At 40.3% G+C, this 144,179-nt stretch overlaps 2 protein-coding genes across 2 annotated transcripts in view; both read left to right on the top strand.

The window, feature by feature from the left end:
- LOC143123131 (transmembrane channel-like protein 2-A) overlaps nt 1-13,880 on the top strand; it is a 14,894-nt gene extending 1,014 nt beyond the window's left edge. The window contains exons 3-14 of the mRNA XM_076284301.1: nt 1-44; nt 427-533; nt 624-722; nt 946-1,088; nt 1,211-1,355; nt 6,290-6,478; nt 6,719-6,898; nt 7,298-7,456; nt 12,338-12,466; nt 12,834-12,901; nt 13,033-13,272; nt 13,751-13,880. The exon at nt 1-44 is cut by the window's left edge and continues 38 nt beyond it. Of these exons, the coding sequence (XP_076140416.1) occupies nt 1-44; nt 427-533; nt 624-722; nt 946-1,088; nt 1,211-1,355; nt 6,290-6,478; nt 6,719-6,898; nt 7,298-7,456; nt 12,338-12,466; nt 12,834-12,901; nt 13,033-13,272; nt 13,751-13,880 (1,633 nt within the window). The remainder of the gene's footprint in view (nt 45-426; nt 534-623; nt 723-945; nt 1,089-1,210; nt 1,356-6,289; nt 6,479-6,718; nt 6,899-7,297; nt 7,457-12,337; nt 12,467-12,833; nt 12,902-13,032; nt 13,273-13,750) is intronic.
- Nucleotides 13,881-68,482: 54,602 nt separating this feature from the next.
- Nucleotides 68,483-131,146, top strand: LOC143122615 (transmembrane channel-like protein 2-A). The gene is made up of 21 exons (XM_076283398.1): nt 68,483-68,519; nt 68,885-68,926; nt 69,325-69,628; nt 69,738-69,884; nt 70,604-70,697; nt 70,790-70,871; nt 71,255-71,361; nt 71,452-71,550; nt 72,226-72,368; nt 72,491-72,638; nt 73,120-73,308; nt 73,551-73,730; nt 74,874-75,032; nt 79,321-79,449; nt 82,131-82,198; nt 82,330-82,569; nt 83,607-83,732; nt 127,618-127,696; nt 127,945-128,068; nt 129,996-130,160; nt 131,004-131,146. The coding sequence occupies exons 1-21, from the start codon at nt 68,483-68,485 to the stop codon at nt 131,144-131,146; spliced, it is 2,805 nt and encodes a 934-aa protein (XP_076139513.1).
- Nucleotides 131,147-144,179: the final 13,033 nt, after the last annotated feature.

Below are 144,179 nucleotides of genomic sequence, written 5' to 3'. Positions count from 1 at the left end.
GACATCCCTCATACCATGGGATAAGAAGATCAAAGACGTGGAAAGTAATTGTTTCCTTAAACTTATTGTGCACTATTTGTCATGTTATTGTGACTAAAATGGCACAGAGAGTGTGTCATGGAATTAGACTCAGTCAATATCCCTCTCATGTAAAAGAACTGATTCACTTATTTGAAAAGAAGAAGATAATTGATGGAACTTATTTGAGGGAGAAAATATGACGGAAAGTACAGTCACAAAAGATACTGCCATCATGTGGAGAACTGTGGTACATCAACAATGTTAGCGCCCTTGTACATCTTTGTTCAATGCGTCTACATAAAATATTTACCTCTGCATAAAACATCTAGCTAATTTACTGAGGTAAATTTGTTGAAACTGGTTTGGATGCACTTTAATTCTATGTATTTGTGACTGGGTCTCCAGGTCACTTTGGGTCATCGGTGGCCTCCTACTTCATATTCTTGCGGTGGATGTTCAGTCTGAACCTGGTGCTCTTCAGCTTAACATTTGGGCTTGTGGTCATCCCTGAGGTCAGAGGTCACTCAGAGGTCACATTGTTGCTGTGTGTAGTGTAGTTTGAATGCATACATTAACATTTCTAATAGGTAATGTGATGACAGGTTCTAATGGGGCTACCATATGGATCCATACCTCGGAAAACAGTACCTAGAGCTGAACAGCCTACGGCTATGGATTACTCTGTTCTTATGAACTTCAATGTGAGTTAGCTAATACAGAATACTCCATCTAACCATTCTTGTATATTCAATAAATGCAATTTATATGTATTAGTAACTTCACTAATCTATCATAAAGCCCAGACAAATGTCAACATTCCCCTGTATATTTTTGTGATATATCTGTTCTATATATTATTCAAAAAGTCAAAGTGTTGGTTAAACTACACATCATTTTACATCTCTATATATAAATGTATTGCAGGGTTACTGCAAATACTCAGTGCTTTTCTATGGGTACTACAATGACCAGAGGAACGTTGGGCCTCTGAAATTCCCACTGCCACTCTCTTATCTATTGGTAGGGATTGGGAACTTTGGCTACAGCCTCGTGGTTATCATTACAACGTAAGTCCACCTATAGCACCAGTACAGACTGTTGAAGATATCGCATTTTCCTGTAATGTACAGTTAAAGTGGATATGAATTGAAAAGAAAAACATGTATGTTGTCCTGTTGTTCCATGTCAGAATGGCTAATGATCAGGATATCAACGAGGGTGAAGCGGATGATGAGTTCACTTTCTCCTGGAAGTTGTTCACCAGCTGGGACTTCCTTGTCTGCAATCCTGAGTCAGCGGATAACAAATACGCCTCCATCACCACAAGCTTCAAGGCAACAACACACACACTCACACTCTGTATTAATAGGGACAGTGGTAGTGTAGTGGCTAAGGAGCTGGGCTAGGATACAGTAGCAGTGTTTCTCATTGTGCGGCTCGTCAAGCTATAATTGGTGGCTTGCATCGTAGCTTTGGCGAGATTTCGCCAAATTTGATTTTGCTCATTTTGAGTAGGCCTAAACTGTTCGCCAAAGGCCATCATCTCTGGCCCCAGCTTGATAAAAACAAAAGTAGGCTCTGATTTAGCCTATAGTCTACTGTATGACTTCAACGAGGTGATCTTTAGTTTCGTTCTGCTTACATCTCACTGCTACTTGCAACGCCTTTGAATGCAATCCGCTGCCCTGTTTACCGGCAATGCTACAGCGGACTTAAACTGCCACCTCGTGGCGATAAGTTATAATACATTTCACGCAGCTGCGTGAATCACGGAAAGGGCGAATGAAGTGGCCAGTGGGACCCACTGTAGGCTATATGGTAACACAGCCAATAAATTTTTTCAAATGTGCTTCATAAACATACGATACTGCACTACAAAAAAACGCAAACATCTGAATTATACTTCTCCCTTCACCCAAATAATGAAGGTGAAAGGAAGTTATTAAAAGGAACACGCCTCCCAAAATCAGTAGTAATATATGTTCTTACCTTAACTTTCACGAGTTGAGTCATACCTCTCCCGCGCCGGTAGGTGCACTCAAACACTCTGTCGTGCGGCGCGAATGTGTTAGCATGTTGCTATGCTAGCGGGCTCTGCCGTGGCCGTAGAGGGAGGAACATAGCAGTAATCAAACACCTCCACGTTTTCCCTACTTAAATACAGTTGCACGAGTAGTTGATAAAAATGTGTACGTCACACAACATGAAACGTGGCGATTTTCCAAGCGAATAAACAGGAGAACTACAATGTGTGGCGCAATAGCACTTGGGAGTAGGCTACTTCGACCTAGCGTGATAATATTATTAACACCTAATTGTAGATCCTATCCACCACAGAGTTTAGAATCCATGCTGGATCGACCCTCAGCCTCTCCCTCCCCTCTGAGCGAGAGAGAGAGGCACACACACTAGATGTGAATGGGAGTCTTCAGAACAGGCTTGTCAGTCAACCTGACATAACAGTGTGTAAAGTAGCCTATAATGTGAATGACTGTTATTTTATCAAGGATTTCTTTCTTTTTGCAAAGAAAGTACAATAGGCATTAATTAGTAGGCCAGGAGCATGCTGAAATTATGTGGCAAATTGCGTTTTTTATTACAATGATAAAATTGTAAAAGGACGTGACCGAAGCTGAGGCAAGCCAGGCAATAGGCCTATAGGCCCGACGGTAATTGTAAAGCAATTTACAAAAGATTCACTGAACAAAAATGCTGATGTGGTACATGAAAATGTAGCTAAAAATGTGGAGAATGCAATGCAATCAAGCATTTTGGACGATATATTGTCACAAGCTGGCAGAATAGGCAACAGGCCGATGTACGTTTTATTTGGAGACTGTTTTGCGCGACAGAGACTGAGTTTGCTGCTGATATTCTGGGGATAGGCTACAACATAGCCAATGTACGACTTTAGCCTTTTAATATATTTGCTGCATTAGATCAGACTTTCTAGAACAGGCAAGGGCTTTCTAGCCTCACGTCAGCAGCGCTGCATCACCCATATAGCCTACATTAAAACAACCAGTGGATGGTGGGCGGGTGCGGTTTTGAAAATTGGTCAAAAAACTTTGGTGCTGATGGATGATAAGTTTTGCTATGCAGTTATGGTTGAAATAATAGCCCATCAGCCCATCTCTAGTGTGTGTGCCTCTCTCTCGCTCAGAGGGGAGGGAGAGGCTGAGGGTCGATCCAGCATGGATTCTAAACTCTGTGGTGGATAGGATCTACAATTAGGTGTTAATAATATTACCACGCTAGGTCGAAGTACTCCCAAGTGCTATTGCGCCACACATTGTAGTTCTCCTGTTTATTCGCTTGGAAAATCACCACGTTTTATGTTGTGTGACGTACACATTTTTATCAACTACTCGTGTAACTGTATTTAAGTAGGGAAAACGTGGAGGTGTTTGATTACTGCTATGTTCCTCCCTCTACGGCCACGGCAGAGCCCGCTAGCATAGCAACATGCTAACACATTCGCGCCGCGCGACAGTGTGTTTGAGTGCACCTACCCACGCGGGAGAGGTATGACTCAACTCGTGAAAGTTAAGGTAAGAACATATATTACTACTGATTTTGGGTGGCGTGTTCCTTTAAGCCTTAATAGTGCTTCCTAAAGGGGGTATTGTCACTGGAATTTGGTTTCTGAAGCAAACTTTCCCACTTTGAAACCACTTGCACAGAAAATGATGTCTTTCTTAATGAGCACATACACCTGTAAGTCAACATTTTCGACCATGAACACTATCAAGAGGAAACAGAGAAACGACTGACCCATACTCATCTTGAATGCCTCACTGTGATTGCAACAACAAACAAATATAACATAAGTCAAGGACATGCATGCCAGCTTCCGCTCATCCCAGTATTAAAGTAAATCTGGTCTTAAATGAAAATGTATTGGCTGTGTTATTTCTTTTTTTGTGGAATGTCCAATTCATATGTAGAAATGCACATTTGCAAAGGCGACTTAGTATATTGTCGTAAAAGTGGCTCTCCTTTTGATTTTGCACTGCCAATGTGGGTCTTGTGAAAAAAATAGTGAGGATCACTGCAGTAGCCTGAAAAGATGTGGGTTCAATTCCCGGCTTCCACTGTTGTGTCCTTGAGCAGGGCACTTAACCCTGAGTTGCTTTGGGGACAATGGCCCTTGTAATATAATTGACATATGTAAGTCACGTTGAATAAATTAATAAAAGTTCATTATTATTCAGACACATATACTAAAGACATCTGTCAATATCAGTGATGATGGATAAAACGACATAGCTGAATTGGCAAATGACCTTGTTTACTTCATCAATTTATTCACAACATGTAATATTTTGTTATAATCCTTCCTTTTACAAAGTATCACACAGGAATAGGGTTGGGTATCGTTTGAATTTGAACGATTCCGATTCCAATTCCGATTTCTTATTTCGATTCCGGTTCCTAACGATTCTCGATTCCGATTTTTTTAAGAGGCAGGGTCAAAAAAAGTTTAGGATATTTTAAATGAGCAAGCTAACCAACGGTCTTTCTCAGGGTATCTGCACATTTTCCAAGTGCAAATTTAAAGACTTTTAAGACCTTTTCAAGACATCTAAATGAAACTTAAGACTATACCACAGCAAAAAGATATATATGACTTTATGCAATAGTTTTTTTCCCCTACTAATTTTAACCCCCACTCCATTTTGGATGTCTACAGAAGTTACCAAATATATTTTGGCGAAAGAAAAATAATTGTGTGTGAATTACCTTCAAAGCTATAAATGCCCAATTTTAGGGTCTGGGCTGCTTGCTTTTGAAGCTGGCTGTGGTTTTGCTTACTGCTGAGGCTGACTGTTCTTCACCTGTGTCTGTAGTAGCCTAGGCTACTTGCCAAAGACATGTGCACTGGACTGGATTCCCTTCAATATTTTTTCAAAGTTAGACTAAGCTATTTACATATTTTAATAAGCCTACTTTATATAATGTACTATGTGCATCTATTGTCCAATATGCATCACAGCAAATTAAAGTTAATCCACTACTTTACTTTTTGCATACCAGTTGTATCTAAACCAACCAAAGCTTGACTGAATCGTAAACCATTGACTTGTTTTAAATTAATTAAGAGACAGGTCCTCCTCGCGTGATCCTGCTGAAAACTGCTGGTTTCATCTTAAGCACGCACGTATTATGAACGCACGTTTTTTTTTTTATGTAGCCAGTCGCCGACATTCAAAAAATATGCGGTTATAGTTCACAACTTTTGCTAAGTAGGCCTAGCCTACTGGGAAACGCTGGCAAGCAAGCTGCTGGCAGATATTACAGGTAGGCTATAACATTTTCTTCCAGGCTAGGCCAGCAACACACGCTGGAAAGATGCAAACATAATCAACTTAACATACAGTATTTCCTCCTGATTGCGACGCACTGCACATAATTTGAGCAGCAGTCTTCGCGTCCATAGTTTGTGAAACGATGCTGCATCCGAGCAACGATTTTAGATGCCAAGCGCAACTCCAAAAAGGAGAACAAATGAGCGTCCGGCTTGAGGCTGCGCCGGACGCCGGACAGGGCTTTTAAAATCAATATGTCCGGCCTAAATCCGAACGTATGGCCAACCTATCGCTCTTTCTCCCGCTCATTCTACCGTAGGCTTCCTCATTCCACGTAGGCTACCTGTATATCTCTCTGGCCTCAGCTACGGCATATTATTTTGTACATAGGCCTACTGTATTATTACCGTTTTCACACCTTTAACCACACCCGTGAAAAACATCTTCACTCTGCAACCACTACACTTCCTCCCGTAGCCTAATAGCCTAGTCACTTATACAATTGCGTTTTAAATACACGAAACTGGATTGAGACATCACTCGCTCTCTTGCACTCGCTGGCGGTCCCATACGCACATTTAATACCTCTCTTTTGAAAATTCAGTTGTATTTAAGACTATTTAAGGATTCGCGGGAACCCTGCTTTTGAATGAAATAGTCTGACCTTCTCCATGAATTTTAATTCTATGAACTATGCGCTTGGTGTGGTGTTCAGCCGTTTCTTCTTCCGGTCGGCGGACTGGGAATCGAAACTAGGAATCGAAATTTAAACTTTTGAACGATTCCGGGAAAATCGCAAAGATAGTCCCGGTTCCAACCAATACTCGATATTCGATACCCAAGCCTACACAGGAACAACCTCATGTGACGCTATTTTAAAATTGCAGGACTATGATTTTTGTTCTGGTTTTCATATGAGGATAGGCTATGATGTCGCTGTCATTTGTAAACTCTTGCAGGAGTCCATCGTGGACTTGCAAATGAGCCAGAAAGAAGAGAACATCCACCTGCGGAGGTTCCTGCGGGTGCTGGCGAACTTCATGATCACCTGCATCCTGGGAGGCAGCGGCTACCTCATCTTCTTTGCGGTCTCGCGGTCACAGGAGTTTGCCAACAGGGATGACCTTAGTTGGTACGAGAAAAATGAGGTACTGTGGATAAAACAATTATGATCTAAACATAAGAACATGTGATCTAAAATAAGCAAGGATTCTCCTTTATTTGGACCACTACATTGACCACTGCAACAGCTACCTAAATATATATAAAAATAGGTTTACTGGTGGCACTCTTAAAGTACAGAATATGAAATTGGTCAAATGATGTTGAATGAATGTGAATAGAATAGCTCATCCTTATGACTCTCCTCTGTTCTCCTGTCGTAACAGCTTGAGATCGTCATGTCTTTACTGGGCCTGGTGTGCCCTCCATTGTTTGAAACCATTGGTGAACTAGAGGATAACCATCCCCGTATTGCCCTCAAATATCAACTCAGTCGCGTATTTGCCCTCTTCCTAGGCAACCTCTACACCTTCCTCTTTGCTCTGTTTAACGATGTCAACAACAAGGTAAGCCACGGTCACGTGCATGTGTGTATGTGTACATCCATGTTTGTCTGTGAAACAGAAGTGCTGAATGTGTCCCTTGGTCACGTGCATTTCTAAAAACAAGAGCACAGAGAATGCCCCATTACCATGAGTGATGGGGCAGCCATGATAGTTTAGCCTGATATTGAGACTCATTCATTTTTAATGAGCAAGAATATTGACAAGACTGGTCTTGCTGTATTGTAGTTGACACCATGCTATGATGTTGCATAATGTTATACAGTTATTTTTTTCCCCATTATATATTCATTGTGTATGCTGTCTCACTACAACAATTCCCAGTGACTTTAGTAGATGTGGTAATGAAGACTATTCTTGTCTATTCTATTCTATTCTATTTAAATGTCTTTTGTGTTGCAGATTGAGGAGGAAGTAAACATTAAGAATAACTCAGTTTGGTTCCTGAAGGAGTACCTAGCCAACTTCTCCATGTACAACAACGACTCTGAGGCCACCGCTCCGCCCATCAACCCTGCTGATGCCATCCGCGGACCGTGTTGGGAGACTGGTGTTGGAGTTGTAATTCTAACCATTTAGTTGGCCTCTGACATGCTATCTATTATGTTACTGTTTCTGTCCATTAGAATAACATCAGTTATATTCTCATACCACACCAAGTCCATTACCTTGAAAGCACTGAAAGGTGATATGGTTTAAAAATGGGCTTACATTTCCACTTAACAGTAAAGACAAAAGAAAGGTTCCATCTTGTTTGTCTGCAACAGTGTCACACACTGGATGTGCACTTGCACAGTCCCAATGAGAATAAAAAAGGCAAATACAACACAGAGAAGAATATGGTTACAATTAGCAGTGAATGGTTTAAAAGGTTCACCTCACTGCCACTAGGAAACTTTAACAATCAGTTAAAGGCACACCCTTACCCTTATATTTGGTTAAGATCCAATTCAGCCGAGGTTCCCAAACTTAAGACTACTTATCTGACTATAAGATTTAATTTCTAAAAATCTTCAGCGACCCACCCAAACATTTATTCACAACTCTGAGACGAGACTAATATAAAGTATTTCCTTATCATTTATTTAATGGAATTTGAATAATTACGCATGCATCGTGATGCAATAAACTAAGCCTATTACAACTACCACTCCATTATACTGTAAGACACTTCAGTGTAGCGTTACCCATAATCCGACAACCCCATCAAATATGTTTCAGATCAACATCAAATGAACGTCAGTTTGAAGAATATATTTAATTTGCTTTTATTACTGCTTTTATTACTAGGTACTTTTGAATTGAAGCCATTTAAAGGTGCTCTAAGCGATGCCACGCGTTTTTTAGGCTAAAACATTTTATGTCACTTACGGCAAACATCACCTAACCAACCACTAGCTGTCTGTGTCCTGAATACACTGTAAAAAACGTGATCTCTGGACACCCCAGGCTCCAAAAACGGCAACAAAAACAACCTGGGCAAACCTAGCCCATAAAAACATAACAAACTGTTCCAGCAAATCACAGACGAGATGCACGTTTAGGAGAGTTTCAATTGCACAGGAGCAGCACGGGAGGGAAGGGGAGGAAGTAGCGAGCTATCTCTCTGTTTTGTTTGAAAGTCAACAGAAGTGACGTTACTCAGCATCGCTTAGAGCACCTTTAAAGGGACACCAGGCAACGTTTTAGTCTTAATTAATCATCTTCGTAAGTCGGTATATGGTTAAATGACTCATTACGGGGCGAATGAAGGCTCTCTCGCCCGCCCCTACTGCCTGTAGGAAGAATATCACACTTGCAAGTTCGGTGTATCCGACCCGCTGAGCTTTAGTCTCACAAAGTCTCAGACATCGCGAGAAGCAGGATCAGTTTACATCCTGCATCCCCAGCACAGAGGCAGGCTAATGAAACACTAGCGATTGTTGCAAACGTGTGTATAATGGCAGAGCCGGCGAATAAGCAGCGAAAACCCTTGACGGAAGATGCGAAGAAAAGGAAAGGAGCTTCAGACCGAACAAGGGCTTGTACACGTATCGACACGTACAGACGGTAGGGGGAGCTTCATAGAGAAAAAGCATTAGGCTTGCCTGATATCCCTTTAATCATTAACTTTTTCAACATTTCAAGCTTAATTACAAAATGTTAAATAAAATATAGCTGCAAGTAGCAATGAGGGGTCCAAGCAGTCAGTTCAGCAGTCCAAATTTGCCATGTAACTCAATGCGGTTGCATCAGGTATATAGCATTAAGCAGTCACAGCAAGTTCCATGCCAAACAACCCAAGATTGGCTGAGTTACAAGGTAATTTCCTGTTTGGCAGCTTCGCCACCAATTTCGATTGGCTGTTACAGGCATATGCTTTTGTCAATTGTTCCAGAAAATTAAACACTGATAAGGCATGGTCTGAAGATGGTCTGTGCCAATTTTGGTGAAAATCAGATGACATTGTGACCTGTGAAAACTTTTTAGTGTTTTTGATTAAATCCAATATGGCGGCCGAATCAATTATGTTGACACAAGTTGGCCTGGGTCAGCCTAAGGACATCCAAAAGTACTACCAGACACCACTAGTATGTTTTAATTCCAAACACATCAACAGCTACAGGCCAAAATGCATTTTTGCTAATTACAGCGCCCCCTAGAGGTCAAAGGTCAACAGATTTTTTGAGTGCCCTACTGATGGGGTTATAAGTCCATGTACTAAATTTGGTTATGACAGATGAAAGGGTTGCTGAAATATGAGCTCACTTCCTGTTTGGCGGCTTCGCCGCATATTTTGATTGGCTGTTATGGGCAAACGGTTTTAGTTCCGAAGATGAAAATCGATAACTTTCGTCCGGCTTGGTCTGAAGATGTTATGTGCTAAGTTTCGTGAAAATCGGACAAACTATGTGAGGCGTGAAACTTTTTAAAGGTTTTTGAAAAAATCCAAAATGGCGGAAAATCCATCATGGCGGAAATTGACGTCATAGGGTGCGTTGAACTCGGCTTGATCCAAGGATTCCAACGATACCTCATCTTTGGCAATTGGGCATACGAGTCAAAAGTTACGTGCGTGAACGCACGTCCAACTTTTGCCTGTTGGTGGCGCTAGAGCGCTGGAGGTGCCGGCATGAAACTTGGTGAAATTAATTATTGGACTATCCCCAATCAGTGTGCCAAATTTCACAACTTTTGACCAGTCGGTTCTATGGGCTGCCATAGACTTCAATGGTGGAAGCGTAATAATAGGGAAGAAAACATAGAATCACTATGGGTTGCCTCGCAGCTTCGCTGCTTGGCCCCCAATAAAATAAATAATGTAGGCTACCTCTCACAGCCCATCTGCAACACCTTGACTGTCTACCATTGGGCCACGACTAGGGTTGGGTATCGTTTGAATTTGAACGATTCCGATTCCAATTCCGATTTCTTATTTCGATTCCGGTTCCTAACGATTCTCGATTCCGATTTTTTTAAGAGGCAGGGTCAAAAAAAGTTTAGGATATTTTAAATGAGCAAGCTAACCAACGGTCTTTCTCAGGGTATCTGCACATTTTCCAAGTGCAAATTTAAAGACTTTTAAGACCTTTTCAAGACATCTAAATGAAACTTAAGACTATACCACAGCAAAAAGATATATATGACTTTATGCAATAGTTTTTTTCCCCTACTAATTTTAACCCCCACTCCATTTTGGATGTCTACAGAAGTTACCAAATATATTTTGGCGAAAGAAAAATAATTGTGTGTGAATTACCTTCAAAGCTATAAATGCCCAATTTTAGGGTCTGGGCTGCTTGCTTTTGAAGCTGGCTGTGGTTTTGCTTACTGCTGAGGCTGACTGTTCTTCACCTGTGTCTGTAGTAGCCTAGGCTACTTGCCAAAGACATGTGCACTGGACTGGATTCCCTTCAATATTTTTTCAAAGTTAGACTAAGCTATTTACATATTTTAATAAGCCTACTTTATATAATGTACTATGTGCATCTATTGTCCAATATGCATCACAGCAAATTAAAGTTAATCCACTACTTTACTTTTTGCATACCAGTTGTATCTAAACCAACCAAAGCTTGACTGAATCGTAAACCATTGACTTGTTTTAAATTAATTAAGAGACAGGTCCTCCTCGCGTGATCCTGCTGAAAACTGCTGGTTTCATCTTAAGCACGCACGTATTATGAACGCACGTTTTTTTTTTTTATGTAGCCAGTCGCCGACATTCAAAAAATATGCGGTTATAGTTCACAACTTTTGCTAAGTAGGCCTAGCCTACTGGGAAACGCTGGCAAGCAAGCTGCTGGCAGATATTACAGGTAGGCTATAACATTTTCTTCCAGGCTAGGCCAGCAACACACGCTGGAAAGATGCAAACATAATCAACTTAACATACAGTATTTCCTCCTGATTGCGACGCACTGCACATAATTTGAGCAGCAGTCTTCGCGTCCATAGTTTGTGAAACGATGCTGCATCCGAGCAACGATTTTAGATGCCAAGCGCAACTCCAAAAAGGAGAACAAATGAGCGTCCGGCTTGAGGCTGCGCCGGACGCCGGACAGGGCTTTTAAAATCAATATGTCCGGCCTAAATCCGAACGTATGGCCAACCTATCGCTCTTTCTCCCGCTCATTCTACCGTAGGCTTCCTCATTCCACGTAGGCTACCTGTATATCTCTCTGGCCTCAGCTACGGCATATTATTTTGTACATAGGCCTACTGTATTATTACCGTTTTCACACCTTTAACCACACCCGTGAAAAACATCTTCACTCTGCAACCACTACACTTCCTCCCGTAGCCTAATAGCCTAGTCACTTATACAATTGCGTTTTAAATACACGAAACTGGATTGAGACATCACTCGCTCTCTTGCACTCGCTGGCGGTCCCATACGCACATTTAATACCTCTCTTTTGAAAATTCAGTTGTATTTAAGACTATTTAAGGATTCGCGGGAACCCTGCTTTTGAATGAAATAGTCTGACCTTCTCCATGAATTTTAATTCTATGAACTATGCGCTTGGTGTGGTGTTCAGCCGTTTCTTCTTCCGGTCGGCGGACTGGGAATCGAAACTAGGAATCGAAATTTAAACTTTTGAACGATTCCGGGAAAATCGCAAAGATAGTCCCGGTTCCAACCAATACTCGATATTCGATACCCAAGCCTAGCCACGACCCACACTTTGGGAAACACTGTGTTAGAGGATACACTGTGTTAGAGGATCGAGATATAGTGACCCTCTACCTGGTATGAAAATGTAATCAGTACTTAGGTATTCTGTGTGAGTGGACACAAACACACACACAGAAGGACTGAGTTACAATACTCTCTGCCCCCACAAGGATAATAAAAATGATTATTTTGATGTTTTATAATTAAAGGCTAATAATATGAAGCCTATTTCAGTCTAAAGTACCTCTTTACCTGTTAATCTAAAGTACTTCTGTCATTCACAGGAGTTTATGAAGCTGACTGTTTCAGACATCCAGGTGACCTACATGACTATTTTCATAGGTGACTTCCTACGGGCCTTCATTGTGAGGTTTCTCAACTACTGCTGGTGCTGGGACCTGGAGGCAGGATTTGTGAGTCTTAATTTCTTAGCAGATTCTGTGAAGAGTTATTATTTTCCTTGGTCATGGAGGAGCACAGTTAAAATCTCTCAAGTACTCTGCATGTTTCTATTTTCAAGGGTTATAGATAACACATGCTTTGTCATGTCAACCAGAAGAATCTTTAAGGGAATAATACATTAGTTTTGTCAATGACATTCTTTGTTTGGTTGGGAGCAAGCCTAAATCAAATCTAACACCCATCATCAATCCTTTTACTGTTTTAATGAGCAAATACATTTTTATGTAAAGTACTTCTTTGGAAACTTTGGAACACATTTCAAAATCATGAGTGACATGGGTGCACTTAACTTAACTACTGTACCTTCATACTGTCTAGCCATCATATGGAGAGTTTGATACCAGTGGCAATGTCCTGGGGCTGATCATCAATCAAGGAATGATCTGGTAAGTTTTAAAACCCTAAAGCTGAACTTGCTGAACACTTATCCCTAGCTATCTGCATAAGTCTCCCTACAAATGAGTTTTCCATACCCTTGTTTTTTTATGATCAATAATCTCCCCTTCAATTCTGTCAGGATGGGTGCATTTTATGCCCCTGGTTTGGTGGGACTCAACGTCTTACGTCTGCTGAGCTCCTTGTACTACCAGTGCTGGGCTTTAAAGTGCTGTAACGCGCCCCACGCGAAAGTCTTCAAGGCCTCCAAGTCCAACAACTTCTACATGGGCCTCCTCCTCCTCATTCTCTTCCTCAGCCTGCTGCCTGTAGTCTTCAGCATGATGTCTCTGCTGCCCTCCTTTGATTGTGGTCCTTTCAGGTACAGGATAATGTGTTGGAGTATGGAGGGAGGAGGGACGTGGTAGCGTAGTGGCTGAGGAACTGAGCTAGCATACAGTAGCCAGACAGGTTGTGGGTTCAAGTTCCTACTGCCACCATTGTGCCCTGAAGCAAGGCACTTAACCCCAAGTTGCTCTGACTAGGCTGGCCCTTGTAATAATTGACATAAGTCGCTTTGGATTAAGCATCAGTCAAATGAATAAGTTATAGTTACCCTCTCGTACTAACACACGTGTGCACATATATATGCCAACCATGAATTCTTTGCGCTGACGTAGTCATGTTTTTAGTATTCTTCAGTAATCTTTCACTATTCCATCTGAGAGTCACTAATACAGCTCATAGTTCAGCACATAGACAGAAAAAAGATGATCAATCAAAAACCAAAACAATGGTGTGGTATGAACCAAAGCTCATTAACACTTCACTTTTGCTGTTCCCCTCCATTCCTCCTATAGTGGTAAAGCAAAGATGATGGATGTTCTCATGGAAACAATTGCCCTGGACCTGCCGGCCTTCGTAGGGACGCTGGTTGGTGTGGCGTCAGACCCAGGGCTCATCATACCAGCTGTTCTGCTCATGGTGTAAGTGAATAGACAGTAATGTCTATGAGATGTCAAAAACTGTCTCATGCATCGACACGATCCTACTGCAATAACCAAGTGATTCAACCTGACATAATCCTTTTTCAGAAGTGTTTACAGTACAATGTGATGAAAGTAGATGCAAAAACTTTTCGTATTACATTTATAAAGTGGACACTTTGCAGTCAAATTGCATGTACTATGTGACACAGACGTGAGAGGAGATATATAACTCCTCGGTGATGATCTTTTATGGTAATGTAGCGGGAGCGAGGAGTTACTACGCTACTAAAGTGTGTGTGATGTGTGTGTGTATGTGTGTGTGTGTAGGTGTGTATTATAATGTTCAGTCTACTGCCCAGGAGAGGCACTTACCTTAACAAATAAACAGCGCTATAAACTAGGTGTGTATTTATTATAATATAACAATAGACTATAACTAGACTGCATTTCCGACGGAAACTGCGAAAGTGTGCTTGCCCTGGTCCGGTCACCAACGTGAGCAGACAGTGGCACACGCTATACTGAACCTGGCTTGATCCAAGCATTCTAACAGTGCCTTTCAGTGTTGAAGCAGTGGCAATACCTCAAAAGCTCTAGTGGAGGGCTATTCAACTATTGGCTTGCGGGGTGAATGTGGTTTGTTGGATTTTACCTCTGGCCTGCCTTCGAATTTAGCTTCTATGACTAACAGTGTTGCGCGGGTTTGGTCGCAAGCGGCCCGCGGTCGCCCGATATTTTAATCAACCCGACCGCAACTCGGACCGCGAATATTAATTAGGACAAAATTATACCCGACCCGCGATCCGACCCACTTATTTACAAAAGGTGTGCTTTTGGAATATCACATGCAGTGTGACAGTATAGGCCATTTCTGTAAATCAAACTAATTTATTTGCGAAACTTTATGTAGTAGAACTACACGCAGTAGGCATGCAGGACATTTGCGCAGGAGAGCTAATGAGAATAAGAGCACAAGCACGCACGCAACCACCAAGGATTAGAACACTAGGATAAGATTTGAAGGCCATGTACATCTTACATACATCTTTCTTTCGAAAACAGAAATGGTGAGGCAAGGTAGGCAAAAGAGATACATTGCTGGTCAAAACGTTAGCGTAATGCTGAATGAAGCACAAAGCTTTACTAAAGCACATCCACTGTTTAAAGTCACAAACACAACGAACTAAGGTAACTTTTATGCATGCGCGAACCTATACATACCGGTAGATATGGCTGTGTAGTCTGTGCCATAACATTTATTCCTGCAGGCTGCCCGTTTTGGCTGTCATACTTTTAAATGGCTTCGCAAGAAGTAGGCCTATAGACCATAACTTGTACTACTGTCATCTTCTTTAAGAACTTTTCCCAATATTTCCCATAGCCTATATTGCTTTCCCTGAAGGGGTGTCTTTATTATTTTAACTCGCGTCTTCAGCTTCTTTACTGTTGACTTTACTGTATTGATGCTTTACTGTATTGATGCTAGCCTTCTCGTGATTTTCTAAGTAGGCCTATTTGTAGAAAATATATATTTCATTAATTTTAACTGACCCGTCCGCAAATGACCCGAATATCATTAAAATATTTTGTTTATGACTTATAACCGCTTAATTTCGGGCAGACCGCGCAACACTGATGACTAAGATCAAATCAATAAAATAAAACGACAGCAGTGATTGGCTGCAAAAATAAACTAGACTGCATTTCCGAGGAACTGCGAAAGTGTGCTTGCGCTGGTGCGGTCACTAACCTGGCATAATCAAAGAATTCTAACAGTGGTTAATTTTCAAAATCGGGCGTACAGGTCAAAGGTTACATGCATTAACATACCCGAAATGCCAAAACACATTTTTGCTAGTTGCAGCGACCCCTAGGTCAAAAGGCACCAAATTAGACGTGTCCTCACAATGGAGTCCCGAGTCCCTGTACCAAGTTTTGTTTTGAGAAATGAAAGTGTCGCTTAGATATGAGCTAAGTTCCTGTAACTCTAGCGCCCCCCTAGTGGTTGAATGTCACCAAATTTACTGTGTGTTCTCAGGATGGGGTCCCGAGTCTATCAGGCTTGTGCAAAATTCCGAATTTTAGAATGGATCTCCATTCAATTCACGAATTGGAATTTGAATTGAATTAGCTCCGCCCCACAGGAAGTTGAATTTGAATTGGAATTGGAATGACAGGAAGTGGAATTAAATTCATGGCAATTCAATGCAATTCCACAGTCAAACAACAGGAAGAATGTTTTGAATATCACATGCATTCAGTTTTGGGAAAGTTACTTTGGATTGTAAAATTGAATAGCTATTCTTACTTAAAATGTTTAGTTAGTATAACTCAGTTTTTGTCTTTTGTTGATTATGTTGATTTTGCTTTTTGAGATAACTTGGCTAAAAGGAGTAATTTAAGGGAACATGATCATTTAAATTGAGTAAACTATACTTGAATTGCTTAAGTTTTGCTACACTGTGAAGTTAGTTAGTTAGTTAACCTTACTTAACATGTTAGTTAACTGTAGTTTAAAAAAAAAAAAAACATGCAAACCGATTGCCTTGAAATTACAGACTAATCTGGGATAGGAATTCGAAGTTGTGCAAACAAATGCTTACTTTGTGTAGTACACTTACACTAAGGAGAATTCCTATTAAACCTAACTTGGTCATTACAAGTAAAGTATATTGTGTAAACACAAGGTGTGCTAACTGATGTTACATTCTGCACTTCCAGAATGCCACTGCCCTGGCCCACATATTTGTAAAGATATCACATATTAATCCTTACTGAAATTCAATCTTAAATTATAAGTGACAGTAACAAATATACAAATATATACTGTTGGTGTGTATTTATGTGGATGACTATCCAAAACACTCTAATGCTGTGGGTAGAACTTCAGCAACATGTTACATTGGTATTTTGTTTTACTACACTCTGAAAGTACTGCACAATGAAGGGGAGACCTCACTATGTACCACCAATATGTGGGACACACCTGGGTTTGTCCAGCGGTTCAGGGAACCCCCTAATCTTTGATGTCCACAGTGAGTCAGGACTTTGTTTTACCACTTCATTCAAAGGCCTGATTTTGGCATTTCAGTGTATCCATGATGTTGTGAAGGCATTGGGTTTGATATTAATATCCTGACCAGAGAGGAGAGTGCATGTAATGGACAGCCACTAACACCACCATGTCAAATAGCAACATAAGTTTGCAAGGAGAGCACCCATAAAAATCCTAATCAAGCTCACATTTAGCCTCAGTAACTTAGCAGAGACAGGGTACCTGTATGTATGGTTTCCAGCTACAGATCTGTGTCTGTCTATAACTGTCAGCACTAGTTCTACTCACAGGTTTGGTCTGTTTTGGATAGTCATTGATGGGGTGATGTATCAATATAAATCACATATCAATTACACAACACTATATATAGCCTTTAGTGTCACTGTCACTTTGTTATTGTAACTTAAGATTGAATTTCAGGAAAGATTAATATGTGATCCCTTAAACAATATGTAGGCATTCTGGTATTCTGGAAATGCATTTTTGTCATATCAGTTAGCTGAACTGTGACATTAGTTTAGCACAACTTCATTAGCACAACTTCAATACACCTTTTGTGTTAAAGGACAATTCCGGCGCAAAATGAACCTGGGGGTTAATAACACATTTTTACGAGTTCGACCGTTCGCTGGGATTTATTTTCATGCTAGTCGAATGTGACCAGTTTTATTGCAAACCGCTAATTAGTGTTTAACGCTAGCCTTCGGGGCACACGTACAGTAGAAAGAAATCGCTATTTCTATACCACTAACAAGGCTCAAAATAGCACCACACTTACACAATAGCATAATGAGGGTCTCTACATGTAAACCGAAGCATTGAGAACTTTGTAAGTGTACAGGCAGTTTATTAAAAAGAAACACATTACCGTTCACGTCTGGTTCACATACAGGCAGGCGCCTTGGGAAAACGAAACTCTGGGATGTGAAGTGAATCTCATGTGAAACGTTGTTGCTGAAAGAAAGGACTGTGCAAAAGAGAAGCACTGAACGCAACAGGAGACATAAGAGATGGCAGCTATTTGAACGAATTTGAAGACATCGAGGATGAACCCTTATTGGACGTCGGAATATAGCCTACCAACGAAGAGCTGCGGAGCTCCGTGAAAGGGCTATGAGAGAGAGAGAGAGCTACCTGTAGTCAATGCTGCACACAGCCTCGCACTTCTAGAAACTGTAGGCTACCTGCGGACATTGTGAAGCTATAGCCACCGAAGAGGAGTGCCTGTGTTGCATGGAGTGGGACCTGTTGCGTCTTGACCCCCAAGAGACGCAGTGTTTTGTAGAGTCTGAAGATTCCCCCTCATTGATAAACAGGGCTGTAGTTGAAACTTTTTTCCATGTCCCGAAAAGAAATTGGAGGCGGCGATCCATACCAGAGAGACCAGATGGACATCCACTAAGTAAGTACACTATACAAGTTATGTTACATCGGAGCTTATTTCTGATAGGCCTATATTGAGCAAATTACATGATTTTAGTTCACATCGCCTGCCTGTATATGTGAACAACCAGACGTGAACGGTAATGTGTTTCTTTTTAATAAACTGCCTGTACACTTACAAAGTTCTCAATGCTTCGGTTTACATGTAGAGACCCTCATTATGCTACTGTTTAAGTGTGGTGCTATTTTGAGCCTTTTTAGTGGTATAGAAATAGCGATTTCTTTCTACTGTACGTGTGCCCCGAAGGCTAGCGTTAAAAGCTAATTAGCGGTTTGCAATAAAACTGGTCACATTCGACTAGCATGAAAATAAATCCCAGCGAACGGTCGAACTCGTACAAATGTGTTATTAACCCCCAGGTTCATTTTGCGCCGGAATTGTCCTTTAAATAAACATACAGTATACTTTACTTGTAATTGTAATGACCAAGTTAGTTGAAATAGCAATTCTGTGTACTGTACTGTAAGTGCACTACACTAAGTGAGCATTTGTTTGCACAACTTGACATTACAGACAAATCTGGAATGGGAATTGCATAGACAATCAGTTTGCATGCTTTTGTTAACAGGTTAACTAAGATTATAAACTAATTTTACAGTGTAGCACAAACTTCAGCAATTCAAGTATAGTTTACTTTATTGTTCACTTTTCTACCTCAAAATGAAGTAACACTCATTTTACGCAAGTAATCTCAACAAAAGACAAAACCTGAATTCTACTTACTATAACATTTTAAGTAAGTAAAACTATTATGTTTTACAGTGTGGAAATATAATTTGTTACTGTTTTAAGTTACAAGTTGTGTGTTTAATGCTATCATATCTGACATATACTGTGAGGGTTCATTGTAAAACACTACCCTTAAATTATATGAATTTCTTCGAATTTCATTGAATTTCAATTCTACTTCCTTTAATTCAAATTCGAATTGTAATTCTACATCCTGTTTTTGACCTTAATGCAAATTCAATTCAAATTCAAGAATTGAATTGGAATTTAGGAGTCATTCTCAATTCAATTCTGAATTGTGCACAAGCCTGGAGTCTATGCACCAAGTTTGGTATCGATACGTGAAAGCGTTCCTGAGATATGACCAACTTCCTGTTTTGAGGCTACGGATTTTGTTTGGCTGTAACGGCTGAGACTGGTAAACGCTTTTGAAAATCAAAAATCCTTCTGATAAGATTTGTCAGGCTACAGAGGAATTGACCAATGGCAGCAGTTAGCTGGTGTGCAAAACACACCAAACCAACAAACAAAGACCTTAACTTTACACATGATGGCAGAGCTACTCTACAAACTGATAAACATCACAAGAGTCATAGTGAGGGTCATTAAAGTGATGACTTACGTTAACTCAAAGACGCAAACAAAGCAGGACACACTGGAGTGCTGGGTTGAGATGAACAAAAGAGTCAACTTGGGGCGAGCAAACAATTTATCCTGGTCTGAGCCCCTTCTCCGGAGCTACAGGGTTTCCCAGCAGGTAAACTGGGCGTGGTTAGGTGGCAGAGCACAAACAATCCTGCAATTTCTCCACAGCACTTTCACCTCAAGGACTTTGTGCAGATTTAAATGTACATTCGAAAATGAGAAACTATATAATAATAATAAAATATATATATATATAAACTTAGGGAGTCTTTCACCAACAGTATTCTAACAATACTCTATTGTAGTTTGCTAACCACCACAACCCAACAGTATTCTAACAGTACTCTATTCTAGTGTTCTAATCTCCACAACCCAATAGTATTCAAACAATACTCTATTCTAGTGTGCTAACCTCCACAACCCAACAGTATTCTATTCTAGTGTGCTAATCTCCACAACCCAATAGTATTCTAACAATACTCTATTCTAGTGTGCTAATCTCTACAACCCAATAGTATTCTAACAATACTTTATTCTACAGGACTATTTATTTGTCGTGAATAAGATGAATGGTCTGATAATGGAAGCCAGTGTTTCCCACAGAATTTAATTATGACCGCCGCGCAGCGAAGCAGATTTTTTTTTTCTTTCTAACCACACATGGATAGCATGGAACCATCGTTTTTCGTTTTGATCTGTAGCCCCCCCGCTGGACTGGACCCCCCGAAAGGAGGGTAGGGCAGACACAGTTTTCTGTGAATATCTCAAGAACCGTAGGGTTTAGGAGGACCATTGTTTTTTTGTATGTTGATCTCAAGGGGCCATGTCAACCCATTCCATAACCACTAATTTCATGTATAGCGCCACCTAGTTAAACAGAAAAAAGGAAAAATGAGGTGTTGTAATCGCAGGTATCTGTGACCTAACATAGTCAAAACTGCACGAAATTGGAAGTGTAGGATCATTATGACACCCTCTGTATGCACGCCAAGTTTTGTGGAATTCCGTTCATGGGGGGGCCACACAATAAATTAATTTATGTTACTATACACCAACTGGCCTGTAGGTGGCCGGAGACAGTTTTCTGTGAATATCTCGAGAACCGTAGGGCCTAGGAGGTCCACCTTTTTTATGTATGTTGGTCTTAAGGGGGCATGTCAACCCATCCCATTACCACTTCTTTCATGTATAGCGCCACCTAGTTAAAAATTAAAAAGCAAAAAATTAGGTGTTTTCATCACAATATCTCTGGCTGACAAGGTCTGCACAACTGCACAAAATTAAAAGTGTAGGATCATTATGACACCCTACGAATGCATGCCAAGTTTTGTGTACTTTCGTTCATGGGGGGCCTTACAATAAAATAATGTATGTGTACATTTAGTGACGTACACCAACAAGGGTTCCCGGGACACTGAAAGACCGGGGTACACAAAACTTGGTGGGCATGTAACCCCACATGGATAGCATGGAACCGTCGTTTTTCGTTTTGATCTGTAGCCCCCCCGCTGGACTGGACCCCCCGAAAGGAGGGTAGGGCAGACACAGTTCTCTGTGAATATCATGAGAACTGTAGGGACTACAGTGACAATTTTTTTCCGTATGTTTGCCTCCAGGGGTCATGTTAACCCATTTCATGTGCACACATGTGCACAGATACACACACACACACATACATTCACAGTAATCATACGTATGACACATACTCACACAGTAGACATATGTACGCTTGCATGCACAGGCACATACGCAGGCACACACACAAGCACGCACAAACACACACACCCACACACATAACATAACATGAACTAATCATGTTTTGGTACTTGTTGTCTAGCAGATATGAGTGAGAATTGAGTGTGGATAATGCAATTTAGTGAGACAGTTAGAATCATATAGGCCTTTCAGCGTGATTTATTTTTGTGGAAAAAATGTGCTGGACTGGGCGGCGGTCATATTTTGTACTGCTCTGCGGTACATCTAGTTGTATTTGTGGTGGTAGGTGGGGGGGGGGGAACGTAATGTTATAGTGTGCTAACCTCCACAACCCAACAGCATTCTATTCTAGTATGCTAACCTCCACAACCCAATAGTATTCTAACAATAATGCTTCAAGTGGGACTTGAACTCTCAACCTAAGGATCACCAGTACAAGGCATTATCCCACTGAGCCACTGTCAATCCTACATGTTGGTCAGTCACATTCACATGGTGAAAATGTGTATTGGTAAACACACAACATGAAAAACTCCAAGCATACATTTGACAATAAAATGAAGGGCTTTCCTAAAAGAGTACACCTGAAAACTTTTTGAAATTCTAGGGCAATTAGACATTTGTAGAGATGAACACTAATGGATGAAATATAAATATGATAGACTTGATGATGAAGGAAAAAAAGTAAACAATGAAGTTCCCCTAAATGTGTGCCTTGGCATTCTGATTCTTGGCAACTGATGAGTGTGAATGTTGATTGCCTGATGTCATTCAGGTGCTGTTCAATGGTGTGAATCTTAAATGACCAATAGCATGTTCAGCTTGATCCTAAAGCGTTCTACATACTCGACGCACCCGACCGGTAGCACGACAACATGACGTCAAAATTACGTAGATCTTTCTGGCGCACCAGGATTTAACCCTAGCGCGAGGTAGCGCACCACTCATTTTTTTTCAGACGAGCGCGACAAAGCGGAAACAGGAAGATGGACTAGTTCTAGGGCAAGCGAGAGTTGCAGTGTTTTGTTACAGTCGTGAATTTTTAATAGTTTGCTGGATAAGTTAACAAAGTTACCAGCGAGAGTTGCAACACATGGAATTAAGAAGAAGGAATAGAAACTATTTATTTTCAAACAAAAGATATCTATTAAGGCCTGAACAAAATCTCTTTCCACTTCAGGAAATAACGCAAACTCAGCCAGCTGCTAACTAGCTAGCCAGCTAACTAAACTGTTTAAATTATTAAAATTTCCCTCGGGATGACTAAAGTATCTATCTCTCTATCTACCTGTGCACACACCTTGGAAACTAGATAATAATGATGATGGTAGTTGTGAATAATAGCAACCAAAGTCTGAAGTACCATCACAGAGGCTAGCTACTAGTGTTTCTTACTGCAGCTTCTTGTGCTGTGTAACGTAGTTAGCGCTAATATTTTCACAACAGCGACACCTCTGTTCAGGAGAATATTGCAACTAGTGTCGCGACCACCACGCGCGAGTATAAATGGTTACGGCACTTCTGTGATGTCACATTGTCGCGCTACCGGTCGGGTGCGTCGAGTATGTGGGGCGTTAAACAGGGATTTGAACTCTCAACCTAAGAAACACCAGTACAAGGCATTATCCCACTGAGCCACTGACAATCATACACATTGGGGGTAAACACACAATAAAAACTCCAAGCATACATTTGATTCTGATTCTTGGCAACTAATGAGTGTGAATGTTGATTGCCTGATGTCATTCAGGTGCTGTTCAAAGGTGTGAATCTTGAGCCTAAAGCTTTAACAGGAAGCGCTTTCAGATATAACCTCCGGAGTACATGCGGAGGTTTGTCAAACGGAGGTCCTACCCTTCGGATGATTCAGATATGATGCTAACCTGTGGACCTAATACTGACCTTATACGGACGTATGTGTGAACGACATACACGCACATTACAGAATCTCCGTGTGGTTGTTGAGTGAGGGGTGGGGGCTTAGAGTTCACAAGATGCGAGATATATGACGCAGAATATATGCGGCCGCTGCCTGTCACAGCTGCTTTTTGTTTACAAAGTGTAGCCTATGTATTATAGGCTAAAGAAGAGAAATCTATTGTGCGTAGGCTAATACTTGAAGTAGGATAGTCACATAAGTGCGCACATACAGTATTTGTATGTGTGCTTCGAGTGAACACATTTATCTGTTTTCAACGTAATGCAGGCGCGCGGGAACATATTTTTGACCATGGGTGCTGAATAACAAAATAATGGATGTCCCACGATTTCTCCCCTAGCATGATATGATTTGAATTTAGACAGCTACGCCATTTCAACGCGGTGTATGAGTAGGCCTAAGAGCGAGAAGTTTTATAATGCCCTTGCCACTCCGACTCATCAATAAAAACTGCGTGCACACACACCAGACCAGCACTTGACTTTACATCATTAAACTATTTCAGTATATTGCTTTTCTGATTGTCAAAACCACACCTAACTTATGGCGTCTCCACTCCACAGCAAAAGTGTCCTAACCACGTTACAGCTGTTTCTATCTGAGCGACTCCAATAGTGAGAGGATTTCAGTGTCATATTTCGGTGGCACTAGCTAAGCTGTCGTGGAACTCGAGATGACATGTCTACTGATAGGCAACAGGTCTCACCAACACGAAATTCTAATTGCAAAAGATGCATCCTACCTCATCTGTTGTACTGTAGCCTAGTTATTCGAAATTGGGCTTTTCACAATCCAACGATATATCCAAAGTGCGAACTAGTTGGTGATGGTTTATGAAAACTGCCAGTATGCATGCTACACGGAGTTCTGACAGGGCTGTGCATGGCCTAATAAACAGGCAAGATATAACCCACGATCGCCATGGTTTCGTTGTCAATTCGTGTTTGTGGTAATAATGACAGCAACAATAAAACCATCTGTATCTTACGATCTTCATCATTCTTGACAGATCACCAGCCTCCTCTGGATGGTCATATGCATAATTAGCCTATAGCCTACCTTTAGTTTTCATTTAATTTTAAACACGAATCTACTGTCTTTACTGCCGGGAGAGAAAAAAATCCTGTATTCTTTTCTGTAGCCTAATTCTGCCTAAGGCTATCAATGAACAGAAAACCGTGTTGGCTAACAATTTATTAAATACTCCTGTTATTGTCGTCAACGACGTCGCTGTAGGCTACTGCCTTTTCAGCGCCTTCTGCTTATGATGATTCAGTCTTTTGAATTCGTTTGGCCTTGCCATGCAGTTGTAGGCTACAACGTGCCATTCCCTTCATGTGTTTTATCAAAATGTTGTATGCCCTCATGGACTGCATCTTTCCATGTCGGAGATTTTCTGGACAGCACTATGCCACTCCATCATAACACTGGCATTTAAGTCAGATTTAACCACATATGGACGCACGAAAGAAACGTCACCAACACGCCCTCTCACTAGGTGTGAATTTTAACCTCATGTTCTACGCCTCGTTCAGACACAGCACATTTACATAATGTCCGGAGGAAATACTAGGTCGGGGGTAGTATAAACACCGGGTGAATTCGGACTTCCATATGACCGGTTATGTCGTTCAGATATACGGCCCCACCGTTTAACATCGGCAGAACCTCCGGTCTTACACGTATGTCTGAAAGCGCTTAGGGATTCAAACTCTCAACCTAACAAACACCAGTACAAGGCATTATCCCACTGAGCCACTGACAATCCTACATATTGGGCAGTCACATTCACATGGTTAAAATGTGTGTTGGCAAACACACAACATCAAGAAAATTCCTAGCATACATTTGACAATAGAATTAAGGGCTTTATAAAAAAGAGTACAGATCTGAAAATGTGCACTGTTAATGGTATCCACCTAATGATGGTTGTATGGTTGTTCTCCAAGAAAAAAAATTACTCATATAGGAATATAGGAGAAATGGGCTGAGTGGTCGAACTTTATTGGCCTTTATCTCTGAAATGGAACAACATATCCAAATTATTTTGATAACTTTTGTGAGGCTTGGTCTAAACATTGTCTGTGAGAATTTTGGTGAAGATTTGATCATTTTTGAAGCCTCTGAAATGTTTTATGATGTTTGGCTTTTCTCTGAAATTGTGGCAAAAGTAAACATTTTTAGAGCATAAGACCAGGGTGAAAAAGATGCATCTGAATTTAGAGATTAATATGATGAAAGAATTTTGAGTCTAGGTCAATCTGGAAAGGAGAAATAAGCCTTTTTGACAAGAGCGCAACCTTTGGGTGCAGTACCCCAAATGTTGGGTTATGGGTAATGGAGGCTACTGGTAACAATACCTGAAAGTTTCTAGGAATTACGGTTTATAGAAATTTAGGTGATCTAGGAAAAAAGGCCTAAGTGGTCCAACTTTATTGGCCTATATCTCTGAAATGGAAAAAAATATAAAAATTCTGAGCCATAACTTTTGTGAGGCTTGGTCTAAACATTGTCTATGAGAATTCTGGTGAAGATTTCATTATTTTTGAAGAGTGTGAAACTTTTTATGATGTTTGGCTTTTCCATGAAATTGTGGCAAAAGTAAACATTTTTAGACCATAAGACCAGGGCCAAAAAGATGCATAGAGTTTAGAGATTAATATTATGAAAGAATTTTGAGTCTAGGTCAATCTGGTCATAGATATATACACTAGATGTCGCCTTCTGCTTCTCAGCATGCGTCAACACCGCCGCCATCTTGGTACAGGGATCTGAAGCGCTAAACTAGTTCTCCTGTATTGTCAGCGTTACCTATATAGCGACGTTTAGCCATCCCCAGCGATAGAAAACCTTTTTAGCGATTAGCGACAAATTTGGGAACTTCTCACAATGATGGCAGATCGGCTTCTTTGTTGTTGAAACGTAAGAAAATCACCTTTCTCATGGCTTTGTCATTTATGAATTCAGCTACATCTCGTTTGCCCATGGCACTGACCCATGATTATAAAAGTAACGACTGGCGTAGCCTATGTAGTAGCAGAGGTAAATGTTTTACAGATCTACAGCAACTTCTGGTGAGATTACAACTTACATGAGTAAACGAGACGAGGGGTATGTGGCCTCAACCAGAGCCTGTCTACGAAGAGCCTGTTTACTTTCATTGTATCGAACCTGGTTGCAGTTTACTCATTGTTCCTCTAGGGGCCGCCACTAGCTAGTGCAGAATGAATGGGAGTCTATGGGGCTAGACGGGTAAAATGTATCTTTATTATCGTCTTAAGCTTAGTTTTCTCTAGACTCAACCATAAATACATGCCTGTCAGTTGGAACAACCCAAAAAACTAGATAATTGCTTGAGATTTTGACGATTTATGGTGATTTTATTTTCGGAGTGTCTATTCGTACCCCTGGTACGAATAGCCTTGGCCACACAACTGGGCTATTCACACCCTGTTACATAACAACAAAAACATGTTGCTCGCGTGCCCAAAAAACATGGCCGACATTCGTTTTTCCGTCAGCAGAAAGTGAAGAATTCTGAACGGTTTCAGCACTAATATCTGTTCAAATTAAAGTTGAGATGGAAAAGTTGTGTTTTATTTTCATAATATTTGTTCAGTGAACACATACAACCGTCAGTTTATTAGCTAACAGAAATTTTGTGAATATGACGTTCAGGCCTATAAACTATAAGTTTACCTGCAAACCTCAACTTCTTGTTGAAGCAGACAGTGCAGTGGTCACAGGCACGGGCTGGCATGTGGGAGACCGGGGTTCGATTCCCGTGTGATGCGTTTTGGCGGAGTGAGTGTGCATGTGTACCAACGTCTCTGGAGAGAAGGCGCGCAATTTGAACAAGAAATCGGTTCTCAAACGGAAGTTTTGATTGCAACAATTAGCTAGTTCATGCACCAGGGTGTAAATAGCATGCAGTACTATAAACACCTGGGTACGAATAGCATCCACTTCTAACTGTACATTGATGCAAACAGCATACCTTATTCAGAGTGTCTATTACACAGCTGAGCTATTCACACTCTGTTATGTAACAACAAAAAAAACATGTTGCTTGTTTTAAAAAAAAAAAAAAATATTATTACATTGTGTGATCAATATGCCAGATTAAATGCACAGGGGTGCAAATAGCATACACTGATATTTGTACCAGACGAGGTACTAATAGAACACATTGCTGTGTGCACCGGGGTACGAATAGCATACATTGATATTTGTACCAGACGGGGTACTAATAGGACACATTGCTGTGTGCACCGGGGTACAAATAGAATTCACTTCTTTTTGTACCAGGGTACGAATAGCATACACTGCTAATTGTACCAGGGGTGCAAATAGCCTTACCCTTTTATTTTCGCTAGATCTTTGCCCAGATTGACGCTAATGCATTATAGAGGAGTGGATCACTGAAGCAAGATGGCGTCTCGATTGACGCATTCGTTCCAATGAACAGCAGTAGTCAAGGCGACATCTAGTGTATATATCTATGCACTCTGGTAAGGAGAAATAAGCATAATTAACTTTTTTTGCCAACAGCGCCACCTTTGGGTGCAGTACCCCAAATTTTGGGTTATGGGTAGAGGGGGGTACTGGTAACCATACCTGAAAATTGCAAGAGTTTTGGAGTTACGGTTTAGACTGCAGTATGACTTTTACAGATTTTTTGCAAAAAATGAACGGTACAGAAAAAATAGGGGTCCTGCAGCTACAGTACACTGCTCGGACCCCTAATAAGAAAACTTAAGAAGAACAATAAGTAACCTACAGAAGAATTGAAATTATGAAATATGAACAAGGCATTAAAATGCTGCTTGTTTGTCAGAATACTTTTTCACTGATTTATTTTAAAAATATGAGCTATGAGTGTGAATGTTATATATTCCATCCCCTAATTCTGTTTTACTGGTTTATTTGACAAATAATCTATATGGATTTGCTCTATGAAGACCTTATGTCTGTGTGGGATTGTTTTGAGAGCCTATTGATGTATCTCAGAATAAAGGAATGTCCACAACATTAGTGATGTTTTTTTGTGTGTGTGAATGTATTTTAGCTGGATACTCATGAACGCATGTCTCTAATAGCCACAATAGGAGTAATTTTAGCAACACCGTATTTTGGGTGGCCATAACGACCCAGTGGATTATGAAAACGTGCCAAAATTCACATTCCTTGCTTGTTGTTGGTACATTAATCCCATTCAGATTGCCACTTATCTGTGATGTAAGAGTTCAGTATAGGTTAAAGGTCTGGGGCAGGGATTTGACATTCTGTGACTTCTTCACTGAGAGCTTGCTTAGCAGCACTGTCCGCTTTCTCATTTCCCCTCAGACCAACATGGCCTGGGACCCAGCAAAAAACTACACTCAAGTTCTGGTTCTTTAGACGTTCTAGTTTATCAAACTCAGCTTTGGTTGTATTCTTTTTGCGTGACATTATAGCCTACTGAAAAGATTTTTAATTGCAAAAAATAATGTATCCCTCTCACCCATAGATTTCTATTTATTTACAAATGTACATAGGCCTACTGTAATTACATTTATACATAGTTATTCTACTGATCTTCATAGGCTACTATTCATCCTGCACATAGACTTATTCTTACTACTCTTATAATGTTGTTTCTGCACTACAATGACACTGTTACCACACTGCACATAGCTGTATGTTATGTACATATATGTTATATATTTGTCATATTGAATATCCATATTTATTCTGTTTTATTATATTCTGTTAATACACTGCATATCTATATTATTCTTTCTACTATTATAATGTTACTGCTACATCTACATACATTATTCTACTTATTGTATGAGGTAACTGCTAATACACTGCACATATTTATATTTAATTCATATTACTCTAAATCTTCTGTAAATCAACTGTATACTACTGTCTACATTGCACTATATTTCTTGACCTGTCTCTGTATATTTCATCACCTTTCTATACTTTGCATCACATTGCATGCATACTGTACATGCATCACAGCTAAGATCCTTGGTTGCTATGAAGGCCAGTCGTTCTAAATGGATGGTTGTTAAGGCCAGTTCTATCTCTGCCATTGTCAAGCGGGCATATCCTAGAATTCTGATTAACCTTATCTTATTTGAAACATCTCTATTTTACTTAGCCTACTTCCACAGTGGGTCCCATTAAGAAGTTGCCACTTCATTCGCGCTTACCATGATTCACGCAGCAACATTATTAAATTAATCTGTCACCGATATGCCTATGCCTATGTTTGCATTATTTGATTCACAATAAAACGTTACATTTAATGTATCATAGGCCTACATGTTGACAATGAGTAGGCCTACTCATCTACTTCCTGAATTTTTGGTCAACGATACCCGGGACACCGAAACACCGGTGCACATGAAATTTGGTGGGTATGTAGCCCCACTAGACTGGGCCCCCCAAACCACAAAAAAAGCAGTTTTTCCTAAATAACTACCTGAACCGTGGCACTGAGGATGAAGAATATTTTATGGTATGTTGGTCTCAAGGGCCCACATCAACCTGGCCCATAATCACTCATTTGTGATTTGCACCCCCCCGGTAAAAAATGAAAATGCAATATCATTCTGCTTTAAAGGAGAATTACGGTCTGAAATTGACCTGAGCTGCACTGAAAGATGTTGCCGAGTACTTACATGTGTCCAATAGGCACCTTCGGTCACCCCCTAGTATTCCGAAATGCGCCGATTTTCGCCGAACTTGCATAAGGTTTTCAGCTAGCTGTGGGGGCATAGCGTAGCCTATGCAGCTAAATCGCTATTTTTACACCATTAAAAATGTTCCAAGTAACTACACACTGCATTGGTAGACTTCTGAGGGTCCTGACATTTAAAACGAGATACTGAGAACTTTGGAAGTGCACAGGAAGTTTATTAAAAAACACTGTTTACACAAAGAGTACCTTCAGAGAATCTCTCCGCTGGCCGCCATCTTGTAATGAAGTCGCGATCAGTCGACTGCCGAGCACGAACGAACAGGAAGGACAGGGGAACAGATGTTGTTAGGAAGAAGTGCTGTACGTCTTGACTAACTATGGAGCTAAATTTGTCTCAATAATATTTGTATATGCGCAGAGGGGGATCCACAAATATTTCTTGATTTGCATGTGTGTTTTGATATCTACAAATAAAAAAATCATATTTTTTTTCGTATATTGATTTTTACAAATATAGATGTGCATTTGTAAATAAAATGCCATTTGTAAAACCGAAAATTTAATTTGTGAAATGTGATTCTGCATTTGTGGATCACCAGCACACGCATTCGCTTTCCAAAGTTACGAGTTTTTGAGACGTTCTTCACATGAAAGTCACACAAATCCACACGTAAATAGGCCTACTTTAATTCACCAGCACACAGAAATCGCAATCCAGTAGATGGCGACATCCACAAATATTTCTTGACTTGCATTCGTGTTTTGACATCCACAAATAAAAAAATCATATTTGTAACTTGTAACCACAAAGATCGTAATTCTTGATTTCGCTTGCAAACTGACGGTTTTATGCGTTTACTAAACAAAGATTATGGAAATTAAACACCACTTTTCCATCAAAAAGCTTGTTGTAAAAGGTATAACTTGTTAGATTTAAGAACTAGTTTCGCTAGCTCTGTGTTATGAGCAAAGAATCTTTGGTTATGAGTCCCATAGAACAACACTGCCATCTACTGGATTAGAAAGTGTCAGCAGGCTACTTGTGGATCTGGGTGGCTTCTCTGCGCAAAGTTTGTCTCAAAAATACGTGATCCACAAATGCTGATCCACAAATGCGAAAATGAAAACTGTGTGTGCTGGTTATCCACAAATGCAAAATTAGATTTCACAAAGGCAATTTTCAGTTTTACAAATGCCATTTCATTTACAAATACACATCTACAATTGTGAAAACCAATTTACAAGTTACAAATATGATTTTTTTTATTTGTGGACGAATGCAAGTCAAGAAATATTTGTGGATGTCGCCATCTACTGGATTGCGATTTCTGTGTGCCGGTGAATTAAAGTAGGCCTATTTACGTGTGGATTTGTGTGACTTTCATGTGAAGAACGTCTCAAAAACACATAACTTTGGAAAGCGAAGAATGCGTGTGCTGGTGATCCACAAATGCAGAATCACATTTCAGAAATGAAATTTTCGGTTTTACAAATGGCATTTTATTTACAAATGCACATCTATATTTGTAAAAATCAATATACAAGTTACAAATATGATTTTTTTATTTGTAGATATCAAAACACACATGCAAATCAAGAAATATTTGTGGATCCCCCTCTGCGCATATACAAATATTATTGAGACAAATTTAGCTCCATACTTAACCGTGAGCTGCCTGTATATTCTCTGATTCTAATATTTACAGATATCTAGGATGTAAGCACAGCTCAGTTTTAAGAAATGCAGAAAGAGTATGTTGAATTTTGCTATAATTTATTTCAAAACCGGATTACTCTGGAACAGCTAACTATACACGGGAATGCATTACACCTTTGTGTTCGGTAAGGTCTGCTTTTTATTCTGATATATGATTTGTCATGTGTTGCGTGAAGAGTGTGTAGGCCTACGATATTCCACTGAGACGAATGGATGTGGAGATGGGCGCAGAGAATAATTATTAAATCTCTTGAAGTTATTTTTCTCACAAACTGTTTATCAGCAAACAGTGGCTAGCTAGCACCGTTTAAAAGCTGAGAAAAGGCTCTTTCATGTGACATGTGTGATGAGTAGCCTACTTCTCGAGGAGTTCAACAGAGAAGAATGGGTGAATTTGGATGCACTTCATGCTTGTAGTGAAGTAAAGCTGAAGCACTGCATGCTGCGGCTCACTGGTAGTTATTATAGGTAACTTCAAATCAGCGCAATTTACCCTTATAGGCTACTGCACATTACAAGATCTGTACGAGATGATCCGCACTGAAGTGAGAAATGATTTAACTCTTTGTGTAGCGCATGTGAGCGCTTTTTTATCCCATTTCAAACTGAATATTGGTGGGGACATTTCAGTCGTAATTTGACATTGGTGTGGACACGTCCTTCGGTCCCCACGCAAATCTACGCCCCTGCATTTCTAACTAGCCAGCTAGTATTGCTCAGTGCATGTCTATAACCATAGACAACATGCTTTACTTGCTACCTGGATAATTTCAGTGAATATTAAACGTCACTGTGTTCCGTGGGTTGCTAACTAACAACATCACCTACTAGCCAGCTAGTTACAGCTGTTGAACAATCTCAATAGAATTTTCGTGACGGGAAATCCCTTTCAATGCAGTATCCCTTAACGTTTTTCCTTAACTAAAGAAACAATTTAAGGTATTCTGTGCAACACCCTTAAATAAACCCCTTACCTAAGGAGAAATTAAGCCTTAAGGGTCATACTTCATGTCACGTGGCGCAGTGTTCCAAACGTTGTGTAATCAAATACAGCGGTATGGCGGTATATAAAAAATAATATCATATCATAACGAAAATATACACCGGTATACGGTGTGAACCGGTATACCGCCCAGCACTACATGCTTGCAGATTCAAACATGCGCTCTTCCTCCAAGAAGAGGCGACTCGGAGCTCAAACACGTGCGACAGCACTTTACCTCAGGAAAGCCACCTTGCCTCGCTGTGAAACAGTACAGCCTTTTGGTCAGCTCCCATCTCCTCGCAAAAGTGCGGATGAAATTCACCACTCTTACAACCTCGTTCAAAATCTCATTCAGGTCGGGACTAACTAAAAAAATAAATAAAAAAAAACGCATGTCTGGCACTAGTTCAGTGGAGAAACCTGACTTTTCTGGCAGAGGGGGTGTCCATGGGCACAGTGCAAGCCAGAAAAGTGATAACAACCGATGCGTCCCTCTCGGGGTGGGGAGGGACGCACGAGGGCAAGATAATAAATGGGAAATGGGATCCGAGTCTCAGGTCTTGCCACATAAATGTTTTAGAGATGCGTGCAGTCTGGTAGCCTAGAAATCTAGACGCACCCTAGCGGTGGCAAATTAATTTGCTCAGCCTGTATGTCTAGTATCAAACCATAGGGATTTCTATTGGCTGACGCCGTGGACGTCATCCAATCACAGCGCTCTATTTTGTTAAAGAGTCTTAAGGCGGGCTTAACAGAATAACGACAGTCCTGTGACGATGAACAACAAGGAAGGTGGCTATGGCGAACGAAGAGCGGTTGTTTGAATCGACGTTGGCGTCAACTTTGGAGGAGTTGGACTTGTGCTTTTCTTTGAAAGTTGAGCAACACAATGCACTTAAGTCATTCCTTTCGAAGAAGGATGTATTTGCCGTTTTGCCGACCGGATACGGATATGGTCGTAGCGCTGGCCTATTGCATGCCTAGGCAGTTTGAAAGACAATTCTCTGCCCGCCCCTTGGATTAAGCGAGGTGAATGGTTCGATTCCAGACTATACATTTCAATGATATAGGACGGCCCGCCAGGCTAGCAGTCTGGCTGACGCTGAAACATTTTCTTTCTCTGCTGAAGGGACATCACGTCCTAATTCGAACGGACAACACCACTGTTGTGTCGTACGTGAACAGACAAGGGGGGCTGAGATCTCGTACACTACACATGCTTGCACGCAAACTGATATTGTGGAGCTGCGAATATTTCCCGTCATTAAGAGCTACACACGTTCCGGGTGCCATGAATCTCGGGGCGGACCTACTGTCACGGGGCAACCCCCTCTACAGCGAATGGAAGCTCAGTGCAAAAGTGGTAGATAAGTTATGGCTACGATACGGCAGGGCGTCAGTGGATCTGTTCGCTTTCGCTTCACACGACACAGCTCAATGCCCTCTGTACTTTTCTCTCCGGGACCAGAAAGCGCCCCTCGGAGTAGATGCGCTAGCCCACGAATGGCCGAATGTTCTCCTCTACGCATTTCCCCCAATAGCGCTGATTCCCCCCACCCTAGCCAGGGTGAGGGAGGAGCAGCTATCACTGATTCTAGTAGCGCCCCGGGGAAACACTGGCTAGTGGAAATAATAGAAATGCTGTACAAGGAGCCATGGCAACTCCCATTACACAGGGACCTGCTGTCTAAGGTCAAGGGAGAAATCCTTCACCCCAACCCCGACAGACTGGCTCTATGGGCTTGGCCCATGAGTGGTACAACCTAAGCACGACGGGTCTACCGCCTAGTGCGATCAGGACCATACAAAACGCGACAGCTGCGTCAACAAGGTCACTTTATGATTGTAAATGGGGAGTGTTTGAACGGTGGTGTACTGCTTCAGATGAGATACCGTATCAGTGCTCCGTTAGTACGATTCTATCCTTCCTACAAGACTTAATTGACAAGGGTAAGGCCTTCTCGACCATTAAGGTGTTTCTGGCCGCGATCTCAGTGTGTCTCGTTGGTTTTGAAGGGAAAACAGTGGGTCAGTATCCATTAATATGCCGTTTCAAGAAAGGAGTTTCATTCCACGTTTCAAAACTGCTTGCTCCCGCAAGATTTCCCGCTCCCTCTCACCTCAGCTAAGAACCCTCTGCTCTGCTTCAACGCAAGTCGTGTGTGTGACATTTATAGCTAGCATTCTCTTACTGACTGCACAGGTAGGCTATTTGCCTGCCAATCGAGTCTCTCCACTGCTAACTACACTCGTTACACATACACTGACCTATCACCTGGCGCTCCAGTCAAAGTGAACATTCTGAACTGCTACCAGTGCCTATTCCCACACACTCACCACACTAAATGCACATTTGTGGAAGACCATTAGTTATGACCGCCGCGCAGCAAAGCGGCGGTCAAATAGGTTTAGTCAGATTTTTTTTTTTTTTTTTTTTCTTTTTCGCATGTCCAAATTTCCGTCAATGATTCCCGGGACACTGAAAGACCGGGGTAGACGAAACTTGGTGGGCATGTAACCCCATATGGATAGCATGGAACCATCGTTTTTCGTTTTGATCTGTAGCCCCCCCGCTGGACTGCACCCCCCGAAAGGAGGGTAGGGCAGACACAGTTTTCTGTGAATATCTCGAGAACCGTAAGGTTTAGGAGGACCATTTTTTTTTTGTATGTTGATCTCAAGGGGCCATGTCAACCCATTCCATAACCACTCATTTCATGTATAGCGCCACCTAGTTAAAAATTAAAAAGCAAAAAATTAGGTGTTTTCATCACAATATCTCTGGCTGACATGGTCAAAACTGCACGAAATTGAAAGTGTAGGATCATTATGACACCCTCCGAATGCATGCCAAGTTTTGTGAACTTTCGTTCATGGGGGGCCTTACAATAAAATAATTTATGTGTACATTTAGTGACCGTGCACCAACAAGGATTCCCGCAACACTGAAAGACCGGGGTACACGAAACTTGGTGGGCATGTAACCCCACATGGATAGCATGGAACCATCATTTTTCGTTTTGATCTGTAGCCCCCCCGCTGTACTGGACCCCCCGAAAGGAGGGTAGGGCAGACACAGTTTTCTGTGAATATCTTGAGAACCGTAGGGCCTAGGATGACCATTTTTTTCCGTATGTTTGCCTCCAGGGGTCATGTTAACCCATTCCATGTGCACACATGTGCATAAACAGATACACACGCACACACATACATTCACAGTAATCATACGTATGACTCATACTCACACAGTAGACGTATGCATGCATGCACATGCACAAACACACATACACAGGCAAACACACAAGCACGCACACACACACACCCACACACATAAACATAAACGTCTACACGCACACATGCACACAATTCAAGAATTTCTCAGAATTATGAACAGGCAAGATGGGGGTGGGGTTGTATAAAATGAATTTTAAATGTGGAATCTATGAACTAATTATGTTTTGGTACTTGTTGTCTAGCAGATACCAGTGAGAATTGAGTGTGGCTAATGCAATTTAGTGAGACAGTTAGAATCATATAGGCATTTCAGCGTGATTTATTTTTGTGGAAAAAATGTGCTGGACTGGGCGGCGGTCATATTTTGTACCGCTCTGCGGTACATCTAGTTATTAAGACATTTTGATTGTTATTAGGCATACTGTTGGGTATTTCTGTTCATACTGTGAAGTTGACCTGTATTAATGGAACCTATCTGTCACTGTGTCTGAATGTGAATTTACCTATAGTATAACAATCTACTGGTGAAATTCTGACATTGAACGCCTATTAGAGGCAAGGGTAAGCATTGTGTTGCATTTGCCTGTTAGCTCACTCATTGATGTGTTATTTAAGGTTAATGGTTTAATGGTAGCATCTCATTTAATGCAGTGTTTCCTCTACGTTTATTTCAGCATGGCGGCCCCCACGGTTTAATTAATACCGCCGGTATTAGAATCAGGGCAGACGCACAATGTAGTTGCAGTTGCTTTTTAAATAATCCTGCTGACGTATGCTCCCCTGCTGGCTGCCGTTCACATTGCAATTTAACAATAAACTAGTCAGAGTTTATTATGGCCCGTCCAGTTTCACTTCACATATTATATATTGTATTGATGTAGCCTATTTAAAACATTAACTTTCTCCTCAGTGTTTCCTCTTCATTTAGCGGTGCCACTGCTTCAGAATTAGGGGAGACGCAAAATATTGTCCGGAAGCATAGTAGGCTAAATGCCCTCCGCTGGCTGCTGAAAATTGCAGTTTAACAATAAACAGCAATGCTAATGTGAGGTACCTGTCTAGTTTTATTCCATAAATATATTGTTTTTATAGACGTTAGTGCCATGCGCTATCAAGAGCTTCCATGTGCTACGCATGCGCAAAAACTACAATTTTCACACAACTTGTTGGAATGGTGTAGCCTAGCCCAGGCTAAGGAAAACCCATTCATTTCTGAAGCTGATTGTATTGAAAGTATTTCCCATATCCTAGTCTATTAGCTTGCTCGCAACAACAGCAAAAATTAAACTGGAGAGTTGATGTCTCCGCAAAGAAACTGCTGTTACATTAGATGCACACTCAATCGCGAATCGACGCATTAAAAAAGCAACGACTGGTAGTAACGAAAGTAAATTGGATTAAAGCAAAACTTGGCCAAAAACACTTTGTATGGACTCGTGGTGATGGCCTAGTAGGCCTAATGTGAATCACGGACTATAAAGTAAAGAAGATATGCACCAAATAAAGGCAGTGTTGTGGATTGTGTTTTTACAACATGTTGGCACAAAGCTTAATTTCTGTCATAAACTAAGTAAGCTAAGCGTTTCTCCATTGTCAACGTGAACTACCGGTATGTTCAAGCGACATGTGGTTTAATGTCAGACAGAAGATGGGCCTGTCCTAAATCCTGTCCCTCTGCCACCACTGTTAAAAAAAAATCTAGCGGAAACACTGTAACGACCAGTTTATTCCAAGGTAACATGATTACAGTTTGTCCAAGGTTTGTGTTACATCTGATGAGCAGTATGTAGTGGCTTGAATGTGTTGAATTTACTGATTTACTAATTCTGAATGGTAACAATTTTGAATTCTAATTGTGAGTTCATAACAGTGTTATTCATTCTGGTGAGACTAGGCTACACAGTGGTAAGTTAGTTTAAATATCCATACTGGTGAGACTAGGTCAAATGAAAACCTGAGTGTATGTTAAACCTGAGTGTTCAGAGTGATGAACTGTCATTTTGTTGCTTTTAAGCATTTTATTGTTAGAATAAAATCCAGCAATTGTTTTTTATAGTGGGTTGATTAATGAATACTCTCCAGAGTAGGGGCAACTTTCTCTTAGTACTGCTGTGAGTTGGGTAAAGGGAAATAGCTTGGTGTTGCTGAATAGAGTACCGAAGTCTGACGTAGCGTTTCCATGACTATTAAAAACCCTGAAGCCCTCGCTGCCTCCCTCACAGTATAGTTTAAGTCCAAGTTGAGTGTAGTAGGAGTCAGGACGTGATCCTGTATTTCCCTGCCGTCTGGAGACATTAGTATTGAACTAGAGAATGTAATTCCAGGGAATTACGAGTGCATGAAAATGAAGCTAGGACAGACATAGCATAGCTTAATAAAAAGTTGATAGTTTAGACGTAGACAGTTTAAAAGTTGAATGTAGATAGTTTAACAGTTGTTAATAGACAGATAGTTTAATAGACAGATAGTTTAATGAATGTTGAAAGTTTAAAAGTTATATGTAGATAGTTTAAAAGTTGTTGACAGACTGATAGTTTAATGCGTTTTGATAGACAAATAGTTTAAAGGCTCTATATAGGTAGATAGTTGACGATAACTGACTGTTGGAATGGCTCTAATGTTTGCTAGCAGTTATGCTAACAAAGCTTATTATTTTGACCAAGTTACTTAGTTAACTTAGCTCATGTTTTCTAGCAGTTTTGGAAAAAATGCTAAGTGTGCTAACCATGTGACTTAGCCAACTTAGCTAATCATTTGTAGCAGTTTTGCTAAAAATGCTAACATGCTAACAATATTAACTATGCTAACCATGTGACTCAGTTAACTTAGCTAATCATTTTTAGCAGTTACGCCAAAATGCTAATTATGCTAACAATGTTAACAATGCTAATGATGCTAACTAGCTAACTAGCTAGTGAGGACTTTATTTTGAAATAGTTGAAGGCAGAGGATACAGTTGATGGGAGTCATAGTTGACTGACAGTTACAACAGTTGAACAGTTGACAGTAGTTGAACAGTTAAAAAGTTGGATAGTTTAAAGGGACTTTTATTTTGAAACAGTTGTGGGCACAGGAAGCAGTTGAACAGGATCTGTAGTCTTAATACAGCCATATTGTATGCTTAAAAACTGAGACAGCCTGAGACTATGGGTGTGTTCGAAACGGGAGACAGCTGCCTACTGCCTCCCTCCCTACATAGAGAGCTGTCTAACTAGACATGACTTTGGATTAAATGCATCTTTTAAAAATGAGCGTAGCACTCTAGAATCTTTGGTTAACACTACGGTATGACGTTAGCAAAGGCCTGACGTTAAACTAAATTAGCTTACGTAAGCTAGCAGGCTAACGGTATAAATTAGTTTTACGGCCGGCAGATATATCAGACCAGACGCTATTAATGGTTACAACAATGGCATAATCAGATAGTAAGTTGTTTATTTTTCATCTCTTTTCTACAAATCTAAGCAAAATAAGGTCACACAAATGACATTTTAAACAGATTCAGCAGCCATTACCGATGTCATCCGCCATGTTTGTTTACCTTTCACAGCTGTTTCAGACGTTGCCGCAAGGGATTATGGGTAGGAGGAAGCATGAAGTGTGCATCGATGCTGCCTTCAAAAATGACCGTTATTTGGGAATTCTAAGATATCTTAAAAGGCAGCAGAATTTGTTTTTTCGGTTTCGAACCACACTTGCTGCCTTGCTCCCCAGTTAGATATCTTAAAAGGCAGCAACTTTACCCGTTTGGAACACACCCAGTGGCTGCAGGTGGCCTGAACACCTGGCATAGGATTCTAATTGCTCTATTGTGATGTCATAATCTAATGTTAAGTCAATGGGGAAATTTTAGTAGTTTTTAATTAATAGTTTAAAAAGTATAAAAGTTACAAAGTTGAAAAATACATAGCTGAAGTCACGTAAGTAAGACCTACGCAACGCAGTTTGAATGAAGTTTCTAAGTTAAACAGTTGAAGCTGTATTAAAGAATAATAATAATACTAGAAAAGCATTTCCTGAAGGAAATACAGTGCATGAAAATGCAAAAATATGATGAGTTCATATGGTTAAATTATTTGCTTGGTAGATCAAAGTCAAAGTCAAAGTCAAAGTCAGCTTTATTGTCAATTTCTTCACATGTTCCAGACATACAAAGAGATCGAAATTACGTTTCTCACTATCCCACGGTGGAGACAAGACATATTTTACCAATTTTAAGTCCACAGACAAACATAACATTCAAGTAAACAAAAAGTAAGTAAATAAGTAAATAAGAGGGCACATATAATGAAAAAATAAGAGCAGCAAAAAATGGTTGAAATTGTGCATAGACAGTCAATAAAATAAAATACTAGTGCAAAGTCAGGCCAATAAGAGGCTGAGGTAGTTCTGTTTGACCTAAGTAAGAAATAAAGTGGCATAGTGGTGCAAGTTATGTAAGAGCAGCAGAAGTGTTGTGTTTTCAGGACAACAACAACAAGTTGCAAAGTGTACAAGTGTGCAAGTGGAGTGGTGCAGGCGGCCATTGTGGGTCCAATGTCCAGGTTGTTATGTAGCTGAGGGTGGAGGGGGGAGAGGAGGGAGAGAGTTCAGCATCCTAACAGCTTGGTGTATGAAGCTGTTGGTGAGTCTGGTAGTGCGGGAGCGCAGGCTTCTGTACCTCTTTCCAGAGGGCAGTAGATCAAACAGATTGTGAGCGGGGTGACTTGCATCACTCACAATTTTGGTCGCCTTGCGGGTGAGGTGGGTGGTGTAAATGTCCTTCAGGGAGGGGAGTGAAGCACCAATAATCCTTCCAGCTGTGTTCACTATGCGCTGCAGGGCTTTCCTGTTGTATTCAGTGCAGCTTCCGCCCCACACAGCGATACAGCTGGAGAGGATGCTCTCAATGGTGCCTCGGTAGAATGTGGTCATGATGGCTGGTGGAGCACTTGCTCGCCTGAGTTTCCGCAGGAAGTACAGGCGGCGCTGAGCTCTCTTCGCCAGTGATGCTGTGTTGGTGGTCCAGGAGAGGTCTTCACTGATGTGCACCCCCAGGAATTTGGTGCTGCTCGCTCTCTCCACCACAGCACCGTCGATGGTCAGTGGCAGGTGTTGGGTGTGACCTCTCCGGAAGTCAACAACAATCTCTTTGGTCTTGCTGACGTTCAGCAGGAGGTTGTTGTCCCTGCACCACGTGGTCAGATGGTCGACCTCCAACCTGTATTGAGTCTCGTCGCCCTTGGTGATGAGACCCACAAGAGTTGTGTCGTCAGCAAATTTCACTATGTGATTGTTGCTGTAGGTTGCAGTGCAGTCATGCGTCAGCAGGGTGAAGAGCAGCGGACTGAGCACGCAGCCTTGGGGGGCCCCTGTGCTCAGTGTGATGCTGCTTGAGGTATTGTTGCCAACACGTACTACTTGAGGCCTCTGACAGAGGAAGTCCAGTAGCCAGTTGCAGAGGTAGGTACTGAGTCCCAGTTTGTCAAGTTTGCAGATGAGTTGTTGTGGTATTATGGTGTTGAATGCAGAACTGAAGTCTATAAACAGCAATCTCACATATGAGTCTCTTTTTTCCAGGTGGGTGAGGGCTGGGTGGAGGGCAGAGCAGATTGCATCCTCTGTAGACCGTTTGGCTCGGTATGCAAACTGGAAGGGGTCCAGGGTGGGGGGGAGAATGGATTTGATATGTGACATGACAAGCCGCTCAAAGCACTTCATGATGATGGGTGTCAGTGCCACAGGGCGGTAGTCATTGAAGCAGGATGGAGCAGTTTTCTTCGGCACAGGTATGATGGTGGCAGCTTTGAAACAAGATGGGACGATGGCTTGCTTCAGGGAAGTGTTAAAGATGTCTGTGAAGACATCCTTAAGCTCCCCTGCGCAGTCCTTCAGCGCACGACCAGGGATGTTGTCTGGACCTGTTGCCTTACGGGTGTTGATAGCAGCAAGTGTCCTCTTCACGCTGTCGGCAGAGAGGCACAGGGGCTGCTCATGTAGAGGGGGATGGGTCTTCTGTGGGCAGGTGCTGTTTTGTGCTTCAAAGCGAGCAAAGAAGCGGTTCAGGTTGTTGAGCAGAGGGATGTTGCTCTCGCAGCTCTGTGGCGCGGGCTTGTAGTCCGTGAGGGCCTGAATGCCCTGCCATAGGCTTTGTGCGTTCCTGCTGTCTTTGAAGTGGGTGGTTATCTTGTGAGTGTATTCCTTTTTTGCTTCCTTGATGCCACGGGACAGGTTGGCTCTCGCTGTTCTCATGCCAGCTTCATCCCCAGCTCTGTAGGCTTTGTCTCTGGCCCTCAGCAGCCTGAGGACATCCCCTGTCAGCCATGGCTTCCAGTTAGCCCGAGTGATGATGTCTTTTGTGTGGGTCACATCATCGATGCACTAGGTGATGTAAGAGGTTACAGTGTCTGTATACTCCTCTATGTCTGTCTGGTTGTTGTAAGTGGCTGCCTGCTTAAACATTTCCCAGTCTGTTGTGTCAAAGCAGTCTTGAAGAGCATCGGAGGCTCCCTCAGGCCACACTTTTACCTGCTTACGAACCGGTTTGTTCACTTTTACCCTTTGTCTGTATGCGGGCATTAGCATAACAGTGATATGGTCTGAAAGTCCAATGTGGGGGAGGGGGGTGGCTTTGTATGCTCCTTTGTGTGTAGTGTAGACCAGGTCCAGGATGTTATCTCCTCTTGTTGGAAAATCAACATGCTGGTGTAGCTTTGGAAGTACAGTTTTAAGGTTAGCATGGTTAAAATCTCCAGTGAAGATGGTGAAACCGTCTGGGTGTGCCGTCTGTTGTTCACTGACAGCCTGGTACAGTTCACTAAGAGCCGCGTTCTTATCGTTGTTGTTGTTGGTAGGCGGGATGTATACTGCGACTAGCAGAATCGCAGTAATTTCCCTTGGCAGGTAAAAAGGACGGCACTTTATGATCATAAACTCTGCCAGTGGTGAGCAGTGTTTGCATACTACTACAGTGTCCCGTTTAATATAGGTTTAATATAGTTGGAATGACTGAACAGTTAAATAGGTTGATAATTGAAATGGTTAAATTATTTAGGCAGATAGTTGACGATAACTAACAGTTGGAATGGCTCCAATGTTTGCTAGCAGTTATGCTAACTATGTTAACAAAGATAATAATGTTAACCAAGTTACTATGTTAACTAGCATGCTAACAATGTTAACTATTCTAACCATATGACTTAGCTAACCTAGCTAATCATTTTTATTAGTTATGCTAACTATGCTAACTAGCATGCTAACATGCTAATTATGCTAACCATGTGACTTAGCTAACTTCACTAATCATTTTTATTAGTTATGCTAACTATGCTAACTAGCATGGTAACATGCTAATTATGCTAACCATGTGACTTAGCTAACTTCGCTAATCATTTTTAGCAGTTTTGCTAAACATGCTAACAATGTTAGCAATGCTAACATGCTAACTATGTTAACCATGCTAACTAGCTACAGTGGGTAGGAGTCATAGTTGATGACAAGTAACAGTTACAATGGCTGAACAGTTAAAAAGTTCAGTAGTTTAAAGGGTTAAATTGTTTAACAGTGAAATATTGTAGTGAGGACTTTTATTTTGAAACAGTTTTTGGCAGAGGAAGCAGTTGAACAGGATGTGTAGTCTTAATAGGGCCAGTTTGTATGCTTAAAGCCTGAGACTGGCAGTTGATGCAGGTGGCCCGAACACCTGCCATAGGATTCTAATTGCTTAAAGCTACCTTGTGTAAGAACTTCTCCCATCTAGCGGTGAAATTCTATATGACAACCAACTGAATATTACTTTCTAGCCCCTCCCATTCCGAGCGCATTTTAACTCCTACGGTGGCCGTTTCATGCCAAAGTTAACATTGCTTCCAGTACTACGACTTCGTCCGGTGTTCCTTCCAGTTATAAGGTTACTTTAGAAAACAATTACACATTGCATTTAGTTATATAGCCAGTAAACATGTTGGGTATGACCTCTATGTAAAGTGAATAGCCTAGTTTTACGTTTTCATTATTTTGGTAGGCTACTATTTCATTGCTAGCATCAGCTATCAGGTTCCCAAACGAATGCATGCTAATGTTATAGTACAGTAGATTCAGTGCTATCGTTATTCTGTATGTGCAAGATTAATAGTGTAAAGGCAATGTTTACAGCGTAGCCTACTATTTTTCTCAGTGAGCAGAGTCAGAGATCAGTCGATGCAACGGAGGTGCAAGGGAAAGGTAAAGGAAGAGGGAAAGGTAAAGAAAAGCCAAGAGCTGGTGGCAGAGGATCGATGAGACCTCCTAGGCAAAGAAAAAGACTCCAAAAGATGACGAGGAGAGACTGGAAGAACTTCAAAGACAAAGGAGAGAAGCAACGGAGGTTTGTGTTTTTAATATATTTCTCTGAACAGTATCAATGTCAATGACACCGAAATTAGCTCGGAAGCTGCACCAGGCACGTTCGTTTGCGTAGCGTCTGCTGCCACTACACCAGAAAAAAAATAGACCATTCATCTAAAAGTGATTTTACGCATTGTGAACGGAACGCTTCAGTTACGCGCTTGGTGTAGCTTCCCTGCCTGTTTGTATCTCAATTGTTTGTAGCAATTTCTAGCTGTTGCCAGTCAACTGCATGATGCGAGTTGTCTCCCAGTGAAATCACGACACATAATTACGTTATGGTCTATAGAAAATCTTACACAACATTTTCACCTTTTCATTGTCCATACACATACATAGTATTCATCATTTTGTGTGAACACTTGAAAAATGACACAGAGTAGGCTACTATTACTACTACTCTGCTAACAATCTAACTTTGCTACCTAAACAAGCCTATCTGATCTTATTTCTTGTGTCTTATTTCTTCAGACTTGTGGATGGAATGAGCCTGCAAGAGCACAGGAACCTCACCACACAGTTGCTATAGTGAGGCAGCCAGGTCTGGTGTTTGATGCATCAGTGCAGACATGTCGCCCCCCTACCTGTGCCAGGGATGCCTTGGTGTAGTTGTACACACTGCAGAGACATGCCAATCGATCAGAAGAGAAAATGCTGTGGACAAAACCCTGCCATCTGTGTGAGCCTTCTGCCTCACTACACACAGCACTGCCTAGATGAAGGTTTTCTCCAGATTCACAGGCAGTACATCACAGACATCACAGCATTAGGCCATGTAAGAGAGCCAGGTGATGACAATAGAGTTCAGATATGCTACCTACAGACATTTCATTTTCTGGCAGCATGGATCTCTAGGACAGGGTAATAGAAGAGTGATCCCAAGCTGTGTGTGTAGGATAAGGGATAAATTCCCTGACCCTCAGGGACATCTCTGGAATTTATTTCACCTTCCTATATGTTGTAATGTTGTGTTATTGTAAATAGTTTTGTATTAGTGTTCTTGTACTGCCTGTTCCTTTTAAAACTGTATTTAATTTATTTTACACCGGTACATCGCTATATTTTGCTTTCATGAAAATAAAAACTTTTAGAATTGATAAGAGACTGTTCATGCTGTACCTCATACATTACATCCACAAACTTATAATTAAAAAAGGAGTTGTGGTAATTTACCATTTTGAAACACCAAATGACAGTAACATGGTCAACAATGTTATTTGCAATATATTTATTTACAGAAATTAACAAATTATGGTATTTACACATGAACCCTTCCTTTTTGTATGGTGCCTTTGAAGCAACATGGGCCATCATTCTAAATTTGCAGTCTCCTGGAAAGCTGATCCTGTGGAAGACATGCAGTGTCGTTAGACATACACGCCATTTTATATAGTTAACATATTGTTACTAATCTGTATAGTGCTATTTTGCCTAGACTGAGTTACAGGCAAGGTTACAATGAAGGCATGCACGTGCATCACATAACAAGACCATTGAATTTCGTCCACATTCTCCTCCACGATGCTCATGTAAAAAATATGTATAAATGCTTATATCATGAAAATATACGATAGAGAATGCAGGGCTGCCAACTTTTCAAAAAACCTTGGAGTGAGATTTGGTGGGGCCAACCAAAATTTTGCTGCATACATTTTTGTTTGGCTCATTCAGCATTATACCGTACAGTAAAAAAAACGTACATCAGTGGTTCTCAGGTGTAGGGACAGGCATGGACGGATTATGAGCTTTCGGGCCCCTGGGCCCAGATGTATTAAGGGCTCCCCACTAATTGTCGCATATGTGGAAGGGGGGTTTGGGGGTACTCCCCCAGATTTTTTTAAATTTGTTTAATGTGATTTCCTGTATTCTGGTGCATTTTGGGGATGGGCAATACTAAATTCAATCAGATTCATAGCCTACATCCTGATGTGTTGATATTGAGGCAATGATTCCATGCAAAGGCTTGGGCTTCAGGGCCCCCTGACACCTTGGGCCCCTGGGTCTGGGCCCGGAAGGCCCATGCAGTAATCCATCCCTGGGACCAGGGTCCCAGAGTTATATGAACATTGGTATCAAAGGGATCTAGCCTACTTGAGGCATTGTGAAAGTGGATGGGACATTTCAGCGGGGGGTATGGGGGGAATTTTTTTTTTGGACTAGATGCAATTTCCTCAATTCTGGTACATTTTAACAGGTTATTTAGATACTTCTATATAACAAAATAAAGCCAGCCTACAAAATTAATAAAAAGTAAATCATGCATAATTTAAAAATAACTCAATAGGCTACTTGGCTACGCAATAAGGTTTCCATTACAGCACCGCGGACGGTGAACGCATGAAAGCGGATGGTTTGTTTGAAATCCCGACACTCTTTCAACTACATGGAACGCAATAGTGATCATCAAATACCTTCCCAGATTTCAGTGCCCATCAGTCCCAACATTTAACAATATAATCAAACAGTCCAAAAGTAAATTAAATATCAAACTAAACCGAAAATGTCATGCTTTTGAAGGCCTATCAGTATGCCGCTCCAAGAAATGCATGTCTCAAAATAAAACTTGCATAAGAAATAAAGGGCTGTCTCGAATACAATCCTGCCCCTAAAGGCCTGTACTTTGTCTTAAGACCCCGGCCATAATTTGAGGATTTACAGTATCTAAGTAGACAAACTGGCTTCAGATATCCAACAGAGTGAATAGAGATTGTGCAGTCTTAGCTGTGGTTAGGAACGTGATGCTGTTAATGGGGAGTTTTACATAGCCTAGCGTAAACCTATAGGTTATTATTTATTTGGCGTACCTATAAGGCTTTTTACCTTATCAAAAGTGATCTCTTCAACACTGCGGGGGATTTGGCGCTTGTCACTGTGTGTGTGACAGAAGCAGAATGGGAGAATGCGTGTAACAAAAAAAAAGAAAGTTTATGAGCGATTTACGCGCAAATGGGAGAATCCAATGAAAATGACAATGAAGCACTAAACAGATGCTGAAAACAGCACTGGTATTTCGCACGGCAAAAGTGTGTGTGTGTGTGTGGGGGGGGGGGGGGGGGGGGGGTCCAAACTATCAATTTTAAAAAGCTATTTTGCACTTCAGAATTATAACCATGCACACACAGGAATAGTGGAATAGTTATGGTGATATTGCAATAAGTTCACAACCACAAAAACATATGCTACATTTCACAGTTCAGAAATTTTCAAAAATGTGTGGTCACCTGTGTTATTCAGCTAGTTTATTTAAAATAATATATTGGTCATTGTAATGGCCATAGCCTATAGCCTACATGCTATTCCTTTTTCAGGATGTACCCATATCTGCATGATGTGAATGTTTGCATATGGCTTATGTCAGGCTTTATATCAATATTTGTGTCTTGTTATTTGATTTTCTTCATATTTTTGCATTAATGTCACAAGGAAGCATGCCAATATTAATATTCATTTATCTGTAATGGGATTGGCTGGAACCTGACAATATAAGAACCATGATAGTGGGATAATCTATGGCTGAGCAATTTACAAAAATGTATGTAGGCCTACTGACAAATAGTTTACATTAGAATACATTATAATTTCGCCCCAATGAGGCTGTGTTGCAATTTCAAAACCGAATTACTCAGGGACCACTTATTGCACAGAGGCATGCTTTATATCCTCGTATTCGGTAGGTTTGCTGTTTATTGTGAAATAGGGTTTTCCACGTGTTGTGTGAAGAGTTAGTGAAATATTAAACCGAGAGTAATGGGTAAATGCAAATATGATTAGCCTAAATTGCACGTCGGTTCAATGTTAATTCTCTCGCGAACAATTTATCACAGCAACTTGTCGCCAATATCATTGGAAAGCTTAGATTCCGCACGTTCACGTGATGTGTGATATCATGTATAGGTTTAGTTTAGTTGAACCTCATCTGCCAGGTATTTGACCTACCAGGTTGACACTTCAGCGTGAAAAATACTCAATAATACTCAAAGCATACCTGAAGCCGGGGAAATGCGGGGGGGATGCGCCTGGGATGGCTTCTGAAGTAGCATCGCAAATGAGAGAACATTTAGAAAATTCCACAGACAGGGGGTGCTCTTGAACCCTCTCACCGTCTCTGAAAGCATAACCGTGGCTCAACAGGTAGCCTAGATCTATAGATAGGCTAAACTCATTTTTCAGGCATCTGACCGACCGGGTTGACACTTCAGCGTGAGAAATCGGGGGTGTGGCGTGTGAGCGTGTGAAACTAATCAAATGCGTGTGTCTCACGGCCAATGCGTGAGAGTTGGCACCTATGAGAATGTCATCGGGTATAGACATTATGAGCATTGATGGGTTACCTCTGTTCAAGGTTCTCAATTTCAGGGGCTTCTGCAATTGCGCCAAGATGCTCATCTGAAATGAATAGGCAGAGCGTTTCACAACATATAACAGTACATAAAATGGTAAACACCAAGATATTAAAAATATACTTTCAGTTATTATCAAACAACAATCACATAGAATCAACAATTGTTTTCATGCAGTGAAAAACGTTCAGACAATTTAGTAGGCTACGTCTACAATTAATAAGACTACAGGACAGGCCTCAGGATGTGAACGTCACCCTACACTACACTAGCATTATCAGATTAGGATATATTTAGGCTACAAAGCAAAAGCAATGAAAAAATATAGCCGCAAGCGGCGATGGCGGGCCCGAGCACCTGCGGGCCGCAACCCGTGACATGTCAGAATACAACAAAGCACCGACGTGGTGCGTTTGTGAAATGTACATATTTAATGCGTGTGCTAGTTGTTTTTGTATTTTATTTTCTGCCACAATTACTCGCTTGGCCAGGTGGGGGCGTAATGCAAGGCAGGCCCATTGGGTGTCATCATAATCATAATATATATTAACCTGAGAAATTTCAGACCATTCATTTTAAGCAAAGAACATTTCTGATACACTTTTTGGTTGGCCAGATGGTGGCACTATGTTAGGCATGAAAATTACACATGTGAATATCATCACAATAATGATATCCAAAATGTTTGTAAACTTTCAGATCAATCACTTAAGGCATTGTCCATTTCTGGCACATTTACTGCTTGACCAGGTGGTGGCGCTATGCCAGGCAGGCCCATTGGGTGTCTGGATATCATCATAATCATAATATCTATTAACCTGAAAAGTTTCAGACCATTTATTCAAAGCATAGAGCATTTCTGCCATATTTCCTGCTTGGCCAGAAGGTGGCGCTATGCTAGGCCTGTGAATTACGCACGTGAATATCATCACAATAATGATATCCAATATTTTATAAAGTTTCAGATCAATCACTTAAGGCATTGTCCATTTCTGGCACATTTCCTGCTTGGCCAGGTGGTGGCGCTATGCCAGGCAGGCCCATTGGGTGTCTGGATATCATCATAATCATGATATCTATTAACCTGAGAAGTTTCAGACCATTCATTCAATGCACTGTGATTTATGACACATTTCCTGTTTATGTGGTGAGATATTAAAATCATATCAAATATATTACAACATTCCAAAATCCATTCACAATTTAACATCAGCGACATCTTGGCATAATGTTTGCCAAATTTCAAATGAATCTGACAAACCGTCTTGGAGGAGTATGTTCAAATTGATCATGTGACATCAGTATAATTGTCATTCTTTCTGTTGCCAGTTGGTGGCGCTATGCCAAACATGCATTATGGGCATGTGAATATTATCATTAACATGGTCTTCAATGACCTGTGAAATTTAAAACATTTCAAGCCATGCATGGTGAATTATGACACATTTATTGTTTATGTGGAAGGGTATTAAAATTAATAATTTCGCCATTTCGTCAAATTACAACATATCAAAAAAAAACTTCACAATTTATAACCAGGAACATCTCGGCATCATGTATACCAACTTTGACATGAATCGGATCGATCATGTCCACAACGCACAAAATCTCAATTACCTCACTTCCTGTGGGCGTGGCTAATGGCATGTTAATACAAAAGTTGTTTGTTTTTGGGAGTTACATACACCCACCAAATTTGGTGTGTGTATCTAAAACTATATGCCAACCACAAGTCACTGTGACGTAAGGGGGCGCTAAGGAGTTCCTGGGCAACGCCCGGTGCCAAGCTTTTATCCCTGTCTATTCACTGTACCACTTGATGTGTGTGCTAAATTTCATGCGTTTTCGACTATGTTAACCACCTCAAAATATTTGCCAACCACGAGATCAGTCACCTAAGGAGGCGCTAGCGAGTCCCTGGGCCACGCCCGGGGTCAAGCTCTTGTACCTAACTGCGATGCATGACACCTGACGCGTGTGCCAAATTTCAAGAGGTTTCGACCATGTTAACCACCTCAAAAACAGGAAAGCAAAAAAGTGAAATAACAATAATAATAATAATAATAATCCTTACAAAAACAATAGGGCCTTGCGCCCTTCGGGTGCTCGGGCCCTAATAATAACTACAATTTAGTGCCCTTTGCCTGTGATCCGTCATAGCAGATTTATGTTACAATCCTTTTTCATCGACGCGAGGAAAAGTATCCCAGACGTCATTCTAGCGTTATGGACAACCATGCTATACTAAGCCAAGCAACTATAAAACTTCGAATTTACACCATAGACTGTATGTTTACACGAATAGGCCGAATTACCTGTCGAGGAGAAAGCAGGCAATTTCGGCGTCCCTTTTAAAATCCTTGCTCCTCACGAGCTCTTTCCATCTTAGAAAAGCCACTCCAATATTGACTTTGGTCTGTTGTTTTTTCGGTCGCGTTGGCGTTTTAATTATCTTTTTCGCTTCCTTGGCGACTCCTTTTCATGTCCTCGAGAATAGGTGTAATCCTCCATTTTCAACAGACTTTCAAATCTGCCGGCAGTCGCGAGTAGACTGATCATGCAATGAGTGTTGCCTACAAGCGCGAAAGGCGGAGCTGAATTTCCAGGAATGTCCCTCGTTGGCGAATGTATTTCAAAGATGGAGGCGCAACATGGATTCAGCCATTTGCCCGACTCGCGCGTATGTATTTGGAATAGCAGATTCTACACTTACGAGAATACTTTGATTAGTAAGTGGAAATAATTACACATGAATGAGCACATATTTTTGAAAGAACAAATGGGTTTTTGCTAAGAATTAACTCAAAAAAGTACACAATGTAGCTTTAACGGCTCTATTGTGATGTCATCAGCCCATGTTAAGTCTATGGGGAAATTTTGAGTAGTTTTTAATTAATAGTTTAAAAAGTATAAACGTTACAAAGCTGAAAAATACATAGCACCCATGTCCTAAGTAAGACCTACGCATCGCAGTTTGAATGAAGTTTCTACGTTAAACGGTTGAAGCTACATTAAATCCGTTAGAAGAAGAAGAAAAAAAAGCCTTGGAAGAACAGTACGCATTTTCATGCACTGTAATAAGAAACTTTGGAAGAACAATACACTGTAATAAGAAGAATAAGAAGCCTAGGAAGAACAGTACAGTGCATTTTCATGCACTGTAATTAAGAATAATTCGGATAACAGTAGAGTGCATTTTCATGCACTCTAATAACCTTCCCCTACCATACGGGTACTACCACCCGTTACATATAGCCTACTATTCCGCTCTACCAGCTGGAACTAGGCTTACTACCAATATTGTTTAAAACTAATTTTCCTCCTTGTCGTTCGTTCAGCTTCGTCTTGTCTGTTCTTTTACCGTTATCTTCTCCTCGCGAACCCCACTCAGTTACCCTTAGTTACCCCTAAGATTCTATGTCATGAGCGGGCGCTTATAAAAGAGCGCTTGTAATGGCCCCCATTACATTAAAATATGTGGAATAAGTGATATTTTTTCTTGCAGGATGGCCATATATTGGCTGAACGCTGTAGCACAAGAATACATGAATGCCCTCTCGGATCTGAAAAAGAAGATAAAGATGGCAAGTACAAACTTGACTTGCAGTATACTATAATTTGTGACCATGAACAGTAGTCCAGCCAACATCTGGACTAGATGATGACATTATTATAGTCGTGTCCTGTTTTACTCTTTGATATTTCAGTTAGTAAAATGATCTTTTATTGATTAAGCATGTTACTACTAGGAGCACTACATTTTGTGGGCTTGTCTTCATAATAACCTGCCCAATCTATTTTGAAACTCTCTGTTCGTAGACCAGAGAAGAGGACAAGAAAAAGCGTAAAAACAAGAACGTCTTCAACCAGGCACAGCAGGACCTGGAAGACCTGTTCCCAAAGCGATCTCTTGCATGTTGAAAATTGGTATGAATTGTAGGCCTATCATTTAAGTAGAAATTCAATATAGCTGAACATTCATTTGATTATTGACTTATTGTTGAAAACAACTCTAATGTATTATTACCATTGATAACCACTGTGAGTTTATTATAATCCTGGAAGAGCATTAGCACATCTTCACTATGGCAAAATAACCTAGGATGATCTAGAAAGCACTTAATTGTTTATCTTTTTTATATTATGTTGTAAGCCCAATCTTTATTGTTTCAATAATATTCCCCATTGTAGCCAGGAAGGTAGGTTATTATCTGTATACAGTCATCTAATAAATATTCTTTCATAATAGTTTTGTTATTTACTGTCGATTCACCTCCAATCGGTAAGAGTGCTTGTAAAGATTGAGTAAATAAAAAAAAATGTAGGTAACAGATTTGATGTGTTATTGTGTGTCTCTGGTGCTTCCACACGCATACAAACTTGGAAAAAAAAACATCCATGCTGTTTTGAGTGAGATAAGGGTTTCTGGATGTATCCTGCCTTCAGCCTCCAGGGTGAGCTGGTCAAAATCGGCAAGGCTTTTGATGTCACAAGCAGGGGCGGAGCCAGACATTTTAAACATTGGGGGCTTAGCCCAGTGTCACACAGGAAGGCTAAGGCGGCATGCCCGGCAGAAATTTTTGAAAAATAACCCCTTAAACAATGACTTCTAATAAATTCTGGACACATTTAAAAATGTGAGACTCAAGGTATATCTGACTGGCACTTTGGGTCTTTCAAGAGGGGTCTATAGGCATAGCCTATCTGATCAGCATGCACTTAGCACTTAAGTGTTTTTTATGAGTTATGGTTTGTATATTATAGGCTAGTATACTATATTGAGATAATCCTGATTGGATGCTACCTTGTCTCAATACATTTTTAATTTGAACTCTGATTCAGTGTTCTGATAATGTTCTCTGATAATGTTCAGTGGAACACATGAAGCTAAATTTAATCCAGGGCTTAAAATTCATTTTACAAACTGAAATCACATTTTCCTTATAGGCCTATAGAGGTAGGACGTTCATCGCTGCACTGCACTGTTTCCAAGGGGACCAGTTTCAGGGGAGCTCCACCCCATGGATCGTTTCTTTTACTGTCTATGATCAGAGCCCATCTACGGAGAGCCTGGCCACTCCGTATTAAGTCCCATTGTACCGAATTTTGGGAGTCAATGGAGCTAGATGGCTAAATTTGTCTCTTTTCACCTGATTGTCGTTGACAAATTTCAGATTTGATTGTAGTTTGTATAACTTCAACATGGGTTATAGGTCAAAAGTTGAATGAAGGAGTACTTATGTCCTTTTGATTTCTTAAAGGTTTGGGTCGTTGTTGCCCATAACACGCTAGCATTGTGCTAATGAGTGACATCATTGACACGTTTGAAAGGCTTTTTAGAACAATTAAGTGACTTTAAAAAATACAATACTCCACCAAGTGTATTTTCTTTGCCTCCCATTTCGAATACAATATTCAAATTACCTGAAAAAAATTATATCCCGAGAAAAGTGGATTTTGAGGGGTACAGCTCCATAGACCTCCATGCATTCTGCACTCGTGGACGAGCGCCCTCATGTGGAACCACAGAAGGAACTGCAACCAGTTCAGAAACCGGAAGTTTTCCGAGAGTGGCAGTTCTCCCCTTATTAGACATTCTCTGCTATGATCGTGTCAGAGAATGTCTAATAAGGGGAGATCCGCCACTCTCGGGAAACTTCTGGTTTCTGAACTGGTTGCAGTTCCTTTTCTGGTTCCACATGAGGGCGCTCACAAATAAGTGCAGAATTAATAGATAGATAGATAGATAGATAGATAGATACTTTATTGATCCCCAAGGGGAAATTCAGGAGGTCTATGGAGCTGTACCCCTCAAATCCACTTTTCTCGGGATATAATTTTTTGCCCAGAAATTTGAATGTTGCATGCGAAAGAGGGGACAGAGAAAATACACACCACTGAGTATTATATTTTTTGAGTCACTTATTTGTTCTAAAAAGCCTTTCAAATGCGTCAATGACGTCATTCATTAGCTGAAAGCTAGTGTGTTGTGGGCAACAACGACCCAACCTGTAAGAAATCGAAAGGACGTAAGTACTCGTTCATTCAACTTTTGACCTATAATCCATAGTGAGCTTGCAGAAACCACAATCAAATCTTCGATTTTTCAACGACAACCAGGTGAAAGAGACAAATTTAACCGTCTAGCTCCATAGACCCCCATTGTTTTTGCACTTATTCGTGATCGCCCCTAGCGGAACTACAACAGATTGCAGGTACAATGGAGTTAATAGGGAGTGATCCGGCTCTCCGTAAATGGGCTCTGATCGTGTACTGACAGTAGCTAGGTCTCACTTTGATGATCGCAATTTAAAAAATGGATTAGCCTACTCAGGAACCACTTGTGGGTTAAGATGCAAGATGATTAGCCTAATTACGCGGATTTTGCAATAACACGCCAACAAACAAACACGGGTATGTAGTTAGGGTCCGTGTACTTTTTCATTAATTCATTATTCTATTTTGGAATAAAAGATTAAATTTAAAAAAGGGTGCAGCTTAGTTTTTTGTTTAAAAGGAAAAAAGCAGAAATGGCTGTATCTTGTTTTCAAAATGTATTGTCATCAAATAATAGTATTAGAAAATTGGACGACATTTCCGATCATTTTTGAATTTGCAATATTGGCAACTATTTAGGCCTATTTCGTTTATTCACCAAAATTCACATGGCGGCCATATTTCTATGATGTCATGCTCAGGGTGGGAATAGAGTGGCGAAGTCCCGCCCCTTCTACTTCCGGTCAATGGGACCTATCTTTCAAAAAATTATGAACGGGAGTTAATGGAGAGAATTATTTTTTGGTCCAGTTTGAATTGTGCCACGAATTTCACATATGATGTGTGTGAATTTAAAAGATAATTTTTCACGTCAAGAAAGTACTGTTGTTCGATAGACTTCAAAAGTTATGTTGGTTTTGTGCGAATCCACTCAGTGGACTACATCTCTCGTCTCGAACGATGTACGTCACCAATGTAATGAAACGATAAGAGCTGTTATGCTAGTTAACGGTTGCATCTTGCCTCCTGCTGTCACTTAACAGTATGTAATGTACAGTCTATGGACGAATACAACTTACCTGATGTGTTTAATCCTCTGACTCATGGTATTTTCTTCGGCAAGGAAAGCCCAAATAAGACCTGTTGCTGGTATGCTTGTACAATCTAGTGTGGCTGTGAATGAGCTAACGTCACTAGCGCGACTGATGGGTTTGTAGTCGTTGGAATTACGATCTTTCACAATGTTGTAATTCAATAGTTACGAAACAAACTGCAAATGTCTTTACATGAAAAATTGTCTTTAAAATTGACAAACATCATATGGGTAATTCAAGGCACAAGTCAACCGGGACCAGAAAATAATTTCTTTTTCGCCATAGACTGCCGTTCAAATTTTTTTGAAAGATAGGTCCCATGGAGGCAAACGGAAGGGGCGGGCCACTCTATCCTCTGGGGAAGTCCAAACAAATAGCTCAGAAACTGTCAGCTGTCCGGTGTTTGTGATTAGCCCAATTATGGCAAGATACATACATAGACAGTAAAAGAAATGGACGAACAGACTCCGTCGTTCTCAATGGGAGGGTACTGAGTCATTTTTCAGTTGGTCCCCCCAGTACTGCGCAGACTCGCATTTAACTTCGTGACGTTAGCCATCGAACTGAATCTTGTAACTCATATGATAGATAGGCTACACAGAAATTCTTCTCACACTTCCTTCGCCTTCAAAGTCATCCAAGTTAAACATTTATTTATGTATTATTATTAATATCATCCTCACAAGTGATATCAAGTCGTGTTAATGTTGAAACTATGTAGATAACACAGAAGCTAAAATATTGGCACATGATATATGTTATATGAAGTTATGGGAGTTCAAAAAAATCCTAAATGGATGGGCGTTCTATGGGGTTAGCAGAGAGTTGATAACCACCGCTACATCGATGCTTCTACTTCCGGGAATTCGCCTGCCCCCTTGGATACATACCGTCGGTTAAGGCCCTAAGACGTTCGGAAAGGTTACCGCCCCCCACGAGGGGGAAAGCATGCTAACCTTACACAATGGAAGTCAATGGGCGAACTCGCTAACAGTTAGACTTTATACATTCGTTTTACATTCAGGTGGAGTTCTGCTTGTTTCTGAACACAATAATTTGAAGGAATTGTGTTTACTTAACTGCCCAGTGTATGCTAACAACTTAATTCACCCTCGATTGCCCAATGTTGACGACAAATTTCTCTGGAAGCTATATTCAATGGTAGCATCATTAGGTTGCTAACTGGCTAACTTTATATCGTCAGTGTAACATAACCAACTGGTACACATTACTTGTTAAAACTATTCCCACGGCCATTGTAGGGAATGTGCATTCATGTGAGAATATCCATATTCATTTCATAAAACTTGATGACGATGATCGTTCGTTTGTTATACATCACAAACTCACCTTTTCTGACAACGTTGAGTCTTCTCATACGACAACCGCGACAATCTCCTTCTAGGGCTGCTTATGCAGGCTCAGCTCAAGTGCCGGTCGCGTGCAGCGCTGCAGCCACAGAGTTTGCCCTTCCCCTACTGACTTTCTATGGAACCATAGAACAACAACACTGCCATCTACTGGATTAGAAAGTGTCAGCAGGCTACTTGTGGATCTGGGTGGCTTCTCTGCGCAGTTTGTCTCAAAATACGTGATCCACAAATGCGAAAACGAAAACTGTGTGCTGGTGATCCACAAATGCAAAATTAGATTTCACAAAGGCAATTTTCAGTTTTACAAATGCCATTTCATTTACAAATACACATCTACAATTGTGAAAACCAATTTACAAGTTACAAATATGTTTTTTTTATTTGTGGATGTCAAAACATGAATGCAAGTCAACAAATATTTGTGGATGTCGCCACAAATCTACTGGATTGCGATTTTTGTGTGCCGGTAAATTAAAGTAGGCCTATTTGTGTGGATTTGTGTGACTTTCATGTGAAGAACGTCTCAAAAACACATAACTTTGGAAAGCGAAGAATGCGTGTGTTGGTGATCCACAAATGCAGAATCACATTTAACAAATGAAATTTTCGGTTTTAGAAATGGCATTTTATTTACAAATGCACATCTATATTTGTAAAAATCAATATACGAGTTACAAATATGATTTTTTTATTTGTAGATATCAAAACACACATGCAAATCAAGAAATATTTGTGGATCCCCCTCTGCGCATATATTATTGAGACAAATTTAGCTCCATAACTTTCACTTTCGGTGCCCGAATGGAATTGAATGAGGCTTTGCGGTTTTTTTTTTATCTAGGCCTACGCGAAATTCTGCATCCATTGTACGATTTATTTATTTTTCCTATTGGAAGGGCAACATGAGTCAAGATGGGCATGTGGGCAGTTGCCCGGGAAACCTGAGCAACACCCCTGTGCACGTCCCTGTCAGCATTGCACGTAGAGTCAGTATTAAAGGTTGTATCAGCGATTGCAGGCACAAACATAAACATAAATTATCACATTCATCTAATCCTTCCTAACGATCCGCTAGCTGCCCGCCCCATAAGCAGGCCGTCAAAAAACGTGTAGGCAGCCTAGGTTCTGAGATCTGCACACAAAAACAATTTCTAACCAAAAATGTTGCTAACCACAGTGTTGCCAACCACTCAAAGGCGAAATAAAGTGTTCCAACCAATAACCGGCGAGATGAGTGTAACGGGTGGTAAGTAGCCTACCCGAACGGTAGGGGAAGGTTATTATGACCGCCGCTAGCGAAGCGGTCATATAGGGATTGTCAAAGTTTTTTTTTTTTTTTTTTTTTTTTCGTCATCTACTTCCTGAAATTTTGGTCAACGATACCCGGGGCACCGAAACACCGGGGCACATGAAATTTGGTGGGTATGTATGTAGCCCCACTAGACTTTTACGGAAAAATTTCGTTTGGTCCCCGGGGGCCACTCCCCCTCCACGCTGGGCCCCCCGAAACCCAAAAAATGCAGTTTTTCCTAAATAACTACCTGAACCGTGGCACCGAGGATGAAGAACTTTTTATGGTATGTTGGTCTCAAGGGCCCACATCAACTTAGCCCATAATCACTCATTTGTGATTTGCACCCCCCCGGTAAAAAATGAAAATGCAATATCATTCTGCTTTAATCGCCCCTCTCTTCAGTAAAGACGTTCAGAACTGCACCAAATTTTATGTGTATGATTAACTTGACATTCTCTGGGGGTATGCCAAGTTTCGTAGAATTTCATCCATGGGGGGGTCTAAAAAATTAAGTTATGTGTACATTTAGTGACTCTACACTCATTGGCCTGTAGATGGTGGTGCACACATATACACATGCACACACACACACAGGCACCCACATACTATCGGTATTAGAACGGCCGATACATAATTACAAATTCAGTAGGATTAACCCTCATGTTATCCTTGGGGTCAATTTGACCCCAAGCAACGTTTAACATCATAAAATATATGGTTCACTTTTTTTTTTTGCTTCAGGTTTCATGACTTTTCCTCAATTGAAGGGTACAACAGAGTTAGCATGACATTTGTACAATAATTTGTTTTCAATGTCCTGTACAAATATTTTGTACATTGATGTTCCTTGGGGTCAGTTTGACCCCAGCTGTATGAAACATAGGATACATGAATATTTGACACATTATGGATATTATTATTTGAATAGTATGAGAACATACTGTTGTTATTATTATTATTATTATTACATACACAAGTACATATTACATATAAGTCATTTTGGCAGGACTGTATAAGTCAAAAGGGGAAGCAACAGCAAGCCTTTGGGCTGCTGACACTGGATGGGCAATATTGCCAGCCAGGGTTCCAAGGTTCATAAAGGGGTGTGGGGGGGGTGGGAATGTTTTGTAGGGCTTTTGATGGTGGTTATTACAGTCTTGTTAAGTACCTGTCACAAAAAAACTGGGTAACAATATTAATTATAATCATTTTCTGAGGGTTTATTTAGCTGGGGTCAAATTGACCCCAAGGATAAAGAGTGTCGGTAAGATTTGAGGATAACACAAGGGTTAAAAGAAAGCCAAAATAAATATTCATCATCATCAGCATGGCTGCATTTCCAATATTGGCGATAGTCGTTTGTCCACTAGATGGCGCATCGTTGCAGTGAGACGTAATTTTGTTGGAAGTTAATCTAAAGTGGGTTGGAAAGACACTATGCTTCCTACAAGGACAAGACTGTAGGCTACAGTAGTTTACCGCAGAGAACGTCTAAGGGTAGGATGATTTCTGCATGACATGTAATTCCCATTTCCTCTTGAAGCCGAAATAAATCTGAGAATGTTTATCGGACATGCTTGTTTTTTACTGCAGGTAGGCAGGCTACGTTAATCCTATCAATAGCAGAACGTAGGTAAAATAATGTTACCGTCAGCATGGTTGAGTGATGGAGGCCAATTTGATTGTATTTGTAGAAAACCATAAATGCGTTTATAGGCTACCAGGCAAATCGATAACAGCACTAATTGTATCTTTCGACTGTCATCTCATTTGCTTATGACCATAACCTAGGCTACTAACAGGAGCTAAGTGAGTTAGCCACAACACGTTCGCTACGTGATGGTTTTTTAATGGAAAATATATAGGCTACCTGAAAGATAACCTGTCTATGATCCAGTGATGATCTACATCTCCATTTAAACCAGATGTTTTAGAGCGCACGTTGAGATGTATTCAGGGCAGGGCTGTACCTACACATATTTGTTGCACGTGCTACAAAAATCATTCTTTGCGATGGATGATTTAGTACCAACGTTACACCGGTCAGATACAGTTTTGCCTATGGCTATTCCGTGAGACTGAGGCGCTTTTTGTTTGTTCGAAGTGCGTGTTTAGGGTGTGAGAGGGGAGTCGATGTGCCTTGATTCCAGCTTGGTAGTTGTAGTCTATGCGATTAAAAAACACGTGTGTGTGAAGTATCCAAACAATGATAACGCTTTCATTATGGCTGCTTTAGCCACAGACCTTGAGCTACTGTACAGTGGGTTGGGTTCCATTTAGAAGTGTCCACTTCATTCGCCCTTTCCGTGATTCACAGCTACGTAAAATGTATTACTACTGATATGCAAAACTATTAACTTTTCGCCAAGAGGTGGCAGCTTGATACTGTAAGGTGTGGTTCCAACGGAGATTTTATTTGGGTCGCCAGCATAGCCTAGTGACAATTTGTGTTGTGTAATAGGCCTAGCATAGGGCCTACCTTATATAGCTTATAGTTTGTTAACAGTCACGGTTTTGTCATAACTCCCTCTATGCATTTTTGCATTTAGAATAGCTCTAAAACCGGGGGGCGAACACGTCGCAGGGGGGGCGCCAGTGCGTGGATATCTCAATCGCAAAATTAAACAATATTTCTATCGGGCGCCTACCATGGAGGCTGGGTGAAAATCAAAAGATTGCGTCAAAAGATTGAGCTTAACCATGGACCTCATGGTTGCAAAATGCAAGGGAACATGAATCAGCATATTATTTGCACAAACAATAACGGAGAGTAGCTCTTCAACTTTGCCCGTTAAAATGTGTATGAACAGTCTCGCAACGCATTTCATGAAGGCCCTTTTGGACATGTCAGTTATTTGCACCACTGGGTAAAACGGCATTTTGTTTTAGACTACTGGTATTTAATTTGTGCATTGACAATAAAGCTGAATATCATTTGAACTAGATGACTAAACTTATGCATATGTAGAAGAAGAAACATTCACAAAAAACCATGACATGACCTCTCTTCTTGATAGCTGTTGAAAACTGCATGGAACTGACAGGGATTGTTTTGTTTAATAATAAATAAATAAATACATTATGCTGCTACCTTCTGCTTTTCCTAAATACAATGTAGCCTACAGGTGTACCTTTCATCAGTCCAGTTGCAATGGATGGACTGTGATGAACTGCCCTACTTGTGATTGTTTAGAGATTTTAAAGGTTTTATAACAATGTTACAGATTTTTTGGCCCAGAAACATATCTATTCACCTTTGCAGCGCCAGTAGGCTACTTTGTGTGCGAAATGTGTGCAAACACACATTCCAAACAAGCATACACAAAAGTTTCAAGAGTGGGGGGTGGAGTAGAAGATGGAGACAAATTCATTAATATGATTTATTTTCGCGGAATGGATGTGCAGGAGTGAGCGGCGGTCATATTTTGTACCGCTACGCGGTACATCTAGTTCAATACTAATGTCTCCAGACGGCACGGAAATACAGGATCATGTCCTGACTCCCACTACACACGGCAAGAAAGTAAGTGCGTCCAGATTCCCATTCTTCTCAGTTGAACTACTCGCGAAGTAGCCTACTCATACAGGCATCACAAGTATCACATCACATGAAAGAGCTTTTTCTCAGCTTTTAAACGATGTTCGCGAGACAAATAAATACTTTAAATTGAATCATACATTATAGTATCTGCGCCCATCTCCCTCATTCATCTTGGAATACTTAACGAACCCTTCGTTCAAAACATGGCAAACCATCAAAATAAACAGCAGACCTTACCGAACACGAAGGTTTAAAGTCCCCTGTACAGTTAGCCATTCCAGAGTAATCCGGTTTTGAATTTGTAGCAAATTTCGACATGCATGTCTCCAAATTTGGGCTTTAAGTTTCAAAACAAGTATCGCCTAGATGTCGGTAAATATTAAAATCAGAGGATATACAGCTGACTAAGAGCTTGTTAAAGTAGCCTTAATGATGACAAAATGCTAAGCATGCATCTAGGCTATTTGAGTTTCTTAAAGCTGAGCTGTGCTTAAATTGGTCGATACATGATTTCATAACAGGCCAAATATAAAATAAATGTTAAATATAGCCTAGATATCTGTAAATATGATGATCAGATGATTTACAGTTCTATGTAATATGTCATGTTTTTGTAATGTTTCATACAGTGATGCAGGTCTATTGAATAGGCTAAATACAATTTCAATCATTTTTATAGCCTACTGTATGGTTAACTTTGGCCTTGGTGCCCTGACATGTGGCCTTTGTGTCCCCCACCAAATATGCCCAACTGAAGGCCAAGTGGCCTTGCCCCCAAAATGGTGAAATTCCAAGCCTGAACGCAATGCTTACCCTTGCCTCTAATAAGCGTTCTATGTCAGAATTTCATCAGTAAATTGTTATACTATAGGTAAATTCACATTCACAGTGACCGATAGGTACCATTAATACAGGTCAACTTCACAGTATGAACAGAAATCCCCAACAATATGCCTAATAACAATCAAAATTTCTTAACTAATGGTCTTCCACAAATGTGCATTTAGTGTGGTGTGTGTGTAGATCTGACTTGATGTGATGCATGTTGGGTTGAACACAATGCATACTGGGATGGACGCAATGCTTACTGGTTAGAAATCCTGTCCGACTTTTGTCAGCCGGGGAGGGACTTACCACCGTGTCACATGACCTTAAAATATCGCGGGAGTACGGTGTTCATTTTAGGACATCCTCAGACTCAGGTGTCAGACTCAGAAAAACATCTTCAGACAAAACTGCCTCTGCGTCAGAAAAAACCTCTGTCATCTTCAGACAGAACTGCCTCAGCGTCAGAAAAATATCTGTCATCTTCAGACAAAACTGCCTCAGCTTCAGAAAAACCTCTGTCTTCCTCAGATAAAACTGCTTCAAGTCAAACAGGCTCAGAAAAACATCTCAAAGGAGTCAGGTCTCAGAAAAAATGCTGTCAGAAAAAGTGTCAGGTCTCAGAAAAAGTGCAATCCTCATCCTCAAAACCTGCAATCATCATCACTGGGAATGTTCCCATTATTCCCAGACCCCCATAAAGACAAATGTGCTATGCCCTGATGTAATGTCATACCATTATAATAATACCATTACATGAAATAGCAGGTGAATTAAAGAAAACCCTAAATTAATGTACATTTGTTATTCATTGCTCAAGCTAACGTTAGCATTTGTCATTGTCATTGCACAACAATAATAGACAGACATAAAGATAGACAGGTACTTGAAATGTAATCCCCAGGGGGCAATAACTGCAGCATTGTTGATGCACAGATCTCCATCAAGTCGAACACGCCTAATGGGATGCGTCTCCAGCACTGCAACGCACGCAACTGTGTGTAGGAGCCGTCAGTGTGTGCACGCCACGCGGCAATGTCAGAGGTAATCAGTGAGTTTTTGCACTGACGTCAAGAGTGCAGTAAGCAGTTTGCAACATTCACATTGTCCGTTGCACTGTCGTAGACATACAGTGATAGGTCAGTGTATATGTAACAAGTGTAGTTAGCAGTCTGCAATGTTTATATTGCGGGTTACACTCAAGGGGGCAGGCGAATTCCCGGAAGTAGAAGAATCGGCGTAGGCTGGAGGGACCACCTCTCTGCTAACTCCCATAGAAGCCCATTCATTGTAGGATTTTTTTGAAATACCATAACTTCATATAACATATATCCTGTGCCGATATTGTAGCTTCTGTGTAATCTACATAAACACTACTAAGACAAAACAGACTCCACTACCTCGTCCGTAACGTTGGTTACCCATAAGAAGAATGGTTAGCTTATTCGGTTGGAGGGAAGCTAGCTTTGACGTAATCTCTCTTTCGCGCCGTAGGGAGATAACCGTATTGTTTGGATAAGAAGCTCAGTCCACCTTATTGTCTATGACGGTAACTCATAAGCAAAACATAGCATACACGACCGTATGTTAAGGTAAAGCATTACACAGAGGCAAACTAATAATAATAAAAAAAGTAAACCTATTTTTTTTTAAACGGCACTAATCATTTCAGAGGTTTTCGATGGATTGACCGTAGGTCGGAAAAGTGGAAGGCTTCAAGGCTATAACTTTTTTGTTTTGTTTTAGCATGACTGTTTTTGAAGATGATCATGTGTGGTAGCTTCAACATTAACACGACTTGGCGAGGATGATAATATTAATAATAATAATACATAAATAAATGTTTAACTTTGATGACTTTGAAGGCGAGGGAAGTGTGAGAAGAATTTCTGTGTATCTATCATATGAGTTACAAGATTCAGTTCGATGGCTAACGTCACGAAGTTAAGTGTGAGTCTGCGCAGTACTGGGGGGACCAACTGAAAAATCGTTCTATTTGACTCAGTGCCCTCCCATTGAAAACGACGAGTCTGTTCGTCCATTTCTTTTACTGTCTATGGTTACACTCAGTGTGCAGTGGAGAGACTCGATTGGCAGGCAAATAGCCTACCTATGCAGTCAGTAAGAGAATGCTAGCTATAAATGTCACACACACGACTTGCGTTGCGTTGCTCTGCTCAGAGGGTACTTAGCTGAGGCGGGAGGGAGCGGGAAATCTTCTCTGGAATACCACTGTACAATCCAGGGTAAAATAACAAAACGGACAAAGACGTATAGCGACAACACGGACTACACCATACTGGACACTGTTGCCCTAGTCTAAACAGTTTTACTTCGTAAACGACTCGTCTCACTTCTTCAGTGTGCTAGTTGGTTAGCTGCTAGCTCCACCACAGCAACAGTTGATGATTCACTCACGTTAGCAGCCTCCACCGTAACTTCGCTGTGCTAACTGGTTAGCTCCACCACAGTAACAGGGTTGCCAACTCTCACACATCTGGCGTGACACTCACGCTTTCAGCACCAATCTCACGCACACGCAAGAAATGTCACGCCAAATCCATCCTTTTTTTTGCAATCCGTTCATTTTTTGTTGATGACTATACTAGACCACAGCATTGTTTCTAAATGACAGGAGACCAGTTTAAGGCATTTAGACCAACAGCAGTAACCTGACTCTCGCCAGATGAATTTCGTTCCGCCTAGCTCCACTCATCCATCTGGGATCGATCCATTGGAGTGTTGCTTCAGAAGGCTGGGCCTTATTAAAAAATCCTTGCATAAGATTGGATAAGCCACTTATCCATCATCTATTGACGTGCTACTTCAACCACTCACATCGAAGCCAACCCGTGACGCTGAGAACAGTCTCACAGTTGCTTCTACGCTACGTCACATCTATGAAACTCCCGCCCTGCGTCCTGACAATCATACAATCTCGTGCCGAAATAACTCTCAACGGAACCGATCCCAGATGGATGTGAGTAGAGCTAGGCGGAGCTAGGCTGAACGAAATTCATCTGGCGAGAGTCCGGTTACAACAGCAGCACAGTTTTCTCTGATTGTTGATTCGCTGACTAGGCTTCTTTAATCCGGTCCGCGACACGTTCGGAACACACTGCTATTTAGACATGAGCAGACAGACACAAAGTGTGGCCGCCCATTCATCTCTGTTGAACTACTCGCGAAGTAGCCCAGACATCACAAGAAAGAACTTTTTCTTATCTTTTATACGGTGCTATAGCCGCTTGCTGTGATAAACGGTTCGCAAGAAAATTCACTTTCAAGAAATAATCATATTACTCTATAGCTCTGTGCTCATCTCAATTCATATAGGTGGAATATCTCACAAACTTTTTGTTTAACACATGACAAACCGTAAACCAGAATAAACAACAAACCTTACCAAACACAAAGGTGTAATGCAATCCTCTGTACAATAAGCCGTTCCAGAGTAATCCGGTTTTGAAATGGTAGCAAATTTCTATATGGTCTCCAACTTTGGGCTTTAAGTGTCTTAAAACTGAGCTGTGCATAAATACCTATATATCTGTAAATATTAAAATCAGAGGATATACAGCTCATGGCTAAGAGTTTTCCATGTAGCCATAATGATTTATTTTCACAAAATGCTGCATGCATGTATTTAGGCCTACGTGTCTTAAAAAAGTGTGCTTAAATTGGTCAATGCATGATTTCATAACAGGCTAAATAGAAAATAAATGTTAAATGTTTAATATAGCCTAGACATAATATTAAAATTAGATGATGTAGGCTAGTATAGAGTTATAGACTCACACCAGTGGATTGTGTCTTTTAGGAGCCACACCACTTTTATGACACTAGCTGTTCTGTTGACCTTTAGTAGTTTTGTTGCTACTTGGCATGAAGGGCAGGCCAATTATGAGTTCTGTCCAACATTGATGGTAGGTTTAGAAAAAAAGTCAGCACATTTTAATCATATCGCAATAATACCAATAACCGTGATCATTTTCGTCATGATTTTCCATCAAATGTTCATACTGTATCTCTAGTGGCTGGTAAAAAAATATATATTTTATTTCCATCCCTGATACATACATACACTCATACACACATTCATATTTTTTTAAGTCTCAATCTGTCCATTTCTTTCCACAAAACTCGCCAAAATCATTATTTAAGGGGTTATTTTTCAATTTTTTCTACCGGCGGGGGGGGGACCCCCCTAGAATTGCTGAGCTACTACCTTTTTCAGGTGGACAGGGGGGCCCTTTTCATGTCTGTGCCCAGGGGCCCAGTGGCTCATAATAATGACACTGGTCTTGTTTCAAGTGCAATCAATAAATTAATTATACATTTTGAAGAAACTTTTCCATTCTATTAGTTTTTTTTTTTTTTACATAAATCAGGGATTATACATAGCAAAAGAGTGAGGGGACAGACATTTTTAAAATTAGGTTTAGGGAAAAATGTAACGCAACACACTATGACTTCACAAAATCTCACTCCAGCCAAACACCCAAAGTCCCTGCAGTAACGATTGATTCACTCACATTATCAGCTTTCACTTAGTCGACCCGTCCTCTTTGGAAAGTGGTCTCGAATCTTCCTCCTTCCTTAAGGCAAGATCAGACCGCATTAACCGGCACTTAGGGCGCAACTATTACGAAAAAGTGGTAAAAGTGACTACTATCATGTAATATTACGTGATTCACACGGCTGCGTTAACGCTCACTCAGTCTTCTCTTCGTCTCTGTCTCCCTCCTCGCGCACGTCCCCCACTCAGCCCCCGTATCCTATACCCGTACCTCTTCTCTGATTGGCTAATAGCTTAGGCATTCTGTCCTAAACTAGGGGAACTGGCATGGGCAGTGTAGTGATATGACGAGGAGTGTTGAATTATTCAGTTTTTTGTTCAGCGTTAGTCTGTACATTTACATTGTTACCCCGCCATCGCTGATACAACCTTTAAGTCTTCTGTTTGTAAAATGTGCTGAATTGGCTTCAACATGGTCCACATTGATCTGTAAGTTTACATATTTTTACAAGTCCCATGTCATGAGACTAACATGTGCTGAAACTTAACACCTTTGAGCACTGTGTGCTTGATTGTGGTTAACAGTCTCTATTTGGAAACCCAAGCCTTCATTAAATCTTTAAGTAGTTTCTTCTTGTGACAGCTGTGGTTTTTGGGATAGTGTGACCAGACGAGTGAGAGTGGGTCTGCAGGTTTAAAAGATCGGGTGGACCGTATAACCGTCTTCAAGGTCTCGGTGTGGAGTCACTCACCATGGTGTTGCCAATAAGTCTTGTCTATCATGCCAGGTCATCTCCCTGATATCAGGCCCTTTTAAGCTAAAGGAAAATACCTTTCACTTATTGGTGGTATATTTCAGATGCCTTCAAGTTCTAAATTAGTTGCTCTTCAGAAAATACGTTTTTTTTATTTTGGATTTTTCATTAAGTAGGCTAACAACATGCTCGCTCTCTGCAAGTTTTGCACACTCTTTTGTGTGTAAGGTCATTAAGCGTCGTCATAGCGACTGGGAGTCGGTAACATGATGGCAGAACTGAGCCCTGAGGTGCCTCACCGAAATTCCAGAACAGATCATCTGTAGAGAAACGACACAGAATGCCGCGAAAAGAAACCGCAAGGAAATTGGAGGATGGTGAGTGAAGCATCATATGATGTGTAACCTGAGCTGAAATGAGTTACTGTTGAGGTGAAAATCAAACATTTAATTGAGATATTTTACATTTTAACTTTTTGTCTGATTTGACTATGACTATTTGAGTATGAAAATGTGTAGTCATTATTGTCATGGAAGTGTCAGAAATAACAGATAGCCTAATAGATTATTTGTTACTGATTGTTATTATTTCATTTTTTTTTATATAAATTGTAATTATTGTAATTGACCATTCTAAATGACTTGTTATTGTACACAATGTTGCATTAAATTTAGTTAGCCTATGACTTGTTTCAAGCTGACCATGCACTGGTATGTTCTGTGTTCCGCTAACCTGACTGCAGTGGGAATAGATATTGACGGCAAAGTGGGAACCGGGAGTGAGGGTGAGTTCAGATGATTGGAGATGATCTTTGTGCTTTGTTATTGTGCTTGTGTTTGTGAACAGATGGATTGGTGAACACGATGAGCATTGTGTTTATGACCTGCTATGTCTGTGTGTGTGAGAACCTGTTTCTAAAGTGAGTATGTCTCAGTGACTGTCATCTGATACGGGTGGTTGCCTCATGATTACCTGTGGCACAAGTTTAAGCAGTAAAGTTTAAGTTTAGTTGGTGAATGATCACCTACAGAATGTGTTTCTGGAATGAGTTTACTGAGGATGTTTCTTTGACTCTCCTCTGATTCAGTATAAGAGGTTGTTTCTTGATGATTTTGCAATAGTTTTGTTGAGTTTGTTGAGATTATAGGTTTGGTTGGTGAATGTCCATTTTTATGCATGCAGAGGACACCAAACCCGAGGCCAATAGTAGAGGAAGGCAAGCCGCAGGCAGAAGGGGCAAGAAGATGGAGAGCGAAGATGCAGAGGATGATGAAGACAAAGAAGACGAAGCTCCTCGGAACAAACGAGCGGCCAGGAGGAAGGCGGGAAAGAAGGCCAAGGACACTGAGGACGAAAGCGAAGGGGAGTCTAAGGCAGGGGGCAGAGGGAGGAACAAGAAGGGGGGAGGGAAAAAAGGGAAGGAGGAGCAGAAGGGCAAAGGGAAAGGAAAAGACGATAAAAAGAAGAAGAAAGGCAAAGGAAGCAGGTACAACACCATCTAACTGGGGTGAATTGTTAACAGGGTATTCATGAAATGTGTGGTGAAAAGAGAAATGTAAATGTATTGACCTTGTCCCTCCCTTTTCTCATAAAAGCTCGGACTCCAAGACCGATTCTGATGAGGAGTCCATGTCCGAAGGAGAGTTGGCCCGACTCACAGAGGAGGTGGAGGAGAAGAAGAAGCTCATTGCCATCATCAGAACCAAGCCATGGCGTATGAAACGCCGCCTGACAGTTCTCAAGTAATGCACCATGGTGATAAAAAGCGGAATCCATGACAAAATCAGTGGTGTTGTGAAGACATACAGGTTTAGGTGGTGGTGTCATTAGGTTATTATTCATTCTCTGTTTGAAGACTGCGTTCAAATATTTGCAAGCAACTAGTTTGTTAAAGATGATTAACATTATTTCAAACATAAAGTGGTTGGTTGGTTCTGGTTGCAAATGAATTTAAACAGTTTTCAGTCAATAACGTACCTTGGTATGTGGGAAATATCAGATTATATGCTCTGAATAGAATGATGCCAACCACTTGTGAGAAAGCAGTTATCAGCGGAAACCTTTGATGAAGTAGAAACTTCAAAGAAGAGTCACATTTCAGAACATCAGGTAAACTGGCACATCATAGAGGAAGGAAGGGAAATTGTAGGTGTGAAGGCAGATGGACAGAAAGAACAATGAAAGAACAAGAAGAGGATAGACAATATCTAGAAATGAGAAAGAATTCTCAGAAAGTCAAATTCTATTCTTAGAAGATATGCTGACAAAAGCAGAGGAAATAAGACAGGCGCTGGGTATGCAAGAAAGAATGAAATAAAGTTTAAAAAAAAAGTCAAATGCATAATGGCAAATAGCTTTACATACAAACCTTGGCATAGACTAGATGTCATCATTCTCCAGCATTAAAACCTAAAGTGATATAACTGCACTAAATATTATGATTTTAATTGTGTATTTCCAGAGAGTCCCAGGAGTTTGTGGACAAATTTGAAGGTGCTCTGGGGGGGAAGGGCAAAGGAAGGGCATGGTTTGCCTACAAAATGATGATGAAGAAGGTAACAACATGTGTCTTGTCAATAGTGATTTTTTGTATTGTGAGAACTGACAGATTTAGTTGGTAATTTCCTTATACCTTATTGGTTTACAGAAATGGATGAAGTTTCAGAAAGATTTTGAAAATTTCAGGACATCCTGCATACCCTGGGATAGGAAGATCAAAGAAGTGGAATGTAATTGTTTCCCTAAACTTATTGTGCACTATTTGTCATGTTATTGTGACTAAAATGGCACAGAGAGTGTGTCATAGAATTAGACTCAATATCCCTCTCATGTAGGAGAACTGATTCACTTATTTGAAAAGAAGATAATTGATGGAACTTATTTGAGGGAGAAAATATGACGGAAAAACACAGTCACAAAAGATACTGCCATCATGTGGAGAACTGTGGTACATCAACAATGTTAGCGCCCTTAACAAATGTACATCTTTGTTCAATGCGTCTACATAAAATATTTACCTCGGCATAAAACATTTAGCTAATTTACTGAGGTAAATTTGTTGAAATTGGCTTGGAGGCACTTTAATCCTATGTATTTGTGACTGGGTCTCCAGGTCACTTTGGGTCATCGGTGGCTTCCTACTTCATGTTCTTGCGGTGGATGTACGGTCTGAACCTGGTGCTCTTCAGCCTAACGTTTGGGCTTGTGGTCATCCCCGAGGTCAGCGGTCACTCAGAGGTCACATTGTTGCTGTGTGTAGTGTAGTATGAATGCATACATTAACATTTCTAATAGGTAATGTGATGACAGGTTCTAATGGGGCTACCATATGGATCTATACCTCGGAAAACAGTACCTAGAGCTGAACAGCCTACGGCTATGGATTACTCTGTTCTTATGGACTTCAATGTGAGTTAGCTAATACAGAATACTCCATCTAACCATTCTTGTATATTCAATAAATGCAATTTATATGTATTAGCAACTTCACTAATATATCATAAAGCCCAGACAAATGTCAACATTCCCCTGTACATTTTTGTGATATATCTGTTCTATATATTAACAAAAAGTGTTGGTTAAACCAGTGTTTTTCAACCACTGTGCCGGGGCACACTAGTGTGCCGTGAGATCATCAGGTGTGCCGCAGAAAATTACCCAAATGTCACTCACTGGTCCAGAAAAGCAACTGTTGCATCAAAGAATTTATAACCACGTGCTCTCATTGATTGTATGATTGCACTATTTGTGGTATACAGGCATTGTACAACGGGGGCCCCATATCCACTATTCACAGAATCACATATCCAGTTCATAACAACAATTAAATTAGATAGTCACCTACAAATGAAACAGAGGGCGCTTGTTTTATTGAGCAGGTCTTGCATAGAAGCCATAATAAGGCCATATCTGTGTATTATTTGAAATTCTAGGCTATGGTATGTTTATTTTTTCTTCACACAGGATGTTAGTGTGCCGTGGGACATTTTAAGTGTCAAAAATGTGCCGTGGCACAAAAAAGGTTGAAAAACACTGGGTTAAACTACAAATCATTTTACATCTCTATATATACATGTATTGTAGGGTTACTGCAAATACTCAGTGCTTTTCTATGGGTACTACAATGACCAGAGGACCGTTGGGCCTCTGAAATTCCGACTGCCACTCTCTTATCTATTGGTAGGGATTGGGAGCTTTGGCTACAGCCTCATGGTTATCATTAGAACGTGAGTCCACCTATAGCACCAGTACAGACTGTTGAAGATATTGCATTTTCCTGTAATGTACAGTTAAAGTGGATATGAATTGAAAAGAAAAACATGTATGTTGTCATGTTGTTCCATGTCAGAATGGCTAAAAATCAGGATGTCGGCGGTGGGGATGATGCAGATAATGAGTTCACTTTCTCCTGGAAGATGTTCACCAGCTGGGATTACCTTATCGGAAATCCTGAGACAGCGGATAACAAATACGCCTCAGTCACCACAAGCTTCAAGGCAACAACACACACACTCACACTGTATTAATAGAGACAGTGGTAGTGTAGTGGCTAAGGAGCTGGGCTAGCATAAAGTAGCCTGAAAAGATGTGGGTTCAATTCCCGGCTTCCACTGTTGTGTCCTTGAGCAGGGCACTTACAGTAACCCTGAGTTGCTCTGGGGACAATGGCCCTTGTAATATAATTGACATATGTAAATCACTTGGAGTAAATTAATAAAAGTAAATTATTATTCAGACACATATACTAAAGACATCTGTCAGTATCAGTGATGATGGATAAAACTACAGCTGAATTGGCAAATGACCTTTTTTACTTCATCATTTTATTCACAACATGTAATATTTTGTTATAATCCTTCCTTTTACAAAGTATCCCACAGGAACAACCTCATGTGAAAATTGCAGGACTATGATTTTTGTTCTGGTTTTCATATAAGGATAGGCTATGATGTCGCTGTCATTTGTGAACTCTTGCAGGAGTCCATCGTGGACGAGCAAGAGAACCAGAAAGATGAGAACATCCACCTGCGGAGGTTCCTGCGGGTGCTGGCGAACTTCATGATCACCTGCACCCTGGGAGGCAGCGGCTACCTCATCTTCTTTGCGGTCTCGCGGTCACAGGAGTTTGCCAACAGGGATGACATTGGGTGGTACGAGAAAAATGAGGTACTGTGGATAAAACAATTATGATCTAAACATGAGAACACGTGATCTAAAATAAGCAAGGATTCTCCTTTATTTGGACCACTACATTGACCACTGCAACAGCTACCTAAATATATATATATAAATAGGTTTCATCTACTGGTGGCACTCTTAAAGTATATGAAATTGGTCAAATGATGTTGAATGAATGTGAATGGAATAGCTCATCCTTATGACTCTCCTCTGTTCTCCTGTCGTAACAGGTTGAGATCATCATGTCTTTACTGGGCCTGGTGTGCCCTCCATTGTTTGAAACCATTGCTGAGCTAGAGGATAACCATCCCCGTATTGCCCTCAAATATCAACTCGGTCGCGTATTTGCCCTCTTCCTAGGCAACCTCTACACCTTCCTCTTTGCTCTGTTTGACGAGGTCAACAACAAGGTAAGCCACGGTCACGTGCATGTGTGTACTGTATGTGTACATCCATGTGTGTCTGTGAAACAGAAGTGCTGAATGTGTACCTTGGTCACGTGCATTTCTAAAAACAAGAGCACAGAGAATGCCCCATTACCATGAGTGATGGGACAGCCATGACAGTTTAGCCTGATATTGAGACTCATTCATTTTTAATGAGCAAGAATATTGACAAGACTGGTCTTGCTGTATTGTAGTTGACACCATGCTATGATGTTGCATAATGTTATACAGTTATTTATTTTTTTCATTATCACACTGTTTCATTGTATATGCTGTCTCACTACAACAATTCCCAGTGACTTTAGTAGATGTGGTAATGACGACTATTCTATTCTATTCTATTCTATTCTATTCTAGTTAAAGGAGAATTCCGGTGTGATTTTGACCTAAAGTGTTTTGAAACATGATACCGAGTGTGAACGTATGTCTCATAGCCCATCTCGGCTTGTCCCCTGCACTCCGAAATCTGGCGCTAGTTAGCCGATGCTACCAACAAGGCGGTCAATGGTGGTGCCTCGGCCACGATAAGTCGAGCGACGAGTAAGAATGAACAGGTATGATAAGGGATCAGATTCCAAAAATAATTCTGTGGAAATGCATGGATTACAGTTTCTTCCAGTAGCAGCAACTGGAATCCATGCATTTCCACGGAATTATTTTTGGAATCTGATCCCTTATCATACCTGTTCATTCTTACTCGTCGCTCGACTTATCGTGACTAAATTCAAGATGGCTGCAAACGCTAAACTTCGAGAAGATACTGTCTGTATAAATCGTCTTGTAAGTAAACTACCAGTGCTTTTTCAAAGTTCTCAATGTCTCGTTTTAAATGTCAGGGCCCTCGGAAGTCTACCAATGAAGTGTGGAGATACATTGAGCCTCGTAAATGGTGTAAAACAGTGATTTATTTGCATGGCTATGCCGATGCCGAGGCACCACCATTGACCGCCTTGTTGGTAGCATCGGCTAACTAGCGCCAGATTTCGGAGTGCAGGGGACAAGCCGAGATGGGCTATGAGACATACGTTCACACTCGGTATCATGTTTCAAAACACTTTAGGTCAAAATCACACCGGAATTCTCCTTTAAATGTCTTTTGTCTTGCAGCTTGAGGAGGAAGTAGACATTAAGAATAACTCAGTTTGGTTCCTGAAGGAGTACCTAGCCAACTTCTCCATGTACAACAACGACTCTGAGGCCACTGCTCCGCCCATCAACCCTGCTGATGCCATCCGCGGACCGTGTTGGGAGACTAGCGTTGGACTTGTAATTCTAACCATTGAGTTGGCCTCTGACATGCTATCTATTATGTTACTGTTTCTGTCCATTAGAATAACATCAGTTATATTCTCATACCACACCAAGTCCATTACCTTGAAAGCACTGAAAGGTGAGATGGTTTAAAAATGGGCTTACATTTCCACTTAACAGTAAAGACAAAAGAAAGATATCTTGTTTGTCTGCAACAGTGTCACACACTGGATGTGCACTTGCACAGTCCCAATGAGAATAAAAAGGCAAATACAACACAGAGAAGAATATGGTTACAATTAGCACTGAATGGTTTAAAAGGTTCACCTCACTGCCACTGAATAGGAAACGTTAACAATCAGTTAAAGGCACACCCTTACCCTTATATTTGGTTAAGATCCAACTCAGCAGAGGTTCCCAAATGTAAGACTACTCATCTGACTATAAGATTTAATTCCTAAAACTCTGAGATGAGACTGATATAAAGTATTTCCTCATCATTTATTTAATGGAATTTGAATAATTACACATGCATCGTGATGCAATAAACTAAGCCCATTACAACTACCACTCCATTATAAGACACTTCAGTGTAGCGTTACCCATATTCCGACAACCCCATCAGTTTCAGATCAACATCAAATGAGCGTCAGTTTGAAGAATAAGCATATTTAATTTACTTTTATTACTAGGTACTTTTTAATTGGAGCCATTTAAAGGGACACCAGGCAACGTTTTCGTGTTTCAGACCGAACGAGGGCTCACACACGTATCAACACGTACAGACGGTAGAGGGAGCTTCATAGAGAAAAAGCATCAGGCTTGCCTGGTATCCCTTTAATCATTAACTTTTTCAATATTTCAACCTTAACTAGAAAAGCATTTCCTGAAGGAAATACAGTGCATGCAAAGTTGTTGCTAGGTTGGTTGCTAGGGTAATTATAGTGGTTGCTATGCTATAAAAGTGGTTGCTAGGTTGTTGCTAGGGTACTTAACTCATTGAATGCCAAGCTGTTTTCGGGAGCTTTGTCCTAGAGTGCCAGCAATCTAGACCATTGTTGATGATTTTTGTACAGCCACAGCATATTCTGTGTTATAGCTACGAACACATACAATGGCTCGATTAAAAGGTGAGACTTTAAGCTCTCGGTGGGTGCAAACCGTGTATTTCTACACGCCTCTGTTGTGGTTGCTAGGTGGTTGCTAGGGTACTTAAGGTGGTTGCTAAGCTGTTGCTAGGGTAATTATAGTGGTTGCTATGCTATAAAAGTGGTTGCTAGGTTGTTGCTAGGCTAATTATAATGGTTGCTATGCTATAAAAGGTGTAAATAGTAAAAAAAAGTAAATATAGTTAAAAGTTATTGAAATGAGGAGAAATGGAGAGAGGGATAGAGAAAGTGAGAGAAAGTGAAGAAAAGGAAGTGAAAGAAAGTGGGGATGAGAAGTGAGCTATCCAGTTGAATGTAGAGAGACACAGAAGAGGTTTCATTGAAGTTGCTGCAGGTAGTCAGTGAGAGAGCACTGGTGCAGTTGATTGCATTCTAATTCCTTAATAGCCTATTATGATGTCATAAAGCCATGTTAAATCTATGGAGAATTTTAAAGTTTAGTTTTTTTTTAATATCTCAAAAAGTAAAAGTCGTAGAAATATGAAAAGTCATAGAACGAAAATTTGGTTCAAGAGCTACGTGTCAATGTTTGAACCAGTCAAATTAGGGCCTGGAAGAATAATAATAACTAGAAAAGCATTTCCTGAAGGAAATACAGTGCATGCAAAGTTGTTGCTGGGTTGGTTGCTAGGGCAATTATAGTGGTTGCTATGCAAAAAAGTGGTTGCTAAACTGATGCTAGGGTAATTATAGTGGTAGCTATGCTATACAAGTGGTTGCTAGGTTGTTGCTAGGGTAGTTAAGCAGGGTTGTGCACAATTTGAATTGCAATTCTGCTTCCTGTTTGCTACCTCAATTGAAATGCAAGTGAAATTCAAGAATTTAATTGGAATTCAAGAGCCAGTTTCAATTAAATTCTGGAATTTTGCACAAGCCTGTAGTTAAGGTGGTTGCTAGGCTGTTGCTAAGGTAATTATAGTGGTTGCTATGCTATAAAAGTGGTTGCTAGGTTGTTGCTAGGGTTCTTAAGGTGGTTGCTAGGTTGTTGCTAGGGTACTTAAGTGGAAATATGAAAAGTCATAGAACGAAAATTTGGTTCAAGAGCTACGTGTCAAAGTTTGAACCAGGTTTCTACGATAAGCGGTTCGAGTCAAATTAGGGCCTGGAAGAATAATAATAAAAATAAGTCGGAAGAAGTCTAAGGAATAACAATACAGTGCATTTGCATGCACTGTAATAAGTCGATCAGAAGTTTTCTGATGATACTGCAATTGTGGGGTGTATCAGGAACGGGCAGGAGGAGGAGTACAGGAGCCTGGTGGAGGACTTTGTGCAATGGTGCAAACTCAATCATCTTCAACTTAACACTTCAAAGACAAAGGAGATGGTGGTGGATTTCCGCAGGTCTAAGCCCACTCTGCTACCAGTCCACATTGATGGGGTCAATGTGGAGGTGGTTAGCACCTACAAATATCTGGGTCTCCACCTGGACAATAAACTGGACTGGTCAGCCAACACTGATGCACTCTACAAGAAAGGGCAGAGCAGGCTGTACTTCCTGAGGAGGCTGCGGTCCTTCAATGTGTGCAGTTAGCTCCTCAGGATGTTCTACCAGTCTGTTGTTGCCAGTGTCCTCTTCTATGCAGTAGTGTGTTGGGGAGGAAGCACAAGGAAGAAGGACGCGGGGCGAATTGACAAGCTGGTAAGGAAAGCTGGCTCTGTAGTGGGAGCTGAACTGGAATGCATCACTTCACTATCTGACAAAAGGACCCTGAACAAACTGATAAACATCTTGGACAATGAGTGTCACCCACTCCACAGCACCATTGTTAAGCAGAAGAGCCAGAAGAGACTTCGCTCACTGCTTTGCACAACGGACAGACTGAGAAAGTCATTTGTCCCCAGGGCCATTGAACTGTTTAATGCCTCACTTAAGGGAAGAGGAGAGATAGACTTCTCTGCATAGTCTGTCTGCCTCTTCACCCCCTCCATGTTTGGTACTGTTTGTCCACTAGCCACTTGTACCACTGTCTTTATGCCTCACTGTTTGCATGCTATATTAGCACATATGCAGAACCCCCCCCCCCCTCCATGCCACAGCCGAACTGTGGCCACACTTATAAATTTTCTTAAATAGTTAAATATATAGATATATAGACTTTACTTTACTTCTGCATTGTTCACCATGACCACTACCACTATCACCATTGCACTACCACCATGACACTCATTCGCACAGAGCACCTTAGAGCACCTTACCATATCTTACTATGCACAGAGAATCACAGGCTCAGTCCCTGCCTCAGTCATTGCAAGCGCCTGATTGATTAATCACCACTATGTGGATACTGTTTTTAGAATGACTTAGATTAAGTGTTAGTTAGTATAATTTGTATTTTTGTCATTTGTATTTTAGTATATTTTTATATATTGTATTAAGTGTTAGTTAGTATAATTTGTATTTTAGTATATTTAGCATATTCTTTATCTTCTACTGTCCTTATTGCTTAGTTGTGTTTTTATATTATATACTTTAATTACTCTTTCTGATGTTAAATAATGTGTTTGTGTTGTATGTATGCTGCTGAGACCTTGAATTTCCCCTAGGGATCAATAAAGTATCTATCTATCTATCTATCTAATATGTCGGAAGAAGTCTAAGGAATAACAATACAGTGCATTTGCATGCACTGTAATAAAAATAAGTCGGAAGAAGCCCGTGGAATAACAATACAGTGCATTTGCATGCACTGTAATAAGTCGGAAGAAGGAAAGGTAATAACAATACAGTGCATTTGCATGCACTGTAATTACAAAATGTAAAATAAATAAAATAAAAGAATGTAGGCTACCTCTCACAGCCCATCTGCAACACATTGACGGTCTACCAGTGGGCCACGACCCACACTTTGGGAAACACTGTGTTAGAGGATCGAGATATAGTGACCCTCTACCTGGTATGAAAATGTAATCAGTACTTAGGTATTCTGTGTGAACACACACACAGAAGGACTGAGTTACAATACTCTCTGCCCTCACAAGGACAAAAAAGTAGCATGGACAGTAGTAAACACCCCAATATGATTATTTTAATGATTTATAATAAAAGGCTAATAATATGAAGCCTATTTCAATCTAAAGTACCTCTTTACCTGTTACCTGTTAATCTAAAGTACTTCTCCTGTCATTCACAGGAGTTTGTGAAGCTGACTGTTTCAGACATCCAGGTGACCTACCTGACTATTCTCATAGGTGACTTCCTACGGGCCTTCTTTGTGAGGTTTCTCAACTACTGCTGGTGCTGGGACCTGGAGGCAGGATTTGTGAGTCTTCTTCATTTTCTTAGCAGATTCTGTGAAGAGCTATTATTTTCCTTGGCCATAGAGGAGCACAGTTAAAATCCCTGAACTGAAGTACTCTGCATGTTTCTATTTTCAAAGGTTATAGATAACACATGCTTTGTCATGTCAACCAGAAGAATCTTTAAGGGAATAATAAATTAGTTTTGTCAATGACATTCTTTGTTTGGTTGGGAGCAAGCCTAAATCAAATCTAACACCCATCATAAATAATTTTACTGTTTTAATGAGCAAATACATTTCTATGTAAAGTACGTCTTTGGAAACTGTGGAACACATTTCAAAATCATGAGTGACATGGGTGCACTTAACTTAAAGCGATGGTTCGGAGTAATTTCACCCTAGGGTCCTTTGCACCATGACCCCGAGCCAAACACCCTCCCAGAACCTTTTTTCCCTTGGTCGAACCCTGGTCGAGTAGCGCTGTCAGAAACTAATGACGTTCTGCAGTCGTGATGGAACCAACTTTTATCTCGTTTTTTATTACCCCACTAATAATGTCCTGAATGGTACGAAACCTCTGCAGTAGTACAACTATGACCTTTAGTCCAATAACGAGGCATTGGAAAGTTTGTAAGTGCACCAGGAGTTTATTTAAATAAGACTTTCCTGATTATCTGTTACTATACCGCTGCCTCAACGTTTCTTCTGTGATTTGGGAAAAGCCCGTAAAAGTCCTGGCAGGAAGCATGCATAAGGATGTAGATCCAGGGATGCACTAATATTTTGTCCGTAGTCCAGTTTGCAACAATTATTAGTTAACACTAAGTTGTAAACACTTCGGAAAAAAATATTTAAAACTGGATATACCAAAAACGTTGATGTAATCGCTTCCTGCAAGGACTTTTACAGGCTTTTCCCAAATCACGGAAGAAACGTCGACGCAGCGGTATAGTAGCAGATAATCAGGCAAGTCTTATTTAAAATATAGCTGCAAGCAGCAATGAGGGGGCCAAGCAGAATAGGCCGGAGTAGCTACGGTGACAAGATAGAGGCATCCGTGATCAACACTTTCAACAACTTTCACATCAAAACATAACTGACTTTGTAGGGCTGAAACAGGGCTGAGTATTACCGCTGCCGCCTCCGCCAGCCAGCCCCCCCACCTAATCACCCCTGCCCGTCCCACCCCGTCCCGCCCCGCCATGGCACGCACGCATTAGAATTAACTGGATGGAACATGTCATCAGTTTCACATCAAAAAATAAAAGATCGATAAAACAAGCAACTACAGATCAAAATGCAATATTACTAATTGCTGCACTCCCTACAGGTCAAAGGTCACCACATTTTTTGAGCTTCCTCCTAATGGGAATGGGGTCCTGAATCTATGTAGTAAGTTTGGTTATGATACATGGCAGGGTTGCTGAGATATGAGCTCACTTCCTGTTTGGCGGCTTCGCCACCAATTTCGATTGGTTGTTACGGGCGAATGCTTCTGTCAATTGTTCCAGAAAGCAATGCACTGATAAGGCATGGGCTAAAGATGGTCTCTGCCAATTTTGGTGAGGATCCGCTGAAATTTGTGACCTGCGAAAACTTGTACGTGTTTTTTATTAAATCCAATATGGCGCCCGAATCAATTACGATGACATCACAAGTTGGCTTGGGTCGGCCTAAGGACCTCCAACAGTATTACCAGACACCACTAGTGCGTTTTAATTCTAAGCACAACTGCAGCTACAGGCCAAAAGGCATGTTTCTTAATTACAGCGCCCCCTAGAGGTCAAAGGTCACCAGATTTATTGTGCGTCCCCCTGATTGGTTCCTGAGTCCATGTACTAAGTTTGGTTATGATAGATGAATGGGTTGCTGAGATATGAGCTCACTTCCTGTTTGGCGGCTTTGCCGCAAACTTCGATTGGCTGTTACGTGCGAACGGTTTTAGTTCCGAAGACTAAAAGCAATGCATTAATGAGGCATGGTCTGACGATCATGTGTGTCAAATTTGTGACCTGTGAAAAATTAGTTTCACTTTCACTAAAATCCAAAATGGCGGAAAATCCATCATGACGGAAATTGACGTCATAGGGTGCGTTGAACTCGGCTTGGTCCAAGGATTCTCACGATACCTCATTTTTGACAATCGGCCATACGGGTCAAAAGTTACGTGCGTGAACGCACGTCCAATTTTGGCCTGTTGGTGGCACTAGAGTGCTTGAGGTGCCATCATGAAACTTGGTGACATTAATCATGGGACTGTCCCTAATCAGTGTGCCAAATTTCACAACTTTTCACCAGACGGTTCTATGGGCTGCCATTGACTTCAATGGCGGAAGCGTAATAATAAGAAAAGGTAGAAACACAATGGTTGCCTTCGCAGCTTCGCTGCTTGGCCCCCAATAAACTCCTGGTGCACTTACAAACTTTCTAATGCCTCGTTATTGGACTAAAGGTCATAGTTGTACTACTGCAGAAGTTTCGTACCATTCAGGGCATTATTAGTGGGGTAATTTATGAGATAAAAGTTGGTTCCATCACGACTGCAGAACGTCATTAGTTTCTGACAGCGCTACTCGACCAGGGCTCGACCAAGGGAAAAAAGGTTCTGGGAGGGTGTTTGGCTCAGGGTCATGGTGCAAAGGACCCTAGGGTGAAATTACTCCGAACCATCGCTTTAACTACTGTGCCTTCATACTGTCTAGCCATCATATGGAGAGTTTGATATCAGTGGCAATGTCCTGGGGCTGGTCTTCAATCAAGGAATGATCTGGTAAGTTTTAAAACCCTAAAGCTGAACTTGCTGAACACTTATGCCTAGCTATCTGCATAAGTCTCCCTACAAATGAGTTTTCCATATCCTTGTTTTTTTATGATCAAAAATCTCCTCTTCAATTCTGTCAGGATGGGTGCATTTTACGCCCCTGGTTTGGTGGGCATCAACGTCTTACGTCTGCTGAGCTCCATGTACTACCAGTGCTGGGCTGTGATGTGCTGTAACGTGCCCCACGAGAGAGTCTTCAAGGCCTCCAAGTCCAACAACTTCTACATGGGCCTCCTCCTCCTCATTCTCTTCCTCAGCCTGCTGCCTGTAATCTACACCATCATGTCTCTGCCGCCCTCCTTTGATTGTGGTCCTTTCAGGTACAGGATAATGTGTTGGAGTATGGAGGGAGGAGGGGTGTGGTAGCGTAGTGGCTGAGGAACTGAGCTAGCATACAGTAGCCAGACAGGTTGTGGGTTCAAGTTCCTACTGCCACCATTGTGCCCTGAAGCAAGGCACTTAAAGAAGCCCTATGCAGGTCTGGTTATTCCTTCGCTGTTTCTGGGTTTTCGCCTGATTTGGGCTTGCATTTTTCACGACATAGCTCCCCCTGCAGCTTCGGTAGCAAGTGACTGCTGCGCTAAACCCCCACTAGCTACCGAGCTAGCCATCAAGAAACCAAACTAAACACATACAGGGCTCACAATAAAAACGGTCGATCAAACACATTCTTCAAGAGACTATCAAATCACATTACAAAAACGAAGTTAACCCAAGGGTAGGCTACTTACAATTTCAACAGCAACAAAGCCAAGTCGGAGTCCGTTTTGCAGTCTTCTTAGAAACTACAATCTGACTACATTTTCGAGGCGCGATTGGATACTTCCGCTGAGTTACATCCGGATGTGTTCGGACCGCGACCAGAAAGTTGCATATTCGTTTTTTCCGCGAAGAAGCACTAGGGGGAGACGAAGCACCCACCAAACGACCCAAAAAGTGTTGTAGAACCATCAGAACAACTCTCAACCTGCATAATTAAGGTAATTTTTGCTAAAATTGTTGCATAGGGCTTCTTTAATCCCAAGTTGCTCTGACTAGGCTGGCCCTTGTAATAATTGACATAAATCGCTTTGGATTAAGCATCAGTCAAATGAATAAATTACAGTTACCCTCTCATACTAACACATGTGTGCACATATATATGCCAACCACAAATTCTTTGTGCTGACATAGTCATGTTTTTTGTGTTCTTCAGTAATCTTTCAGTATTCCAACTGAGAGTCACTAATACAGCTCATAGTTCAGCACATAGAGAGACAGAAAAAAGATGATCAATCAAAAAACAAAACAATGGTGTGGTATGAACCAAAGCTCATTAACACTTCACTTTTGCTGTTCCCCTCCATTCCTACTATAGTGGTAAAGCGAAGATGATTGATGTTGTCATGGAAACAATTGCCCTGGACCTGCCGGCCTTCATAGGGACGCTGTTTGGTTATGTGGCAAACCCAGGGATCATCATACCAGGTGTTCTGCTCATGGTGTAAGTGAATAGACAGTAATGTCTATGAGATGTCAAAAACTGTCTCATGCATTGACATGATCCTACTGTAGTAGTTACACCAAGTGATTCAACCTGACATCCTTTTTCAGAAGTGTTTACAGTACAATGTGCAGAGATGAAAGTAGATGCAAAAAAATTTCGTATTACATTTGAGTAATTCCATGGAAAATTTAATTTTTTGTAACATCCATAACGCGAAATTTGAGCATTTGCTATTTTTGGCTGAAGAATGTAAATGAGAAAAAATGCACAAAAAATGAATGTTATCATTCACATCATACAAAAGCCAAGGCATTTCACTGGTGTTATGGATGTGACAAAAAGTTCATTTTCTGTGGAATTGCCCATTTATAAAGTGGACACTTTGCAGTGAAATTGCATGTACTATGTGACATAGTACGTGTCACATACACTGAAAGTCTTCGTCATCCAACCTGTAGCTTCTAATTGGGTGTGTGAGTTGGAGTCCGTAGCGCTAGGTGGCAGTAGCGTTAACGCATCCGTCAGTATGTGAAGGTAAACAAACTGTCCTGTCTTGAGTGCAGTAGGGGTTCAGTGTTTCCCACAGAATTGAAATTTTATTTGTGGTGGTAGGTTTGCAGAATTAACTTGAATGCAACAGTTTTTAACAAATTAGCGCAGCGTGGTTATAATGCTAACCAGATTTAAGCACAATTTAGCACAACCTGGAAAATCATTGTGTGGTGGTCAATGTTGATATTGTGGTGGGCCGCCACAAATAAGTCAATGTATGGGAAACACTAGGGTTAAGTTATTGAGAGACCTCAGACCCATACAGACCAGCCTCAGACGAGTCCAGGAAGTGACGTCAATTCCGGAAATAAGTACATAATTTACTTTACTCTTTATGGAGAATACAGCGGGAAAAAACGTGTTTTCTTTTACAGTTCATGGAAAAAATAGTCACATTAGGTAGAAGCTTTTTATTATTATTCATAATTCACATTTATTTATTAAATAATCGATCGCGACTGACTGTCCACTTGATCTGCCAGAGTCAGCTGGGAGGAGCTTGTGACTCACGCATTCACGCATAGACTCACTGCAGATATTGCGCGACATTTTGGTTTATGGCTATCGTTTAAATGTCCTTCCTATTCATTAACATGAACATGATGACTGACTAAATAAATGACTATGATGTTTAATAAACCATTGTAGGCATACATTTAACAAATTATTATTAGCAAATTATTAGCGATTTTTCTTATGGGAAAATAAAATGGGGATTTTGAATTATTGCACCTGTTAAACTCTGGTGGGGATGAAAAAGTCTGAAATGCAGACGTTTTCCTGAACACACTTTTGTCCTCTGCCTTCGAGTGGATACTGTGATCTCCGGTAAGTGAAGGCGGCACACTTAGAATTTTGCTACCCCAGATCTAACTTGCAATGCAACTTGCCATAGGTAGTTAGCTTCAATTAACAACCGGATCTCCTTATATGGGCAAAGATGGCCGTTTTGGTTCTTTTTTGTAGGCGAACTTCAGGAAATTGACCGTTCGCAAAACCCTGCCCATCGAACGCAGATGAGCCAATGGCAGTAGCTCCGTGCAGGCAGACATGGGCCGTCAACTTCACCTTATGGCTCCATAGAAATGTATTGGGAGCCTTGATATTTGTCCAGTTTTATGGGATTTTATTAGCCTGGCTAACGTCATACCCTCATCTCAAATGAGACGGGGTCTGGGAACTAGGCATTCATTTTCTCGTATTTGAAACGTGGTTTACGAATGCCCAGAGCCGTTTATTGGGCGCTACGAATGTCTATCAAATGCGTCTGTACAGTACGTGGCTCATAACGGCTACGGTGTGTCGTTATCGTCTTACTGCCCTCCCTCCGTTCTGTGATTGGTCCCTTAACTGAGGCGAAAATTTGCTCCATGGTATCCAGGCTGCCTAGCATCGTGAATTAAGTTGCGCTTAAAGGCAGCATGGGAAAACCCAGGCTAGGATTTTATAGTGATATGAGTTGAAAAGGACAGTCAAATGACATATGTGGGATTAACACAACACCGATACACAGAAAAATGCCTTTCAATCTTGATTACATTTTCTGTAATTATGTTAAATTAGATTACATTCTCTCGTCCCAGTTCTCCACTATTTTAAAGCAAAGGGTTAGCCTACTCCTTAGCAAACCATAACGAAACAGTGCTCCACCACATCTGTGGATTAAGCCACACAGTCAACTCAATGTAAGTAAGATAAATAAGGATGTTAATTGTTTTCAGCATTGCCAGCATTGTATATAAAACTAGATGTACCGCATAGCGGTACAAAATATGACCGCAGTCCTGTACATCCGTTCCGCGAAAATAAATCACACTTCAATTTGTCTCCATATTTTACTCCATCCCCCACTCTTGAAACTTTTGTGTATGCTTGTTTGGCATGCCTGAGTGTGTGTGTGCGGCTGCACAGAAAGTAGCCTACTCGTGCTGAAAAGGTGAATAGATTGTAGAATAGCCAAAGAAGATGTAGCATTGTTATAAAACCTTTAAAATCTCTAAACAATAACAAGTAGGGCAGTTCATCACAGTTCATCCATTGCAACTGGATTGATGAAAGGTCACTTACACCTGCAGGCTACATTGTATTTGGGAAAAGCAAAAGGTATCAGCATAATTTTATTTATTTATTTATTTATAAATAAACAAAAACATCTCTGTCAGTTCCATGGCGTTTTTCAACAGCTATCAAAAACAAAGGTCATTTTTGGATGGATGGATTTTTTGTGAATGTTTCTTCTTCTACATAAGATTTTAGTCATCTTTAGTTCATGTAATACTTTATTGTCAATGCACAAATTAAGTAACAGTAGTCTGAAACGTTATTGTTAATGCACAAATTAAGTAACAGTAGTCTGAAATGAAATGCTGTTTTACATCTAACCAGTGGTGCAAATAACTGACATGTCCAAATGGGCCTTGATGAAATGCGGGCAGATAGGGCTGGGTTCACCCAGCCTAGTCCTTAGGCACCCGATATTGTTTAATTTTCCGATTGAGATATCCACGCTCTGGCTATTCTAAATGCAAAAATGCATCAGGGAGTTATGACAAAACTGTAACTAACAAACTAGATCCTAACAGAAAGCTGTTAGCTTCCCTAAGCTACAGGTAGGCTTATAAGGTAGGCCTATTTACAACATAAATTGTCAATAGGCTATGCTGGCGACACAAATAAAATCTCCTTTGGAAACCAATGACTTACGCCTTACAGTATCAAGCGGACTTAAACTGCCATATCGTGGCGAAAAGTTGTAATAAAATTCACGCAGCTCCATGAGTCAAGGAAAGCGCGAATGAAGTAGCCACTTCTAAATGGGACCCACTACACAGTAGCTTAAGGTGTGTTGCTAAAGCAGCCATTATGAAATGAAGGTGTCATTGTTTGTGTCACACGTGCTTTTTAATTTCACAGACTACAACTACCAAGCTGGAATCAAAGCACATCGATTCCCCTCTCACACCCTGCACGCACTTAAAACAAAATAAACAGGCGTCTCAGTCTCACGCATGTATAGGCAAAACTGTATCAGACCGGTGTAACATTGGTAAATCTTCCATTGCACAGAATGATTTTTGTAGCACGTGCAACAAATGACAGTCGAAAGATACAATTACAGTGCTGCTATCAATTTGCTTGGTATAACCGCATTTATAGTTTTCTACAAATGCAATCAATCAAATTGGCCTCAATCACTCAACCAACGCTAACGGTAACATTACCTAGGTCTTTATTGATATTATAAGATTAACGTACCTGCAGTAAAAACCAAGCATGTCCGATAAACATCCTCAGATTTATTTCGGCTTCAAGAAGAAATGGGAATTACATTTCATGTGAACATTGTCCTATCCTTATTAGACGTTCTCTGCGGTAAACAGTCCTTGTAGGAAGCGTCCATTGTTTTTCCAACCCACTTTTAACTTCCAACAAAATTACGTCTCACTGCAACGATGCGCCATCTAGTGGACAAACGACTACTTATCGCCAATACTGAAAATGCAGCCATGATGATGATGAATATTTATTTTGGCTTTCTTTTATTCCTACTGAATTTGTAATTATGTATCGGCCGTTCTAATACCGATAGTATGTGGGTGCCTGTGTGTGTGTGTGTGTGCATGTGTATATGTGTGCACCAACATCTACAGGCCAATGAGTGTACAGTCACTAAATGTACACATAACTTAATTTTTTAGACCCCCCCATGGATGAAATTCTACGAAACTTGGCATACCCCCAGAGAATGTCAGGTTAATCATACACATAAAATTTGGTGCAGTTCTGAACGTCTTTACTGAAGAGAGGGGCGACTAAAGCAGAATGATGTTGCATTTTCATTTTTTACCGGGGGGGTGCAAATCACAAATGAGTGATTATGGGCTAGGTTGATGTGGGCCCTTGAGACCAACATACCATAACAATTTCTTCATCCTCGGTGCCACGGTTCAGGTAGTTATTTAGGAAAAACTGCATTTTTTGGGTTTCGGGGGGCCCAGCGCGGAGGGGGAGTGGCCCCCGGGGACCAAACGAAATTTTTCCGTAAAAGTCTAGTGGGGCTACATACCCACCAAATTTCATGTGCCCCGGTGTTTCGGTGCCCCGGGTATCGTTGACCAAATTTTCAGGAAGTAGATGACGAAAAAAAAAAAAAAAAAAACTTTGACAATCCCTATATGACCACTTCGCTAGCGGCGGTCATAATAACGGTTAATAACGTTATTTTCAAAAAGTTTGCCTACAACTTATAATAAGAATAATAAATAATGAAACAACATTATATCACCTTGCAGTTAAATTTTATTTGTTTCCGTACAAAAGGTTCCTCCTTTCCGACAGTCGGCAACATGAAATTAGGCTGCAGGCTACCATTTAAACACAAACATGGCCATGTCTTTCGAACTGAAGTCCGTTCAAAAAAAGGAAAGCAAGAAAATGCAGCAGCCTAGACCCATGGCTATTCAAAACAAAATGACAACAAACTCGGCCGGTCACATTCAAACTAATTCGGAAAGCATCTACCAACAAAACATTCTCCATTACGCGCAAAATAAACACAACTCATGTCCAGAGGCCTAGGCCAACTCTCTTCTATAACTCGAGAGCTATTTTAAATGGACAACAGATAGCTTATAGTCCATGAGCCACAGGGGGTCGTCACTACCACTTGGGGGGGCAAATTCTCACTATATTTTTCTGAAAGCTACATATCTCTGGAGTATAAAATGGTATGATAGCAAGTTGGATCTTGTAGCTTTGTGGCTGTACAGGCCTTCAAAGTTGACCTGATTTGAAAAAAAAGGAAATTCTGCTTATTGGCTTTTTTTGTTAAAACACTCCAAATCTTATTATTACTGATGCATATGTGGTGTTTGATGTTGGCATACATATTTTGACTCATGTGATTTTTCTCTTCATTTTGGTTGATAAAATTCAAGATTTATGTGCAAAAAAAAGCTAATTTGAGTTTTCAGAGCAACATGTTATGGCAATACCTTAATGCAGACCTTATTGATCATTACTATTCTACCTTCCTTACTTTCAATTGCGAGTTGAAATTAATGTTAAATGATGACATACATAGGTCTGCAGTACAAATGTTTTTTAAATTGTAGCTGAAACGAGTACAAAGAATCTTTAATCTATTCATTTAATTCATCGTCAGAACAGGAGCACAGAGGATGCCATCTCTATGGCACTTCACTCTGCCCTGTCCCACCTTGACAATAGCAACACCTATGTAAGAATGCTGTTCATTGACTTCAGCTCAGCTTTCAACACCATCATCCCCTCCAAACTGATCACCAAACTCAGTGAACTGGGCATCAATACCTCCCTCTGTAACTGGATTCTGGACTTCTTGTATTGCATTCATTGTGTCTACACTTGGTTTTTCTTTTATCACATACACATATATTGGTATATGTTTTTTCTTTACCTTGACATGTTTCGACGTATACTTCCATCTTCATCAGAAGGTCACACGGTGGAGTAGTGTGACGTGTTTTTATCAGCTGATGTTGTTACGGAGGTTTGATCCACCTGTCAAAAAACTGCCACACCTCCTGCTGTCAGTCAGCCGCCCCCCAGGACGGCACTCCAGGTATGGGAGAGCATATATGCTCCCTCATCTCTGTTCATCGTCTTTGGGCTCCGCTTTCTTATTTCAATCGCCTCCTTTATCCAGCGGTGGTATCGGTTGTTCTCCTGCTTAATGACTGGCATGCAGGAGGTGTGGTCCACCTGTCAAAAAACTGACAGGTGGATCACACCTCCGTAACAACATCAGCTGATAAAAACGAGTCACACTACTCCACTGTGTGACCTTTTGATGAAGATGGAAGTATACGTCGAAACATGTCAAGGTAAAGAAAAAACATCTACCAATATATGTGTATGTGATAAAAGAAAAACCAAACTTATGGATTCTGGACTTCCTAACCAACAGACCTCAGTCTGTTAGGTTAGATAATCGCACCTCCTCAACCATCGAACACCAGTGTACCACAGGGATGTGTGCTGAGCCCTCTCCACTACTCCCTCTTCACCTACGACTGCACACCTGTACATGGCTCTAACACCATTGTCAAGTTTGCAGATGACACTACGGTGATTGGGCTCATCAGCAATAACGATGAGACGGCCTACAGGGAGGAGGTCCAGCACCTAACATCGTGGTGCACTGATAACAACCTGGCTCTCAACACCAAGAAGACCAAAGAGCTCATTGTGGACTTCAGGAAGTCTAAAGCTAGCACACACACACCCATTTTCATCAACAGGACTGAGGTGGAGCATGTCACCAGCTTCAAGTTTCTGGGTGTCCACATCTCTGAGGACCTCTCTTGGACCCTCAACACCTCTACCCTGATCAAAAAGGCTCACCAGCGTCTCTTCTTTCTGAGGTCCATCTGTCTCCTCAGATCCTGGTTAACGTCTACCGCTGCAACGAGAGCATCCTCACCAACTGTGTCATAGTTTGGTATGGCAACTGCTCTGCCCACGACCGGAAAGCACTGCAGAGGGTGGTGAAAACTGCCCAACACATCACCGGTTCCTCACTCCCCTCCATCGAGGCCATCCAGGGCAAGCGATGCTTGCGTAAGGCGTGCATCATCAAAGACTGCTGCTTTTCATCCTGCACATACACTTATTATTAATACTATTGTAATGTTAGTTTCTGCACTACAATGGTACTGTTACCACACTGCACATAGTTGTACATACTGTACCTATCTGTCTATATGGTTCATACTAAATATCCATATTTATTCAGTTTTTCTGTAATATATTCTGTTAATACACTGCATATATCTATATTGTTCTTACTACTACTATAATGGTACCGCCACTACATTGCACATACCTGTACATGTTGTTCATACATTGTTCATATTACAGTACATAGCCATATTTATTCTGCTCTTATAAGGTAACTGCTAATACACTGCACATATTTATATTTAATTTATGCTACTCTAAACCACCTTCTGCAAAACAACTGTATACTACTGTCTACCCTGCACTATATTTCTTTTCCTGTCTATGCACCACCTGCCTATACTGTGTATATCACATTGTACTTTTCTGCTTTTTTGCACTTCTGGTTAGACACAAACTGCATTTCGTTGTCTCTGTACTTGTTCTCTGCACAATGACAATAAAGTTAAATCTAATCTAATTTAATCTAAAAAATGATCTGCCTCTGCTTTGCCTCTTTACGGATCATGCTATGAATAGCAGCAGCAATGTCTGCATAAGTTGAGACATTGTTATTGACCTTCTGGACCAGAGACATTCCATCAATGATTGTTGCTGTATTATATTCATATGGAAGATTATCTGATAGTGATGCAAGTTTCTGCAAATGCTTTGCAAGTGCTGCTTTAGAGGTTTTCTTTGGGGTCCCCTCAGGTGTCGCCAATGACCATGGTTAAGGTCCAAAGGGTGACAAAAGACTTCTCTCATGTCCAGTCTTTAACATGGTCTTGCCATGTGCCTGTGTTTTCTTTTTTGACTCATGCTCGTAAATGTATTTAATTTTTGCTTTGTCAATGTATCATGGAATTTGTGCTTGTGTATCTGACTCCAGCCTCTATGTCATGATCTTTGCCTGTAGTATGAGCCTGAATCAGATCATCCCTAACCTCTTGTGTTGCTTTGCCTGCTGTAGATATGCAAATGAACTCATGTTCCTCTGAAAATGGATTGATCCAATTTCAGTTTCTGTCTCATCAGATCTAACTGTGTAGAATTTTTAAAATTGTTGTAAATGTATGTACTTGTAGATCAAGTCTGGGAAAATAGTTATTATTTCTTTTCAATGGAAATTATTTTAACATCAGATGAAAGACAATTTTAAGTATGATAATAATAATAATAATAATAATAATAATAATAATAATAATTATAATAATTGTGCATAATGATAACAATGTGTAAAGTATGAATATTTTCACCAACCAGTTCATCTACATCTCATTCCCACATTCTTACTAGTCAAAAGTACAACTGAAATGTATAATGTAGATCATTTTAGCACCTGTGATGCAATTACCATAATTTCCCAACTATTAGCTGCAGCTTATACAATGATTTTGCAAAATGTCTTCAGCTATGAGGTTAATACACGGGGGCAGTTAATATGGTATATGGTTTTGTTTCTTTTAACTTGCATAAAACACTGTCCTGTGGCTTATACACAATACGGCTAATACACAGGAAATTACTGTATGTATTTCATGTGCCCTGGACATTATAAAATTATAATATTTATGTTAAGCTGGGTACATGTGGTGATGTGAACAATTTTCATATGGTATTCCTTGAATGTAAAGGTAATATGTGATTGGTAATCATGATGTTTTGATCTCTTGGAATATCTCTTATGGGTAGTTTCAATAAAATACTAATTTACTGATTTACAAATAGTAAATAGCATAGCAATGCAGACCTATGTAATCATTTGTATTTCAAGTCTCTGCTGGGAGGTAGGAAGGTATAAATACATTGATTAATGAGGTAGTGGGCATTTCAATTAGTGCTGCAACACTGTCTCTGAAAACGTAGATTTGCTCATTATTACACATAAATCTTGAATTTCATCAACCAAAATGAAGGGCAAAATAACATAATGATTAAAAATATGTATGCCAACATCAAACACCACATATGCATCAGTAATAATGAGGTTTGGATTCTTTTCTGGGCTCTTTGGTGGTTTAACAAAAAAAAGCCAATAGGCGGAATTTCCTTTTTTCAAATCAGAGGTCAACTTTGAAGGCCTGTACAGCCACAAAGCTACAAGATCCAACTTGCTATCATACCATTTTATACTCCAGATATATGTAGCTTTCAGAAAAATATAGTGAGAATTTGCCCCCCCAAGTGGTAGTGACACGCCCCTTTTTGGGCCTGTGGCTCATGGACTATTACATACCAAATTGCTTATTTAGTTAAGGAATTTAATTAAGGAAAAGCATGGGCGGACTGGCCATCTGGCATACCGGGCATTTTCCCGGTGGGCCGACGCACCTTTTGGGCCGATAGAATAGGCTATATATATAATTTAATCATTTTGGCCAACGATCGGCCCAAAGGATGCACAATCAGCGGCCCATTGGTTACATTTCCATATTGACACTTGCACGTCAATATGGAAATGTCACGTCACTCACGTCAGGCGCCACCCCTCGCATTTTGGCTCAGAGCCAGGATTCTGTGAGCGCATCAAAAGTTAGTCGAAGTTGCCTACACGAAATTGCGGCGGGTGCCGGTAGTGACAATAGTGCAAAAGTAACACCAATGTAGAAGCTTCAAAAATACAATATTGCAAGTAGGCTAGCACATGTCAGCAACATGTTGAAGTTCATTGAGTTTGAACGAGGATGTAAGCAAGCATACAGTAGGCTACAGAGCAGAGGGACAGTGAGCAGGTGGTGGAGGCTACATGATAAGAACTCAGTGGTGGAGCAGGTAGGCACACATTATGTGTGATATGCCATGCTGACGATGATGATTATGATGACTTATTAATTGCAATAATGTAATGATATGGTAATGATAACGTACGGCCGTGCTGTGATTATAATAACAAATAGCGCAACTTAATGTTCTAAATGAATGATTTGCAAACCCGGATAGCAAAAGAGTGTCAAATCGATGTTAATTGTTGGTCAGATTGATCAGTTTCCATCAGACGCCCAAAATTCAACATCGATGGCATGAGTGGTGGTTGGTCTCTCAAAGTAGAGCGTCGAAAGGGTTCTATCTTGGAAGGGTTATCATGGTAAAGATGGCCTAAAAGACTGTAGACTGACGGAAATGAAGGCTACAAAACATCAACAACAACGTCATATTCATGCACAAGCCAACTAAGCTATACAGTAACCTATACGATAGGCTACTGGAAGACATTAAAAAAAATTGGTTAATGTAGCTATAATGTTCCAAAATGTACCAGCAATGTAGTATAGCCTACAGGAATAAAATATTTCCAGAAACAGCCCTGTTTATTTCGTGTTGTTTCAGTTGTCCTACAGTGATTAACGTCGACGACAATCTAGGTAATTTAGCTCTTTACACATAGGCTTCAGTAACTGTTTGGTGCGGCTGTCAGTTGAGCATTGTATAGTTTAAAGCAGTGTTTTTCAACCTTTTTTGTGCCACGGCACCCTTTTGACACTTAAAATGTCCCACGGCACACTAACATCCTGTGTGAAGAAAAAATAAACATACCATAGCCTAAAATTTCAAATAATACACAGATATGGCCTCATTATGGCTTCTATGCAAGACCATTTGTAGGTGACTATATCTAATTTAATTGTTGTTATGAACTGGATATGTGATGATGATTCTGTGAATACTGGATATGGGGCCCCCGTTGTACAATGCCTGCATACCACAAATAGTGCAATCATACAATCATACAATCAATGAGAGCATGTGGTTATAAATTCTTTGATGCAACAGTTGCTTTTCTGGACCAGTGAGTGACATTTGGGTAATTTTCTGCAGCACACCTGATGATCTCTCACGGCACACTAGTGTGCCCCGGCACAGTGGTTGAAAAACACTGGTTTAAAGGAACCATATGTAAGAAATGTATTTCAATTAATCATAAAATGGCCCTGAAATGTCACTAGACATTAACAAATCATGTTAATTTCAAATACTTATATCACTGACAACAGTAGTCCAGCCAGGATATTGTCATTTAAAAAGTGAATTTGCAGCCCTCAACTGATGTTCATGTTGTGTTTTGTCATGTCATGTTGTGTTTTGGCCTGATGTGCCACCCTCCACCTATCTACTAATCACAGAGTCAGTAGTGTTTCAGCATCTGGGTTGGCAATCTCGAGTCAGGGGGGAGGGGATAAACCAATCTACAGTAATTTGAAAGTGATTGCAGTACCAGTTTTGCCCACAATCTTACATATGGTTCCTTTAATGCTGTTCACAGCACGGTGAATGACAAACGATGACAAAATGTTGTTCATGTTTATGAGTTCATAGCCTGGTTATTTATCGAAGGACTTACATGTCACGTTTTATATTTTATTATGATCACTCGCATTACCCTGGGGTTACTGAATAGGTAATGCTATGGTTAACTTAGCATGCCCACCATTACACTGGAGATGTTAAAAAACGTTTAAACTTTTTTTATTCTCCCGCGAAGATAGGCTAGGCTTGGCTACAGGTAATTCGCTCATTAGCTCAGATCAGTGACTACCAGAGGAAACGCGGGGTAGAAAACTCAAACAAGTTAAGCTGTGTTAGTTTCTCGTTGCAAAATCAAAATTTCACAGGAGCTCCATGCGCTTTTGTAGGCTACACGCAGTCTCAAAAACACTGTACAGCTTTTCGAGTCACTGTACGATGTCATTTATTTTATATAGCGATAATTTAGATACACTTATGGGGTGGGTGCAATTGCGTTTTCTAAAGAATCTCCCATCTTGATTTTGTACAGAAATTAATTAATTGACACATACGTAAAAGGGCGGACAAAAGGTCACCTTATAGGCTATAGCAGGCTAATATATAAGGTCTGGAATTTAATTTAATATTGTTGTAATGTTGTAATGTAATGTAATATTGTTGTAGATAGCTACATAGTTTGCACAATAATTACACTGTGTTATAAATACTGTATATCAATGCACTTATTGACTGTCAATTACCCCAAATCGTGGCTCTGTCTATCATTGAACAGTATACTATTTAATGCATTCTAATCCATTGTCAATCACTTTCACACCGGGAACTATTTGAAGTTTACATGAAACACGTGACCTTAACGAATTTTGAACACCCATTGTCGCAACTCTACCTTTATATGGCTCTGGGCCCAGTTTCCCGATAACGACGGAGACACGCTGTAGCAAACTCCAGCCGGACAGTTGTAGCGTACTGATGGTTTCTTTATTTCTTTGTGAAAGTCCTGAGACCACCGTAAGAGCTATGTACAATATAATACAATAACATACAATAAGAACATAACATGACGCACATAACAGCAATATGTTAGGTTACAGTAAAATGAATAAAAAGAAAGAATAGTATCTAGCCACCTTGTTCCCGTTCCAGCTGAGTGCTAAGATTTATCCTTAAGAATCCACTTCTTTAAGCTACAAAGTAGCACCGTAAGAGCTATATGATAAGCCTATAATACAATGATATTAATTAAGAACAAACAATATAATTTAACACAATATATTAAAACAAGGATAAAAAGAAAGAAAAGTATTTAGAAACCTTGTTCTCCGTAAGAGTCGTGTCCTTAAGCTACAATGTAGCACCGTGAGAGCTATACAACAAGTAGCCTTGTTCTCCGTAAGAGTTACTATTCCTAAGCTACAAAGTAGCACCAGAGACGGTTGATAAATATAAATGATACATATGAATTGAAATTAAACAAAAACAAATAAACAACAGGTATATTTAAACAAAAACAAATAAACAAGACATGTTTATTTACACTCCCACCAATCATGAGTGATTAATGGGACAATTTATGGTTCACTTTAAGCACGAATGATTTAAACTTGAAAATGACTAAAATATTACCCAAACCATATTAAAGGGAAACACTAATGGGGATAGATGGTTTTAGGGAGAGGAAGTCAGATTAGCCCGTCTCCAGCAGGAGGACAAGCTTCTGGACTGGACGCTCTTCAAACATCTTATGGTGGTGCTCACTTCTAGTTATGCAAGTTTTTCTCCTCCTTCTCTTTAAGAATGTTTTTCTTCCTTTTGTGCATGTTTTTCTCCTTCTATTTCTCATGTGTTTCCTTATGCAGGTCTTTCTGCATTTCTCTGTGTAGGTCTTTCTCCTGAGATGATTGAGGCGTTTCATGGCCAACATGTATACTTTGTTATCTGGCAGCTTGGGTCTGTCTTTGAAGGGTAGAGGCATCTCATAATGACTGAGTGTATTCTTCCTTATGCCTTTATCCAGCTTGTTCGGAAAGTTGATGTCTTCTTGCGAAACTTTAGTTGTGTCTTTGTTGCAAATTTTTAAGTCAGACTCCAGAAGGCGCATGGCATTAGTAGGAGTTAGTGGAGGCATTTCATTGACATTGATTTTAGGACAGAAACGGCTTGTGTTCGGTGAATCAGGGCCTTGTGATGACCGCCCTATAATGCTCCATCCCAAGTCTGTCTTCACAGCATAAGGCTCTTCATTTCCGCCGAGAATGACTCGTTTTGGTGCCATCGCTCTGGAACAGTTGTATCCTATTAACAGGCCTACTTCACAATTCATCAAGGGTGGAATTTCATTAACTACTTCTGAAAGATGAGTCCATTGTTTGGCTGTCTCACAAGTAGGAATGTGACTACGATTTACAGGAATGTTATCCTTTGTGTAGGCAGCAGGAAGGTCCATAAGAATGGTGGAGCGGTAGCCCCTTACGCGAAGGCCTGAAATTCTCTTGCTTGTGATAACTGTATCTATTCCACTCATAGTAGTCAGTTTTAATTTCACAGGACTCCCTTTGGTGTTCAGACAGGTACTCATCTCTTGGTCAATGAAGGTTGTATCGCTTTGAGTATCGAGCAGAGCATAGACAAGCTTCTCAACACCAGGCTCGTTTGTTGATGACAGCCATACAGGTATTATCATGGATGTGTTGGATGACCCTTCACCAGATACACTGAGTGATGTTGCTGTGGTAGCTTGGTTAATGCTGTGGTGATGTGATACAGGTGTAAACTTCTCTCTACTGTAGGTGTTATCATGAAGAGCAATGGGATGTTTACCTTTGCAAGTATCACAGACATGACGATGATGACACTCCTTTACATTGTGACCTGGCTTCAGGCATCTATAACAGAGTTTTTTCTCCTTTACATAGATCCGTCGTTCATCCAATGACATCTCTGTAAGGTTGGGACATGAATGAAGCTGATGTTTATCATCTTGACAGAGAATACATGGAGGCTTTGTTCTGTTCTCAGGTGATCCGTTGCTCTCTCTCTGTGTTACTGTAGAAGTGGCAAGTACATTGGCTCTACCTCTTGTAATTTCTTGAGGACGCTGACGCTCAATGGTAGAATCTGAGGAACGGACTGCAAATAAAGATGTAATAGGATTACATGCAATTTCTGCTTCAGTTGACACAAATTTAGCAAATTCCATGAAACTCTGAGTGACTTGTCGATTCCAACGAGAAATCGCCCAGTCTGGTAGTTTATGGATGAGCTTTCTATTTTCTTTACAGTCATTAAGTATCTCGAGACCTTTGACATGAGGCATGGCAGCTTGGCAAGCGCATTTAGGAAGTCTGAAAACTTTCTGAGTCCTTCTGCATCCTTTGGTTGAATCTTTGGCCAAATGGTGAGCTTCTCTCTAAAGGCTCTTTGAATGGAGAATGGCTGGCCGTAACGCTGATTCAATTTGCTCCACGCGTCTTGGTAGGCTTCATTGTCATTTCGATAAAAGGTGCCCTCTAGAACCTGGCGTGCTGAACCACTGACATATCTCTTCAGATAATACAGTTTTTCAGCTGGAGCGATGGACCTTTGGTCAATTAGTGAAATAAATGTTGCCTTCCATTCAATGAATTGCATAGGATCACCACTGAAAATGAATGGTTCTGGAACTGGAAGCCTGTTCAAGGCTAGACTGTCTTGGAAAACCTGAGCAAGTGAAGAGATGTCAGACTGAAGGGGTGTTGCAGTATGAGACAGAGGTGCAGTTACAGTTGACGATGTAATCTTTGCTTCATGCTCACTTCTTTTTGAGTCCACAGTGATCTCTTTGTTGTAGACTTCCAGTTTGGCTCGAGCGACTTTCAACTCCCTTTCTGCTTGCAGTCGTCCCAGAGTGCGGCGTTGGGCCTCCAGTGCTTTGCGTTGGGTTTCTTCCAGTTCTTGCATCAACTGTCTTTGCCTGTCTTCCTCAAGCCTCATCTCATACTCAGCTTCCTTTGCTGCCAATTCTGCTGCTGCATCTGCACATTTGGCTGTTATCGATGATGTCACTGAATGACGGTCAGACATGTTGTCACTTACCAAGGAGGCAGCAGATCCATAGACAGAAAATGCATAGTCATGGCGAAGCAAGTGATGAAGGCGGCATCTTTCGTCTTTCTCATTAAATTCACTTTCAGTGTCTAACATTCTATCATAGGCAATTCTAATGATATCTGCAGTCACTGACTCACATGTATCAACTTTTCTTCTTAACTCAGTAGATGGTGTGATGAGATTTCGTATATCACAATACACTTGCATGATGTCTTCCTTACTTTTCTTAAGTTCATCAATGAGATGCCCCAGCTGATTCTCTGGCATGAATGACTTCAGTTGATGTCTTGCTGTGCGTGCTTGAATCTTCCACCTTTCGTATATAGCGAGTAGCCTTTTTGTCCTTTTCTTGGCCTCTTCATTTTGAAGTGCAATCATCTTCTCTGTGGGATTTGGTGTACGTTCAGAGCGGCGAAGACCCTCTGGTGGCTCATCATCTCTCTGAAGTTGTACCTGGTGATCATTCAGACTTTGTGATTTTGTTTTCCTTACTTGCCTCCATAGTAGTCCTTCAGACGCTTCTGCATTTGGATGGTGTATATCCTGCGAGTCCTCTGTTCCATGCTGGAGACAAGCCATCTGTTCTTCCAATTCCTCTGCACCATCTAATACTGACATTATGACTTAAATTCTCAATTGGAGAAAAACCCTTAATAATATAAAAGTATCAATAAAACACTGTTTATCTATTAGGTTATCACCAAAATAATTGATATATTAGGCGAACACTCAGATTATTGATCATGTGAAAATGAACACAATGGAAAAAATATATATGCACTATTTTCTATGCAAACAAACATGCAGAAATTGTTTTCAATTGTAAGAGTCCTTTTCTTTTGTGAATGCAAATCCGCGTGTGAGTGTGTGCGTGGCGTGTCTGTAATTGTGTAAGCGACAGATCCTTCCCAACAGTTCCGTTACGCTTGATTAGGGAGGAGAGCCGTTCTTTCTCAATCCGAAATATGAATCCGTTGATCACCCTATTGAATGTAGCTTCTACTGTAGGTTACTCACAGTTCAGGGCCCACTTCCCCGAAAGCATCTTAAGCCTAAGAGCGTCGTAAAGTCCCTCTTACGAACGTCTTAAGATTTGCCGACTGTTTCCCGAAACCATCGTAGCTTAAGACGTCGTGAAAACACTCGTAGATCTACGAGTGCTCCAGAGTACTCGTTACCGGCTAAGAGCGTCTTAACAGTACTTCTCACTGAGGTCACCAACAGGACATACAGAGGAATTACAACTTAGAATACATTACCAATTTACGTTCCCATTCTTTATTGTGTTTACCTGTGATGAATCAGATTTTAGCGTGCAAAATAGCCTACATTTAATGGTCATAATAATGTGATGAAAAGCGGACAAAAATGCAATCAAGTTATGAAACGAGACGTTGTCAGAATAGTTTGGCATTATCTTTGCTAAGTGAATATTTTATTAGGCCTATGAGGTAAAAAGCAGAGAAAGCAACATGTCTGTAGCCTACTGCAAAATGTAAGCCTACACATTTCCTCTCTTTCTTACTTGACTTTCTTATCTTCAAACGTGTTCTTAAGTGAAACCGCGAAAAATGATTGCATGGTGCAACAATCTAATCTTAAAATAATTAAAATTATTTATATCTCTGTGTGGTAGGCTATATAACCTACTTGGGATGCTTACATGCAGATGTCAAAGTGTTTCTATTTTCGTATTGATGTAAATTAATGTGTAGATCCGAAGTTTAAATGGTAGGCCTATAGCTGTGACGTGCAGTCACCTGACATCACCGTCAAATCAGAGGATATTTCAGAACTATTAACGTGGACAGCTCCCCTTAAGAGCATCTTAAGAGCAGTGCACGCGCGTTCACGCTACGAGGATGTTCGGGAAACAGTCGGAAAAACCAAACGAACGATCGTAAGATGAATCGTAGAAAACCCTCTTAAGAGCGTGTCTCCGTCGTTATCGGGGAAGTGGGCCCAGTGCCGTAAAGATGTAAAACATTTCTTGACCGTTGCACTGAATCCCACTAACTGCTGCCTGAATAGCTGATTAGACGTGAGTCTTCCGAAAGTGCTCTGCTCCACGAAGAACCGTCCGTTAGAGTCGTGGCAGGCAGACACACCGTGTAGACATTTCCTTGTGGACACCAAGCCGTCACAGCACCGTAGAACAGCAGACAGTCGTCGGGATCGATGAGGGTCAAGCTCTTACTGTAGCAAACTCCAGCCGGACAGTTGTAGCGTACTGATGGTTTCTTTATTTCTTTGTGAAAGTCCTGAGACCACCGTAAGAGCTATGTACAATATAATACAATAACATACAATAAGAACTTAACATGACACACATAACAGCAATATGTTAGGTTACAGTAAAATGAATAAAAAGAAAGAATAGTATCTAGCCACCTTGTTCCCGTTCCAGCTGAGTGCTAAGATTTATCCTTAAGAATCCACTTCTTTAAGCTACAAAGTAGCACCGTAAGAGCTATATGATAAGCCTATAATACAATGATATTAATTAAGAACAAACAATATAATTTAACACGATATATTAAAACAAGGATAAAAAGAAAGAAAAGTATTTAGAAACCTTGTTCTCCGTAAGAGTCGTGTCCTTAAGCTACAATGTACACCGTATCCAAGACTTTACTGTAACCTAGTTCCTTTAAAAGTAAATGCATTCTAAATAATGCCGTTGCCGTAGTGACAATAACAAGCATGCAGCCAAAGCCTTAGAATGCACCTTGTGGAATGTCTTATGTAGGCTACTGTACCAATGGAATTAAGTCAAATATAAATGATACATATGAATTGAAATTAAACAAAAACAAATAAACAACAGGTATATTTAAACAAAAACAAATAAACAAGACATGTTTATTTACACACGCTCTTAAGAGGGTTTTCTACGATTCATCTTACGATCGTTCGTTTGGTTTTTCCGACTGTTTCCCGAACATGCTCGTATCGTGAACGCGCGTGCACTGCTCTTAAGATGCTCTTAAGGGGAGCTGTCCAAGTTAATAGTTCTGAAATATCCTCTGATTTGACGGTGATGTCAGGTGACTGCACGTCACAGCTATAGGCCTACCATTTAAACTTCGGATCTACACATTAATTCACATCAATACGAAAATAGAAACACTTTGACATCTGCATGTAAGCATCCCAAGTAGGTTATATACCACACAGAGACATAAATAATTGTAATTATTTTAAGATTAGATTGCAATAATTTTTCGCGGTGTCACTTAAGAACACGTTTGAAGATAAGAAAGAAGTCGAGTAAGAAAGAGAGGAAATGTGCAGGCTTAGATTTTGATGCAGTAGGCCACATAAACCACATGTTGCTTTCTCTGCTTTTTACCTCATAGGCCTAATAAAATATTCACTTAGCAAAGATAATGTCAAACTATTCTAGCAACGTCTCATTTCATAACTTGATTGCATTTTTGTCCGCTTTTCATCACATTATTATGACCATTAAATGTAGGCTATTTTGCACGCTAAAATCTGATTCATCACAGGTAAACACAATAAAGAATGGGAACGTAAATTGGTAATGTATTCTAAGTTGTAATTCCTCTGTATGTCCTTGGTGACCTCAGTGAGAAGTACTGTTAAGACGCTCTTAGCCGGTAACGAGTACTCTGGAGCACTCGTAGATCTAAGAGTGTTTTCACAACGATGGTTTCGGGAAACAGTCGGCAAATCTTAAGACGTTCGTAAGAGGGACTTTACGACGCTCTTAGGCTTAAGATGCTTTCGGGGAACTGGGCCCTGGGCCAGGCCACCTGCATCAACTGTCAGTTTCTCAGGCTTTAAGCATACAGTCAGAGACGGTTGATTAACTATAGAATCTTTGGTCTCATTCCTTAAGACTACACATGCTGTTCAACTGTTTCCTCTGTCCACAACTGTTTCAAAATAAAAGTCCTTGCTACAATAATTCCCTATTAAATAATTTAACCATTTAAACTATCCACCTATTTAACTGTTCAGTCATTCCAACTATATTAAACCTCATCTACCTAGCAAATAATTGAACCTTTTAAGCTATCCACCTATTTAACTGTTCAGTCATTCCAACTATATTAAACCTCATCTACCTAGTTCAGTCATACCAACTATATTAAACATCATCTACCTAGCAAATAATTTAACCATTTAAACTATCCACCTATTTAACTGTTCAGTAATTCCAACAATATTAAACCTCATCTACCTAGCAAATAATTTAACCATTTAAATTATCCACCTATTTAACTGTCCAGTCATTCCAACTATATTAAACCTCATCTACCTAGCAAATAATTGAACCTTTTAAACTATCCACCTATTTAACTGTTAAGTCATTCCAACTATATTAAACCTCATCTACCTACTTCAGTCATTCCAACTATATTAAACCTCATCATGTTTCATAGTTTTTAATTAATAGTTTAAAAAGTATAAAAGTTAAAGTTGAAAAATACATAGCTGAAGTCACCTAAGTAAGACCTACGCAACGCAGTTTGAATGAAGTTTCTACGTTAAACGGTTGAAGCCGCACAAAAAAAAAAAAACGCACAAAAAGCATCAGCGGAATAATAATAAGAAATCGGATAACAGTAGAGTGCATTTTGCACTCTAATAAGAAGCCTAGGAAGAACAGTACAGTGCATTTTCAAGCACTGTAATAAGAAGAAGACGACTTCGGATAACAGAACAGTGCATTTTCATGCACTGTAATAACATTGCAACAATTTAACAATTCGTCCTTATGAAATCCAATGCAGCACGGTTGTCTTGAAACGCAATAGACAGGGGTGTCGCCTAGCAGTTGAAAATATTCGGGGCTTAGCCCATAGAGTCTGGTTGCTGCTCACTTTTGATAAATGAATCCACCGCCTTTATACTCATTTGCGCCACATTGATTAAATATTTTGTACAATCATATTGTCAATTAAAGACAATCTGTTGCCATCTTGACATTTCTGTTTGCTATTAAAAACAAACTATATAGCCTATAACCACCTAGCAGAGTGGAGTTTTAAATAACAAGATGCATCGGTTCATGTATGCTTAGCTTAAGGAGAACGAGTCATTGAAAGTTCAAATTCGATTCTACAAAGGCAAAGTAAGTAAACTCCAAACTGTAGGCTATTGAGTGCAGGGCAGAGCTAAATCATAGCGAGAACTCCAAGAATCAAAGGAAGTGTTCACCTGTCTGATGCCTCTCCAAACGCAGAAACGAAGCGCAATCACACCATTACGTTAAGACATGTTAAGAAAAAATATTCATATTTTGCTGTAATCCAATGACACGAAAAAAAGTAATCCACAGCGATCAGTAGGCCTAGATGCACAAAAGGATGGTGTATCTAGCCAGGGCCCACTTCCCCGATAACGACGGAGACACGCTCTTAAGAGGGTTTTCTACGATTCATCTTACGATCATTCGTTTGGTTTTTCCGACTGTTTCCCGAACATGCTCGTAGCGTGAACGCGCGTGCACTGCTCTTAAGATGCTCTTAAGGGGAGCTGTCCACGTTAATAGTTCTGAAATATCCTCTGATTTGACGGTGATGTCAGGTGACTGCACGTCACAGCTATAGGCCTACCATTTAAACTTCGGATCTACACATTCATTCACATCAATACGAAAATAGAAACATTTGACATCTGCATGTAAGCATCCCAAGTAGGTTATATACCACACAGAGACATAAATAATTGTAATTATTTTAAGATTAGATTGTTGCACCATGCAATAATTTTTCGCGGTGTCACTTAAGAACACGTTTGAAGATAAGAAAGAAGTCGAGTAAGAAAGAGAGGAAATGTGTAGGCTTAGTTTTTGATGCAGTAGGCTACAGACTAAACCACATGTTGCTTTCTCTGCTTTTTACCTCATAGGCCTAATAAAATATTCACTTAGCAAAGATAATGTCAAACTATTCTGGTAACGTCTCGTTTCATAACTTGATTGCATTTTTGTCCGCTTTTCATCACATTATTATGACCATTAAATGTAGGCTATTTTGCACGCTAAAATCTGATTCATCACAGGTAAACACAATAAAGAATGGGAACGTAAGTTGGATTATGTATTCTAAGTTGTAATTCCTCTGTATGTCCTGTTGGTGACCTCAGTGAGAAGTACTGTTAAGACGCTCTTAGCCGGTAACGAGTACTCTGGAGCACTCGTAGATCTACGAGTGTTTTCACGACGCTCTTAAGCTACGATGGTTTCGGGAAACAGTCGGCAAATCTTAAGACGTTCGTAAGAGGGACTTTACGACGCTCTTAGGCTTAAGATGCTTTCGGGGAAGTGGGCCCAGGCCTGTGCGTGTCACATTTACCAGCCAGGTGAACGAGGCTTCGCGACTTTGCTGTTTAAACAAAGTAGAATAAAAAGTCCAAATCTACACACAACACAAAATCAATTAGTAAGCTGATAGGACATTTATATACATGGCATTTAGGAACCTTTATCGCAACGTTGGCACGGCAAGATGTCCATACTAGTGCAACAGTAATTTTCGTTTTTTGCGTCTGCATGCCTCGTCAGGTTGGCCGTAATGTCGCTTTCGATGTGAAGGATCGCAAGAGAAGAAAACCTGGCTGCTCCCATCATCAACCGCAACCCGTTCATGCCTGGTCATGCCAGGCGTATTTCACAATTTTTTGAAACAATGCAATTACCCGTTTCCACCAGGGGGGGCAGTGCTCCCCCTGCTCTCCCACAACTTCCGCGTATGATGTGAGTGAATCAACCGTTCTCTTTCAAGCATTCGTTTCGGTGTCTCACTATGGGATACGTATTCTGCGTATTCCTCAGAAGCATTATCTCATTACGCCAGCCCCATTGGCTGGCAGCTGTGACGCTTGTGTCTAGGCCAACCCCGCCTCCCGTATATATAGGCACACACCGCCTCATGTAGCCTACTTGGACACGATTTATTTAATGTTTTTTTAATTAATGCAGTTGTGTTGTAATGGCTCAAATGCATCAAACCCAGTTATGCGAACCCTGTCACCTACTTGCAGACTGACCAATAATTCTGCCACGGTCTCTGACCCTATAACTACCCACTGCTACGCTCTGCCACTACTGTTTTTTTTGTTATTAATTACAGATGATAATTACAGAATCTTACAGACGTAAGATTCTTGCCATTTCGTCGGATAAAAACTTCTACCTCGCATTTGCTGGAGATAAACTTTTTTTTTAATTAATTTGATGATTTCAATTATTAAACTTTGGAGCAGGTTCAAGTATGAATGGATCCACAAATGAGTTTTCATTGTTATTAATATTGCGGGATAGGCCATTTTGTCTTCACGGAGGTCTGCGCTCTCTAGTGGCCTTCTAGTTAGCATATTAAAATGAGTGTGATTGAGGGAGGAGAGAGGGTGGAGTGTAATGCTCGTGCATGTACGCTTAATTTCACGTTAATTGGGATGTACAAAGAAAAGCTGCGTGGAATGCTGCGTACGCAGTTTCATACACCAGGATTTTTTTGTGCTTACGCTACTTTTCAGGTTTGCACGTACGCAATGTTTTAGTATGAAATCCACGCAAGTCTTTGTACATGAGGCCCCAGGTCATTCAAAATCCTCTTCTCGCTTCACACCAGAAGCCACTCTCGACTTCCTTACTCCTCGCTGGCGACTAGCTCAACTGTCCACAGGTGGAGTGCGTAACTCCACCAACGGGCGCTAGCCAAACCCACCGAGGAAAAGAGGCGAAAGGCCAGCTGCAAAGCCCTGGCATTGTCGAGTAAGCCGGATTGTCACCGCCGGATTGTCAGTTGCTCCTAGCCTCGCGGCTAGCTATCCGAAGTCAGAGAACTTTGGAGTTTAGCACGCCAGCTAAACTTTGCTTTAAAATCTAGCAAAGACACGCTGCGTCGCACGAAGCTTGCTCTATCTGCCTTGGTCTGCAACATGCCCAGGCAGCACTAGACAACGGCGGCTCCTGTAAACACAGCGCGCGCTTCACACTGCTTGCGCCGTAGGCTGGCCCGCCAGACTAGCCTGACTGGCAGTGACCCACTCATGTCGTCGGCTAACGCAACTACCACCTCCACCCAGCAGGCAGCAATGCCTCGCGAACAGCAGCCCTCCACGGCTGGCCCGAGCTGGGCGGAGCAGGTGGAAACCTACGACCTCCTGTCGCGCGACGTGGAGGAAGTGGAGTTAGACAAAGATGAGGATGACGGAAACTCGGACCTACTCGTCTCCGACGATGAGGACAATTTTGACGACTCCTCATTCCTAACTCCCGGCCAGCTGGTCAACCCCGCTTCGACCGAGGCTTCAGTGCTGGAGGCGCCCACCTCCCCTCTTCTCAACGTGGACTCTGCACCTCCACGCCAGACCTTTGCTCAGGTGGCTGCTCGCCCTGCCCCAGTTCAAAGGAATAATCTATTCCCATGCTCGGGGAGAGGCAGCTCAAATACTGCAGGGGGAAATCGCCACACTGTTAAACAAAGGCGCTATCAGGGTAGTTCCACCGGACCAAAGTCACTCCGGGTTCTATTCAAAGTATTTTGTCGTCCCAAAGAAGGGAACACATGCGTTCAGACCAATACTAGACTTGAGAGCCCTGAACAAATTTTTAAGAAAGTTTACGTTCAGAATGCTCACATATGCGCCAGGGAGATTGGTTCACTACACTGGACCTCACCGATGCATACTACCATATAGGGATATATGCACCCCACAGAAAATAGAGATTCGCATTCAGGGGGGTGGCCTACGAGTTCCTGGTACTACCATTCGGGTTATCACTCAGCCCTCGAACCTTCGTAAAATGCACAGAAGCAGCCCTGACTCCTCTGAGAGAAAAAGGGATTCGTATCGCTACTTTCGTAGACGACTGGATGATGGCCTGTCAATCATAACAAATGGCGAGGGAACACACAGCGGCGCTCATAGAGCACCTACCTGCGCTGGGTTTCAATCTCAACTACACAAAGAGTGTTCTGACTCCCACTCAGACTGTGTCCTATTTGGGCCTGTCACTGAACTTGATCACGTTCAGAGCGCGTCTTTCACGGGAGAGAATAGACAAGTTTAGTCAATGCATGGCACACTTTTAGAGGGGCAAAGTGGTGCCCTTCAGACTAGGACTGCAGGATATAAAATCTATCGTTATCGCGATATCAACGCTTGCGATGGACATACTGCAAAGATTACTTAATTTTCGATAAATTTTGATACATTTTCTGTGTCGTGTGCATTCCATACAGTATGGTGTATTCACATTCTGAATGTCAACATATTTTACCAAACCGATGCTGTCATGCAGCCCTAGAAGCCCGTCCCCTACCAGTTTAGGTGTGTGGTGTTTTAGGTGTTGAGGCGGGAGCTAATGTCATGATGGCTGAAGATCGAGCGAGGTAGGTTACACTTGGGTGAAGAGGAATTGGTGACTAAAAGGAAAAGCATGTCTGTCATATGGAAATATTTTGGTTTTATGAAGGATGACGTGTTACAAACACAGCGCCAAATGCACCCTTCTCCACCGTGTTTAAGTAAACAATTTCTTTCGTTATTGTTATAGGATCAGATCTATCTTTTACTGTAAGGCTTGTATTTCATGATTTGCATTTAGCAAAAGCCCCAGACAGCAACAGAGAGGTAATCAGGATTCGTTATTTGTAAAAGTTGTTTAGCCTACTTCGTTAGCCTGGACTGTGCATCGCAGCCTCTTACTTTCACTTTCCTCTACCCTCATAGTCGGCATGCCGGTAACCTAATAACGTAGGATGCGCAGCGTATGAGGTTACAGACTGGGCTACTTAAGATTTTGGATGAGTGACCGCCGCGATATAGCTTAAGTAGCTTTTTTGCTAGGCCCAGCGAAGGCTGACAATGTGGAATATTCCGCTGGTTGGTGCACAAGTTTACAGATTGGCTGTCTATCCGTCTTTTACAAGGATTTTCTTGGAGCAGATCCTCCACACAACTTCGATAGCCTAGTCAGTTGGTCTCTTAGCTGTCAACTTTCATCAGGCCATATATAGCCTAGGCTACATAATATTTTATATTGTTTAGATAGAAAATTATACATTTATTTCTGTAATTATACATTTACCCCCCCCCCCCCCCAACCCTACAGTCTATGTTAGCAGCAAGTAAAATGGAGAAAAACATTAAATATTTAAATTACGCAAGTTATTTCATTATCGCAGTACTCAATAATGTTATCGCATATGGCATGTTTTCCTAATATTGTGCAGCCCTACTTTGTCTGGGCCGTCTGTATGAGGGATTTCTAACGTTGGGTAGCTTCTCTCAAGCTGGACCCAGCGTGTCATACTCACCGGAGATTGAGAGTGACTACAGAGACATGTCTGGCACTAGTTCAGTGGAGAAACCCGACTTTTCTGACAGAGGGGGTGTCCATGGGCACAGTGCAAGCCAGAAAAGTGATAACAACCGATGCGTCCCTCTCGGGGTGGGGAGGGACGCACGAGGGCAAGATAATAAATGGGAAATGGGATCCGAGTCTCAGGTCTTGCCACATAAATGCTTTAGAGATGCGTGCAGTCTGGCTGACGCTGAAACATTTTCTACCCCTGCTAAAGGGACATCACGTCCTAATTCGAACGGAAAACACCACTGTTGTGTCGTACGTGAACAGACAAGGGGGGCTGAGATCTCATCCACTACACTTGCACGCATGATATTGTGGAGCTGCGAACATTTTCCGGTCATTGAGAGCTACACACGTTCCGGGTGCCATAAATCTCGGGGCGGACCTGCTGTCACGGGGCAACCCCCTCTACAGCGAATGGAAGCTGTAAAAGTGGTAGATCAGTTATGGCTACGATACGGCAAGGCGTCAGCGGATCAGGTTCGCTTCACGCGACACAGCTCAATGCCCTCTGTACTTTTCTCTCCGGGACCAGAAAGCGCCCCTCGGAGAAGATGCGCTAGCCCACGAATGGCAACGGACAATGTGAATGTTGCGAACTGCTTACTGCACTCTTGACGTCAGTGCACAAACTCACTGATTACCTCTGACATTGTCGTGCGGCGTGCACACACTGACACAACACATCACGAGTCCAACTGACAATGTGAACATTGCGGACTATTTGCTGAACTCGTAATACACACGTACACCACATACACTCCTCTGAGTGGCGCTCCAGTCAAAGTGAACATTCTGAACTGCTACCAGTGCCTATTCCCACACACAAGACCATTATTTCTGTTCATAATGTGAAGTTGACCTGTATTAATGGAACCTATCTGTCACTGTGTCTGAATGTGAATTTACCTATAGTATAACAATCTACTGGTGAAATTCTGACATTGAACGCCTATTAGAGGCAAGGGTAAGCATTGTGCATTTGCCTGTTAGCTCACTCATTGGTGTGTTATTTAAGGTTAATGGTTTAATGGTAGAATCTAATTTAATGCAGTGTTTCCTCTACGTTTATTTCAGCATGGCGGCCCCCACGGTTTAATTAATACAGTGCCTCAGAATTAGGGGAGACGCAAAATATTGTCCGGAAGCATAGTAGGCTAAATGCCCTGGGAGTGTACCTATGTTTGTAGAAAAGGGTCCTATGTTCCCCGCCTTGTATCTGACCACGGAAATTGCATGGGATATGCTTGCGAGTGCACATTTCGTGCACAAACGGTAGCAAAGTGTATTTTTCTGTCAATGTTGCTTGCCGTAGCACACCAGGTAGACCTACACATACGCGCACGGTGCAATATTGACACAAGCCAGAAGGGCGATTTTCCTAACTTCCACGTTGAGTAGGCCTATAGTGGAGTAAAAGAATAGATGAAGAACATTTCTTATAACATAGGCCTACAATTGTTTTACTTGTGTAGTGCTTCTTTACTGAATATAACGAGTTCAAAGTTAACATTCTAGGTAACTTCACATTGTCCGCTTCAGCACTAAATTGAGGACAACAACACACACGAGCTGCACCTCTTACAGAAGAAACGCGATACAACTACATGCCTTTTTAAGTTGATATTTAATTGGTTTGTTTTGTTCATTTTTCGGTTCGCTGGCACGCTGCAGGGGGGACTGCGCGTTGCTCCGAAGCCCCTTTAGACTGATCGTCAATAATCCAAAAATTTCCCTTTGGGTCTACAGCCCAGTATAGTTTGATATCTCTTTGTTCCATTAAAATTAATCCCATTCTTCCGACAGCTCAACCAAAGGCTATTTTAGATGACCTCCTTCACCTCTTCAACAATGACATGCCAAGTGCAAAGACAACTAGACTGCATTTCCGGCGGGAACTGCGAAAGTGTGCTTGCCCTGGTCCGGTCACCAACGTGAGCAGACAGTGACATACGCTATGCTGAACCTGGCTTGATCCAAGCATTCTAACAGTGCCTTTCAGTGTTGGAGCAGTGGCAATACCTCAAAAGCTCTATTCAACTATTGCCTTGCGGGGTGAATGCGGTTCGTTGGCTTTTACCTGTGGCCTGCCTTCGAATTTAGCTTCTATGACTAAAATTAAATCAATAAAATAAAACAACAGCAGTGATTGGCTGCAAAAATAAATAATGTCACCCGTCTTGCACCTCTCAAACTGGGGTATCAGGTAACCTAGAGAAAAATTTGAAATTATGAAATATGACTAAGGCATTAAAATGCTGCTTGTTTGTCAGGATACTTTTTCACTGATTTATTTTAGAAATATGAGCTATGAGTGTGAATGTTATATATTCCATCCCCTAATTCTGTTTTACTGGTTTATTTGACAAATAATCTATATGGATTTGCTCTATAGACCTTATGTCTGTTTGGGATTGTTTTGAGAGCCTATTGATGTATCTCAGAATAAAGGAATGTCCACAACATTAGTGATGGGTTTTTTTTTGTGTGTGAATGTATTTTACTTAACTCATTGAATGTAGCTGGATACTCATGAACGCATGTCTCTAATAGCCACAATAGGAGTAATTTTAGCAACACCGTATTTTGTGTGGCCCATAACGACCCAGTGGATCATGAAAATGTGCCAAAATTCACATTCCTTGCTTGTTGTTGGTACATTAATCCCATTCAGATTGCCACTTATCTGAGATGTAAGAGTTCAGTATAGGTTTAAGGTCTGGGGCAGGGATTTGACATTCTGTGACTTCTTCATTGAGGGCTTGCTTAGCAGCACTGTCTGCTTTCTCATTTCCCCTCAGACCAACATGGCCTGGGACCCAGCAAAAAACTACACTCAAGTTCTGGTTCTTTAGACGTTCTAGTTGATCAAGCTCAGCTTTGGTTGTACTTTTTGCGTGACATTAAAGCCTACTGGAAAGATTTTTAATTGCAATTTAATTGAATGCAATTTACTTTTACGATTAAATAAAATTAATTTATCCCTCTCACCCATAGTTTTCTATTTATTTACAAATGTACATAGGCCTACTGTAATTACATTTATACATAGTTAATCTACTGATCTTTATACTATTCATCCTGCACATAAACGTATTCTTACTACTCTTATAATGTTGTTTCTGAACTACAATGACACTGTTTCCACACTGCACAAACATAGCTGTATGTTATGTACATATCTGTTATATATTTGTCATATTGAATATCCATATTTATTCTGTTTTATTATATTCTGTTAATACACTGCATATATCTATATTATTATTTCTACTATTATAATGTTACTACTACATACATTATTCTACTTATTGTATGAGATAACTGCTAATACACTGCACATATTTATATTTAATTCATATTACTCTAAACCACCTTCTGTAAATCAACTGTATACTACTGTCTACATTGCACTATATTTCTTGACCTGTCTCTGTATATTTCATCATCTTTCTATACTTTGCATCACATTGCATGCATACTGTAGCTACATGAATCACAGCTAAGATCCTTGGTTGCTATGAAGGCCAGTCGTTCTAAATGGATGGTTGCTATGGCCAAAGGCCAGTTATCTCTGCCGTTATCAAGCGGGCATATCCTAACTTTATCTTATTTTAAACATCTCTATTTTACTTAGCCTACAGTGACTCCTATTAAGAAGTGGCCACTTCATTCGCGCTTACCGTGATTCACGCAGCAACATTATTAAATTAATCTGTCACCATATGCCTATGCCAACGTTTGCAAAGAGGGGAATCTTTTAATTTGATTCACAATGAAACGTTACATTTAATGTACATAAACAATGACTAGGCTAGTTTTGGTTGTTGTTGGTGGTGTTACTGCATCCCTTAGTTATGCCTACAATGCAAAATTGTTCCCTCGTGATTGTTAGGCGCATTTCAAAACATCGCGACGTGAAATGCCACCACAAAACATTGTGTCTTATTAGGAGTCCTCGCTTAAGCTGTCACAGACTCAGGCGCTACTTTTAGGGCTAAAATGCTTCCTGAATTACTCTTAGTAAAAAAAAATAGGAGTCCTAAAGTTACGAGTGACGAAGTTACGAGTACAAGCATCTCATATCAAATGACCATGGCATTACGCTAAGCAACATAATAGTCCAGGCCAAGTAAGGTCTGACCCAAAACTAATTGCAACAGAATTTATTTTCACATTTTTATATTTCAATTGGTGATCTAAACACCATAGTAAAAGTCCATTAAAATCCAGTTGGTGGAAATATGTTAAAATGAGGGTTGTTTTAGGCATTATCCTTCAGCAAAAACTGACAAAACTGTAATTAGAATGTTGTAAAATAAGCATTCTAAAGAATATCTGATCCCATCTAACTTAACCCCTTCAGACCCCAATTATGTTCCAAGGTGGTGAAAAATATAATAATGATTTTTCCCCATCCTTAATGCAACCATAAATGAGAATCAATAAAAAAAAAATTTTTTATCACAACCTTTTAATTGTTTTTTTTTTTGTCCATTTCAATGGACATCGGGTCCAAACAGTTGTTAAAATACCAACATCATATGACAACATCATACCTATTTTTTGTCTTATAATTCACATTGACATCACATGGAACATGAACTTGAACAGTTCAAATGATGGTCCAAAGAGTTTTAAAATATAACATCATAGTTTTTTTTTTTTTTGCAGGTCAAAAAAGTAATGTGTTGCAAGCATACCTCCGGTGTTCCATATAACTGTTTAATTACATGTTCCAATATGGAACACCGGAGGTATGCTTGCAACATATTTGTTTGCTCACTTTACTAAATTTTGCGCTCGTTTTACTAAATTGTGCTTTCATTTTCCTAAATATTTGCTCAATTTAGTAAACCCTGTGCTTGTTTTACTAAACAGTGCATTTATTTTACTACATTGTGGGCTAATTTGCTAAATTCCACTCTCATTTCATTACATCACATTGTAAAATGAGTGCACAATTTAGTAAAATAAGCATACTATTTACTAAAATGAGTGCACTTTTTAGTAAAATGAGAGCACAATTTAGCAAAATGACAACAAGAGCACAATACACACGTTGTGTGCACAATGTAGTATAACAAGTGCACAAAAATATTAGTAAAGCAAGCGCATGATTTAGTAAAACGAGTGTATGTTTTCTCAATACATAGAAAATCTTGCAATGACACACCCCAGGAGATGTCATTGCAAGATTGTTTTTGTATATCAAGATAATATACACTGTTTTTACTGAATTATGCACTCATTTTACTTAGAGTGCATTCTTAAATTGCCACTCCAAATGCACACACTGAAACTTTTAACCGTTCGTAAATTCGGAGCGTGGGTCGGATTATTCGTTTATTCACAGTGTCACAATCTTGGAGCTTTCAGTGCGTACTCTGGGCACTCCAGCTGAAGGGATGGAGTGGCAGAGCATGACATCACACAGTAGGTTGAGAGAGTGTTATCCCAGAGAGGGTTGAAGCTAGCCTAGAAATCTAGACACACCCTAGCGGCAGCAAATAATGTGGATCTGGCTCGCTAGGTTGAAGCAGCCTAAGGCTGAAGTGGACCTAAACACTGTTTCACAAGTGCTGTAGTGGTGTCCATATTGTAGGCCTAAACCAAACTGTTTGTAACCCAAAATAATTCACAGAGATTTAGACTGCTTGTCTTTTTCGAACTTCAGAGCGCTATTCTCAGTGTCAGATTGAATTTACAAACGCACCCTGAATTTTGCGCTCGTTTTACTAAATAGTGTGCTCGTTTTACTAAATCTTCCACACTTTTTTGCACAAAAAATAGCACAATTTAGCTAAATGCTCAGAAAATGTAGCTGTATAAGTCCATGATTTAGTAAAATGAGGATACTATAGTAAACCGGGCACACAATTTACTAAATTCTGTGCACAATCTAGTAAAATGAGAGGACTATTTAGTACAACCGACCACACATTTTAGTTAAATGAGTGCACATTCAAAATAGCTGAAGTAAATAAAAAATATATTTAGAATTATAGCTTGGGTCTTGAGGATGTCAGAACCTTGCCTGGTGACAATAATTAAATGAGTGTTGGCTAACATCTCCCAACACCTGGTGTCCATAGGGATGGACATTAAACTTTGAAAAAATCCTGTACTACACTGTTATGAAATATATTCAAATTAACTTCAAATATCATCACCTGCAATGGTTAGAATTATACTGAGTGCAAATTGGTTAGGCTATCATGAACATAAATTCATATTGATGAGGGAAAAAAGATGCTTACTCCTGTTCCTATCTAGCTTCAGAGCCATGCTTGTGTTGTTTGATGTCTGAAGTGCTCTCAGATCAAGTTACAGGTCATAACTGCATTCTGATTGGGTCATCAGGATCCAATCAGTAGCAATGCATAATTAAAATGGTGAAACCACAGATTTTCATTGGTTTAGACCCAAAAATATATAATGTCCATTCCAATGGACATGGGGTCCGAAAGTTAACATGGAATTTTAGAATATTGCATTGTTGAGGAACATTCTTTTATTTTCAAAGAGTTAGTACATTTCTCAGGCTTATTTCAGACTTGTTTGTTGCTAATTGGTGTCTATTTTTTTTATTTTGGCCCTTTGAATCAATGGAAATGGTTGTTCAGTCTTTAAATAGAGCCAGTGTGTTTTTGCATTTAAGTGTTCCACAATGTTTAAGTTGTACAAACATATAGTTAAGCATTATTAAGCCTAGGAAAGTGTTTTTGGTGGTCTGATTGAGAGGTCACTGAATCATATACAGTATATCACACGAAAGTATCAGTCCATTATTTTCCAAGACTTATAGTAATTGACCTCTTGCCCGGGGGGTTGACTATTCTGTTTAGACTGTCTGTCCAATCAGAAGGGCCTGTATGATGCCTCTTTACTTTGCACAATTTTGGCTAAAACAGTAATCAGACAGCACAGTATGTTTATGTAAGTGAATGAATGAAGGAAAATTGTAAAGGCAAAGTTGAAGATGTACATGATAATGTCCAAATTCAACAGACAGGTGCAGATAACTGCAGCTAGCCTCCAAAGAGGTGACTATTGTTGTGACGTCTGGCAAAAGGTGCATGCTATAATAAATAAAGTTTAAGATTAATAATTAAAATGCATGCCTATGCATGGGTCATGGTTTTACCAAAATCATAGAACAGCCAAAATTATACATACTCTAAAAGCATATGCCCTACATGAAATATAGCATTAATCAGCTTATGTCCCATCTTCCTCCATACCATGCATAATACATACTCCTCTATTCTGTATAGGTGAATTAAGTGAACAGCTGATTTTTTGGCCTGCACTATTAAGGGAAACAAATTAAACATCATAAACTATATATTTTCTAAAAGCATATAACCTCTAGAAGTGATATGACACCAAATAGGACATGTCCCATCTTCCTCCATGCAATGCACAATACATTGGCCTCTATTCTGTATAGGCAAATCTAGTGTAAAGCGGACACATTTTGACATATACTGTCTAGGGAAAGCAAATTAAACACCCTAAACTATATATTTCCTGAAAGCATATTACTTGTAGATGAGATATAACACCAGTTAAGACATGTCTCATCTTCCTCCATGCCATGCACAACACATTGCCCTCTATTCTGCATAGGCGAATCTAGTGTACAGTGGATACATTTTGGCATGTATAGTCAAGGGAAAACAAATTAAACACCCTAAACTATATATTTTCTGAAAGCATATACCCTTTAGATGAGATATTACACAATTTAAGACATTTCCCATCTTCCTCCATGCCATGCACAATACACTGCCCTATATTCTGTATAGGCGAATCTAGTGTAAAGCGGATACATTTTAGCCTATACTGTCTATGGAAAACAAATTAAATACCCTAAACTATATATTTCCTGAAAGCATATTACTTGTAGATGAGATATAACACCAGTTAAGACATTTCCCATCTTCCTCCATGCCATGCACAATACATTGCCCTATATTCTATATAGGCGAATCTTGTGTAAAGCGGATACATTTTAGCCTATACTGTCTATGGAAAACAAATTAAACACCCTAAACTATATATTTTCTAAAAGCATATGCCCTCTAGATGAGATATGATACCAGTTAAGTATTATCTTCCTCCATGCCTTGGACATGGTACATATTCCTGTATTGCATTTACTCTGTATTAAAACACATAGATTTTAATATATCGCTGAAAAAGCTAGAGCATTCCAAAATGTTCAATGTTAACATTTAAAATCATATTATTGTTTAATTTGACCATCATTTGTCCTCAGATTCACCCCTGTGGGCTGAATAGTAATTGAGATATAGGGCTATATTTGTCTAATACGCATGGTCACTAGCAAATAGCTTAGGGCAGTGTTTCTCAAACTTTTTCAGAGGAAGGACCACTTAACCAATAAAAAAGAAACGCACGGACCACCTACAGTAGCTAAAAAAAAAGAGTAGACCTACTTCAACAGTATGTTAGCCCACACAATAGGCCTACTCACTGAACCACCTTGCTTATTGTCTAGACCTACTTCAACAGTATGTTAGCCCACACAATAGGCCTACTCACTGAACCACCTTGCTTATTGTCTAGACCTACTTCAACAGTATATTAGCCCACACAATAGGCCTACTCACTGAACCACCTTGCTTATTGTCTAGACCTACTTCAACAGTATATTAGCCCACACAATAGGCCTACTCACTGAACCACCTTGCTTATTGTCTAGACCTACTTCAACAGTATATTAGCCCACACAATAGGCCTACTCACTGAACCACCTTGCTTATTGTCTAGACCTACTTCAACAGTATATTAGCCCACACAATAGGCCTACTCACTGAACCACCTTGCTTATTGTCTAGACCTACTTCAACAGTATATTAGCCCACACAATAGGCCTACTCACTGAACCACCTTGCTTATTGTCTAGACCTACTTCAACAGTATATTAGCCCACACAATAGGCCTACTCACTGAACCACCTTGCTTATTGTCTAGACCTACTTCAACAGTAAATTAGCCCACACAATAGGCCTACTCACTGAACCACCTTGCTTATTGTCTAGACCTACTACAACAGTAAATTAGCCCACACAATAGGCCTACTCACTGAACCACCTTGCTTATTGTCTTTGCACTTTGCTTATCGTGTCAGAGGATTCATTTGATTTAAACTGGCATATTTTACAGTGTTGAGAACTGTTTGGATTTACATACAAGTTGGTTCAATATTGCAAACAACTCGTCTATATTATATTTTATCATGTCTGTTCGCGGACCACTTGGAATAGCTTGCGGACCACTAGTGGTCCCCGGACCACACTTTGAGAAACACTGGCTTAGGGGTTTGTCCAGTCCACATTGGGTGTGGTTTTGTTTTCAAAAGTCCGGCACCTGGCGCAAAAAAGTGGATCTTATGTTTCTTAGTTAGTCATGTGTGTGTTTTGGGCGTTACATCCTTTAAACCAATGAGAGTGACATCTGTCATTCCCTTTAACAGCAAGCATTTGGACTTCAAACAGGGCATCGGTATTGTAGTAGTCAGCGGCCCATTTGAAGGAATTTGCTTGCATGCGAGACTGTATGGAACAGGTATTCCACTAAACCATGCTTTAAAACCTAGCAGAGTATAGCCTATAAACGCATCTGCACTCGTCTATTATTTGAACTCATTGGCAAAGTAAAACTAACTTCTCTGTGGTGTCATAGTCAACACAAAACAGTTACACAGTTAATTACGCTATTGACTGACAATAGGTTACCATTGACAAAATAGCCTGAAAAATGCAACACTTACACCAATAGTGTTTAAATGACTGAATAAGAAACCTAAGGACATTTATCCTGCAGAGGAGTTGCTTACATCTCGTGACAGTGCGTCTTCAGATGTGCTCCATATGTGCCTCTCGCCTATTCACTTTTAACTGTCATTAACAATTTGCAAATGATGGTGAATGGTGAAACTACTCATTGTGAGACATATTTCCTGATATCTTTATTATAATTATTATGTTCCCCATTGTAATCATGTAATTTGTAATGTTTTGCATGGATGTGCGCTGGTTCACGTTCCTGTGGACGAGAAAAGCAGGGTGTAGTTGTGCACCCGCCCATCACTGTTGATAAAACACTCTTAAAATAACAGATAAACAACTCGCCATGGATTTCTGACCAGGTATTTCTTGGTCAGTGGCGTAATGCGTTTTAGGTAGTGTACGATAGTGCTTTTTAGATAATGCGCTAGACCCCTCCTTAGGTCGTTAATGGCTACACCCCTTGGTGCATTGCTCAATAAAAGAGATGACGAAAAACTCGAGTGTACAATAGAAATATGTGTTGCATCATGATGATTATACACTTTGCGCTGTGCTGTTGACTGTCATGATAGGGCCCATAGCCATTATAACCTCTTGGCAGCCATTTTGGTGGCCATCATTTCTCAAGGTCAGATTTTACTAGATTTTTTGTATGTTATTTAGCATGTCTAACAGTACCAGAATCCATAAAAAAACCTTTTGTATCTCTTTTATCTTCTGAATCTCAATATTATCACAAATGTGGGCAAATTAAAACTCAGCCCAAGTCAGTTATGATGTCATCACATCACCAAAAGTATTGGTTTTACCAAAAATATTTGTCAATATTCTAAACTACAAAAATGCATACTTATAAAGTATTTTGATACAAAATACGAAGCCTTTTTTTCAACCCAGTCAAATACAAATTACGAATATACGATATATTTTGTATTTGAAATATGGAATACATGTAATAAATACTGCTCCTCCCTGTAGGCATCATTGGTTCTGAGATACCATGTTTGTTTCAGGAGATATAATGAAGAATAGGCGTAATTCAGTTATAGTGGAACATTTAATGGTTGCCACGGCGACCATTAGGGTTTTTTGATAATGGTTTTATATCTGAAAATGTTCAGGGCTCCAAACTGTACAAGTTCACCAAGTTTCATGCCTTTATGAAAGAATTTGACCTAATTTTCACATATCCCCTGTACTATGAAAGTTCAATAAAACTGCCAAAGGTGCAGCTTTTTGCCACTGACCTATGCACAAATAATTCCAATTTTGACAATGTTCCATCACTTGGATTTTCATGGACTTTTGGTATGTGATATGAAAAGGTTTCATAAACTGAATACAACAAAAATAATTTCTGTTGCAATTAGTTTTGGGTTGGGTGTTTTTTTCTCACAGATTGCCTGGACTATAAATCTCATAACGTTACAGCAACATCTCCTCCCTATGACCTAGCTATCGGAACTCCCCCTATTTCCACCGGTCCCGTATTTCCACCGTCTTGCGTGTATGTGTCACTTAATATCCATTTCTATACAAACCAAGACTCCTATAGAAACGCAACCACCCACACCATATGTGTATCTAAATTAGCTATGTACCAAAAATGACATTTTACCGTGACTCAAAGAGCTGTAAACAGTGTTGTAAGGCTGCGTGTACACAACCGCTTGGAGCTCCAGTGGAATTTTAATTTCACGACGAGAATTCTCGGTCTAACCGTCCATGTGCCGTTGAAACGGTGTAAATAGGCGACCCATCAGACCAGCACTAACTCTAAGCGTGGTAAACAAAATCGGATATTTCAGGCAGTAAATGCTCCCGTTAAGAACCAAACCAGATTTTGTTCAAATCTACACACCTATGGCTACTGAAAAATGTAAGGTTCATTTAGTAAATGTTATTTTGAAGTGTTAAAAAAACATCGTTGTTTTAGAATTTCTGAACAAAAGTGGTGATAATTGGGGGTGTTACGATAGCTAGCTTCTAGCCACACAAAAAATGAATGAAATCTCCGCTTAGCATTCTAATAACAGAAGGGGCACATTTATGTGGACCACTACAACATGACTCATTATGTCTGTAACGTTAACTGTATAAAACACTTACTTTCATAAACACTTACTTTCATAAAGGAAGCACACCATCCAGCACATACACATGGAAACCGATATTTTAGGTAGCCTACTTGGCCACGAACTCAAAACGTGTCTCTCTGAAGCTCTGTTCTAGAATCTTTGCTCTGAAGTCTGTCCCCGTTGCTAAGCAACATCAAATAAACGAATAGACAGTCTTCCAGTATTAAATGTGTACGTGTGATTACGAATGGATGTGTGTGGTTTGCAATTAGAATAAACAAGAAATAACATTTCCAATAATTTCCCATGATAAATTACATAATATTTGCACCTTCCTTCCTTGTGAAGCTCACACTAATTCCACCGCATTTAGTGAAATGTAATACAACGTTGCCACCTAGCGTTCAGTAGGCTATTTAAGATAAACGTGGCATTTCCTGCTTATTCTTTTGTCAACACCATGCTTTTAGGAAAACAATCTTTTTATCATAGTTCCCTCTTCAATGAGCGATTACCAGCTCGTTTTTGTAACAGAGATAGCTGTTTATTGTCCCTAGGTTTACAGAAACACCTATTCAAATTAATACGTAGCCTATGGAGTGCTGCCGACCACTGTTCATTACGGCCCAGAATGCCTTGCATGTCTTTACAACAAAACAACCCAGTAAAACCTAATTTCCCGTAAACATATGAATTTGCATACTTGTAACATTTTTAATAATACTCTCCCATCATGATAATAACATGATTAACAATAATGGAAAATTTAATTTGAATACCGTCAATGTGAAAACAACTCTATTATGTAAGCTATATATAGCTACTGTTCTCCTTGCTATTTCAGTTCATAAGTTCATACTATCCCATGGCAGAGGAAGGATTTCATGAGTGGGCAAGGTTGCCCGGAGACATTGTGGCTGCCCAGAGGCATTGAGCATACTTGGAAGGAATTGTGATAGAAGGTGAATGGTGCAAAGGTGAATTGTGAGAGTTACCAAATACCTGTGGGTGGTTTGCAAAATGATGGAAACTTTTGGAATATTTCTTTTTTTTTTTTAGCTTATGCACCCTCACATTGGAGTCCCCAGTTCATATACAAAATTTGGTATCGATATGTGACAGTGTTCCTGAGATATTGAGGACGACTTCCTGTTTCGGAGCTTTGCCGCCGATTTCGTTTGGCTGTGACGGGCAAACGCTTTCGAAAATCAAAAATCCTTCCGGTGAGGCTTGGTCCAAGGATAATGTACGTCAAGTTTTGTGGCGTTCGGACCAAACTTGTGATCTGTGAAAATTTAGTTTCGCTTTCTGTTCAATCCAATATGGCGGACGAACGACACACCCACCTGACGTCATCTTCGCGACCAACTTACACCGGTACTGACCGGACGTTTTAAAGTTGGAACGGTGTCTCTGTCTCAAAGGGCCTAGGCGCTAGAGCTGACAAAAAATTAGGGAGATGGGAAAAATAAAACTTAAGAAGAACAATAAGTGTGTTGCTTTGCAAGCACACTTAATGACAAGCTTGGGACTGAAGCCATGCAGACTCGGCTAGATTTAAACACAGGCCGTTGCAGCAAGACATTGAGCCAATCCTAATATCATAGGAAAACAGGTGGGGCTGTGTCATTAGGCTGATTACCACTGACACCAGCTACTGTTACATACAAGACTTAAGTGTCTCAATTAAATCAATTAAACGTGACTATATCGCACTGGGCTCCGCACTGCGCCTCTTTGCAAAGAACTTCAGTTCGCGGCGCCCCCTCTTCCTTCCCTCATCACAAAGTGTTTTCCACCAAAAGCTGTCACCGGTCCGCACGTCTGTTGTAACTGTGTTGACTGAAGGGATTGTGTTTTTTCAAAAAAGGGTCCTATGTTCCCCGCTACGGAACATAGGACCCAGGGAATATGGATGACCCCAATGCCCTCCGCTGGCTGCTGAAAATTGCAGTTTAACAATAAACAGCAATGCTAAAGCGAGGTACCTGTCTAGTTTTATTTCATAAATATATTGTTTTTATAGACGTTAGTGCCATGCGCTATCAAGAGCTTCCATGTGCTACACATGTTTGTCAACATCGCAAAAACTACAATTTTCGCAAAACTTGTTGGAAAGGTGTAGCCTAGCCCAGGCTAAGGAAAACCCAATAATTTCTGAAGCTGATTGTATTGGAAGTATTTCCTATATGTTAGTCTATTAGCTTGCTCGCAACAGCAAAAATGAAACTGGAGAGTTGATGTCTCCGCGAAGACACTGCTATTACATTAGATTAGCGTTTCTCAACGGGGGCGGTACCGCCCCCCTGGGGGCGTTTGAACACCATCGAGGGGCGTTGTGAATGAGATAGCTGAGAGGGGGGCGATCAGGCACAAATGGGGGGCGTTGATCACTGATATTTATCATAATGTTTAAGCATTACATTTGTTTGTTTTGACACGAAATGGAATGATTTGTGCCTGGTGGCTCCGTCTAGTTTCCTCCTTAGAGCGCTCCGATTTGAACCCGAAATCGCGACATTCATATCCACGATACTGTGTCGCGGTGTGAAAAGGTAGAATCGCGACACACCCTTTCTAGTGTTTCACGCACTGCTTTGCAGCTTACGCGGCCGCAAAAGCAACCCACATCTCCCGCTTTACTTATCGGTAGCCTACGTTGTCCAAAAACAAATAAATAAATAATAATGTCATACCTCTCCTTGCTTTCATTGTAGACTATGTGTGCAACTTTACCAAACAGTATAGAAGTAAACCCCCTCTCCTTGCCCCGCTCTCTCGCGCTCCCTCCCTCTCCCTCTCCCTCCTGCTCAATGAACACGCGCGACTTAAATAAAACATTCACAATCGTGAAAGCAAGGACGCATAGAAGACGACTAGCTATATTACTATTAAATCCGCTTAGCATCATTAGCTATCATTGCTGCACATATTTGTTTAAAACTCTTGCATTGAAGTTGACTGATCATCTCAATACCAACGTTTCCCAAAAGGGCCTGTCCCAAGGAGAACAAGTATTATCTTGAAACTTAAACACACATGGGGAAACTGAACAGTCCAATCAGTAGACTATGATAGGCTAAGCTAGCCAACTATGCTACTTTGTTTACAACATTTCCAGGCTTCAACCAGACAGCTGAATTAAAGAGGTAGAGTTATAATAATAAAAATAGTAGGCCTAGGCTATAGGCTAATCTACATAAAGTGTGCTGTCATAAATATCAGTCATTCAGAAAAATATAAAGGATATAAAATAAAATATATATTATATTGTAAACTTTTGGTGTTCTAAGGGAGACTATTAAAATGTTATTTAATAAAAAATACTGGTTATTTAATAAAATGTCTAGCCTCCCCCTCCCCCCCAAAAAATGTATTGTGCAATGTTTTTCCCTTATTACTAATGAACTGAAACAAGTAGACCACACACAAAACATAAATGAAGTATTATCAAGAATTTGATCATGTTCCACAGATCTGGCCAAAACAGCATTCAAGCACAAAGCCTTGGCTACTCACTCGAGGTCTTATCTCAAACAAAACCTTAATTTGACTACTCATAGACCACTTTGATACCAACACTTATACAACCATTTGTTATTATTATTATTATTATTAGTAGTAGTAGTAGTAGTAGTAGTAGTATTATTATTATTATTATTATTATTATTATTAGTAGTAGTAGTAGTAGTAGTAGGCTAATAAAATAAAAAATAATAATGATAATAATTATCACCATCATTAGGCAGTTATGAGCATATCAGTGGTCTATATCTTTGTGTGTGTGTGTGTTTGTGTTTGTGTGTGTGTGTGAGTGCAAGTGCGTGTGTTGGGTGGGGGGCATCAGGAGATTCATGATGAAGTCAGGGGGCGTTTGTTCAAAAAAGGTTGAGAACCACTGCATTAGATGCACACTCAATCGCGAATCGACGCAGTAAAAAAGCAACGACTGGTAGTAACGAAAGTAAATTGGATTAAAGCAAAACTTGGCCAAAAACACTTTGTATGGACTCGCGGTGATGGCCTAGTAGGCCTAATGTGAATCGCGGACTATCAAGTAAAAGAGATATACCAAATAAAGGCAGTGTTGTGGGTTGTGTTTTTATAACATGTTGGCACAAACATTAATTTCTGTCATAAACTAAGTAAGCTAAGCGTTTCTCCATTGTCAACGTGAACTACTGGTATGTTCAAGCGTTCCAAGTGACATGTGGTTTAATGTCAGACAGAAGATGGGCCTGTCCTGAATCCTGTCCCTCTGCCGCCACTGTTAAAAAAAAATCTAGCGGAAACACTGTAACAACCAGTTTATTCCAAGGTAACATACAGTTTGTGTTACATCTAATGAGCAGTATGTAGTGGTTTGAATGTGTTGAATTTATTGATTTACTAATTCTGAATGGTAACAATTTTGAATTCTAATTGTGGGTTCATAACAGTGTTATTCATACTGGTGAGACTAGGCTACACAGTGGTAAGTTAGTTTAAATATCCATTCTGGTGAGACTAGGTCAAATGAAAACCTGAGGATTATATGTTAAACCTGAGTGTTCAGTGATGAACTGTCATTTTGTTGCTTTTAACTCATTGAATACCAAGCTGTTTTCGGGAGCTTTGTCCTAGAGTGCCAGCAATCTAGACCATTGTTGATGATTTTTGTACAGCCACAGCATATTCTGTGTTATAGCTATGAACACATACTATGGCTCGATTAAAAGGTGAGACTTTAAGCTCTCGGTGGGTGCAAACCGTGTATTTCTACACGCCTCTGTTCCTGAGAAATCCCAAGCTAAACCGTGGCTAGTTTTAATCAAAATCGCTGTTTTTTTTCTAGAAATGGAGATATAACGTCTTTCATTAAATATGAAGTGTTGCCTGTTACTTACTTGTGTAAACTTTCTGGGAAGTGATCAGCGAGACCTGGCGAGACTGCCACCTAGTGATAGACCCACGAAAATGGCCTGGTTTTGACCTGACGTGCATGCGTCACTGATTCGACCCAAAACGGCAACCGAGTTATGATAAAATGTCCAGATGCGTTCCATGTGCGTTTTCATGAGTTTCACGATCGTCATATATTTCATTTTCATTCATCACAGAGTTCCCAAAATCACATATAAGGTGTGTTAGAGTGTCTAGTTTCGTAATTTAAAAAAAAAGCTAAAAACTTAATATTACGTTTTTGGCACTCAACGCATGGGAAGGAAAAACTTAATATTACATTTTTGGCACTCAATGAGTTAAGCATTTTATTGTTAGAATAAAATCCAGCAAAATTGTTTCTTATAGTGGGTTGATTAATGAATACTCTCCAGAGTAGGGGCAACTTTCTCTTAGTACTGCTGTGAGTTGGGTAAAGGGAAATAGCTTGGTGTTGCTGAATGCAAGCCCCCACACACTAGGCCACACCCCCTTCAGGTAAGCCGTGACAATAGAGTACTGAAGTCTGACGTAGCGTTTCAATGACGGCAGAATCATTGGATATAAACAAATTTTCGAAGTGGCTTAAATGCATTATCCTATTTCTATTTCGGCTGATACAATTCCGCCCTATTTCACCTTGATGTAGACCTACTTAAGTAAAATAAAGTAAAGTAAAACCATCTGGTTTTGTAAATAGTGGGAGTCAGGACGTGATCCTGTATTTCCCTGCCGCCTGGAGACATTAGTATTGAATAGCCTTCCCCTACCATACGGGTACTTAGGCTACCACCCGTTATATGTAGCCTACTATTCCGTAGCCTAGAAATCTAGACGCACCCTAGCGGCGGCAAATTAATTTGCTCAACCTATACATTTCAATGATATAGGATGGCCCGCCAGGCTAACTATTCCGCTCTACCAGCTGGAACTAGGCTTACTACCAATATTGTTTAAAACTATTTTTCCTCCTTGTCGTTCTTTCAGCTTCGTCTTGTCTGTTCTTTTACTGTTATCTTCTCCTCGTGAACCCCACTCAGTTACCCTTAGTTACCCCTAAGATTCTATGTCATGAGCGATTACAATAAAATAAGTGGAATAATTGATATTTTTTCTTACAGGCTTGCCATATATTACCTGAACTCTGTAGCAGAAGCCTACAAGAATGCCACCTCGGAGCTGAAAAAGAAAATGCAGATGGCAAGTACAAACTTGACTTGCAGTAGGCTATAGGCTACTATAATTTGTGACCATGAACAGTAGTCCAGCCAACATCTGGACTAGATGATGGCATTATTATAGTCGTGTCCTGTTTTACTCTTTGATATTTCAGTTAGTAAAAAATTATCTTTTATTTATTAAGCATGTTACCACTAGGAGCACTACATTTTGTGGGCTTGTCTTCATAATAACCTGCCCCAATCTATTTTGAAACTCTCTGTTCGTAGGCCAGAGATGAGGACAAGAACAGGCGTAACAACAAGAAAAGCACCAACCAGCAACAGCAGGACCTGGAAGACCTGCTCCCAAAGCGATCTCTGGCACCTCCCCCTCCCCCAGAGAACAACACCGGTGAGAATCTCTCAATTAGTTAGTTATATGCTACACAACATGAAGACCGAATGGTATAGGACAAAATACATTAAAAAAACGGACAATCTACATTGTAAAAAAAAAACCCCACTCACTCATAACCCAGTCAAGTCATCTTGTTTTGACTGAGCTTTTATGTTATAAACTTTACACTACATGTCATGTTGACATCATGACTCAGTCAAAGCAACATGGCGATTGGAGTGCGCTGCAATCTTTTTTACAGTGTAGGGTAGCGTTTCTCAACGGGGGCGGTACCGCCCCCCTGGGGGCGTTTGAACACCATCGAGGGGCGTTGTGAATGAGATAGCTGAGAGGGGGGCGATCAGGCACAAATGGGGGGCGTTGATCACTGATATTTATCATAATGTTTAAGCATTACATTTGTTTGTTTTGACACGAAATGGAATGATTTGTGCCTGGTGGCTCCGTCTAGTTTCCTCCTTAGAGCGCTCCGATTTGAACCCGAAATCGCGACATTCATATCCACGATACTGTGTCGCGGTGTGAAAAGGTAGAATCGCGACACACCCTTTCTAGTGTTTCACGCACTGCTTTGCAGCTTACGCGGCCGCAAAAGCAACCCACATCTCCCGCTTTACTTATCGGTAGCCTACGTTGTCCAAAAACAAATAAATAAATAATAATGTCATACCTCTCCTTGCTTTCATTGTAGACTATGTGTGCAACTTTACCAAACAGTATAGAAGTAAACCCCCTCTCCTTGCCCCGCTCTCTCGCGCTCCCTCCCTCTCCCTCTCCCTCCTGCTCAATGAACACGCGCGACTTAAATAAAACATTCACAATCGTGAAAGCAAGGACGCATAGAAGACGACTAGCTATATTACTATTAAATCCGCTTAGCATCATTAGCTATCATTGCTGCACATATTTGTTTAAAACTCTTGCATTGAAGTTGACTGATCATCTCAATACCAACGTTTCCCAAAAGGGCCTGTCCCAAGGAGAACAAGTATTATCTTGAAACTTAAACACACATGGGGAAACTGAACAGTCCAATCAGTAGACTATGATAGGCTAAGCTAGCCAACTATGCTACTTTGTTTACAACATTTCCAGGCTTCAACCAGACAGCTGAATTAAAGAGGTAGAGTTATAATAATAAAAATAGTAGGCCTAGGCTATAGGCTAATCTACATAAAGTGTGCTGTCATAAATATCAGTCATTCAGAAAAATATAAAGGATATAAAATAAAATATATATTATATTGTAAACTTTTGGTGTTCTAAGGGAGACTATTAAAATGTTATTTAATAAAAAATACTGGTTATTTAATAAAATGTCTAGCCTCCCCCTCCCCCCCAAAAAATGTATTGTGCAATGTTTTTCCCTTATTACTAATGAACTGAAACAAGTAGACCACACACAAAACATAAATGAAGTATTATCAAGAATTTGATCATGTTCCACAGATCTGGCCAAAACAGCATTCAAGCACAAAGCCTTGGCTACTCACTCGAGGTCTTATCTCAAACAAAACCTTAATTTGACTACTCATAGACCACTTTGATACCAACACTTATACAACCATTTGTTATTATTATTATTATTATTATTAGTAGTAGTAGTAGTAGTAGTAGTAGTATTATTATTATTATTATTAGTAGTAGTAGTAGTAGTAGTAGGCTAATAAAATAAAAAATAATAATGATAATAATTATCACCATCATTAGGCAGTTATGAGCATATCAGTGGTCTATATCTTTGTGTGTGTGTGTGTTTGTGTTTGTGTGTGTGTGTGAGTGCAAGTGCGTGTGTTGGGTGGGGGGCATCAGGAGATTCATGATGAAGTCAGGGGGCGTTTGTTCAAAAAAGGTTGAGAACCACTGGTGTAGGGTAAAGCTTTACATGTCTTTTTTGTGTATGTGTAACCTTGTTCATTAGAAAAAAAACAGGAGAAAGGTGGGAAGGGGACCAGAGTGAAGCCAGGCGTTAACGTGCAGAAGGATGCGTCACTGGCATTGGCCAATCCGAACGCTCGAGGGCCAGTGACCCGGGAACCTGCACCTCGGGGACCAGGGGCACTTCCGGGAAACCCACAGGAACGTGGTGAGAAAGGTCGAGGACGAGGTGCCCCAAGACAATAAACTGCCGCAACCCCTCGCTAGTCTGCTAATCGCTGATCCATGTCACTTTTTAAGGAACAGTTGAGTAACATTGCACTTTTAAGAGGTGTAGTGTAAACACTAATCTACTTTTAAAAGCAATATAAACAGTAATGTGTGTTGGAATTCTAAAATGGGGTGATATGTTAAACGACTTGAGATTTAATGGACATTGTTAGTTTAAGATAAATTGTTGTTATTTTCATGTCGAAAATTGGTATGAACTTTATGCCTATCATTTAAGTAGAAATTCAATCAATTCAATCAATATGGCTGAACATTCATTTGATTATTGACTTATTGTTGAAAACAACTCTAATGTATTATTACCATAGCTAACCACTGTGAGTTTAATATAATTCTGGAAGAGCATTAGCACATCTTCATTATGGCAAAATAAGCTAGGATGATCTACAAAGCACTTAATTGTTTATCTTTTTTATATTATGTTGTAAACCCAATCTTTATTGTTTCAATAATATTCCCCATTGTAGCCTATCAAGAAGGTTCTTATCTGTATACAGTCATCTAATAAATATTCTTCATAATAGTTTTGTTATTTTCTGTCGATTCACCTCCAATAGGTAAGAGTGCTTGTAAAGATTGAGTAAATAAAAATAATAATAATACTAATAAAAAAAAATCTTAACTGCATAATGCCCAGTTGCTCTCTCTTCTGTTGTCATGAGGTGCTTAGACCCACTGGCCAGTTTGCCTAAAGGTCAAACAGGTCCACAGATGTAGCAATAACATTTGCTTTGAACACTGCTCTTTCTCATCTGGATAGGAGAGATGCTCTTCATCGACTACAGCTCTGCTTTTAACACCACAGTTCCATCTAGGCTTATCATGAAACTGAGAGTCCTGAACATCTGTTCCTCCCTGTGCAGTTGGATCCTTGACTTCCTGGCCACTGGCAGTAGACCTTAGTGTTTTTTTTGCACTTGCCACTTTAGTTTTTGTATGATCTTCTCTTGTTTTCTTTCGTCTTAATGCTCACCCACACTTCAGTCTTGTTGAATTAGCAATGAATACCTTTTAATTTATTCTTTAAAGTTGAGCTGGCTCTTGAGCATAATAAATTTAATTTACTGATAAATACTTTTATGAATACATGACAATAAATTTGAACTTGGATTGCCTTAATTAGACTGATTTGTGATCACTCATCAAGACACTTGGGCTTCTTTACACCAAACCTCACCTAAGCAGATGGAGATGGATATGGGGGTAAGACGAATAGGCCTAATGGAGTACGCTATAACAGCGCCATACGTTATGAAAAGACACAGACAGTCAGGCCGGGAACATGAGCGCAGTGCAACTTCCGACTGCTGCAGGACAACATAGCCTATCACGTCTTTTTTCTATTCATGTGTTGGAATATGTCACTGTATGTATTCACGCTTTGATCATGATTCATGGACAGACAAGGGATCTCATCTCCTACCTCACAGAAGCTGTTTTTCATAGTGTGTATATATCACCCTCTAGTGGTCAAAGTTGCAAATTGCAATGTAAACTAATGTGTTCTGCTCTGTAGGCTACTCGGTTTGGTTTCTACCAGGCTTGTTCTACATAATACACTAGATGTCGCCTTCTGCTTCTCAGCATGCGTCAACACCGCCGCCATCTTGGTACAGGGATCTGAAGCGCTAAACTAGTTCTCCTGTATTGTCAGCGTTACCTATTTAGCGACGTTTGGCCATCCCCAGTGATAAACCTTTTTAGCGATTAGCGACAAATTTGGGAACTTCTCACAATGATGGCAGATCGGCTTCTTTGTTGTTGAAACGTAAGAAAATCACCTTTCTCATGGCTTTGTCATTTATGAATTCAGCTACATCTCGTTTGCACCGCCGTCATGCATGCTATCCGGCAAAAGATTCTTTGGACGCCGCCATTGGCCGAATACCGGCGCCCATTGACTTACATTGAACACATGTAAACAAAACGTAAATTATGTGCTCAAACTAACGCCGCTGACTTATGACAAAAAACATTCCTCTTTGATACGAAACTACATTTTTGTACAACATTTATCCAGCAAAAATTACAGAATTTGGATTGAGTAATGTGGAGAAATATCGATATTAAGAAAATTGCCGCTGCGTGACGCCGAGTTAATGGCATTTCCCCTTGTCCATGAGTCACGTATAACAGGTCACGTCGGTGGCCGTTATCCCTCACATGTCAGAGTAATGACATTCAAAAACGTACCTTTATATTACATTACAATTTATAAAGGAACGAAATGTCAAAAGAATTAAGCAATATGTTTGCTGGATGACACGAATATTAGTAAGGAAAAACAAGATTTTTACCGTAATGTCCAGTGAAATTACATATGTTGTGGCGCTATTGCGCGGCACGGCCAGTAGATGACATTATTGCACTACAGCAACCAGGAACCAACAAAAACCTAGACACTCGAGATTTTAGGACCGTTGTCAGCCACAACGCACCATCTGAAAATCTGAATTGTGAAGTAGACCTACTCCATAGTCACGTGTGCCTGTTCATTCATGCCATGTCAATAGAACAAACCAAATTAGAATAGGCTAGTAATGCAATACTACATACAATACATATGTATGCATGGATATACTGTATGTGTGTGTATGTATGTATATATATATGTATATATAACACGCATACACACACACACACACACACACACACACACACACATATATATATATATGAGAGCAAGCAATACAGAACAGAACAGGTTGTCGGTCTGAACTGAAGTTAGTGCTGCATGTAAACACACACTTGTCACGCTACATTTATATGTGTATGTATGTAATGTGTGTGTGTGTGCATATATATATATATATACATATACATACATATATACAGAGAGAGAGAGTATTTTCTGTTTTTGTTTTTTGTCCTATGGTCTTATGTTCTTGTTTGTTATGTTGTATGTAACAACAGCTTTGGCAACACTGTTCCCATGCAGTCATGCTAATAAAGCAACTTTGAATTTGAATTTGAGAGAGAGAGAGTCAGAGCAATACAGAACAGGTTGTCGGTCTGAACTGAAGTTAGTGCTGCATGTAAACACACACTTGTCACGCTACATTTATGTGTATGTATGTAATGTGTGTTGTGTGTGTGTGTGCATATATATATATATATATATATATATATATATTTATATATATATATATATACACAGAGAGAGAGAGAGAGAAAGAGCAATACAGAACAGGTCGTCGGTTTTACTGAACTGAAGTTATTGCTTGTAAACAGTTAGTGCTGCATGTAAACACACTTGTCATGCTACATCTATATGTGTATGTATGTAATGTGTGTGTGTGTATGTATGTATATGTATATATATATATATATATATATATACAGAGAGAGAGGGCAATACAGAAGTTTTTGCTGTATGTAAACACACTTGTCACTTGTGTGTGTGTGTGTGTATGTATATATGTGTACATATATATATATATAGAGAGAGAGCAATACAGAACATATATATATATATTAGGTACGGTGGTATAACCTGTATAACAACATATACTATCAGGTACTATCATTGTACTTGCATTATGTATTTGTGGGTACCTACATATAAGCTTAGTTGTTACATTGTAATACTGAGTGCTTTTACAAAACTTTGCCAATTGGCCTACATTTTCATCAGAGGCAAAGAGCTGACCTGAGACCTGCTGGATGGGGTAAATCTGGTCATGATAGATTTGATATACAAGCCATTCTTAGCTCCAGTCAAGGCCTCATTGTCTTCAGTGTACATGTTTTTTTGCTCTTGGGTGCTCCTTGTTGGTGCCCCCCCCCCCCCCCAATCCCAATCCTCCCCCACCTTTCTTATGCAGCCCTTGCCACTTAATCTACTAAACCCGTCTTCTACTGCACCCCCCCCCCCCATAAATGCAGAAATAGGCTGACACCAGACATAATTTCACTGCATTTCTTACTTCCAGTAACTATATGCATGTGACAATAAACTTCCTTGTATCCTTGTATCCTTGTAACAGCTGTGCTGCTACAACCTTGTTACTCTTTGATACAGTGGAATAAACCTATTAAGTGTACCAGTTAATTACTTACATGTACATATGACATGTATGTTGTGTCTTCGATGTCTTGGAACAGGTCTACTAATTCACTACATCAACTGTGTTGGTACACACTTATTGTTCTTTGATACAGTGGCATAAGTACTAAGTACTTGGGCAATTCCATGGAAAATTAAATTTTTTCTAACATCCATAACGCCAATAAAATGTGATGGTATGAAATTTGAGCATTTGCTATTTCTGGCTGAAGAATGTACATGAGAAAAATGCACAAAAAATGAATAGTAACATTCACATCATACAAATGCCAAGTCATTTCACTGGCGTTATGGATGTGACAAAAAGTCAAATTTCCGTGGAATTGCCCACTTACAATTACATATTACATTACATGTTGTGTCATTGGTGTCTTGGAACATGTCTGCCGTTACCCTACATACTGTAGTACATGTATCAACTGTGTTATTTATTACTCTTTTGATACAGTGGAATGAACCCATTCAAATAAAGTGTACCAGTTAAGTACTTGTACATATACATGTACATATTATATACATCCTGTCAATGATGTCATGCATCCTGTAATTGATGTGTTGAAACGTGTCTGCTGTTACACCACACAGTACATGTGAATTAGTAGACCTGTTCCAAGACATCCAAGACACAACATACATGTCATATGTGCATGTAAGTAATTAACTGGTACACTTAATAGGTTTACTCCACTGTATCAAAGATTAACAAGGTTGTAGCAGCACAGCTGTTACGTGTACACTGAAGACAATGAGGCCTTGACTGGAGCTAAGAATGGTTTGTATATCAAATCTATCATGACCAGATTTACCCCATCCAGCAGGTCTCAGGTCAGCTCTTTGCCTCTGATGAAAATGTAGGCAAATTGGCAAAGTTTGGTAAAAGCACTATTACAATGTAACAACTATAGCCTATGTAGGTACCGACAAATACATAATGCAAGTACAATGATAGTACAGTACCTGATAGTACATGTTATTACACAGGTTGTACCACTGTACCTAATTAGGTACATGTAGGTACACTGTAACAGCGACACATTAAAATAAAGTGTTGCCGATGAATTTGCCCAGTAGTGGACAATAAAGACTTCTATTCTAGCCTACACGTCACATGTAGCCTACTAGAAGTGATGTTTCAGCTAGAAGTGATGGTTCATAAATTAACCCTCCAACTTTGCTGATGCACAGAACAGGTGTGCTGAGCTTTGTTTTTGGCTCTTCAAAGTGTTGTAAGTAAGGTGGTGTAAGTAGCCTACAGTATAGGCAGGTGGTGAGACAGGTCAAGAAATATGGTGCAGTGAAACACTACTATACAGTTGATTTTCAGAAGGTGGTTTAGAGTAGTATAAATGAAATATAAATATGTGCACTGTATTACCTTATAAGAGCAGAATAAATATGGCTATGAATAACAATGTCAGTTGATATTATTTTAAATGTTGGTGACACTACATTAATAAGGAGAATAGCAATAATAAACAATAATGTGAATGCAATATCAATGGGCAATAAATGGAAATCAACAAATACTATAACATACAAACAATGACTCAGAACAGCCTAAGTGCATGGTGAACAAATATGTATTTACACCCCTGTAGACAGGTGCATGCAAAAACACAGAAAGCAGACAAGGATTTTGTTTTTATAACACATGTAATAAGCAATGAACATTTGAAGATGTATTGTTTTGTTCTTCTAACATCAATAGTAGTTGTGCAGAGGTTGTAACATAATGATAAATACATGCTGCCTGTCACATTATGAATGTATACCCTGTCTTGTCTTGCACATCAGAAGCAGCAGCACTATGCTATTACATCGTTCACCGTAGGGACTAATATGAGGGAGACTGAGCTGCCAATCTCTCTTAACAGGTCCTGCATCATATCTACAAATATCTGTTCTGCTCTGCACAAACATAAGCAGGGTCTGATTTAGCGTGGCAGAGTGCTGATTGACAATAACATGGTTCCCTGCAGTGTTTGGTTGATTCCCATTGATGTTTGTGGGTTCTGTTAGACTGTACATTTTATGTGTGGCATCTCATTCCTCAGTTGTCTAACATGTTTTCTGACGGCCACTGATTGCATTAGCAGCTGAAAGACCAACTTGTAACAAGGTCCCAATTATGGATACACCCATTAACAGTCCTTGCGACCATTGACATCCGGATCAACTACAAACTTTTGATTGATTTTCAACAATGAACAGTTAGTTCAGTGTAATATGTCCAGCTCTCCCCCCCATCTTAATAAGTCAACGTTATATGATATGACCCTATTTTTACATTATAGCCTACATATGTTATAGCCTAACCCTTATCTATAGGTGACTGATGAGATTCATGTTAGCATATATTTATTGGCGACACAATTAATATTGGAGCTATTTCACTGTCGCAGACACAGAAGTGCTTTGTAGCCTAGGCTACGTAGTCATAGGCCAACATGAGACTTAAGCCCTCGTGTCGTCATGACTTAGGTTAGCCTATGTTCTTACTGTTGTTATTATCTGTAGGACATATTGTCTGTGGAACACAATTGTAGGCTAGGCCTATATTTGATTTTCAGTAAGCTTATATATCAATGATAAAGCTGCCTTACTTTTTTTGGTGTAATTATTTAGTTTTTTTTTTTATCTATGTAGGCTATTTCTTTAATGTTACATTATTATTTTGTTAATACATGGAATAAATCACCACAAACACACGCGACTGTAGCCTATGGGCTTCTCCTGTAGCCTACCAGGCTTGCGCAGCGTGGCTAACAACGCCCCTAAAACAAGTGTAACGTCGGCTCCTCGAGGCTTATTACTTAAACGAAGTTACAGCAGCTATTAGGCCCGAGGTGCAGTGAAATGGCGTCATCTGGTGGTCATACAATTCACCCGCTATTAGACCTGAAGTGCAGGAGAAGTGGATATTCAACCACGCCATCCTTCAGGTCGCAGCGACACGTAGGTGTACTTTATGTGCTGTGTCATGCTGCCATCTAGTGGTTGTGGAATATTTAACACCCATTATAGTTCTGGGAATAGATGTGCCCTCGAATAAATGTTATTTGGGTAATCCATCTGATAAATTGTGTTTTTCTTTTTATACTTCGTACCTTTATAAATTAAAAAAAAAGGTACCTTTTTCAATGTCATTACTCTGACATTCGACATTAGTCGACCATAAATTTGGGCAATGGGCACATTGTTAGGGGTTGACACTTTGCATAAGATTTCTCCACATTACTTGATCCAAATTCTGTGATTTTTGTTGTATAAATGTTGTACAATTATGTAGTTTCGTATCAAAGTGGAATGGTGGTTTTCATAAGTCAGCGGCGTTAGTTTGAGCACATAATTGACGTTTTGTTTACATGTAATTGATGTAAGTCAATGAGAGCCGGAAATCCATAAATAGCGGCGTCCAAAGAATCTTTTGCCGGATAGCATGACGGCGGTCTCGTCAGAGTAATGACATTGAAAAAGGTACCTTAATTATACACTTTAATTTATAAAGGTACGAAGTATAAAAAGAAAAACACAATTTATCAGATGGATTACCCAAATAATTTGTAACAAAGTACATTTATTCGAGGGCACATCTATTCCCAGAACTATAATGGGTGTTAAATATTCCACAACCACTAGATGACACTTGACACAGCACATAAAGTACACCTACGTGTCGCTGCGACCTGAAGGATGGCGTGGTTGAATATCCACTTCTCCTGCACTTCGGGTCTAATAGCGGGTGAATTGTATGACCACCAGATGACGCCATTTCACTGCACCTCGGGCCTAATAGCTGCTGTAACTTCGTTTAAGTAATAAGCCTCGAGGAGCCGACGGTTACACTTGTTTTAGGGGCGTTGTTAGCCACGCTGCGCAAGCCGGGTAGGCTACAGGAGAAGCTACAGTCACGTGTGTTTGTGGTGATTTATTCCATTTATTAACATGGAATAAATAATGTTACAAATAATAATGTAACATTAAAGAAATAGCCTACATAGAAAAAAAAAAACTAAATAATTACACCAAAAAAGTAAAGAAGCTTTATCATTGATATATAAGCTTACTGAAAATCAAATATAGGCCTAGCCTACAATTGTGTTCCACAGACAATATGTCCTACAGATAATAACAACAGTAAGAACATAGGCTAACCTAAGTCATGACGACACGGGGTAAGTCTCATGTTGGCCTATACGTAGCCTAGGCTACCAAGCACGTCTGGGTCTGCGACAGTGAAATAGCTCCAATATTAATTGTGTCGCCAATGAATGCTAACACGAATCTCATCAGTCACCTATAGATAAGGGTTAGGCTATAACATATGTAGGCTATAATGTAAAAATAGGGTCATATCATATAATGTTGACTTATTAAGATGGGGGAGAGAGCTGGACATATTACACTGAACTAACTGTTCATTGTTGAAAATCAATCAAAAGTTTGTAGTTGATCCGGATGTCATTGGTCGCAAGGACTGTTAATGGGTGTATCCACAATTGGGACCTTGTTACAAGTTGGTCTTTCAGCTGCTAATGCAATCAGTGGCCGTCAGAAAACATGTTAGACAACTGAGGAATGAGATGCCACACATAAAATGTACAGTCAAACAGAACGCACAAACATCAATGGGAATCCACCAAACACTGCAGGGAACCATATTGTCAATCAGCACTCAGCCACGCTAAATCAGACCCTGCTTATGTTTGTGCAGAGCAGAACAGATATTTGTAGATATGATGCAGGACCTGTTAAGAGAGATTGGCAGCTCAGTCTCCTTCATACTAGTCCCTACGGTGAACGATGTAATATAGCATAGTGCTGCTGCTTCTGATGTGCAAGACAAGACAGGGTATATATTCATAATGTGACAGGCAGCATGTATTTATCATTATCAACAAAACAATACATCTGCAAATGTTCATTGCTTATTAAATGTGTTATAAAAACAAAATCCTTGTCTGCTTTCTGTGTTTTTGCATGCACCTGTCTACAGGAAGACATATTTGTTCACCATGCACTTAGGCTGTTCTGAGTCATTGTTTGTATGTTATAGTATTTGTTGATTTCCATTTATTGCCCATTGATATTGCATTCACATTATTGTTTATTATTGCTATTCTCCTTATTAATGTAGTGTCACCAACATTTAAAATAAAATCAACTGACATTGTTATTCATAGCCATATTTATTCTGCTCTTATAAGGTAATACAGTGCACATATTTATATTTCATTTATACTACTCTAAACCACCTTCTGAAAATCAACTGTATAGTACTGTTTTACTGCACCATATTTCTTGACCTGTCTCACCACCTGCCTATACTGTAGGCTACTTACACCACCTTACTTACAACACTTTGAAGAGCCAAAAACAAAGCTCAGCACACCTGTTCTGTGCATCAGCAAAGTTGGAGGGTTAATTTATGAACCATCACTTCTAGCTGAAACATCACTTCTAGTAGGCTACATGTGACGTGTAGGCTAGAAGAGAAGTCTTTATTGTCCACTACTGGGGAAATTCATCGGCAACACTTTATTTTAATGTGTCGCTGTTACAGTGTACCTAGATACAGTGGTACAACCTGTGTAACAACATGTACTATCAGGTACTGTACTATCATTGTACTTGCATTATGTATTTGTGGGTACCTACATAGGCTATAGTTGTTACATTGTAATACTGAGTGCTTTTACCAAACTTTGCCAATTTGCCTACATTTTCATCAGAGGCAAAGAGCTGACATGAGACCTGCTGGATGGGGTAAATCTGGTCATGATAGATTTGATATACAAATCATTCTTAGCTCCAGTCAAGGCCTCATTGTCTTCAGTGTACATGTAACAGCTGTGCTGCTACAACCTTGTTACTCTTTGATACAGTGGAATAAACCTATTAAGTGTACCAGTTAATTACTTACATGCACATATATGTTGTGTCTTCGATGTCTTGGAACAGGTCTACTAATTCACATGTACTGTGTGGTGTAACAGCAGACACGTTTCAACACATCAATTACAGGATGCATGACATCATTGACAGGATGTATATAATATGTATATGTATATGTACAAGTACTTAACTGGTACACTTTATTTGAATGGGTTTATTCCACTGTATCAAAAGAGTAATAAATAACACAGTTGATACATGTACTACAGTATGTAGGGTAATGGCAGACATGTTCCAAGACACCAATGACACAACATGTAATGTAATATGTAATTGTAAGTGGGCAATTCCAAGAAAATGGACTTTTTGTCACATCCATAACGCCAGTGAAATGACTTGGCATTTGTATGATGTGAATGTTACTATTCATTTTTTGTGCATTTTTCTCATGTACATTCTTCAGCCAAAAATAGCAAATGCTCAAATTTCATGTAATCATTCACATCATACCATACCATCACATTTTATTGGCGTTATGGATGTTAGAAAAAATTTAATTTTCCATGGAATTGCCCAAGTACTTAGTACTTATGCCACTGTATCAAAGAGCAATAAGTGTGTACCAACACAGTTGATGTAGTGAATTAGTAGACCTGTTCCAAGACATCGAAGACACAACATACATGTCATATGTACATGTAAATAATTAACTGGTACACTTACAGCAATAGGTTTATTCTACTGTATCAAAGAGTAACAAGGTTGTAGCAGCACAGCTGTTACAAGGATACAAGGATACAAGGAAGTTTATTGTCACATGCATATAGGCATATAGTTACTGGAAGTAAGAAATGCAGTGAAATTATGTCTGGTGTCAGCCTATTTCTGCATTTATGGGGGGGGGGGGGGTAAAAAGTGCAGTAGAAGAGGGGTTTAGTAGATTAAGTGGCTAGGGCTGCATAAGAAAGGTGGAGGAGGATTGGGATTGGGGGGGGGCACCCAAGAGCAAAAAAACATGTACACTGAAGACAATGAGGCCTTGACTGGAGCTGGCTTGTATATCAAATCTATCATGACCAGATTTACCCCATCCAGCAGGTCTCAGGTCAGCTCTTTGCCTCTGATGAAAATGTAGGCCAATTGGCAAAGTTTGGTAAAAGCACTCAGTATTACAATGTAACAACTAAGCTTATATGTAGGTACCCACAAATGCATAATGCAAGTACAATGATAGTACCTGATAGTATATGTTGTTACACAGGTTATACCACCGTACCTAATTAGGTAGGTACACTGTGACACATTAAAATAAAGTGTTACCTATATATATATATATATATATACATACACACACACACACACACATTACATACATACACATATAAATGTAGCATGACAAGTGTGTTTACATACAGCAAAAACTTCTGTATTGCCCTCTCTCTCTGTATATATATATATTTATATACTGTACATACACACACACACACATTACATACATACAGGGTCGGACTAGGAACAAAATTCGGCCCTGGCAATTTTCTCCTGGACCGGCCCACCACTGGACCGACCCCCCCCCCCCCCAAAAAAAAATCCCCCCCCTGATTCCCCCCAAACATTAAACATTTAGATTTTATATCTATAGCCTATAATCACAATAACCGGGGGTGGGGGGTGTCTCTGGGATTTTTTTTTTAATTCTGGTTGCTAATCACACCATTTTAAAGTGATTTGAGAAGGACAGGATTCAGGGATAGGCACGACAGTCTCATATTCTGTCTGTCTCACGTCATGTTACCCCATGCATTAAACCACGTCACAGCTTGACTAAAAAATATAGGCGACTGAACATGGACATCGTCATAGTTGACAGAAATTACGTTTTGTGCCAACATGTTGTAGAAACACAACCACAGCCTTAATTTGGTGCAAATCTCCTTTACTTTGGTTATAGTCCGCGATTCACATTAACTGTAGGCTATCACCACAAGTGTATAGCCTACTAAACGTTTTTGCACAAGTTTGTGTGCCGTCATCACATTTTGCAAAATTAGGCTACCTTCGTTACTAACCTACCAGTTGATGGCCTACTTTTTATCTGCATCGACTCGCGAATCGCGATTGATTGTGCATTTAATGTAACACTCGGTGGAGAGACTTCCACTTTCTAAGTTTCACTTTCACTGTCGTTGTGAGCTAAAAGGCTAGGCCTACTATATGGGAAATACTTTGAAGTTCCTTTTGAGTAGGATCAGCTCCAAAAATGAATGTATTTTCTTTAACCTGTGCTACACTTTTCCACCAAGTTGTGCGAAAATTGTAGACTACCCGTAGTTTTTTTTATGTTGACAGAACCGCACTACAGTAGCCTACATGGTGCAGTAAATGGAAGCTCTTGGTAGCGCGTGCAACTAACGTCTATAAAAACAATATATTTATGGAATAAAACTAGATCTCTGGTTGCTGTTTACGGTTAAACTGTGATGATGTGAACACCAGCCAGCGGAGGGCACCTACTACGCTACACCATGCACTCGTAGGCTATATTTCCCAACAAACCTAGCGGCTGCTTGGACAAATCCACTTGAGGGGTGGGGCAGGGGGGCGCGATCGTAACACACACTGAGGGCCTGTCCACACGGAGACGCTTTTTAGGTTAAACACAGAGTTTTTGCTTCGTCTTGGCCGAGCGTCCAAACGAATCCTGTAAACGCACTGCCCGAAACCGCACTTTTCTGAAACCTGGTCCCAGAGTGGAGAAATCTGAAACCGTAGCCCGTTTGAATTCGTTTAGACAGCGAAACCGCACATCCTGCTTGCGTATAGATGATGTCATTGCCACACCTCAGCTGCCCTGGACTTGCACTTATAGTATTGCCAGAGACGGTTGATAAAGCGAGACGATTCACAGAAGGGTTCTTCCTGTTCCCCTATGACGTAGGGTTCACTAGCGCCACGCCTTTTTAGGAGACTAGCGAGAGATTCTTTACACTGTGGCCCTATGGAAGAAATCATTTTTTCTCGGATTATGCCCCAGCCCTTAATTATACAGCTCGAGATTGGGCATTTTAATGCATTTTCTGTAATTCACATGTGTTCCTTACATTCTGACATCGACATGGCGTTTTTCAGATGAACAGTTAATGAGAAAAACGACTTTGTTTGCCACTTGTCTGTCTGTTTCTGTAACCCACTGGCACGCGATCTACTAAGTAGCCGAAGGTTCTCTGGAATAAGTTACCGTTGCTTACCACTTCGATGTTGATCACTCAATCGCGAAAATGGATTGCGTTCAAATAGGCTGTATAGCAGACGGCCATACACATAAACTAGGGCAGTGGTTTCTCAACCTTTTTTCAGTGATGTACCCCCCTGTGAAATATTTTTTCAGCCAAGTAGCCTTCCCCCTAACCAGCGCAAAGCATTTTTGGTTGAGAAAAAAAAGATTTAAAACAGAGCACTGTGCCATCAGTGTCTAATTTATTAAACTTTGGAACTAATAAACACATACAAAATTCAAACATTTGGATAGTAATCCATGACTACATTTATTGCAAATTATTTGTATATTTTAAAATCTCACGTACCCCCATTTGAGAACCACTTTACTATAGTATTGCATATTATTGTTTAACAAGTAGGTCATATCACATAATAATCTGGACAGCCAGGGGTGCGTTTCCCAAAACCATAGTTTGCATTGTAACCAACAAAGTAGCTAACTTAGTTAGCAACTATGGTTATGGGAAACGTGCCCCTGGTTAACAAGTTGCTAACTAGCACACCTAACCAGACGTCTGCTTTCTCAATTAGCCTTACCTCTGATGTTTGATAAAGTATCTTTAGGCCTACTACCCACGCAAATTACAATGGAAATACACCACTTATTTTTTCATTGACATAAGGCTAAAAATATGATAAACACAGGCATTTCTCTTTCAGATACCATATTATTGAACTAGTAGAAGAAAGAGGTAG

Source organism: Alosa pseudoharengus, unplaced genomic scaffold, assembly GCF_046254945.1.
Source record: "Alosa pseudoharengus isolate Yale_2024_CS ecotype anadromous, Long Island Sound unplaced genomic scaffold, YU_APseudo_1.1 YU_APseudo_1.1_scf_14, whole genome shotgun sequence".
Lineage (NCBI taxonomy): Eukaryota > Metazoa > Chordata > Actinopteri > Clupeiformes > Clupeidae > Alosa > Alosa pseudoharengus.
This window is presented reverse-complemented; position numbering and strand designations above follow the sequence as displayed.

Coding starts and splice junctions, on each gene's coding strand:
- LOC143122615 (XM_076283398.1), top strand. CDS start 68,483: ATGCCGCGAAAAGAAACCGCAAGGAAATTGGAGGATG. Junction 68,520..68,884: donor CGCAAGGAAATTGGAGGATG/GTGAGTGAAGCA, acceptor ACCTGACTGCAG/TGGGAATAGATATTGACGGC. Junction 127,697..127,944: donor TGAAAAAGAAAATGCAGATG/GCAAGTACAAAC, acceptor CTCTGTTCGTAG/GCCAGAGATGAGGACAAGAA.